This window comes from Strongylocentrotus purpuratus, unplaced genomic scaffold, assembly GCF_000002235.5.
Source record: "Strongylocentrotus purpuratus isolate Spur 01 unplaced genomic scaffold, Spur_5.0 spur5_scaffold_18, whole genome shotgun sequence".
In the NCBI taxonomy this organism is placed as follows: domain Eukaryota; kingdom Metazoa; phylum Echinodermata; class Echinoidea; order Camarodonta; family Strongylocentrotidae; genus Strongylocentrotus; species Strongylocentrotus purpuratus.
Window position 1 is genome coordinate 33,001,463 of NW_022145603.1, and position 144,179 is coordinate 33,145,641.

The 144,179-nt window shown below is 38.1% G+C and overlaps 7 protein-coding genes across 8 annotated transcripts in view; 5 read left to right on the plus strand and 2 right to left on the minus strand.

Annotated features, from left to right (window-relative positions):
* Window positions 1–17,511: 17,511 nt before the first annotated feature.
* LOC755153 (ankyrin-1-like) lies at window positions 17,512–22,276 on the plus strand. The gene is made up of 4 exons (XM_011663328.1): window positions 17,512–18,117; window positions 18,193–19,030; window positions 20,834–20,917; window positions 22,011–22,276. Exons 1-4 carry the CDS (start codon window positions 17,512–17,514, stop codon window positions 22,274–22,276), a joined length of 1,794 nt encoding a protein of 597 aa, XP_011661630.1.
* An 18,759-nt stretch (window positions 22,277–41,035) lies between these two features.
* On the plus strand, window positions 41,036–42,049 carry LOC115925288 (ankyrin repeat domain-containing protein 50-like). Its single transcript, XM_030988959.1, has one exon. The coding sequence runs from the start codon at window positions 41,036–41,038 to the stop codon at window positions 42,047–42,049; it is 1,014 nt and encodes a 337-aa protein (XP_030844819.1).
* A 1,435-nt stretch (window positions 42,050–43,484) lies between these two features.
* Window positions 43,485–45,251, plus strand: LOC105437093. The gene is made up of 2 exons (XM_030989018.1): window positions 43,485–43,564; window positions 44,932–45,251. The coding sequence occupies exons 1-2, from the start codon at window positions 43,513–43,515 to the stop codon at window positions 45,195–45,197; spliced, it is 318 nt and encodes a 105-aa protein (XP_030844878.1). The 5' UTR covers window positions 43,485–43,512; the 3' UTR covers window positions 45,198–45,251.
* Window positions 45,252–61,670: 16,419 nt separating this feature from the next.
* On the plus strand, window positions 61,671–64,109 carry LOC105437094 (ankyrin-3-like). The gene is made up of 2 exons (XM_030988960.1): window positions 61,671–62,753; window positions 63,309–64,109. The coding sequence occupies exons 1-2, from the start codon at window positions 61,671–61,673 to the stop codon at window positions 64,107–64,109; spliced, it is 1,884 nt and encodes a 627-aa protein (XP_030844820.1).
* A 9,060-nt stretch (window positions 64,110–73,169) lies between these two features.
* Window positions 73,170–104,206, minus strand: LOC591221 (apoptosis inhibitor 5). The gene is made up of 12 exons (XM_030989723.1): window positions 104,037–104,206; window positions 102,636–102,797; window positions 102,021–102,186; window positions 100,725–100,876; window positions 100,056–100,196; window positions 98,976–99,041; window positions 98,035–98,277; window positions 78,268–78,461; window positions 76,814–76,964; window positions 75,807–75,901; window positions 74,510–74,706; window positions 73,170–73,356 (listed from the first exon to the last, which is right to left on the minus strand). Exons 1-12 carry the CDS (start codon window positions 104,103–104,105, stop codon window positions 73,274–73,276), a joined length of 1,719 nt encoding a protein of 572 aa, XP_030845583.1. The 5' UTR covers window positions 104,106–104,206; the 3' UTR covers window positions 73,170–73,273.
* Window positions 104,207–110,079: 5,873 nt separating this feature from the next.
* LOC105439292 (leucine-rich repeat-containing protein 56-like) lies at window positions 110,080–127,305 on the plus strand. 2 transcript variants are annotated; one of them, XM_030989724.1, is made up of 14 exons: window positions 110,080–110,164; window positions 112,012–112,184; window positions 113,268–113,419; window positions 114,187–114,274; window positions 114,999–115,156; window positions 116,179–116,261; window positions 117,033–117,147; window positions 118,343–118,562; window positions 119,440–119,598; window positions 121,999–122,111; window positions 122,389–122,543; window positions 124,132–124,421; window positions 125,448–125,679; window positions 126,121–127,305. In XM_030989724.1, the coding sequence occupies exons 3-14, from the start codon at window positions 113,300–113,302 to the stop codon at window positions 126,308–126,310; spliced, it is 1,923 nt and encodes a 640-aa protein (XP_030845584.1). In that variant the 5' UTR covers window positions 110,080–110,164; window positions 112,012–112,184; window positions 113,268–113,299; the 3' UTR covers window positions 126,311–127,305. The 2 variants fall into 2 exon arrangements, with proteins under 2 accessions (XP_030845584.1, XP_030845585.1); XM_030989725.1 differs by having other exon boundaries at window positions 110,092–110,164; window positions 112,024–112,184.
* Window positions 127,306–134,912: 7,607 nt separating this feature from the next.
* LOC589459 overlaps window positions 134,913–144,179 on the minus strand; it is a 68,487-nt gene continuing 59,220 nt past the window's right edge. The window contains exons 28-32 of the mRNA XM_030989726.1: window positions 143,598–143,725; window positions 141,839–141,962; window positions 138,334–138,424; window positions 136,213–137,811; window positions 134,913–135,331 (exon numbers count right to left, since the gene is read on the minus strand). Coding sequence (XP_030845586.1) covers window positions 135,170–135,331; window positions 136,213–137,811; window positions 138,334–138,424; window positions 141,839–141,962; window positions 143,598–143,725 — 2,104 coding nt within the window. The 3' untranslated portion in view covers window positions 134,913–135,169. The remainder of the gene's footprint in view (window positions 135,332–136,212; window positions 137,812–138,333; window positions 138,425–141,838; window positions 141,963–143,597; window positions 143,726–144,179) is intronic.

A 144,179-nucleotide genomic window follows, 5' to 3' on the forward strand; every position in this document is an offset into this window, starting at 1 on the left:
TGTTTTAGTTCTCATTTACATATTTCGTATTGCATGACTTATTGTTTATTTAGAAAGGTGTTGTAAATGTTTTATATTATGTTTTATATATCGATTGTTGCATTACATTGTAAAGTGATTATAACTATGTCTATAAACAGAATATTGATGTACATCAATGATGTTTAATAAATACAATACAATACAATACATGAAACTCGTCATCAGAAACTAATGCAAAAATAATATATACAAAATTATCTCTTTTTTACTTTTTTACTTTATCAGCCGTTGTCAATCCACTGCAGGATGAAGGCCTCAGCATGATGTTTCCAAATGCTTCTGTTCAGCGCCTGTTGGTGCCAATTTGTCTGTCCCCAGAACTGTCGCAGCTCGTCTCGCCATCTTTTTCTTTGACGTCCCCTGTTTCATTTTCCCTCATATGGTGTCCAGTGAGTGATTGCTGAGCTCCAGCGATTGTCATTCCTACGGCTGATGTGGCCCGCCCAATTCCATTTCCTTCTTCTCACTGTTTCAAGGATGTCCTGGACTTTTGTCTGTTCCCTGATCCATTTGTTCGTTTTTCTGTCTTTGTATGTGATGCTTAGAATACTTCTTTCCATGTTGTGTTGCGAGGCTGCTAGCTTTATTTCCATTTTTGAAGTTAGCGTCCATGTTTCTGCAGCGTATGAGATTGCTGGGATGATGCACTGGTTATATACTTTCTTTTTCAGTCATAATGGAAGTTTGCCTTTCATGATGGTGCTGTATCTGCCAAAGGCTCGCCATTCAGCTTTGATTTTTCTTCTTATTTCGTTGTCTTGATTTTTGTCTTGGAGGGAGAAACGTTGCCCTAAGTAGATATACTCCTCTACTTGCTCCATTTTGGTACCGTTCACTTGGATTTGTTTTGGATCTTTGGCTGATCCTGCCATGACTTTAGTCTTCTTCATGTTCATTTTGAGGCCTGTTAGTTGGCTTGCATCGTCCAGTTCTTGCAGCATTGTTTCGAGGTCGTTTAAGTTGTGAGATATGATGACAATATCGTCTGCAAATCTTAGGTGACTCATGTTTTCCCCGTTTATGTTGATTCCCTTTGATGACCAGTCTAATGTTTTGAAGATGCTCTCTAGGCAAGCAGTGAAGAATTGAGCCGGTGTCTCCCTGTCTAACTCCCTTTCTTACCATGATTTTGTTGCTGGCCTTGTGCTTTCTGACAGTGTTGTAGCAGTCTGAGTAAATGTCTTTAAGGATTTTGATGTATGCCTTATTGATTCCTTGGTCTTGAAGTGCCTTCAGTACTGCATAGGTTTCTAAGGAATCAAATGCCTTTTCGTAATCTACGAATGCTACGCATAGAGGGATGTTGAACTCTTGGCATTTTTTCTTTCAGTTGATTAATGGTATGGATGTGGTCCATAGTTATCTCCTTGCCAATCAAATGCCACAATTCCAGTAACTCATTACAGTTAATTGTTACTTTATATTGACGACAATTTTGATGAAACAGGAACCAGATTATCAAAACATTATATTATCCAGAGTTAGATCCATATTTTTCTTTCAAGAGGAGCTGTCTACTCCAAAACATTTCTGACAAGCAAAAGAAAGGGTCATGAGATTTTTTTAGGGGCAGTTGCTTTTAATGCTGTTTTAGTTTTCATGTCTAATTTCATTCAATTATGAACACTTACACCCCTGGTGCCTCTTTTTCTAATAAAAAAAAATTATATCTGAACAAAAAAAAAAGAAGAGATATTTGTCCTGAATGTGTGTCTTGATTATTTTGATGAGCATACAAGCATTGCGTCTTTAAATCAATTTTTGGTATTATAGACTCCATGGTTCACCATTCATTTATCATCTGTATCTTAAAACTTGCAAAGAAAGTCATATTATGTGCGTACATTAATTTAGTGATCTTGTATCGTAAAGCAGAAGTATCTGAGCAGATTATTATAAACTTCACAGTTCACCACTAGTGTATTTTATCTTTCAGCTTTCAAGGAAAGCAACGTTATTTGCGACCTTTACTTCAGCGATCTGGCAGAGCAGATAGGATCAGAATAGCATCGGCTTGGAATCAGACTAGGATTAAACCAAGTAGATATTGAGCACATCACAGAGGACAACCTAACAGCAGTGGATCGTAGAGTTGCTATGCTACATCTATGGAAGAAACGATCGTCATGTTCGGATAAGAGAAAGATGGTGGAGGAGCTTTGCAAGGCCTTGAGTAACTGTGGTAGGGGAGATCTTGCAGGGGATGTCAAAGAAGCCGCAGGAATCAGCTAAACTTCACATCCATTGGACATTGTAACACAGGCCAGCTTGAGAACTCCTTGAGCTTTGCCCTTGTTTTTCAGTGAAGCCGCATTGATAAGCACTCAAGGTGGCAGGTATAACGAGTTTATCACTTTAATACTGTTTCCTTCAAGTATTGGTGACAATCCATTTCATTTATATAGAGTGGTGAAGTGTGACGTACCTGATCTCATAAATGAAGGTGTCGTGATATATTGGTTCTTTAACTTGATTTAAGGGTTGGGGGTTCAAATCTTAAGACATTAAACCACATTTGCCACCCTCTACCCAGGTGTAAGTGGGTACGTATCATTTGCAGCTTGGGACAATATAATTGCAGGGCCCTGGGGAAGAACAGAATTGATGCTGATGAGGCTACCCTGGGCATACACAAGATCATTAGTATGTTGACATTCATATGCATATACAGTCTGAACAACATCTAAATCCTTGAAGGCGTATCTTACAAAGTATATGATTCAGGAAAAGATATTCGCCTCCAAGTAAACTTGATTCATAAAGTGAAGTGTCGGGAGGTGTCCATGTCAAGTGCAGGAATGTGCAGGCTGTAATTAAGACAGATCATAAGGACTTGTGTGAAATACTTGATACAACTACAAAATAATATGAAAGCAATGACCTTATTTATATAAATGTATTTTGTTGAATGGTAAAATCGTGTCACTTTCAATTTGTCCTCATAATGCAATCGATTATGAGAATATGAATGGAATATGAACTCGTAGGTGAAAATTGGTAGAATGTATTAATATGAATATCCAATGTCGTTCTCATTAAAGTATTCAGATTTTTTGTTTGGTTTCACATGCATTACAAGTTAGTTCTAAAAGGATGGTGTATTTCGCAAGCTGATAAGTTGCGTAGCTTATGGAATCGATATAACATGTGTATGTGATGTAGATATGATGTATTATGTTTTTTGTGTTATGTATGTCTTATACACTTGTGTTCGTTCTTATTTCACTTTATTCATCATGTCATTTACAAGGTAGTCAATTAACATTCTTCCATGGAATGTTGTATGTTGCAATGAAAGAAAATAATTCAACATTATTATACCACAGTACAGTTTATAGAATCTATTTCATTTTTCAGTGTCTTTTATTAACATATATTGAACAAAGAATATATATTGTGTTACATGAGATGTGAGCCTAATCATGAATTCAGCAAAGATGTGTAACGTGCGGTATTTTTTGTAGCCTGAGTTTATAGCATATATTTTCAACAGTATATAAATACTTTGATTTCAAGTAGAATATGTGTGTTTGAATTGATATGAATGTATGAAGCAATACAATGATTATTATCCACTGAAAGTGACACGTATATTTATTTATTTATTTATTATAGTTTTATTTTAACAGGGTGGTCTCATTCAAGTTCATTTCTGAGCCTGCTCTCCCAGAGAGCCCTGTATTCACATAAAAAACATGTACAATAATAACATGAATTCAAAACATACATACAAAGGTAAAATATACATGGTATATACAATAATTAAACATAGGTAACGAAAAACACGCATTAACAATAAATTATAAGGAAAAAAAAAATACAACTATCAAATTGAAAAAACTAGATGAATGAAATGTAATAAATAAAGGTCAAATTAACGTGAAAATATGTTTACAAGGGAAACTGAAAGGTTTTGACATTCTTTTTAAAACTTTGCAGCGACTTACAATTTTTAATATGATAGGGTAATTTATTGTATATTTTAGCTCCTGAAACCGCTAAGGTTTTCGTTTTAAAATTTGTTTTACACTTTGGAATGAATAATGGACTGTTTAAAGCATAACGAGTAGAATATAATATCGGTCTTTTACTTATACATGGATTAAGATATGGTGGTGATAGGTCGTTTATGATTTTAAAAATCAAGATGCATTTCTGATATGTAATTCTTTCCTCTAATGACCGCCATTTCAATTTACTCATTAAAACATTTTGGGGTGTAAAATATTCGGCACGAAGAACTAATCGTGCATATCTATTTTGTAATTTTTGCAACTTTGTTAGATTTTGTTTCGAAGTATTTCCCCATACTGAATTACAGTAGTTTAAATGCGGTAGGATAAGAGAAAAGTATAATGTAATAAGATTCTTACGGGAAATATAATTGCGTATACGTCTAATGCAGGCAATCGTACCCGATACTTTCTTAACAACTTCGTTTACATGTAACGACCATGTTAAGCTTTTGTCTAGTGTTACACCTAGATATTTCATACTTTCGACTGAGTCGAGTACATTGTCACTGTAACGAATACAAATATTATTATTTTGAATTTTTCTTTTGGAACCAAATAGTATTGTTTTGGTTTTATTTGCATTTAAAAACAGTCCATTGTATTTTAGCCATTTCAAGATACGGGTAAAATCTTTTTGGAGATTGTATTCACAAACTTTATAATCCTTTCCATGATGAAATACTGCCGTGTCATCTGCATATAAGGAAATCTTTGTCTTAGAATGGAGTTGCAGGTTACAAATATCATTCACATAGAGGCAGAAAATTAATGGCCCCAGTATTGATCCTTGTGGAATTCCTGATTTCACAGTTAGAAAATTACTCTTAGTCCCTTGCAAGAATACACATTGTTGCCTATTAGATAGATAGGATTCGAACCACTCAAGTTCAACTCCCCCAATACCATACAATAACATTTTCTTAATAATCAATGGATGTGGTATAACGTCGAACGCCTTTTTCAGGTCAAGAAAAATGGCTCCAGTGACCAGACCTTTGTCCATATTGTCAAGTATACCTTCGACTATTTCAGTCAAGCATGTTAGAGTTGAATGCCCTGGTCTAAAACCTGATTGCCGTTCACTTAACAAAGAATGTTTGTTTAAGTAAGAGTATATCTGATTGTGCACTGCTTTTTCAAATATCTTTGACATTGTGGGGAGAATGGAAATAGGTCGGTAGTTAGTTAATTCCATTTTGTTTCCACCTTTATGAATAGGGGTTATTTTAGCAACTTTGAAGTCATGAGGAACGTACCCTTTTGACAATGAACAATTGAACAATACTGTTAAGACTCTAACAATATGTGGGGCAGCTATTTTAAGTAGCTTTGGAGGAAGATCATCAATACCAACTGCTTTTGAAACATCAAGCTTGAGTAGTTCTTTTAATACAAAACATTCCTCGATCTCTGTAAATTTGAATTCATGTGCTGTTTGCGGTAATGTTTGCAATGCATTTATATTGAGATGAGAATCATTCGCTCCTGTTAGTTGGCTTTGAATATTATTGAAACTTTCATTAAACAATTCTGCTATTTTTTCTTTGTCTACTACAATTTGGTCATTTACAAGAATTTTATGATCAGAATTGGCATCTTTCTTTGGGAGTAAGTCTTTGAGTACTTTCCAGGATTTTTTCATATCATTACCATTTTCAATGCAAAGATTCTTATAATATTGTTTCTTTAACTTCTTGTTCAGTACATTTGCCTTATTTCTGAATTCTTTAAACTTTTCCCAGTAGTCTGTAGTTCTGTGTTTATCAAATTTGCATTTAAAATAATTCCTATCTCTTGCGATACATAAATATTCGTTGGTAATCCAAGGTGACCCCCTAGAACGTTTTCTTACTGTGACATACGGTGCATGAAGATCACAAATGTCTTTGAATTTACATTTGAAAATATTCCACATATTCTCAACATTGTGATTGTTTAAGTACAAATTATCCCAGTTTATATCTTTAACATCATTTTTGAAAAAAATTTCATTAAAGTTTCTAAATGAACGGTAGGTACTCACAGAACATATAGAGGGCGGTGGTTTTTCTTTCAATACAAGGTATATCAATAAATGATCACTTAGACCGATAGACCGTGTGCCACTCTCCAGTGATTTCAAATTATTTGACACAAGAATTAGATCAATAAGGGTTGTACTATTAACGGTTATACGTGTCGGGGTCCTTATCAGCTGAGACAAATGCATATTGTCACTCAGATCATGTATCTGCTTTGAAAGATTATTCTGAGTTAACATATTACAATTTAAATCACCTAATATTACAATATCATTTGATAACATACATATATTTTCTAAATTAATTTCTAGGTTATTGAAAAAAGCACTTCTACTGTTAGGTGGACGATATACAACTCCAAGATACTTTGGTTTGTGATTGTGTAGTCTTATCTCTAGCCACATAATTTCTAACTCACGGTCTTCAAGATCAGGTCGTCTAATATATGATATATTTTTTGTATAAAACATCCAACTCCTCCTCCCTTTTCGTCTCTATCTAGTCTTTCAAAATGATACCCATCAATTTGTAACAATGAATTACAAATGTTTTCACTTAGCCATGTTTCTGACAAGGTCAGAATTTCGTACGGATTTTCTTTCAAATATAATTGCAGATCATCCACCTTATTTCTAAGACTACGAATATTTAAATGTGCAATTTTCAATCCTTTACCCTTTGGAAAGTCATTTATAGAGGTACAGGTATTCGTACTTAAGTCAATGTCTATATCAACAGAATTTGTATGGTTCAAGCTCACATTTCTATCTTTTACTATATCCTCAACATTCCAAAGCGGCATTTCTAGGAAAATACATTTGGTACATTGCCAATTGTGAAACTGTTCAGTTTTATCATCATATTGTTTGGAAGATACATCTCCACATGAAATATGTATCCATTGGTTACATTTAGTACAAAGTAGCGCTTTTTGATTACACTTTACGGGTTTCTCACATATATTACAAGGAAAGACATTGACCATGGTTAAAATGATGAAATAGGACACACAAAAAAACTTGAAATATAATTACAATTAATTTGAAATAACGTTCGTCTCCTTCTCAATTAAATTGAATATAACGCTTGAAATTCTCAACATGAGCCAAGCTGGCATTAATTTGGGATAATTTTGATCTCTAATAATACCTCCATTTTGTTACAAAGAGTAAATTGTTTCGAAATGGCAAACAGGTACATACAAGTTCATGAATAATTTCTCCAGCACCACCATCTGTGGGTGGAGGCTCAAACACTCAGTTCAAATTATATAGCAGAATTTCTCATATATACGCTCAGTTTGTCTAAGTCTCTCTCTCTTGTGACATTCACTCTTCCTTTTCCTTCTTTCAGTTTAATGCAGATACGTCCATCTTGTGTCCATGTCTTATCAATGATTTTCTTGAATTTGTTTCTAACCTTCCAGAGTAGTTCTTTCCGCTTCTTAGTGAGGCTTTCATTGATGTAGACATGGTGATTATTCTCATCGCTAAGATTCTTTAGCTTGAATCGTGCACTGTAGACTTGCTCTCGGGTGCGATAGCTATTGAATTTAACGATGATATTCCTGGGTGTGTGGCTATAGTTGGTCGTCCCGATGCGCGGTTTCGTCGATCCGTCGCTTTGGGGTTTCTGCTGCCCAAGTCGATGACTACGTTCGACGTCATCCATCTTGATATCGACACCGAGGTCCTCCTTGCAGAGTTGTATGATTCTGGAATCGGTATTCTCATTCATCCTCTCAGGTACACCACTTATCACAAGGCATGTACGTCTGGAGTACTGCTCAGCATCATCATTAACTTCCTTTAATTCGTCTATTTCCTTTCTCATCGCCGCCATCACATCCCCTTGATTTGCAGAATTAAATTCCAACGAGTCCAAAACTTCTTGACAAATTGACTCCTTTAAATCATTCAGAAGCTTTCCTTGAATTGTTCGAGTGAGCTGATTCACAAATTCGTCGTCTTTGAGAAGACTTTCTAATACTTGCCGAATGGCTAAATTGAGTTCAGCATCGGGCTCTACGGAAGTAGATTCTGGCGCCGCGGGGCTTCGTAGCTTGGTCACGTGATCTCCCGATGCGTGAATTGGCGCCGGTTTACCGGGTTCCTTTGTACCGCCCGATACATCACTTTCTTTGTCATAAATCTGTGATAAAACTTTTTCCAAGAATGATCATGCCTTGATTGAAATATCATTCCTTATATATTGAACTAATAATATGAAACTGAATATGTGAAATGAAAAATATATATTTCTATAACAATTATCAATGTGAAAGACACAAACAGGTTGTGAATTGACCACAAAATGATTTTATATTTTCCAAGGTGGAAAATAATGCTTGATGGAATTAACCAACACGAAGTGTTATTTTTTTCTTTCGTAGTTTATGTGTACTAATCATGGTACTATTACAAAGTTAATCATGATTTAAAGTAACCAAATACTGACCAAATATATTAAAATGTTTCAAAGTATTTTCATTATATCAACTCTATTTGATACATAGATGCACCAGGTAGTGATGTGGGATTTGTAATGAATGATACCGCTCACTATCAGCTTTAATTTCTACTTTAATGAATTTAATTGGATGAACATGCCAAGTTGAAACAACAATGGTTCAAAGTCTGAAGTATGTTAGTTTAATATTTGGTTTATATTGAAATAGGAACAAAGTGAATAGGTAGGGAAGTTGAAAGATAGACATTACATGTGTAAACGAATTAAAGCATTTTAGCCTACAGAAAAATATTATAATTAATGACTCTGCATGAAATGGGAAAAAAGATAATAGTTTAGAGTTCGCAAGTGTGTTGGTGTCTTACTATTTCATCGGGCTAAGGTTACCTATCCGCCAAATAAGCAGCCTATACATTTACATACACAGCCATAAAAGTGGAGTGCCGGGAGGTGACCAGGTCATGTACTGGAATGCACAGGTTGTCATCAAGACAGATTTCGAGTACTTGTGGACAATGCTGATTTGATTAAACCTTTCCAGTTTCTAGAGGCGATAAACGAGGATATTGAAATTGTCTCAAGTTGGCGGTCTCCTGCGTTCACAGATACTAGTAATTGTAAAATTAAAGTTTCACATATGTGTCTTTTCTTTATGTGTTAAAAAGTAATCAGTTATTATCTGAATATATATTTGTTAATGTAACATACAATTATTCTGCATTACGATTTTGAACGTAGATGTTTGTTTAAATAAACAAAGAAGTTGATTTCTAGTACTCATCCATGATCTCATATTCATTATTGATTTCCATTGCTATGTTCATGTATCTTACAAATGTTAGTTGTATGCGCTTTCTGAAGATGAATATGATTTGTTTTCATACTTTACTAACCTGTACAGAATTATTTTCATAAATTTAGTATCGTTCACAACATATTTTAAAAGTATTTTTCTTGTGACTGAATTGTACATAGACCATACACATTTTAGAGGGTGTGATAACATTTAATCAAAATGTAACTTAAGTTTAAAAAGAGTGTAAAATATGCTTCTATTTTGATTATTTTCAATGTATACAAACTAGTAACCTAACAATCTTTACATGTAGAAATATTTGTAAATCAACATTTATTTTACTGAGAAAGCAAATGATTAATACTAACAGTGCCTTAGTCACATAATATTGCAAATGTCTTACATTGTTACAGAATTGCACATACATCATATCGACTATTCTAGAATGATGTTCAAAGGCTTTTTTAAAGTCACATTATTACTTAATTTTAAAGGTTATTATTTAATTTTTAAAGATTATTTCCTCCTTTTTCTCGACGTTTTCATTTCAGGTATATACATTGTAAATAACTTTTATATATAGGCCTGTATTTCTACAAATTAATTTCAAAACAAACCGGTGATGAGTTTATTCCTTATCCAGAATAATTCATAATTTCATTAAGTTACTTTTCTGTAGGGGTAGGCTTTCATATAAGGAATCTCTCCTTTCTGCCAATCCCAAGTGCTCTCATAAATGGCCAATGTTATTTGTTATCACTATCTTGTTTGTTTATCATTCCATTCTGTATTTCTATGTTTTAAATGTTTTCATGAAGAGTGTTGAATAAAATTTGAATGGAATATATATATATATATATATCTAATTAGAAGAGCTATGGATTTCCATACATTAGTTTGTAATAAATAAATTGACATATTTACAGTAAGTCACAAGTAGGAAACACAGACTCAATTCTATAAATAATACGACTGCAAATTGGTATTGTTAATGTCTTATCTTGTAACTGAATTGTACATAGATCATGTAGACTATTCCAAAAATGGTGTAGAAAGGAGATAATTATGTTAGTTTCAGTGACATTATCATTTGGTTCTAAAGGTTATTATTTCATTTTTTAAGATTATTTCCCTTTTTTTACGCTTTCACTTCAGTTATTACATTGTATATAATTTCTTTACACGTAGGCCTATATTTGTGTACAAATAAATGTTATGATAAACCGGAGTTGTGTTTATTCCATATCAACAAATCATATTTCCATAATGTCATTTTTCTATGTATAACCAATCACATATGTACAGCGTGAGTCCAGACAAGGAAACCCAGATTTAATTCTATAAATAACACGACCGCAACCTTCTTTAGAAATTTCAACTCAAAGGGAATTTCAATGCCCTATTGTACGTCACATAGAAATCATGTTTACTTAATACGTCATTGTCATGTTTGCACATTCCAATAGGTGACGCACAAGGCTATTGTAATTGCCTTGGGTTAATATTTTCTTAAGTAGTTGCTCTCGTAATAGATATTGATGCAATCACAACAATAATCATAGATTGAGTCGGTTATGCACAAGTTGCAGTCTGTCATCTTGTCTTTATTTTGATACCTGGATCAATGCAATCACATGGACAGCTGAACAGTAGCAAGTCTCTTTTGACTCTGCCCAAGTTTTTAATGAAATAAATGCTCAACCCGAGATTTATTTGAATGGTCTTCATTCCAATTGAATGAACTCATGTAATAATAATGAAAGTAACTTTGGCAAGGAATAAGGAAGTTTATAAAGCTTTTTGAAATGACTAGTCATTAGAGGGCGAAATTCAAGTTGATGACATCATTTGTGGACAACTCTCCATGCCTTTTGTACATCAAATGTCATGTTTTTCCTTCTTTCTTATCATTGAGATAATCTACTATCTTGAAAGCAAGGTATAGAATGCAAAGTGATATTTTACTTCACATGTTATGAAGTCGGACCAAGAACATAAATAAATACGAAGAAAACGAAAGAATTGTGAAATTTGATGTACAAAAGGCATGGAGAGTTGTCCACAAAATGATGTCATCAAATTGAATATCGCCCTCAAGTGACTAGTCATTTCAATCAGCTTTACCTTCCTTATTCCTTGCCCGATTTTGTTCAAGTTTTCACTGATTTCATTCAAATATCTTAAACTTTACAATAAAAGTAACTTATTATAAGGGTTTTGGTTTCCTTTAAATACGATTGAAACAAGTATCTATATATTTATACTTATCAGTTTGGTGCTATTAGATTGTGGGTTAGTTCTCTGGGTAAATTCTTATTCGTATCCAGTTCACAATGCTATACATCTTAATGTAAGAATTCCTAAAAGCGTACATTATTAAAAAGATCATTTCATGGAAGTCAAAATATGCTGCGAAAATATATTATCAATTTGTTAAGAAAATTATTCTCTTGTAAATAAATGATATAGAGTGTTCTAAAATGGTATGAGTTTAATACAACAAAATAACGCTGGTATATCCCATTTCCTGAGAGGTGCCTTTCTTCCCAAAATAAAAAAGTTAATGATTGGATCGGAAATCCATCGACTCATCTTTTCTGTTATAATCACTGGTGATCTTGTGTGGTTGATGTACGAGGGAGACTAGAGCCTCGTACACAATTAGAGAGCAAACTTGTGAGAGACTGAGTGTTAACATGTATTTACGAAAGCAGTGAGACGATTTCCGTAAGAGTTATCCTGAAGCGTACATAATTGTTTACATAATTGTTTATATAATTGTTTACATAATTTCATGGAAGTCAAGGTTTGATTATGGTGTGGAAACAAATGATCATTTTTCGTTTTATTCAAGTCATGCTTCCATGTTATCAGAACATTTTCAGTTTTCCCTAAAAAATCTGGCTCAAATGGATTTGTACATGCCATTCTAATACAATGATGCTCAGTGAAGCGTGTTAACAATGGCTGTGATAAATATATCGTTTGAAAGCACCCCGGCCCCTGCATACGTCACTGATGTCTTTCCAGTGTTCATGCATAACGATGAAAATATTTTTCTTTACATGCTTTTCAATTCGTCCACAAAAGCACTCCTAGGTTAAAGTTCAGACTATAAGCCAGACAATTGACTTTATTTCATTCGATTTTTTCTTCTCTTCCATCAATAGCAGGTAATGCCTGAATTGCTTATGCTACGTTTACACTATGTTCCCGGCGGCCACGGCAGCCCCGTTTGCCCGAAACGTAGTTCGCCGTGGGATTTAGACCAATTTTATCTCTGGATTCAAGTTTTGTTACGTCTTGCCAAGTTTTCTCACGGTCTACCACGGTATCCGTGACGGACCGTGGGGGTAAGGGGATGCTGAGTCCCGGAGGCTCCAAGGCGCACTACGGTTCGGCCCGCGTTCTACCACGGATGCCAGAACGTTCCCTCCCGGTCCGTCACGTTCTGATGGGGTCCCTCACGTTTCTCACGTTCTGATCAAGGTCTGACACGTTTTCCACGGTGGCCTGAAACGTGGTTGCCGTGGCCGCCGGGAACATAGTGTAAACGTAGCATTACACCGGGTATTACTTTAGCGGAGCGGTAAAATCCCACATTTAGGCAATTTACAAAGAGAAAGCAATTTGATCTCAAGGTGGGGTTCAAAAGGTTTATAATTTTCATGTCAATCTGACATTTGTGTCGTCATTAAAGTAATTTTAAGCGCAAGAGGGTGTCGTTATTGTATTGTCGATAAATAGAAATCCAACCTTCATAGTAAAGAACTTTCAAAGATACCAGAAAAATCAGGGAAGCAGACAAGTGAAATGTAGAATAAAATCGGACAAAAACTAACACAGATTTGACTTTTAGAAAGTTGTAATAAAGTATACGTATCTGGACTTAACATTTTCTGAATCGGTAATGTCTCTGTAATGCAGTGTCAGACAATTTTCTCATTTATTCCAACAAAACTATAAACAAATACTGATTTAGATTCATTTCTCAAAATGTATTACTCTGGATGGTCTTTTTCCTTTAAAAGGACCTATCGTAATAAACTATCTATAAAAGGCCTATATCTTGAGTAGTGACCCAAGTGAGACGACAATTAGAACAAAAGAGAAATTAATGATATTTGTGTACACGACTAACGGGAGTATTGATAATCCAATGACAACGTTGCCAATTTAAGAATTGCATAGCTACACTGATCTAATATTTCAAACATTCATAACTCTACTATTATTAAGCTGATTGATTCAAAATTTCGCCATTCTGTTTTTCTTACTTTGTTTTACTTTCATACAAAAGGACTAGTCACAAAGATAGGAATGCCCTAATTAACCGTGTGCATATGACCATCCGAGAGGGAAAATTATATTCCGATAGAAGTCTTGCTCTTTAATATGAAAAAGTTAAATTTTTGAAAAATGCAGAAATCTTTATTCATTACAATAGATTCCATCATTATTTAAAGAAACGTATAAGAACTATCACTCATTGGGTTTTATAGTTTTCATTCTATTAAGGTATTACTTGCATGCGATTTTAACATTTGCAGGGCTTTTTCTCCGCAATCTGGCTCAAATGGATTTGTACATGCCATTTTCAATATAATGGTGCTCAGTGAAGTGGGCTATGGGTTGCTGCGATAAATATATCACATGAAAGCACCCGGCCCCTGGATACGTCACAGCTGTCTTTTTAGTGTTCATGCAGAACAATGAAATTTTTTGTCTTTACATGCTTTTCAATTCGTCCACAAAAGCTCTCCTAGGTTAAAGTTCAGACTACAGACCAGACAATTGACTTTATTTCTTCTCTTCCATCAATAGCAAGTAGTGCCTAAATCGCTTACACGGGTATTACTTCAGCGGAGCAGTAAAATCCCACATTTAGGCTACAAAGAGAAAACAAATTTGGTCTCACGGTGGAGTATAAGGTTTGTATGGGAACTACAAATTGGCTTAATCGGTAATGATTATGTCGTATAATGGCAGACAACTGTTAAGTGCTATCAGGTAATATTTATTTTACTTTGCACTTTGGTCATGATTTGAAATATGTCAATAGTGGCACTGACACCCATTTGATGTTTATTATACCCAGACACGTCATGCACGTAGGCCGTCACTATCTGAAACGTTTTGTTCTTTGAAAAATTGTCTTACGAAAAGGAGAACGGATGAGTCTCTTCTCTGTGGATTAGTCATGGAACAAGAATCATTTTTTGATTACTTCATAGGCAGTAAAGCTAACAGGTGAATGCAAGGGAAGCCTCTAGGTTAGACGAAGGTATGTTTATGAACAAATAATCTGTTTTCTGTATAAATGAGATGAAAATGATTAGAAGGCAAATCCGACGGACGAAAACCGATTACAGGCAAATACTCGGAAAACAGCAAATAACGTACAATAAATATAATAAACTCATCGTTTATTGCGTGGTGGTGTAAAGGCACCAGGGAAATCTTCCTAAGTCAACCTGTTGTTGGCATATACAGTTAACAACTAAATTAGTCATACCCCTGGTAAATTCAATGATTTTATTTTTCCTAACTCCAATACCGAAAGGCGTGCTGGTTAAATTAGGGCCTCTGTTGAATACTTATAGATGTAAGCTGTAATGTGTCTAATTTTCAAGTAACATCAATCAGGAAAAATCAGTTGTTTACTTACTTAAAAATGACTAAACTTGGTAAGATATGAATAATTTAGCTGTTAACTGTATAATTTTTTTTTTTTTTTGTATGCACTTTATATTTCCATGTGAAATGTTTGTCATTTTGAAAGATCTTTACCTGGCTTATCCTTCATGCCTGTTGAAATTAATTTAGCCTTAACATTATTTTCCAAAAGTGTATGCCGACACTAGGTTGACTGTAAAAGAATTTCCCTTTTTCCTCTTGTACACAATGAGTCGCATTAAACGGTTAACGCACTCGAATCACCCTGCTTTATTCGCTGTGTTTCAAAGTATTTGCCAGTACTCGATTTTCCGAAGTTGCGTCTGATTTGAGATGTAGACAGATTTTTCAAGATATAGGTGGTGTCGCTATAAAGGGGTTAATGGAAGGGGCCCCTCCAAATAGCGGTGAGAAAATTCGTATAGTGAGTATTTCCATCCCTTATCCCTCATCCGATGTAATATGATTTCTAATTTACTTCGTTTGAAAAAAAAAGTAATCTTAAATATCTTAATCGGATTATTGTAACTTACACAATTATTCTGTCAGCAATTTTCAGCGATTAAACTAGCGGGAGAAAGCGCACTTTGTTTTCTGAGAACACATATACTGGTTATTAGGTGTGTTATTACCATAGCAACGGTAACTAAGAGATACAACTATCATTTAAATATGTTGAAGCTGAATCATCTGACATCTCACTGCCTATTAAAATATTAATATGTTTAATGATTGCATCTACTTGCGATAATTATGTAGTCTATTTTATCATCTCACTATGTTAGCGATGCTCAGGAGAGACCACCCTTAACAACCCAACTTGCTGCGTTAGCTAATATAAAGGCGTCAACTTAAGAACGACTTAAACGTTTTGTTAGAAAAGCGATTAACTTGGAATGTGGATTTAAAGATAAAGTTGAGTTCTGTCATGCGATTGCATTGTGAAAGAAAATGTGTGAATTGGACCAGATAAAGTTAATCATGTAGCACGTAAGTATTAATGTGTACTGCAAGGTTCTGGAGTTATCAAAATCATAATAAATTTGGCCCAGTCTTGGTAAAGTAGCAAGTACTGTACACAGAAAGATGTATATGGGACTACAAAAATGGTGTCGGGGCTACTTACCTTGATTTCCTTATCTTGCTATGCTCATTAATCAGCCAGTATACATTTTCTACCAAAATTGTTCAGCAAATGACATTTATTTGTAATCTGAAACATTCAGTGTATTGAAATTTCAATTGATTCTGTGAGAATTTATTTTCTTTTTCTTACCAGAACTCAAGGTTATCTTTGATATGACCCATACTAATTGAGAGTCTTTCAAAAAGTTCCAAGTCAGTAGTCATCATTATTCTTTAAATATAGATAAATGTGTATTTTGGGAAATTCATAACTTTGGAAAAAAGTGTAAACATTCACATTTATGGCTCAAAATTGTTACGCAAATTATGCTGAAACCTATTGAATTTAACATGATTATCATCTTGCAGACAATTTAACTCTCTTATATATGACACTTCACACATGATAACATAAGAGTCCCTTAAAAAGTTATTCCCAAAATTGTTCAACAATAGTTATATATGGCGGCCATTTTTTTCAAGCCGCATAATTTCAGGATAGTCGATCCTAGAAATTGTGCATGGAGGTGCCCTTGACACTTTGATACCCAACGACATTTTACAACATTACATGTCTCAAAAACCGACTTTTCCCTAGGTAATAAATAGTCAACCATGCATATTTTCTCTTTTCATGTACTTTTGCATTTCATTTTATCAAATCCTAGATGATTGCATGATAATGTACTGTCGGGATGATGTTCTTCAAAACAACGCCCGATTCTCACAAAAGGATCCGCCATTTTCTCCATGATCGTTTCGTAGGTTAGTTTGATCAGGAAACTGTAAGCACACATAAATAAATGATTGAGCTCTTACCTGTGTGTAATATACCATCAAACACAAGACAAATTCTTCGAATAAAAAGCAGGGAGCTAAATTTTAAGAAAAATCCCAGTGTTTTATCGTTGAAGAATGTTATGCACTGATTTTTGATCTGCTTTGACAATCTACAATTCATCTTGAAGCAACGTACCTTAGATGTTATATTTGGATGAACCGGAGCACGTTGGTTTATGTGAAGGAAATCAGACGAATAAAGTGGATATATATCAAACTTGTACTGACAGCGGTAGGACTGTCCGAGACGGATTCTTTAATTATGAAATTGGAATTATGCTCGCATCTTTTACTTTATCACGTTAGAACCATTCCTTTGCCGTAGCTTCCAATGCATACTCACCAGTAGGCTGTGAATAGTTTAAATCTGGAGGGTAACAGAGAAAGATATATACGTCTAAAGCTGTAGAGCGGTAAACTTAAATGTCGTGTTAAGTCTCTTTCAAGAACGATTTACAAAACGCAAAGGTTACTTTGACAAACACGAACAATTAGGAAAAATCTACAAATTCGCTTCAAAATTAACATGGCTGATAAAACAGCAAATGAACCTTCTGATATCGATAAAGCCCTTCTTACGGCAGCTTTAAATGGCCGTTTTGAAGTAGTTCGGTATCTCGTTGGTCAAGGAGCAAAGATTGAAACTCGTGATAATAATGATGAGACACCTCTTCACGGTGCATCACGCAATGGTCATCTGGAGGTAGTTGAGTATCTCATTGGTAAAGGAGCACAGATTGATAAACCTAATAAAGTTGATATGACGGCTCTTCTCTTTGCATCAGATGCAGGTCATCGTGACGTAGTTGAGTTCCTCGTAGGTCAAGGAGCACAGGTTGAGAAGTGTGCTAAAAATGATATGACACCACTTCATGCTGCATCACAAATGGGTCATCTTGACGTAGTTCAGTACCTCGTTGGTCAAGGAGCAAAGGTTGAGAGAGGTGGAAATCAAGGTTCAAAACCACTTCATGTTGCATCACAGAAGGGTCATTTTAACGTAGTTGAGTACCTCGTTGGTCAAGGAGCAAAGGTTAATGAGGGTGATAATACGGCTTATACACCACTTCATGTTGCATCACAAATGGGTCATCTTGACGTAGTTGAGTACCTCGTTGGTCAAGGAGCACAGGTTGAGGGAGGTACTAATATTGGTTCGACTCCGGTTGAAGTTGCATCACGCAATGGTCATCTTGATGTAGTTCAGTACCTCGTTGGTCAAGGAGCAAAGATTGAAACTCGTGATAATAATGATGAGACACCTCTTCACGGTGCATCACGCAACGGTCACTTCGATGTTGTTAAGTATCTCATTGGTCAAGGAGCACAGACTGATTATCCTACTAAAGTTGGTTTGACGGCTCTTCACTTTGCATCAGATGCAGGTCATCGTGACGTAGTTGAGTTCCTCGTAGGTCAGGGAGCAAAGGTTGAGAAGTGTGCTAAAAAAGATGTGACACCACTTCATGCTGCATCACAAAAGGGTCACCTTGACGTAGTTGAGTACCTCGTTTGTCAAGGAGCACAGATTGAGAGAAGTGGTAATCAAGGTTCAAAACCACTTCATGTTGCATCAGAAAAGGGTCATCTTGACGTAGTTCAGTACCTCGTTGGTCAAGGGGCACAGGTTGAAGATGGTGATAATAATGGTTTAACACCACTTTATGTTGCATCCAAGAAGGGTCATCTAGTTGTTGTTAAGTTTCTCATTGGCAAAGGAGCGCGGGTAGAGGGGGGAAATAATGCTGGTGAGACACCACTTTTTACTGCATCACGCAATGGCCATCTTGATGTAGTTGAGTATCTCGTTGGTCAAGGAGCACAGGTAAAGAGGGGAAATAATGTTGGCGAGACACCACTTCAAGTTGCATCACGCAATGGTCATCTTGATGTAGTTCAATACCTTGTCGGTCAAGGAGCACATGTAAAGAGGGAAAATAATGCTGGTGAGACACCACTTCTTGTTGCATCAAGCAATGGTCATCTTGATGTAGTTCAGTATCTCATGAGTGAACAAGCAGAGAGAGAAGAAGCATCACCTGAAGGTATGATTCTCATGTTATCAGTGATCACTATTTCATGTAAAAAAATGATGTACTTATAGGTACAGAACTTGCATAATACCCTTAGTTTTAGGTTGTTTTTATACTCTTCATTTTGTTAGAGGAATATGTAAATTTCCCAATTTAAATTAATACGATGTAATTTTTTGTTCTTCAATCTTTTTATCCCGACTTACCCAAATTGCAGTACTATATATTCCTGATTTTCATGATCCTAAAACTGAACGAATTGTATACAAAATAAATTCTATATTGCAGCGTTATCCAATGCCACTTGTTTCTATAGCCAGTTCATTCCACTTCAATTAGTCTACAACCAGTTTACATGATTATACCATATATATACCCGCTTTAGCTACTTCCAAAGTGTGGGGGGGCACCAACAAAAAAGGGCACCTACAATGGGAAATCTCAAAGCAAAAATAAACGATTTGTTTAGACATTGGTATATACCCCTACATTGTGATTACATTATCATGGATGATTTTAATATTTATTGCCCAGGCATTGTACTTTGCAGTTGGGTGTAATGTCTGAATATTCACTTGCGAAGGAGCGAAGTGAGTGAGGAAAATTTATATGATTTGTGAGGTCCCAGTGCAAAATATTACATCTTATAAAGAGAAAAAACACAATCATAATGGGGTTAGAGGCACATTCTCATAACGGAAGACTGAAATGACCTTTAAAAGGTAAAACAACAAACATCAGCCATGCATCAGGTCTTTCGTCTTCCTCGTGTATGACGATCAGCCGGGCTGATCGTCAACGAAACGGAGTTAAGTCTTTTGTCAACTCTGTTCGTAGCTACGGCAGGCAGCCATTGAAAACGAACTCGTTTGATCAAATGATGGAAATGCAAGCCTTACTTTAAACAATCAGAACTTTGTTATTTCTGGCTCATTTTTCCTGATTGAGGTGTCATTTGAAAGGGCAGAAATTGAACTTTCTAGAAATGTGATTTTCTTTTTAAAATTCAGATACCGCCCGCCAAATGACTTTTTGGTTTCCTCTCTTCAAATTGCTTTTAATCACTCATGTGTGAAATATGAATCATATGAGTTTCATCAAATGAAAGCGGAGAATCTCAGCTTTCCAAATGTGTGTCATTTGATAATTATAATTGTGATTAAGTTATGATAAAACATCGATAATTCTCGGTTTCATTTTTTTGGGGGACGCACTGTATAATAGCATATTCTAACAATACATGTTGGGCCTTGTTTAATAAAACTGGTTATCATTAACAAATGCTAACTTTCTATGACAATTTTGCTCTCAGCCAGTCAAATACAATGCTTTCAGTAGCCTGTAACAGTTACTGTAACTCGTTATTGATAATGGATTTTATGAAACACAGCCCTGATCCGTGCCCACTCCACGCAAACTCGTCAACGAATATAGATTTAGTGCAAAAGTTGTTGAAGATTTGGACTGTTCAATTTGCATCTATAACAAAACAAATTACTATTTGGAAGTATATGACTAAATGGACATTGGGCTCTGAGAAAAATCCCTGTGGGGGGGGGGGGGGAAGGGGAGGCGAGTCTAAGAATTTGCTCATACTTGCACACGCGCCACAACAAATAAAAAGGGAGATAACAAGATAAACACAAAAACGTATTACGGATTATATATGTTGGTTAAATCGCATGATGCTCAAAGAAAAGTAATGATTTGGGGACAAAATGATTGAATGACAAAAGTTTGTTGGACGTTATGATGTTCGACCACATGACACTTGGACAAGATGGTAATTTACACCTATTTTTCTGTATTACATAGAGTCTGCAAGTATTTCAGAGACATCCACCGCGATGGCATCAATGAGTTTGAACGCCGTGACTGATAACGTTGCTTATCATGAAGGTAAACAATCTGCAATACTCCTAATTTATCGACTAAAAATGAGTCTAAAAACACGAATTTATAAACAAATTATGACGAGATATCTCAAGGAAGAATTTTTTTCTCGAATGTACAGTTTTTGCGGCTTGATTTGGTATGAATTTTAAGACGAGTAAAAACAATTCAACAATTCAGCCATTAAAGAAATAATGTTCCTTTTGCATCCAACATCAAATTTTGTAAAACTTTGCAGGAGTTATAAATATGTCATGTATGTACTATCTATGAAATTTAAACTTTAGCAGTGTCCTAATATTCAAAATATGCAAGGAAACCCGTTTACTTGCTAGACTTCACGGTTAGACACGCGCACCCATAGGTGATCAAAGCTCAATACATGGAGCTCCAAATAGTTCCTTCCCACATGAAATAATGTGGAAGAATTACCTCAGCGTTCAATGACCTGCACCTTGATTTTTATTTTTTTTAATTTATATTCTCACTCATATAGCCACAAATTAACATCACATATATAAACCCTACATGTTTACAATATATAATAGAACAAATGAATTATACAAGTTACTTATTACTGATAAGTATGTACGTAATAAAATAAGTTTACATAGTTCAGTTAAGTTTGAGAATAAGACAAAATATTTTATTATTTATTTAAAAAAAATTATATAGCATGATTTAACTGAGAGGGAAAAAAAGGGAATCTCAGAAAAGCTAGGCTCGCCATGAGTACGTACGCGTGCGCGTGTTACAACTATCTCTTGCAGTATACGCTATGGTAATCGCTATGTCGTTCCATACGTCCATGATAAACATTTCCATTAAAACCTTTCTTGGAGAAAGCACTACTTACAAAATGATCAACTCATTTAACTCGTAATATTATAATCAGTGTGTAAATTGTCTACTTAACACTTTTCCGTTCATAACTTTCTAAATAAATAAATTCCTTAGATAATCACTAATTCTTAATAAGGAAACAAACATGTGCTATAATCCTTGTAAAAAAACAAATCCTTTATATTTCAACGCATTCAAATGTATTTGGTTACTTATTTGGCCTCTGATAAAAATATTAACTTTATTTTCGTTGTAGATGCCGAGAAGGTGACGAACGAACATATCAAGAACTTGTCAAAACTACTCGGTATAAATCATTTCGACCCGATTTGTGAAGCCTTTAGCTTTGATCACAAAAGTTCTCTGAACCTCTTAGACTTCAACGATTCCGATTACAATACAACCTACGAGCAACTACTGAGCGGATGGAAATCTGGGAAGAAAATGAAAGACCTGGACGAGTTACTGAAGGAAACAGGAATAAGATTAACATCGTCCTACAAAATAAACACTCAAAAGTAAAATCAATAATCGACTTCTTTATTTCATTTATTTATAAATTTACTTGACAAACGTGTAACATAATCGTAATTACAACGACAATTCAACTCAATGGTAATTTCAGAAGCCTAATGTATATCGTACAGAAATAATGTTCGGATCGCGTAATACGTCATTTTAATGTTCACGTATTTCTAGAGGTGATGGACGAGGCTATTGAAATTGTCTGGAGTTGGCGGTCTCTCGTGTTCACAGATGCTGTTAATTTTGATATTATAACTTCACATGCGTGTGTTTTCTTTATTTGTATAAAAGTAAAAGAAATTTGTTGATGTCTGGAAATGTGTTTTTTAATGTAATATTCAATTATTTGACAGTACGTTATTGAGGGCAGACATAAAAAAATAAAAACAAATAAAAAAGAAGTTGATTTTTGTTAAAGGTACTATGTCCCATTTGCAGGCAAAACAAATTAAAAAGGTTAAATTCCAACGGCATTTGCAAGATAATACTAATTTAGAGCTTCCCTAAAAAAGCTAAGGCTTGAAAATGTCTTCAAGTGGGAAAATAACGACTATTAGTTGTCAAATCGACTTAGGAGCTATAGAGCCAATAAGTAATAGTCTTGATTTTCAGACCATTATACGAATGGTCATACGTTTTATGCTGCGCAAAAATTCAATCAGTTAAATTTTGGCCATCACAAGAAGTGGGTTATTGATGTAGACAAATTCCCCATGTACCCTTTACAGCTCATTTTATATATGTTATTACCAAAGAAAAAAAAAAGCCAGTCAGTCACTCAATAGTGCCTGCCAGTAAAGTCTAGCGAGTAAACGGGTTTCATTGCATAATTTGAATATTAGGACACTACTAACGCGTTAATTTCACAGATAGGACATAGATGACATATTCATCATTCCTGCAAAGTTATACAGAATTTGAGGTTGGCTGCAAAAGGGACATAGTACCTTTAAAGTAGTTGCGATCTAGTTGCGTCTAGTATATAGACATTATATCATATTCATTATTCTGCCGTAGGTTAATTTTTCGTACGAGGTATTATTGATGCAATCACGACATAATTATACATTTAGTCGGCGATCCACAAGTTGCACCCTTTCATCTTTTCCTTATTTTGACAACTTGATCAACAAAATCACATAGACAGCTAAACAGTGCATGTCCATTTTGACTTTGCCCATGTTTTTAATGACATGGATGCTCAACCCAACATTTATTTGAATGGTCCTCATTCCATTCCAATTGAATGAAGGCATATAACAAATATCAACGTAACTATTGAACATTATTCATCATAAACTTTGGCAAAGTCGATTTTGAAATGCTTTTTACATTTGGCCCATGCTCTGTTATCCATGATCGCATTTCGATGAGTAGCCTATCAATAAAACAAGACGTTATTAACAACGGTAACCTTATAATATATTCCACCAATATTGCTCTTTTTTTAATGATATTGGGGCGTGAATATGGATTTCCATTTTTATTTACTTTTTCTGTCTTTGGAAGTCAAAGATTAGTATGATAAGAAAACAAATGACTATGTCCTTAAATATAATGTTATTTACCAAGAATTAGTAAGAAGTATATTCTAGAGCTTGTTAAGGATTTCGTCAGATGGACCAAGAATACTGTTTGAATTACTAAAAAGGCCATATCATATTTTTACACTAACAAGCTAATGGTTCACCAAGGGTCAGTGGGAAAATTTCGAGAAGCCCTCCTTATTAATTGTTATACTTCCTCAATTGATGTTATATAAGTAAGTATTGTATTCAAGCCATGCGAGCTAACGTAGGTAACAAGTGATTATGGTAAGAATTTAAAAACAATAAGTCCTGTGACGGTTGACGAATAATAGTTCTTTTTTTAACAATTAGGATGGATTTTGTGAGTGAGACGTAAACGATTAAGCGAGTACTTCGGACTACATTTACATATTCATACCCAACAAGTGAACGTGAATACAATATATATTTGAAAAAGTTATATACAATGTAACAACAGTTTATACTTTTTATGAATGTAGCGTTATACAATTTTTTTTTGTAAATCTTCTGTTTTTAATCTCTCAATTGAGATATCGTTAGAACATTTAATAATAATAAATAAATACTAATAATAATAACGTTTTATTTACCAGGGTAGCCACTTCAGTTATGAAACTGCTCTCTCAGCGGGCCCTGCATAACATATAACATAACATGTTAATATTACCCTTCTCCAATCTAATATGCTGAGCGCCTAGCTAGAAGGCAGAAGGTCCCATTGTTATAAGTCTTTGGTATGACTCGGCCGGGGATCGAACACACGACCTCCCGTTCATGAGGCGGACGCTCTAACCATTGACCCACCATGCCCGGTATTGAGCCACCATGCTCGGTATTTATTCAGAGTGAGTTTTTCATTTGTGTAAAAGATTGTGTTAAGCGTTGAGGGGTGGTGGTATAGTGGTGCATTCACTTGACTCTCAATCCGAGGGTTTAGTGTCCGAATCCCAGCCAGCACTAACGTCTTTTGGCTTCTCTGGGTAAAAGAACACGTACTAATTTTTATTATTAAACCTGTTTCTTTGTTGTTGTTTTTCGAGTATCTACATTATATATGAATTATCTTCCTATTTCTTATGTATTATCTACAATGGTTAGGTTCATTTGGTATCAACACTATTCTTATTTATATCACGTTAGTAATGAGTGTATATTCCCTAATTACAAAAAGGGGCCTACTTGGCAACGTTGAAAACAAAGAATCATTTCATTTGGAAATTATTGTAAATTTCCTTTCTTTTCACAGAATTGTACATGGACTATTCTAGAATAGCGGAGACAAAAATAAGACAGTTTTTTTTATCAAACTTATAACCCGTATTTTGCCTGTAAAACATGCTTTCATTTTTTTGTTATCTCTCATGCAATCGTTTAAATTGTAGATATTCATACAAGTGCTTGTAAACCTAGTGTATTTCTAATTATCAATTTCTTTACAAATAGGTGAAATATTTATATTGTAAATTTACTTCATAATTTCATGGTCTCATTTTCTTTCTGTGGATATCCGAACTGTCCGATGAGTCATGCTATACCATTCGTAAATCAAATGTTTATATAGTTTATATAGTGTGAAAACAAATGATCAGCAATTAGTTATTTTTAAACACGTCATTGCATTTTCACCAAACAGAATTGTACACAGATTGTTGTAAATTGAGAGAGGTGAGAGTGAGAGCAGTTACTCAGAATTTTTATTTCAGTTTTTAAAGTGTGTTTTAAGCCTGGTTCTATGTTCATCATCTTCAAGTATCGACATTATGAAGATATATGATTTAAACGAGTATCTTCATTTTTCTAATTGTCAATCTAGAGTTGGTGGGTGAATTATGTGCGATCAGCCAACAACATTTAAGATTCTCAATAAGTGATTGATTTAAGTTTGTTTGGAATCAGGTTTAAACTATATATTATGTTTCAATGAAATATTTTACTTTGTGTACTATAGTTATCATTGCACATTCAATAAAGTCCTATCTAATCCTGACAACAATTATCCTGGACATAATTTGTTTTTTCCTCTTTTTTCACGAAATCTGGTAACATTAAAGAAATAATGTGCATCGAAGTTATGATATTTCAATTTGACAAAGTTTGGTTATTTAGTTGCAACATCCATACATCCTTTAATCAGTTTCGGAAATGTGGCGTTCTCAGGATGCTCTGGCAATTGGAGGGGGGCCGGGGGCAAAAGTCCGCAAATGTTCTTATAAGCAAGAAGCAAAAGGGGGTAGGTTTTCACCTCTGAGCTTTGCTTCTTATTTTCTTTATACACACACAAGACAGACAATAAAACAAAAAACACATTGTGGTAAAACTTAAAATTCATAAAATGTACATAACATAATTAAGATGACCCTGTGAAAAGTCTTATTTCTTCGTTCTTACATCCAATTGCAAATGTACAAAAACAAAATAAAGTATGACAGTAAGCAGAAATGAGATGTTTTGCGACTCGAATAGCGATTTGATTTGATAAGGATAATCTACTTCTTAAGTCTAGTATTTTCTGGTAGGTAGTTCTATTTCAAAACTCCAGAGTATAAACAATTATTTTGATAACAAGATGGTGCGATATTCTGTAAGTCCAATAATTATCTTGGCAAACACACCGCTTTTGTAACCACTTATTTTATTATTACTTTTTAGCTATATATACTCGCTTGGATTTTTCCATTATTCCATTAATTGCTGTTGCTCCTGGAAATTTACAAAATAGACATTAGGTTTGTCGTTATCTTTGCCCGTGTGTGGGCTAAGTGTGCCTTTAAAGGGTTTATTATTGATATTTGTCTCAACGCATTAAAATAAATATTATATGCTGCTTTAGATGATCTTTCTTCCGCTTTATGATGAAGACATATTATGGCCAACTCGCACAACGGTAAAACCTTCATGATATGAAATATATCATGTGACGTTGTCAATATCAATATTTAACCATAACAAGCGAACTTTGGCCATATATACTGTTAAGTGATATCAGGTAATATTTATTTCACTATGCACTTTGGTCATGATTTGAAATATGTCAATAGTGGCACTGACACCCATTTGATGTTTATTATACCCAGACACGTCACGCACGTAGGCCGTCACTATCTGAAACGTTTTGTTCTTTGAAAAATTGTCTTACGAAAAGGAGAACGGATGAGTCTCTTCTCTGTGGATTAGTCATGGAACAAGAATCATATTTTGATTACTTCATAGGCAGTAAAGCTAACAGGTGAATGCAAGGGAAGCCTCTAGGTTAGACGAAGGTATGTTTATGAACAAATAATCTGTTTTCTGTATAAATGAGATGAAAATGATTAGAAGGCCAATCCGACGGACGAAAACCGATTACAGGCAAATACTCGGAAAACAGCAAATAACGTACAATAAATATAATAAACTCATCGTTTATTGCGTGGTGGTGTAAAGGCACCAGGGAAATCTTCCTAAGTCAACCTGTTGTTGGCATATACAGTTAACAACTAAATTAGTCATACCCCTGGTAAATTCAATGATTTTATTTTTCCTAACTCCAATACCGAAAGGCGGACTGGTTAAATTAGGGCCTCTGTTCAATACTTATAGATGTAAGCTGTAATGTGTCTAATTTTCAAGAAACATAAATCAGGAAAAATCAGTTTTTTACATACTTAAAAATGACTTAACTTGGTAAGATATTAATAATTTAGCTGTTAACTGTATAAATCTGTTTTTTCTTTATGCACTTTATATTTTCATGTCAAATGTTTGTCATAGATCTTTACCTGGCTTATCCTTCATGCCTGTTGAAATTAATTTAGCCTTAACATTATTTTCCAAAAGTGTATGCCGACACTAGGTTGACTGTAAAAGAATTTCCCTTTTTCCTCTTGTACACAATGAGTCGCATTAAACGGTTAACGCACTCGAATCACCCTGCTTTATTCGCTGTTTCAAAGTATTTGCCAGTACTCGGTTTTCCGAAGTTGCGTCTGATTTTAGATGTAGACAGATTTTTCAAGATATAGGTGGTGTCGCTATAAAGGGGTTAATGGAAGGGGCCCCTCCAAATAGCGGTGAGAAAATTCGTATACAGTTACAAGTGAGTATTTGCATCCCTTATCCCTCATCCGATGTAATCTGATTTCTTATTAACTTCGTTTGAAAAAAAAAGTAATCTTAAATATCTTAATCGGATTATTGTAACTAACAAAATTATTCTGCCAGCGATTTTCAGCGATTTAACTAGCGGGAGAAAGCGTACTTTGGTTTCTGAGAACACATATACTGGTTATTAGGTGTGTTATTACCATAGCAACGGTAACTAAGAGATAAAACTATAATAATGTTGAAACTGTATCATCTGACATCTCACTGCCTATCAAAATATTAATCTGCTTGATGATTGATTCTACTTGCGATAATTATGTAGTCTATTTTTCATCTCAGTATGTTGCGATGCTAATGAGAGACCACCCTTAGCAACCCCAATTGCTGTGTTAGCTAATATGAAGGTGTCAAATGTTTGTTGGAAAAGCAATTAACTTGGAATGTTGATATAATATGCAACATACCAATGGAGAGTCTTTCATAAGGTTACAAGTCAGCAGTCATCATTATTCTTTAAATATGGAGAAATTGTATTTTGGAGAAATTCCTAATTTCGGAAAAAAGGTGTTTTAAAAAAAAATCATTTTATGGCTAAAAATTGTTATGCAAATTATGCTAAAACCTATTAAATGTAAATCATCTAATGGACTATTTAACTCTCTTATATATGACACTTCACACATTTTTTCCCTCATTTTTATAAGTTTTCAAGTTTTTTTGTTTTATTCGGTCAAAACTTCTCATACATTAACATCAAAATTAAACACATGTATTTCAAATATATGATTATCATAATACAAAATGATGACAAATATAGTATGAGTAGAAACCGAAAATTATTTATAAAAAAAACAAAGACAAAGGCAACATAAACAGGTACTATACCATCCTAAATCTAGCACATTCCATTTCTTGCGAAATCTATGCATGGATCTATCCTAATAACAAATATTTTTTTTTTTTCTTTAAGGTACGTTTGGTTTAATTTAATAAGAAATAAATTAAAGGAAGGGAGTATCTCAAGATATCTACATAAATATAATGTTTTTGATTGCAATGATAATACAAGGATTCAGTAGAGCATACTGTTTGTCTTGTATCCCCCATAATATCTCCTCGTCTGTCAATTGTAACCTTTCTTTATTAAATCTAGTATGAAGTGTATATAAACATTCTACACACAGGAGCTCAATCATTTCCGGCTCTTGTTTACACACAAAAACAAAAACATTTCATCACTCTCATTTTTTTCAGCTTTGCACTTTATACCAGTAAGCATCGGGTATTTATTTTATATTATTCCAATACTTCTCACATGGTAACATTAGAGTCCCTTAAAAAGTAATGCCCAAATCGTTCAACAATAGTTATATATGGCTGCCATTTTTTTCCAGCCGCATAATTTCAAGATAGTCCACCTCGAAATTGTGCATGGAGGTGCCCTTGACACGTTGAAATCCAACGACATTTTACAACATTACATGTCTCAAAATCCTACTTTGCCCTAGGTAATAAATAGTCAACCATGCATATTTTCTCTTTTCATGTACTTTTGCATTTCATTTTATCAAATCCTAGATGATGTCATGATGATGTACTGTCAGAATGATGTTCTACAAAACAACATCCGTTTCTCACAAAAGGATCCGCCATTTTCTCCAAGATCGTTTCGTCGGTTAGTTTGATCGGGAAACTGTAAGAACACACAAATTAATTTGTTAGCACTTACCTGTGTGTAATATACCATCAAACACGAGACAAATTCTTCGGATAGAAAGCAGAGAGCTAAATTTTAAGAAAATCCCTGCGTTTTATCGTTGAAGAATGTTATGCACTGATTTTTGATCTTCTTTGACCATCTACAATTCATCTTGAAGCAACATACCTTTGATGTCATATTTGGATGGACCGGAGCACGTTGGTTTATGTGAATTAAATCAGACGAATAAAGTGGAAATTTCACACTTGCACTGACAGCGCCAGGACTTTCCGTGACGGATTCTTTAATTATTAAATTGGATTTATGCCCGCAAGTATTACTTTATCAAATTAGAACCATTCCTCTGCCTAGTTTCCAATGCATGGTCATTAGTAGGCTTCGAATAGTTTAAACTGCAGGGTAACAGAGAAAGATATATACCTCTGAGGCTGTAGAGTGGGTCACTTCACTGATGTCTCTTCCAAGAACGATTCACAGAACGCCAAGGTGACTTTCACCATGCTTTGACAAACTCGAAATATTAGGTCTAGAACGAAGGAATATCCATAAGATTTGTTTTACAATTGGGTTAACAGACATATCAAAACATGGCTGAAAGAAAAGCAGCAAATAAGCCTTCTGAGGTTGGTAAAGCCCTTCTGAACGCAGCTTTAAATGGCCATATAGATGTAGTTGAGTACCTCGTTGGTCAAGGAGCACAGGTTGACGGGGGTGATTCGTCTGGTTGGACAATACTTCAAGCGGCTTCAAAAAATGGTCATATTAATATAGTTAGGTACCTTGTTAGTCAAGGAGCACAGGTTGAGAGGAGCATTATACCTGGTGAAACACCACTTCTATTTGCATCAATGAATGGTCATCTTGACATAGTTCAGTACCTCATTGGTAAAGGAGCACAGATTGATAAGCCTACTAATAAAAGTCTGACACCTCTTTACTTGGCATCACAGAACGGTCATCTTGACGTAGTTGAGTACCTCGTTGGTCATGGAGCACAGGTTGAGAGAGGTGATTCATTAGGTTGGACACCACTTCATGCTGCTTCAAAAAATTGTCATATTAATGTAGTTCGGTACCTTGTTAGTCAAGGAGCACAAATAGATAGGGGCAATAATGCTGGTGATACACCACTTTCTCTCGCATCATCCAATGGTCATCTTGACGTAGTTCAGTATCTCGTTAGTCAAGGAACACAGGTTGAGAGGGGCTATAATGACGGTGAGACACCAATTCAGGTTGCATCAGGCCATGGTCATCTTGATGTAGTTCCGTATCTCATGAGTAAACAAGCACAGCGGAAAGAAGCATCACCTGAAGGTATGATTCGCATTTTTACAGTGATCACTATTTTATGTCAAAAATGAAAATACTTTAATATAGCGACAAAACTGCCATAAAGTTTTAGTTTTGAGTTGTTTTTATCCTTTACTTTTTTTTCAAAGGTATTTGTTAAAATTTCCTTAAATGGGCAGATCATCATGCCAGTCAATTTACCGGCATGGCCCATAGCCACTTGTCTGTAACAAATTGGTAAAATGGCCGCTTCATCCAATATATATATATTTCTTTTCATTCTGGTCCCATAAACATTTGGTCTTTTATAATTTGGTCCAATTGCCTTTTTATCTAATATCTATCTAAACCAAATTAGTCCAGTTTCCATTTGGTCCAAGCATCATATTCCCGTCTGTCCATAATTTAATTTCGTGTAGGCCTATACTGATTCCTTCTAATCCCATTTCGTCTAATAACCATATGGTCTAATCATCATTTGGCCATAAATATCATTTTGTATAATTGCCAATAGGTCTATTTCCCAGTTTTGTCCATTACTGTTAGCCCTATGTCTAAATGAACGATTATTAGACATGGAAATGTTTTTTGTTAACCAAGAAGGAACTTATAGGTTCCATTATAGTTTAACAGTATTCTGTAATAATATTCGGATTAACTTTCTTTGTTCTTGCTGATGTTGACAGTGCTTCCAGGGATGGGGGATGGGTAGGTCAGGCCAAATAGCTGCATATTCTAACAATAAATTATGGGTCTTGTTTCATAAAATGTGTTCTCAATAACAAATGCTAACCTTCTATGACGATATTGCTCTCAGCCAATCAAATGCCATGATTGCAGAAGCTTGTAATTGTAACAGTTATTGTAACTTGTTATTGATAACGAGTTTTCTGAAACACAGCCCTGATCCGTGTGCTACTATACCCCCGAGGCTCCTTGCAAACTCGCAACGAATTTAGATTTAAATTCCAACTTTGTTGAAGATTTGGATTGTTCAATTTTTTTCAATTAAATTCAATATATTTCTCCACAAATGTTAAACATAGGGAAATACATAAAATAAAATACATACATACAACAAAAAAATAGAACATGTACATCATATATAAAACGACCCCATATGGAACAATGTATGTTTTAAAAAGAACAAATCAGCAAATGTAGAAGGGATAGTCAACAATCAAAAATGATTTGTTGAGGACTACCCCCAATTAAAATTAAAAAAATCAATAGTAATAGTATTTATAAAATCAAACGATGAGGTGGTACCAATGGATAAAATGTTGTTGGACGAAATGATGCTAGACCATACGAAAATTGGACCAAATGTTAATTAACACCTATGTTTCTGTGTCTATATAGGGTCTGGAAGTGTTTCAGAGGCGTCCACCGCGATGGCATCAATGAGTTTGAAAGTCTTTACTAATGACATTGTTTATCAGGAAGGTACGAAACTGCAATACGCCTTACTTATATACTAACAAATTAGTCTAAAAAACACTAGATTATTTATGACAAGATATCTGAGTGATAACAAATTGATAAAACTTCGAATCTATACTTTTTGCAGTAAAGGCTTGATTTGGTATGAATTTCACACTGAGCAAAAAAGAGGGAAAAAAACGTTTTAATTTGTTTTCCAAAAGTTAAAACACAATCAATGGGATCAGTGCACAATAGTAGTCGCCATAGCGTATTGAGAGAGATAGTTGTGATCGAGCACACGTACTCAAAACGGCTCCCTCTCACATACAATAGGGACTTTTAGATTTGCACGTCGACATAGTGGACTGCTACGTGTGACACTGGCAGTGCCTTAAAAGGACGTCACACGTAGCAGTCCACTATGTCGACGTGCAAATCTTAAAGTCCCCATTAATATGGAAAGGAAGTACTTCAGCATTCCATGACTTAAAACTTGAGTGCGTACGCGTTCGCGTGTCACAACCATCTCTGTTAAAGAGAAGGTTGAGTTCTGGGGTGAGGTGAAAATACACTTTTGAGCATTTCATTGTTATTATGCAAGTAAACATCAGAACAAAATGCTCCCTGAAAAACATGGCTCTACAAATACCTTCATATTACTCACTGACGCGCGACATGGATTCCGCAAAACTGATCTTGTGTCTCGTAACTTACTTTTGCCGTTCAAGATCTTGCCAAGGTTATAGACAACAGGGAGCAGCTTGATGTCATTCTTCTAAATGTTGCCAAGGCCTTGGACGAGGTGCCACATGGTAGGCTCCTTCATAAGCTTGACTTCTACAACATACGAAACTCTAACCATGCATGGATAGCTGACTTTCTTCGTTATCGTACGCAGCAGGTAGTCCTTGAAGAACCGTCTCTACCAAGTTCCATTTGGCATCTGGAGTTCCGCAGGGTAGGGTCGTCTGCCCAATGTCATTTCTGCTGTTTGTTAATGACCTGCCTAAGTACCTGTATTATGACACCACTGTTAGACTCTTTGTAGAAGACTGCCTATTCTATCGCAATATTGGATCAGAAGATGAAAGTACACACCTCCATGAAGACACCAACTCACTGGAGCGAAGGGAAGACGACTGGATAATGGAGTTCAACCCGAAGAAATACCAGGCCCCCCATGTTTCTAACAAACGCATTCATGGACACACTCTGGAGAATGCAGACACAGCAAATATCTTGGAATCTAACTACATAAGAAGCTTAGTCGGAATTACCACATCCACCAAGTAATACAAAAAGGCTAATTCCACCCAAGCCTTCCTCCAAAGAAACATCAGATCATGCCCACGCAAATTCAAAGTGCTCTGCTACCTAACCTTGATTAGACCAGTCATGGAATACGGAAGCATCATCTGGGATCCCTTCACCCAAGCCAACATCATTAGATATGATCCAAAGGAGATATGCACGCTTTGTGTGCAATGAACATCACAGAACGAGCAGTGTTACAGCCATATGCTCGACCAACTACAGTGACCATCTCTGCAAGAAAGGTGAGGCTTCGCAAAGAGCCCATGAACAGAAACTCCAAGTGCCATATGCTCGGACGCAAGTACTGCAAAAGAGTTTCTTTCCTGATGTCACCAGGCTCTGGAACTCACTACCCAGGCCGCCGTCACCTGTACCTCTCTCCCAAACTTTAAGTGAGAGGTACTCGAGATCCAGCTCTGTTATACTACGGATGTCTTTTTAGCTGCACAAAGTTCTGTGTAGGCCTTTTATTGAGCCACTATATATACACCTGCACAGCACCTAGATCAGTATGAGAATACACCCGACGGTGGCCTGTACTTATAGCGAAGACGAAGAAGAAAAATGTGGGCCCCATGTTCATGCCACATGTTTGTGTAGACCCATATTCATTTTTATGTGTACAGTGCTTGTTACCTTAACCTAGACTGGGCCAAATTCATGATCATTGAGATGATTCCAGAACCTTGCATTACACGCATATACTAATATGCTACGTTATATTTTTTCTGATCGATTCTAAACTGCTTATTTCACAATGCAATCGCATGACCAGAACTCAACTTTCTTTGTATTACGCTATGGTAATTGCTCCGTCGTTCCATGATAAACATTTCCATTATAGCCTTTCTTTAATAAATCACCACTTATAAAGTGATCAAAGCATGCAACTTGTGATATTGTATCGTATGTAAGCTGTCTACTGTAGGGAACAACTAAGCATTTGTCTAATTAAAAGTTTCTAAATTATTCAACCCCTCAAAATATCACTAATTTCAAATTAGGAAACAAAATTTTAGATTTCAATGAATTTAAATTTATTTGGTCACTATGTGTCTGATGAAGATAGGATTTACTAAGTTACCTTCCTTTCATTGTAGATGCAGAGAAGGTGACGAACGAACATATCAAGAACTTATCAAAACTACTCGGTATAAATCATTTCGACCCCATTTGCGAAGCCTTTAGCTTTGATTGCAAAAGTTCTCTGAACCTCTTAGATTCGCACGATTCCAATTACAGTAAAACCTACGAGCACCTACTGAGTGGATGGAAATTGGGAAAGACACTGAAAGACCTGGACAACTCTCTGGAGACATCAGGAATAAGATTAAGATCGGATTACAAAATTATTTATGAATTTACTTGAAAAACTTTGAACACGATTGCAACTACTTTCTAAAATTCAACACTGGCAATTTCAAGAGCCTAATGCATATCATATAGAAATCATGTTCGGATTACGTAATACGTCATTTTAATGTTCGCATATTTCTAGAGGTGATGGACGAGGCTATTAAAATGGTCTGAAGTTGGCGGCCTGCTGCTTTCACAGATGCTGGTAATAGTATTTAAAATTTCACATACTGTTTGTATGTTTTTCTTTATGTGTTTAAAAGTAATTAGTTAATGTCTGGAAGTATGTACTCTAATGAAATATTCCATTATTGTGCAGAACGTTTTTGAACGCAGAAACAAAATTTTAACTAACAAACAAGTTGATTTTTTTCGAATGTGGTTGCGATCTTATTTTGTCTAGTATTCATGCATTATCTCATATTCTTATCGTACTTAATTATCAATGTTATGTACATGTACATCTATCTTTAAAAATGTTAGCAGGATGCGAATTCTAGATATGAATTGGATTCAGTTCCATACCTTCCTAACCTGTACATACCATTCGTGTTCGTAGTACATATTGTATGGAAGTCAAATTGTATTATGGTGTGAAAACAAAGGATTATTTTCATGAATTTAGTTTCATTCACGAAATATTTCAAATGTACTTTTTTTGCGTGACTGAATTGTACATAGGTAATGATTTGAGAGAGGGGTGATGATATTTAATCAGAATTTATAGTTAATTTTAAAAGGAGTGTTTTAAGTTTGCTTCTATTTTGATTATCTAACATTGTATACAAAAACGCCTATTGTGCATTGCGGCAGATTTACAACTGTCAATAGGGGCCTACCTAATAACGTTTACATGTAGACTTATTTGGAAATAAAATGTATTTGACAGTAAAAGCAAATGATCAATACAGTGCCCTATTCACGTAGTATTGTAAATGTCTTGTAATAGAATTGTACATAGAAAGAAGATAGTGTTAATGTATAATGATTGTTTTAGTCTGATTTGTATTTTTTCCTCTCTATACGTTTTCACTTTAGTTATTTACATTGTATACAGTTTATATTAGCCTTTATATTTACGGACTAATTTTATGACCAACAGGTGATGAGTATATTCCATAACCATAATTCATAATTTCATGTTGCCATTTTTCTCTACATATCAAATTACAGTTGCTTTAGATTGCCATCCACCAATATCTAACAAATGAATGTACATAAGTACAGCGTGGGTCACAACAAGGAAACCTAGATTCAATCCTATAAATAACACGACCGCAACTATTTTCACAATTTCAATTCAAAGAGAATTTCAATACCCTATTGTATGTCCCATGGAAATCATGTTTACTTAATACGTCATTATCATGTTCGTATATTTCAATAGTTGACGAGCAAGGCTATTAAAATTGCCGTGGGTTAATATTTCGTAAGTAGTTGATGTTGATGCAATAACGACATAATTATAGATTGAGTCGGTCCTACATAAATTGAACTCTGTCATCTTTCTTTATTTCGACACCTTGATCAATAAAATCACATAGACAGTTAAACGTTAGCAACAATGGTTGGATTCATTTTGTTTTAATACTATTATTATTCAGGTCACGTTAGTAATGCGTATAGATTCCCTTATGACAAAGAGGGGCCTACCTAGCAACGTTGAAAACGAAGAATAATTTCCTTGAACACAGTGCCTTAATTGTAGATTATTGTAAATTTTCTTTCTTCTAACAAAAACTGTACATAGACTGTTCTAGAATCGCGGAGAAGGAGAATAATTCATGTTTTATCAAACCTATAACATATGTTTTGCCTTTACCTTTACCTTTACCTTTACCTTTTTTCGGTATCTTTCATTCAATCGTTTAAATTGTAGATATTCATATAAGTGCTTGTAATCATTGTATATTTCTAATTACCCATTTATTTACAAACAGGTTATGAGTTTATACTTCATAATTATCATGGTCTCATTTTCTTTCTGTGTATACCCGACATGTCAAATTAAGCAATGCTATAGCTACTTGATTTTTAAACTTTTATACAGTGTGAAACAAATGATCATCAATTGGTTATTTTCACTGTCAAATCAGTATATCTTTTTTTTCCGAATTGTACATAATTTGTTGTACACGGGAAAGGGCGATAGCTCTTTCTCAGAATTGTCATTTCAGTTTTTTTTTAAAGCGTGTTTTAAGAATATTTCTATGTTTTTCTTCAAGTGTTGACATTATATTTAATTTAAACAAGTATCTGTATCTTTCTAGTTATCCGTCTAGTGCTAACATATGGTGTGTTAGTTCTCTACACATACTTAGGGATTTCAAGGTGTAAATTCTCTTTCATATCCAATTCATAATGCTTTACATCTTAATGTATGAATTCCTACAAAAGTACATAATTACATAGATCATGTCATGGAAGTCAAGATTGATATGCTGTAAAAACAAATTATCATATTCTAAATAAAAGCATAGTAAAAGTATTCCCTTGTGATCAGTGGCGTAATGAGCAAAAACGTTTGGGGGGGCTGACAAAAAAATAATCCGAATCACCCCCACTCTAACATGCAGGCCCCGCTGAACGTTTCTCAAAGGGGGGGGTCTAGGCTCGGCGGGGTTCAAGGGGCGAAGCCCCCGAAGCTCAAAGGGTATGGGCATCAGTGGCGGATCCAGGAATTTCTTACCAGGGGGGGGGGGACAAAATGGCATGGGGTGAAATATATGTAAAACGATGAAGCGACAGAACGAGGCTTTAATGGCGAGGGAGCGGAGCGACCAAGCAGGTGTGGGTCTGGGAGGGGGTTCTCGCCCCCTCCCAGAGTAAGAAGCATTTGCAATTTTAGAACCAAATTAGACGCATTTTCAGGCACTTCCTGGAAAAAAGAGGCCTTCTGATTGGTTAAAAGTTAGAGAAAAGTGATCTGTCACGTCGGGAAACGTTGTATAAATTATGCTTTGATGCCGCACAATGCACAAAGCAGTGGTCGAGCCACCAATATTTACCGACAAATATAAAAATGCCAATGTCCAAATGTTTACAAATTTAACCCTGTAAACCCGGGGCCAGGAACTAAGTTATGTTTCAGTTTTTCCCCTCCCCCTCCCCTTGTCTGAATTCAGTCCCCCCCCCCCCCCCTACCGCGCTAAGCGCGGAAGCTTTGACGTTTCAATACATTATTACTCTTAATCCTTGTCTGAATTCATTTTCGCTCATCCCGCGCGAAGCGCTGAAGCTTTCACGTTTCATTAAATTATTAGAGAAAGAAGACGATTTGTTGTATCGTGTTCTTCTCTGAATTCAGTTTCAATACATTATTACTCTTAATCCTTGTCTGAATTCTTGTTTCGCCCCTCCCACGCGAAGCACGGAAGCTATGACGTTTCATTTAAATCATTGCATTTTCCCCCAGTCCCCAACAGGAAAAAAATCCTCTGTAGGGCCATGTATTATGGTTCAAGGGATGCCCACATAGAAGATTTTTGTTAACAACCAATTAAACAAAAGTTGTTATATCTTTGTGCTAACAGCTGAAATTTTCAATAGTGGTACATTTCATAAATATTTAGTCATATAAAGGAATACTATAATAGAATGAATGTTTATAGGCTAAATTGTGGTGAAGGCAAACTTGTTTCGCTTTGAATGACTACTGCATATATTGTATATCCAGTGTGCACAATGTGGCACCGGTATCGTTTGTATAATGATTTTGCCATTTGGGAAAACTTAATAAGTAGTACGAATTCGATGAGTAATCACTATCTATATATTGTAAGAATGGTAATTTACACCTATTTTTATGGACCTACACCCCTGGACAACCACCCCGGACAACCATCCCTAGGATAACCAGCCTCTCGGACAACTATCCCCTAGGACAACTACCCCCTAGGCAACCACCCTCTAGGACGACTACCCCTAGGACAACTACCCCCGGACAACTATTCCTAGACAACTACTCCCTAGGACAACTACCCCCTAGACAACTACCCCAGACAAATACCCCCTAGGACAACTACCCCGGACAACTACCCCCCTAACAACTATCCCAGGGGGTAGTTGGCTGGGGTTAGTTGTCCGGGGGTAGTTGTTCGGGGTAGTTCTCCTAGAGGGTGGTTATCCACTAGTACTATCTACACAGTGCAACGCATTTTCACTGAAGATAGAAGTATTATCTACATAGTGCAACGCACTCTAATTGTATACGTTGCGTATTGTTCTCCTCTTTAAGAGCTTTTAGTGTTTACGCAAACTTTGGTCACAAGTACCACCATACTGCAGACACTGTACGTTTCGTACACCGTTTGCTAGCTGTTAATTGATGACTTGTTGCTCTTAAATGACGGAAGAAGCGAAATGTTTCCGATGTGGAATATAAAGCAAATAATCACCTCTTGGCTTCAGGCGATGGCAAACTATCACTTTCTCGGCGATCTGAATGTATACGCTATCTTTCCTTAGCTTCGCTTCGAAACGATAGCTACATCAAGATCGCCTCGGAAGTAATAGTTTGTCCCATCACCTTCACCAACGGTGATTATTTGCTTAATATATCCCTTTGCAAGTTATTAACCAAACCGTGGCAAACTTAAATAGGCCTATCTTGAATGTTTAATTTGTGTTGGTCCTTTTCCATACCACCTCAAGGAAAGTAAAGGGAAATACAAATTCAATCCAGATAACTTACTATTAGGAGTAAGCAGGTCTTTTTTAAATGTTCACTTAGAACGTAGTACATAACATAATACAATGAAACATAATGTTTACATTTTTCCAAGTTCATGAGTCAGCAGGATGAGATTACTCAGTTTTCTGTTACAAGCTGATGGACTGATTGATTTTTTCAAGTAGTCTTTCGGAGTTCAGAATGAAGCATGAATACATGTAGAGAAAATTTAGGATATTTAAACATGCATTATGTGTGTGAGTGGGCGCGTATAAAGTACACGTATATGTATGTATGAAAACTAGTCTTAGAAGGCAGACGCCGTTATGCAAACCTAAAATGAATTGTGCCTCTAATCTATGCATGATAATTGTGAATGAACATTCTATTTTAAATACAGAATGTTAAAGAGATTTTCAGTTAGTATTTACACATATGTTGACGTTTATTGGGGAAATGCAAGAAGCTGCAATCCAATGGGGTAAGCTCCAAAATAAAAGGAATTGTCAGTAAATATCGTTGCGACTAGCTGGTTTCGGCTCATTCTAAATAGTCAACCATGCATATCTTCTCTTTTCGTTTGTACTTTTGAATTACATTCCATCAAAGCCTAGATGAGGTCATTGTGACGTACTATCATGAATATGTTCTAAAAAAACAACACCGGTTTCTCACAAAAGTATCCGCCATTTTATCCATTATTGTTCCATCGATTAGTATGATTGGGAGGCTGTTAGCACACAAAATTGAATTATTTAGCTTTTACATTTGTGTATTAAATATACCATCAAACACAAGGAAAATTCTTCGGATAAAAAGCAGAGAGCTAAGTTTTAAGAAGAATTCCTGTATCTTAGAACATCTTCATACACTTATTTGTCAAGTGATTGGACAATCTACAATTTCATTTTGAGGCGACAGACCTTTGATGTTATATTTGGATGGACCGTAGAACGTTGGTTATGTGAAGGAAATCAGACTTGGAGATTGTAGATATCAAACTTGTACTGACAGCGCCAGGACTGTCCGAGACGGGTTCTTTAATCATAACATTTGAATTATGCTCGCAAGTATTTCTTTAATAAATTGAAATCATTTATCTGCCGTAGTTTCCAATGCATGATCATTAGTAGGCTTCGAATAGTTTAAACCTGCAGATTAAAACGGAAAGATATTCGCCTCTCAACCTGTAGAGCGGAACTTCATTGACGTATTTAGTCTCTTCCAAGAACGATTTACAGAACGCAAAGGTGACTGAATTGACAAACACGATATATAAGGTCTAGAACGAAAAAGTATCTATAAGATTTGCTTCTCAATTGGGTCCACAGACAAAGCAAAACATGGCTGGAAGATCAGCAAATGAACGTGTTGAGGTCAATAAAGCCTTTCGTACGGCAGCTTCAGAAGGTCATCTTGATTTAGTCAAGTTTTGTGTTGGTAAAGGCGCACAGATTGAGAAGCCTAATGAAGATTTTGGTGCGACGGCTCTCCTCTTAGCATCATCTCAAGGTCATCTTGATGTAGTTAAGTACCTCGTTGGACAAGGAGCACAGATTGACACGTGTGATAATACGTATGGTGAGACACCTCTTCACTCTGCATCAGGCAATGGTTACCTTGATGTAGTTCGGTATCTCGTTAGTCAAGGAGCACCGGTAGAGACGTTTACTACACATGGTGAGACCCCACTTATTGTTGCATCATTTAAGGGTCGTCTTGACATTGTTGAGTACCTCTTTAGTCAAGGAGCAAATATAGAGGCGGGCAATAATAATGGTTCGACACCACTTATCGCTGCATCACAGAAAAGTCATCTTGATGTAATTAAGTTTCTCATTTCTAATGGAGCACATATTGATAAGCCTGACAAAGATGGTAGGACAGCTCTTCTAACTGCGTCACTTCATGGTTATCTTGACGTAGTTGAGTATCTCGTGGGTCAAGGAGCACAGTTAGAGCAGGAAGATAATGGTGGTGTAAGACTTCTTCACTTTGCATCACAAAGTGGAAATCTTGGTTTAGTTCAGTACCTCGTTGGTCAAGGAGCAGAGGTAGAGAGGGGAGATAATGAGGGTCAAACACCTCTTTACATTGCATCAAGCAATGGACATCTTGATGTAGTTCAGTACCTCGTTGGTCAAGGAGCACAGATAGAAAGGTGCAATATTTTTGGTAACACTCCACTTATTGTTGCATCACACTTTGGTCATCTTGATGTAGTTCGGTTTCTCAAGCGTGAACAAGCACAGAGGAAAGAGGCATCTCCTGAAGGTATGATTCGCATTTTAACAGTGATCATGGGCGGCTATATCATGTCAAAAATCGATGTATTTATAGAGACAGAGCCGTCATAATACTCTAGTTTTAAGTGGTATTTATCCCATATATTTGTTTAAAGATATTGGTTAAAATTTCCCCATATAAATTAATACGATGTAATTTTTGTCTTTAATTGTTTAAATGGTGAACTATTGACCCCGCCTCACGCAGATTGTAGAACCATATTCAGCAAATTTTCCTGATCATATAACTGAACGAATTTCAATCAAAATAAATTGTGTATTGCCGATTGATCAAATGCCACTTGGTTTCGGACAATCATCGTGCTAGTCAATTATCCGACAGGGCCCATAGCCACTTGTTAAGATGGCCACTTCGTCAAATCTAAATTATTTGCCCTTTGGTCCAATACACATTTGGTTCAAATACATTTTTTCGATTATCAAGTGTTCTAAACCGAATTAGTCCAGTTCCAATTTGGTCCAAGCATTATGTTCCCGTTTGTCTATTATTTCATTTGGTATATTTTATTTCCGTCTAATCCCATTTCGTCAAAAAACAGGAATGGGGATGGGTAGGTCAATATGCCAAATAATCAACATTTTCAAACAATACATTCTGGGCCCTGTTTGTTCAAACTTGCTATCAATATCAAATGCTAAATTTGTATGGCAATTTTGCTCTCAGCCAATCAAATAAATGTAGTGAGTTTGAACGTCGTTACTGATGACATTGTTAAACAGGAAGGTACACAATGTGTAGTACGCCTAAATTACAGACTAAAAAGTAGTCTAAAAACACAGAGTTTATAAATGACAAGATATCTGAAGGTAGTAGAGAATACATTTTAATACAATTTTGAATGTATAATTTTGGCAGTAAAGTCTAGATTTTGTATGGATTTTACGCTAGGTAAAAAAAGAAGAAGATGGTTTTGTGTTTTTTTCTCAAAAATTAAAGCACAATCAATAGGATCAGTGCACAAGAGTAATCGCCATATCGTATTGAGAGAGAACGTTGTGACACGCGCACACGTGCGCACTCAAGGTTCAAGTCATGGAACTCTGAAGTAGTTCCCTTCCATATTTCCGTATGTCGGAGGAAACTATTTTGAGCTTCATGAATTGAGCTTTGATCGAGTACGTGTTCGCGTGTCACAAATACCTCTCTCAGTGCACTATGGCGTAACTTTGTTGTAGATTATCATTTGGATTGTTCAATGTGTTTCTATATCAAAATAAATTGCCGTCAGGAATTATCTGATCGAATGGATATCGGACTCAGATAATAATCAGGGGGGTGCATCCAAACTAGCACATGCACCACACACACAAAGAGAGATATAAAAGACGTAATAATAGTTGTTTTGTTGGTTAAAGCGCCATGACGCTAATGATTATTGGAAAAAGTGGTTAATGGAGAAACAAATTGTTGGACGTAAAGATTTTAGACAATATGACAATTGAACCAGATGGTAATTTACAGCTATTTTTCTGTGTACATAGGTTCTGCAAGTGTTTCAGAGGCGTCAACCGCGATGGGATCGATGAGTTTGAACGTCTTTACTGATAACGTTTTTAACCCGGAAGGTACGAAATCTGCAATACGCCTAATTGATTTATCGACTAAAAATAGTCTAAAAACATGAGATTTTTAATAACAAGATATGTGAAGGTTAAGATGAGTTTTGTAATACAATTTTAAATGTATAGTTTGTGCAGTAAAGGCTATATTTGGTATGAGTTTTACGCTGATCAAAACAACTAAAACAGTTTGTTTCGTTCCCATCCTTAAAGCAAAATCAATATGATCACTGCATTATAGTTATTGTCATTGTGTACTGGGAGAGACAGTTGAGAAACGCGCACACGTACTCGATCAAAGCTCAATTCAGCGAGCTCCAAATACTTCCCTCTCACAAACAATTATATGGAAGGGAACTACTTCTGCGTTTTATGACTTGAACATTGAGTGCGTACGCGTGCGCGTGTCACAACTACATCTCTCAATACGCTATGATAATCGCTTCAATTCCAATTCAATTCAATAATGGTTTATTATGTAATTTCAAAATACATGCATGATAATTGTCATTTTACATGAAAAGCAGCAGAAGCTGGATTATTCATGTGTACATGTTGACATAATAAAGTGACATGTTGCATTTTTAAATATTTACACGTTAAAAAGTTTGTTAAAAATACATTCAAAATAACATTACACGTTAAGAATAACAAAACAAAGTTTTATACTCTCGTTTAGAATGAATACATTGGATTTTAAGACTAAAGACGACTGAGGTGAAGACTAGTACTGTGTTTGAAATTTAACACGTAGTTAAAAAAGCATTTAGTTATGGTTAATTAGATTGATCAAATATGGTAAAGGGCTGTTTTTGAAGCGATTGGTTTTGCATTTGAAATTATGATATGTAGGAGTCTGACGTAATGATATTCTAATTTCTTTTTTTGGAGGTAGCCAGTTCTGGCATGCTGGGTGAATTGCTAAAGATTTTGCAAATTTTATACACAGTACTAGTCTTCTTTCCTCAAGTGTACTTAAATTGCATACTTGACATGCATGTGAATATGACATAAAATTAGAGCCTAAAATAATTTTGCAAACCCTCCGTTGTATTCTTTCGAGGCTGTTTTTCTTCGTCGTTCCATGATAAACATTTCGTTAAAGCCTTTAGTTTAATCACTGTCTTACAAAGTGATCAGCTCATTCAACTCGTGACATTATAATCAGTATGTAAGCTGTCTACTGAAAACTTTTCCTATTATAACTCTCTAAATAAATAAATTCCTCAAAAAACACTAATTCTAAATTAGGAAACAAACTTGTGCTATAATCCTTGTAAAAATTGCTTTAAATTTCAATGCATTCATATTTATTCGGTCATTACGAGCTCTGATAATATTCTATTTAGTAAGTTTCCTTTATTTCATTGTAGATGCAGAGAAGGTGACGAACGAACATATCAAGAACTTGTCAAAACTACTTGGTATAAATCATTTCGACCCGATTTGCGAAGCCTTTAACTTTGATCGCAACATTTCTCTGAACCTCCTAGACTCGAATGATTCCAATTACAATGCAACCTACGAGCAACTACTGAGCGGGTGGAAATCGGGGAAGAAACTGAACGACCTGGACGAGTTACTGAAGGAATCAGGAATAAGATTAACATCGTCTTACAAAAAAAACAATCAACAGTAAAATCAATAAATGACTGCTTTATTTAAATTCATTCATGAATTTACTTGACAAACGAGTAACATGATCACAACTTCTTTCTAAAATTCAACCCAATGGCAATTTCAGAAGCCTAATGCATATCCTACTGTTCCTACATGAATCATGTTCGGACTGTGTAATACGTCATTTTAATGTTCACATATTTCTAGAGGTGATGGACGAGGCTATTGCAATTGGAATCATACATGAGTGTTTTTTTATGTGTTGAAAAGTAGTTTTTTAATGTCTGGAAATATGTGTTAATGTAATATTCAATTATTCTGCACTACGTTATTAAACGATGACTTTTGTCGAAACCAAACAAACAAGTTGATTTCTCGAAAGTAGTTGCGATTCTGTTATGTCTAGCATCCATACATTATCTCATATTCTTGCCGTTGTTATATACATGTATCTTATATAATTATGTTAGCTTTATGCGAATTCTGAATATGAATTTGATTTATTTTCATACCTTCCTAACCTGTACATACCACTGGTGTTCAGAATACATATATGTATGAAAGTCAAAATGTATTATGGTGCAAAAACAAAGGAATATTTCGTAAACTTAGTATCGTTTACAAAATATTATAAATATAAATTTCTTGTGACTGAATTGTACATAGACTATACTGATTTGAGAAAGGGTTGATAATATACAATCAGAATTTATACTTAAGTTTATAAGGAATGTTCTAAGTTTTTTCTATTTTGATTATTTACATTGTATAAACACGCCTAGTGAGCATTGTGATAGATTTACAACTGTCAATAGGGGCCTACCTAACAACGTTAACATGTAGACATATTTGGAAATAAAAATGTATTTGACTGTGAAAGCAAATGATCAATACAGTGCCTTATTCACACAGTATTGTAAATGTCTTATCTGGTAACAGAATTGTACATAGACCATACAGACTATTCTAAAATGGTGTAGAAAGAAGGTATGTTAGTTTTAGTCAGATAATTATATCATTTTAAAGATTTTTTTTCTCTTTACGTTTTCACTTCAGTTATGTACCTTGTATATAGTTTCTATAGGCCTTTGCATTTACAGATTATTTTGATGACAAACCGGTGATGAGTTTATTCCGTATCCATAGTTCCTAATTTCATTATGTCATTTTTTTGTACATATCTAACCATAGTTAATATTTCCACGCATCAATATGTAACAAATGAAATCACATATGTACAGGGTGAGTCACAACAAAGAAATACAGATTCAATTCTATAAATAACACGACCGCAACTATTTAAGAAAATTCAACTCAAAGGGAATTTCAATACCCTATTGTATGTCCTATGGAAATCATGTTTACTTAATACTCATTGTCACGTTCGTACATCTGAATAGGTGACGCACAAGGCTATTGAAATTGCCTTTGGTTAATATTTCTTAAGTAGTTGCTATCGTATTAAATATTGATGCACTCACAACATAATTATAGATTTGGCCGGGGATACACAAATAGTAGCCTGTCACATTTTCAATGAAATCACATGGACAGTTGAACAGTAGCATGGCCATTTGAGCTGCCAATGTTTTTAATGAAATGGATGCTCAACCCAAGATTTATTTGAATGGTATTCATTACAATTGAATGCACTCACATAAAAATTATCAAAATAATTCGTGAAAATTATCACAAACTTGGGCAAATTCGATTTTGAAATGCTTTTTAAATTTGGCCAGTGCTCTGTCATCCATGATCGCATTTCGATGAGTAGCCTATCAATAAAGCAAGACATTATTATCAACGGTAACCTTATGATATATTCCAGCAATTTTTCTTGATATTTATGATATTGGGGCTTGAATATGGATTTCCATCTCACTGACTCATATTGCCTTTGGAAATCAAAGTTTAAAATGATTTAATAAAACGAATGACAATGTCTTTAAATATAATTTCTATGAATGAAGCGTTTAATATACAAAACGTATTGTAAACACTGTCTTATTTAATGAATTATATATTGATCTTAATCGAGATAATGTGAAAATGTTTATTCAGAATTAATTTGTAAGTTTTTTAAAAGAGTGTTTTAAGCGTGGAGGTGTTGTGGTATAGTGGTGCATTCACTTGACTCTCAATCCGAGTGTTCGAATCCTAGCCGGCACTAACGTATTTTGGCTGGACATTGAAACACAAATTGCCATTCTGACAGGTATACTGCATTTATTCCGATGTGGCTTCTCTGGATAAAAGAGCAACCAATAATATTTGTTATCATTAAACCTGTTTCTATAAGCGTTTTGTTTATACAGTATCTACATTATATATGAATTATCTTCATATTTCTCAATTTATTAGCAACACTGGTTGGGTTCATTTTGTATCAATACAAAAATTCGTTTACGGAGTCATGTTAGCTCAGCGGTAGAGCAGTGTACTCGTAACCGAGAGGTCCAGGTTTGAAGAGTCGATGCGCTTAAGCGCTATAGTAAGTCCTTCGGAGAGGAATTAAGGCCGTTGGTTTCCTTGTTGCTTGTTGGTTACTTACAAGAACACACGTGCTTTCTTAGCCGTCAGCTAAAAAAAAAATATATATATTATTCTCATTCTTATCACATGCATAATGCGTGTAGATTCCCAAACCCAAGGAGGCGCCAAGCCAGCAACGTTGAAAACAAAGAATCAATTATTTGAACACAGTGCCTGATTTGTAAAAATATTGTAAATTTCCTCTCTTCTAACAGAATTGTACATAGACTGTTCTAAAATGGCGGAGAAAGAAAATAAGTCATTTTTTTTTATCAAACCTATAACATATAACGTTGAAAACTAAGATTAATTTCTTGGAATACAGTGCCTTATTTGTAAATTATAGTAAAATATCTTTCTTCCTACAGAATTGTAAATAGACTGTTTTAGAATGGCTAGAAGGAAAATAAGTCAGTTTTTTTAATCAAATCTATAACATGCACTTTGCTTTTTAAAAATGGTTTCATTTATTCGGTATCTTTTATTCAATCGTTTAAATTGTAGATAGTCATACAAGTACTTGTAATCCGTGTCTATTTCTAATTGACCGTTTATTAAAAAACAGGTGATGAGTTTATACTTCATAATTGTATGGTGTCATTTTCTTTCTGTTCCTATTCGACATGTCCAATGAACAATGCTATACCTACTTGAATATCAAAGTTTTATACGGTGTGAAAACAAATCATCATCAATTATTTTATTTCATAAATCGTTGTATTTTTTTAGAATTGTACACATAAGATTGTTCTAAACTGGAAAGGGTGAAAGCACTTACTCAGAATTGTTATTACATTTTTTTAAGCGTGTTTTAAGCATATTTCTATGTTTTACTTCAAGTGTAGACATTGTATATGATTTAAACAAGTATCTGTATCTTTCTACTTATCAGTCTGGTGCTATTAGATGGTGGGTTAGTTCTCTTTATATATGTAGGGATTTCAAGGTGTTTCTTATTCATATCCCATTCATAATGCCATACTTCTTACGATATGAATTCCTAAAAGCGAACATATTTAAATAGATCATTTCATGGAAGTCAAGATATGCTGTAAAAACAAATTATCATTTTTTAAATAGAATTATTCTCTTGTAAAAAAAAAATTGACATTGAGTGTTCTTAAATGGTATGAGTTTAATACAACAAAATTGCACCTGATTTGTGTCTGATCTGACATAATCAAAACATTGCTAAGAGGTGCCTTTCTTCCTAAAATAAAAGTTAATGATTGGAACTGAAATCCATCGACTCATCTTTCTTGTTAGAATCACCGGTGGTCTTGTGTGGTTGATGTACGAGGGAGACTAGAGCCTCGTACGAAATGAGAGAGCAGACATTAAGAGAGACTGAGTGTTTACATGTAGTTAGGATAGCAGTGAGACAGTTTCCATAACAGTTATCCTAAAGTGTACATTATTATTTACATCATTTCATGGAAGTCAAGGTTTGATCTGGTGTGGAAAAAATGATAATTTTGATAAAAAGCATTGTAAAAGTATTCTGTTGTGAGTCGATTATGACAAAGATTGTTCTCAATCTGTCTATCTTTCAATCATAATTATTGTCCTTTAAAATTATACACGTTTCTTAAAAGCAACATTTGAAACAGAAGGTCAAGATTCGTTTTATAGCCAGATTTGGGTAAAACAGTAAATAGTTGGTATCTCATGCGAACATGCTAGATTTCCATTGTGTGACGATAGTTAAGTTCAGTTTAGTTTATTAACCCTAATAAGGCCGGGGGGGCATTATGCCCCCCCCCCCTCCACAATTTTTCCGATTGCTCGGGAACGCATATGGATGGCGCCCCGCCGCTCGCTGACTTTCTTCTTTCGAGTCTTGCGCAACTTTTAAAATAATTATTTTGAAAATCGGACCTACGGTTACAAGGTCACGTGACCTTTTGTCTTCGCATGTCAGCCTGAAAATCGCTCATTTTCGTGATTTGTGTACAAAACGTATGGCAAAGTCATTTTTCCTAAAAAACAGATCAAACATGGGTTATTGGGTCTTGTTTAAAGTTTAGGTGGTTGTTTTGGGAGTCAAAATAGTTGAATTGTAGTAAAAGATGAAATAAAACAACAAAAACAATGAAATACATAAGTTAAAAAAACAGTGAAATACATAAGAAATTATCAAAACAAGGGATAACATAAGAAATAAGCTGGCTCTTCCAATTTTTTTTCGTATTATTATTCAGAATGGTCTTATGAATATATCTAGTGAAAAAGAATGCTTAAATATGAATAATATATGATTTATTGGTAAAAATGTGATTTTTATGACTTTATTTGCATAAATTACCATAAATATGCAAATGAGTGAATTTTTCAAAAAATTGAAATTATCATATTATTCTTTACACTTCACTTGACATGCGTGCAAATTTTCGCGGCAAACGGCCGCTTCGCGGCCGAGATCTTGAGGGGGGGGGGCCATAATGGCCCCCCCCCCCCGGCCCTACTAAGACTTCAAATAGCCCGGCCTTATTAGGGTTAAAAAAACACATGGCATAGTAATCATGACGAACAAACATGATCCAAATTGAAACCCCAAAAAGCAATGCTTGTGAGTGGGGCCCCTGTGAAGGATGGACATCTCAGTCCCAGCGGATTAGCAAAGAGACCAACGTGTTTCAAGGATCTGCGCAATTCAAATCATAAAAGATGGTAGGATACGATCATGGATACGATACCGTCTCACGCGCGCAGGGCCCCCAAAACAAGCAGGTCCCAGAGTCCGCCAACCGAGATCAAGAAGTTCATTTACAACAACAAAAATCATGGTAATGTACACAAATTATTACAAGGAAATGGCAAGGTTGTGTAACTTAAAAACATAGTTACAAGGAAAAAAGCATGTATTAACAATAACTGATAACAATAACTGATTACATGGTTATATACATTTTAAAAGATTTAGAAGGAAAAAAGCTGAATCACTGACAACAACATGAACACCCTTACCCCCCCCCCCCCCCCCAGCCGTATACCAGCTTATCATGCTGTACGCATTAAGTTCACACACACACACACACACACACAGGCTGACTGGCTAATCCTTGCTATAATAAAGTACAGTCATAATAGCCGCAATATATTTCAATTTATATTCCACATACTAAGAATCTTGCTCTACGATTGGTCAAAAGTAAATAACGTGATGAAAGATAATTCGCCCATTATTGATGGGAGAAGCAAAAAGTTCATTACACTGTGTAGATAGTACTACTATCTACACAGTGCAACACACTTTCACTGAAGATAGAGGTACTATCTACAAAGGGCAACGCACTTTCACAGAAGATTATCCAAAAGCGCACTAAAACAGGCGTAATTAAGCGCGCATTACCATTGAGCGCAATACACCAGTTTACAGTTGTGTGCGCCATTTTAAACAAGGCCAATGACCTAGAGGTCATGTATTTATGCGTAAATTAAGATTGCGCCCATGCAAATTATGATGATCACTGCCTGCGCGCTGCGTTGTGCGCGCATATCATCATTTGCATGGGCGCAATCTTAATTTACGCATAAATACCAGAGGTCAGAGGTCATTGGCCCCGGAACAGGGCCAATTTGGCCCTGTTCCGGGGCCAATGACCCGAGGTCAACTGTCTGCTCATGCGCACTGATACAACTGTAAACTGGTGTATTAAAGAAAACACATGCGCGCACCGTACCCTCAAGGGGTTGGGTTAAACTTAAACTTTTTTGGTATGAATTTGGGCCTAGGTGTCTTTTATGTAAATGCATACACGTCCTTAAACTTTTTTGGTATGAATTTGGGCCTAGGTGTCTTTTATGTAAATGCATACACGTCCTTTTCTTTTTGTAGTTAAATATTATTGTTTTAGATGTGTAATATAAAGCAAATAATCACCTTTTTGTTTCAGGCGATAGCAAACTATCACTTCCTCGTCGATCAGCATGTATACGCTATCTTTCCTCAGCTTCGCTTCGGAAAGATAGCTACATCCAGATCGCCTCGGAAGTGATAGTTTGTCCCATCACCTTCACCAACGGTAATTATTTGCTTACTATCTAACAGATATGATTTACACAGAAGTCTGAATCTAGCAAGAGTGGTACTGTCCTTAATGTCTGCGGATAAATGGTTCCACTCTTTAATACATGTGATTCGAAAGGAATTCAGTGCAACATTTGTCCTTACATGAGGTTGATGCACTAGGTTACTTTGACGTGTATTGTAGCTATGTATCTGAAAGTTACAGGAAAATAGGTCTTTTAACAGGCAAGCCTGAGGACAAAACTTAAGTTTAAACATAAAAATCATACTACTGAATGACACAAGCTCATCAAAAGGCAACATTTTCATCTCAATGAATAATGGCTTACTAGGCTGTCTGAAGTTAGAACTGGTAACAAGCCGAATAACTTTCTTCTGCAATATGTTATGCATGTTAAATAAGCAATACCCTTTACCGGAATGGCAGTTGTCCACTTGTCCGGAATCTGGCCGGTTCTCTATATTTCCTGCACACTTGATTCAAGCATGGACCTACTAAGAACAATGCTCGCCAGCCCAGCCTGATAACACACCGGGCGTCCTAATTTAATGATCACGCCATCTTCGGCTGGTATCAAGTAAGTAGGGGGAGGTAGCCATGGTGCGGTGGAGATCAAAATTAAATAGGCCAGACTATGGACTAGGATGACAGTGGCATACATCCATAGTTTTCACCAAAACCAATTAGAACAATGACAATGTGTCCCTTTTGTTATTGAAAAGGGTGCCCAACCGAGAATACAAAGAAAGATATTCTGATAGTTCATGTTGTGCCTGCATGTGCCCATTGGACTATAACTTTCCCCTTTATTAAAATATTCGGTCTTTGCTGAACATTCACCTGACTGTATGCCTTGCTCTTCTGAAAAATACAGAAATATCAATTCATAACAATTAGTGCCCTCATTTAGAAACGCATGAGAACTATCACTCATTGGATTTTATAGTTTTCATTCTAAACAGATAATACTTGCGTTTGTATCATCAAGTTGTTTGCAAGCAGGGAACATGTAATAAGTTATGATCCATTTAACTGTGTATTACTTGTACTTGTCTATAACTAAGTTTTGTTGAAATGCTTTTAAATACTTGTAAAACTTGCAATGTAATTTAGCTATCGGGCTACCATTTTGCAGTTGTCTAGTAAAGCCATTCTACTACTACATTTGATCAATACATTTTCAGGGCTTTCTACCGCAAAAATATGGCTCAAATGGATTTGTACATGCCATGTTCAATACAATGGTGCTCAGTAAAGCGTGCTATGGAATGCTGTGATAAATATATCACGTGATAGAACCCCGGCCCCTGGATACGTCACTGATGTCTTTCTAGTGTTCATGCATAACGATGAAAATAATTTTCTTTACATGCTTTTCAATTCGTCCACAAAAGCTCTCCTCGGTTAAAGTTCAGACTACAAGCCAGACAATTGACATTATTTCATTATATTTCTTGTTCTCTTCCATCAATAGCAAGTAGTGCGTGAATCGCTTACACCGGATACTACTTCAGCGGAGTGGTAAAATCCCATATTTTAGGCAATTTACAAAAGGAAAGCAAATTTGATCTCACGGTGGGGTTCACAAGGTTTATAATTTTCATGTCAATGTGACATATTTAGTGTCGTCATTAAATTATTTTTGAGCGCAAGAGGGCGTCCTTACTGTTTTGTCCAGGAATAGAAATCCAACCTTCATAGTAAAGAACTTTTATAAAAAGCAGAAAAATCAGGGAAGCAGACAAGTAAAAAATTGGAATAAAATCGGACAAAAACTAACAAAACATTTGACTTTTGGAAAGTTGTAATCAGTATACGTATCTGAACTTAACATTTCCTGAATTGATAAGACTTTGTATTGCAGTGCCAGACAATTTTCTCATTTATTCCAAAACACAAAATTACTGAAATATAGATTCATCTCTCAAAATGTACGACTCGGGATAGTCTTTTTCCTTTAAGAGGACCTATTATAATATACGATCTATAAGAGGCCTATATCTTGAACAGTGACACAAGGGAGACGACAATTAGAACAAAAGAGAAATGAATGATATTTGTGTACACGACTAACGGGAGTATTGTGAATCCACTGAAAACATTGCCAATTTGAGAATCGCATAGCTACACTGATCTCATATTTCAAACATTTATAACTCTCCTAATATTAAGCTGATTGATTGTAACTTTCGCCATTCTGTTTTTCTTATTTTATTTCGTTTTTATACAAATGGACTAGTTACAAAGATAGGAATGCCCTAATTAACCGTATGCATATGAACATCTGAGATGGGAAATTACATTTCCGATAGAATGCCTCGCTCTTCTAAAAAAGTTCTTTATATTTTTGAAAAATGCAGAAATCTGTATTCATTTCAATGAATTCTATCATTAAGAAACGTATAAGAACTATCACTCATTGGGTTTTAGAGTTTTCATTCTATTAAGGTATTACTTGTATGTGATTTTAACATTTGCAGGGCCTTTTCCCCAAAGTCAGGCTCAAATGGATTTGTACACGCCATGTTCAATACAATGGTGCTCAGTAAAGCGTGCTATGGAATGCTGTGATAAATATATCACATAAAAGCACCCCGGCCCCTCGATACGTCACTGATGTCTTTCTATTGCACATGCATAACGATGAAAATATTTTTCTTTACATGCTTTTCAATTCGTCCACAAAAGCTCTCCTAGGTTAAAGTTCGGACTTCAAGCCAGACAATTGACATTATTTCATTCGATTTTTGTCTTCTCTTCCATCAATAGCAAGTAGTGCCTGAATTAATTATACCTGGTATTACTTCAGCGGAGCGGTAAAATCCCACATTTAGGCAATTTACAAAGAGAAAGCAAATTTGATCTCACGGTGGGGGTCACAAGGTTCATAATTTCATGTCAATCTGACATATTTAGTGTCGTCATTAAATTAGTTTTAAGTGCAAGAGAGCGTCCTTAGTGTATTGTCCATGAATAGAAATTCAACCTTCATAGTAAAGAACTTTCATAGAAAGCAGAAGAATCAGGGAAGCAGACAAGTAAAAATTGGAATAAAATCGGACAAAAACTTACAAAACATTTGACTTTTGGAAAGTTGTAAGCAATATACGTATCTGAACTTAACATTTTCTGAATCGGTAATGTCTCTGTTACAATGCAATGCCAGACAACTTTCTCATTTATTCCAAAACACAAAATTACCGAAATATAGATTCATCTCTCAAATGTATGACTCGAGATGGTCTTTCTTTCTTTAAGAGGACCTATCATAATATACGATCTGCATCTGTCTGTGACGTACAATCACCAGCATCTGGTTGTCGTTACGTTGGGTTAGGGTCAAGACGCTTAACACGCCTAAATATTGAAGTGTGCTTCGGCTACAAGGTTTATAATGTCTAGTGAGTCCAATTTGAGTTTAAAAGTTTTCATAAGAGGCCTATAAGCGATCTATAAGAGGCCTATATCTTGGGCAGTGACCCAATGGAGACGACAATCAGAACAAGAGAGAAATTAATGATATTTGTGTACAAGACTAACGGGAGTATTGTTATTCCACTGACAACATTGCCAATTTGAGAATGGCATAGCTACACTGATCTCATATTTCAAACATTAATAACTCTCCTATTATTAAGCTGATTGATTCTCACTTTCGCCTTTCTGTTTTTCCTATTTTGTTTCGCTTTCATACAAATGGACTAGTTACAAAGATAGGAATGCCCTAATTAACCGTATGGACATGACCATCCGAGAGGAAAAATAATATTCCGATAGAATGCCTTGCTCTTCTGAAAAAGTTTCATTTCTGAAAAATGCAGAAATCGTTATTCATTACCATGATTTCCATCATTATTTAAGAAAACGTATGAGAACTATCACTCATTGGGTTTTATAGTTTTCATTTTATTAAGGTAATACTTGCTTGTGATTTTAACATTTGCGGGGCTTTTTTCTCCAAAATGTGCCTCAAATGGATCGGTACCTGCCATGTTCAATACAATGGTGCTCAGTAAAGCGTGCTTTGGAATGTATCACATCAAAAAGCACCAAGGCCGCTGGATACGTCACTGATGTCTTTCTAGTGTTGTAGCATAATGATGAAAATATTTTTCTTTACATGCTTTTCAATTCGTCCTCAAAAGCTCTCCTAGGTTAAAGTTCAAACCACAAGCCAGACAATTGACTTTATTTCATTAAATTTTTTCTTCTCTTCCATCAATAGCAAGTAGTGCCTGAATTGATAACACCGGATATTACTTCAGCTGAGCGGTAAAATCCCACGTTAAGGCAATTTACTAAGAGAAAGCAAATTTGATCTCACGGTGGGGCTCACAAGGTTTATCATTTGCATGTCAATCTGACATTAGTGTCGTCATTAAATTAATGTTAAGCGCAAGAGGGCGTCCTTATTCTATTGTACATGAACAGAAATTTAACCCTAAACTTTCATAGAAAGCAGAAAAATCAGTAAAACAGACAGGAAAAATTGGAATAAAATCGGACAAAAACTAACAAACATTTGACTTTTGGAAAGTTGAAATCAGTATACGTATCTGAACTTTAACTTATCTAGAATGGTAATGTCTCTGTATTGCAGTGCCAGACAATTTTCTCATTTATTCCAAAACACAAATTTACTGAAATATAGATTCATCTCTCAAGATGTTTGACTCGGGATGGTCTTTTTCCTTTAAGAGGACCTATCATAATATACGATCTCTAAGAGGCCTATATCTTGAGTAGTAACCCAAGGGAGAGGAAAATTTAAACAAAAGAGAAATTAATGATATTTGTGTACACGACGAACGGGAGTATTGTTATTTCACTGACAACACTGCCAATTTGAGAATCGCATAGCTACACTGATCTCATATTTCAAACATTCATAACTCTCCTATTATTAAGCTGATCGATTTCTAACTTTCGCCATTCTGTTTTTCTTTTTTTGTTTCGCTTTCATGACAAATTAACTAGTTACAAAGATAGGAATGCCCTAATTAACCGTGTGCATATGACTCATGCTCCGGTGACCATTGCCCATAGGTCAATATCTTACACTAACTGGATTTTAACTTTAGATATTAGATTCAAGATTCAAATGATTTGAGTTCCCCATTTTAATTTTGTCATTAAAGTAATGTGCCGCCCTCTTGTGGAGTTTGATTAAGAATGTCATAGTTTGTATCATTTCTCCCTGTCCATTCATTACAGAAAAAACAACAGTGAATTGCATGATGTGCCAATAGAGCGCCATAGTAAACCAATCTAATAGCGTCCTCGTAGTATCATCAAACAAAAATAAATAGATGAAGAAATAAATACTAGCCACTGTCAGAGTATTAGCGTTACACAAGATTTTGAGTCAAGATCAACACTTAGCGCTATACGATCCGCTTCCATGCATGAACTTAATTAGACCGTCAATCATGAAACCGAAGACCAAACATGTTTATTTTGTCAACTTTAAAGAGCAAATGATGTAAAACATCCAAGCGAGCATAGCTATTTAAAAGGAATATTGAAATAAGTGGTGACCAAAGGGGTTTGTTTGCTTAGCGTAAAACATGGAATGGTAAATAGCAGCTAGAGGCGGATCCAGGATTTTCCAAACGGGGGTGGGGAGAAGCCACAGTATGCGCAAACGCGCGAGCATTTTCAGATCCCCAAGAATCTATCGAGTTTTAGCAATTCAGAACCTTAAAGATAGCCGTCTTGAGCGATAGATAATCTAGTTGCGAATGAAGTCAAACATAACTCGGGTGTTATAAGGAGACTGATATTTTCTCTCTTTCAATTGTCCCAGGTATACTGGGTTAGTCATGCTCCTCATTCTGTTTTTCTGCAATGAATGGACAGGTAATCATTGACCAGTTTAATTCGAAATAAAATGTAATAAATTATCAATAATTCATTGCATTTCCCCCCGGTCCCCAACAGAATTTTTTTTCTCTGTGTGGCCATTCCTTTAACCATAATGGTTAAATTGTAAAAAAAAATAAAAAAAAAAATCTTTCATTATATTTGTGGGAGCTGCCCGCTACCCTAGCCCCCGCTGCGTACAGACAGGATTCAGTGGCAAAGCAATGGTCTCGTAACTGTGAGACCTCAGGATCAAATTCGTGTTGATGTGCTATATTAGTGCCCTTTTATGAGGCATTAATCCTCATGACTGTCAGTTACTACTTAAGGACGTAGGTCCTCTAGTTGATAATCATAGTAGCATACACGTGCTTTAGCAGTCACGTATAACAAACACTCGCAAATTATTATTTACTACAATCTGAGAATGCGTACTATTATTTAAATCTGTTAGGAATGTATCATTGTCAAAATCATTCCATAAATTGAGGTAAAACAAAATTATTCCACGTTTATGACCAACAGCATATATCTCTTTAAAACGCCCGACTATTTTGAAAAATTATCTCGAAGGTCATAACAAGTGAAGAATATATTGTAAAGCTAGTTAAGCTACTAATGTTAAATTATTATTTACTGAGATCTACAGTACGTAAAACATTATTGTTACCCGAAACGTATTTTTTTAATTCTCTCTATATTACGCAATATTATTTGAAATAGTAAACAAAACAATGACAAAATGAGTTAAATGTATAGTTTAATATATTGTTCATGATCACTACATTATTTGGGCAAAAACAAGATTCCTACCTCGATTTACGGTTTAATCAAGAAAAGGGACCTTAAACATTTCAAATAAAAGTTAAAGGTGAAATTCAAAAAAAATCTCAAATATGTAAATTAATGTATCACTAGAACCTGGTAAGCTAACAGATGGCCATTGACATGCAACAACAAAAACAGTTCAGTTTCAGTTCAGTTTCCGTTTAGTTGATTGAATTCCATCTTTAAAAACATTTTTACAAAGTAAAAACATGCAATTTGATGTAAAATATAATACATAAATTGGGATAGCATTAACATGTGAAATGAATTAATACAAAACAGAATAAAGCACAGCTGGAAAAAAAAGGTTTTGTCTGGACAGCTTTCTGTCAAATTAGATATAATAAATATAGTAAGAAAACAAGTAGCAAGTAAAGTTTCGGGTAGTATCATTCAGAAAGTGCATAACAACGGCTACAAACCCAGTACATGACATACAACATGGTAGGATGAAAAAGTCAGAAGATAGCAAAGGGAAAAAAAGAAAGAGAGAGAGAGAGAGAGAGAGAGAGAGGTAACAAGCTAATAAATATATTCAGTGAGAGTCATGCGCAATCAAGAAACTTTTGAGATTACGTTTAAAGCTGTTGTAAAATGAGATTGAAGTTATATTAGTTGGAAGCAAGTTCAAAATTTCAGGTGCAGGATGTCTGCAAGAATATGATGCAAAATTTGTATTAACACACCATCGATGATATTTCTTCTTAATTCTAGTATTATTGTCAGCCAATCTGACAAATCTACAAAATCTTAGTTTTAAAACCTATTGTAAATTTTATAATGAATTAATTACCCGATGGTATACAGTGTCATATTGTGTCTGAAGATGCCTTGATGAGGTTTTTAATAAAAATGAAGCAGATTGTAACTGATTTTAAACTACTTTTCATGGTCAGAGTAATTTTGTTTTTATTTGAGCGAAATTGGGTGTATATAAATGTGAGTGAATGTTGATTAAAGGTGCGTACGGTGTATTAACCGTGACTCTCATTCAAAAGTTCCACGCAACATATAGCATATGTTTTGATATTTCAGTCGGTGAAATACATGATTTCCCATACAATTCCTCAATGTTCCGTTCTGAATAGCTTTAGAGCTCCGGGGTGGTCAGGTACCACAAAATGATGTTATATTGGTTGATTTGACAAATACCTTTTCTAAAACACACTTTTCAATGTCTTTCATGCTCTTAAATCACTTATTTAAAAAATGGGTCCTTAATCCCGAGTTAGGTGTACCTGAGCTGAGACATACACTGTTGGTCGCAGGTGGAATAATTTTGTATTACCCCAATTTATGGAATAATTTTGACAATGGTTTATTCCAAATAGATCATGATAATAGAATACATTCTCAGATTTCAGTGAATACTAATTTGCGTGTGTTTGTTTTGCTCAGGTGCACCCAAATGATGTAAAATTGGTTGACTTGGCAAGTTTCTTTACTAAAACGCACTTCCAAATGTCTTCAGAAAAATATATTTATATCATTCACACCGTAGTTTCATGCTCTTAAATCACTGATTTTAAATATGGGTCCTATTTAACAGATTGCTGGTACCTTTTTGGCCTTCAAAGCCTCATACCGAAAATGTATCATAATATTTTGGTACCGGAATTTAGAGATTTACTGTGCTATCATTACATCAGAAAAAGGTTTCAAAAAGTCTTCTTGACGGTCGTGAGTAGCTGGTTCTTTGGGCCCTTTTGGAGCAATGGGTCCATGTGGTCTGTTTAATTGATTTTTTTCATAGATGGATTTCTACACCAAAAAACATTTTCAGCCAAAAATGTTGATCAAAAATGCATATTAAAGACAATGGTGGGCCCCTGTAATATACTATTCTCACACGTTTGATTAAAAGTCAAAATTTACAATGGAATTCATGATTTTAAAAAAAGTGAACTCCATTTTCCTGTTGGAGCAGTTTATATACCTTACTAACATGTAATCAATGCAGACACTACTCGCTGTAATTCCAATTGTCTGGCTTTTACTCTGGACTTTAACCCAGGAGAACTTTTGTAGGGCGAGTTGAATAGCAGTATAAAAACAAAATCTTTTCATCGTTATGCGTGAACACGAGATATACACCAGTAGCTGATCCTGGCTGGAACTAGTGGGAACTTGCTCCTAGCCCCCCCCCCCCCCCAAGGGGAACAAATGGGGGAAAGGGAAGGAAAGACTAAATATATGATTTGATGACTTTCTATTTTATATTTAGCGGGGTCACTAGCTTGATTTTCGGACTTATAATAATAATAATAATAATAATATTGGGTTCTTGTATAGCGCTCATGTCTGTTAGACTTGACACTCCTGGCGCTCCTGAATATTATCCTCGCCTTATTACGGCTGCCATTACGACGCCCTTAGGCTAGCATTTCAATGAATTAATTCCTGCCGGGTACCCATTAAAATCTCCTGGGTTGAGTGTGGCAAATGTAGATCAATAACTTGCCAAAGGATATTAGTGCCGCAACGGTACTCGAACCGCGAACCTTGTGATCGATATTCCGGTGACGTATCCACTCGACCACGACACCTCTACACCTCTCCCACACCTCCAATCCCCCCCCCCCCCCCTCCCCTCCTGGATCCGCCACTGGGATAGACATTGTTATGGAAATTGTGTCGGTAAATATTGCTGCAAGTAGCTGGTTTCGGCTCATTTTAAATAGTCAACCATGCGATACTCTCTTTTCATGTACTTTTGTATTACAATGCAGCGAAGCCTAGATCACCTCACGGTGACGTATTGCCATGAAGATGCTTTACAAAACAACGCCTGTTTTTCATAAAAGGATCTGCAATGTTCTTAATTACTGTTCCGTCGGTTAGTTTGATTGAGAAAACTGTAAGCAGATAACGATGCTATCATTCTTACCTTTGTGTAATATACCATCGTATCAACCACATGGTAAACTCTTCGGATAAAAATCAGAGAGCTATTTTCATAGATATATTAGAGTTTTATCGTGAAACAATTTTATGCACTGATTTTTTTAATTGATTTAACAATCTACAAGGGATCGTTGTTGATATATTTGAATGGGTCAGAGCATGTTGGTTTATGTGACGGAAATCAGACCAATGAAGTGGAAATATTACATGTCGTTCGTTAAGGAGCACAGATAAATGACAATGATAATGCTGGTGAGACAACTCTCCACCGAGCTCCACGCAACGGTCATCTCCGTGTAGGTTAGTATTTTGTTGTTCAAGGTACACAGACTCAGATGGGTGATAATGATGGTGAGACACCTCTTCACTGTGCATCACGCGATGGTCATCTTGAGGTTGTTCGGTATCTCGTTGGTCAAGGAGCACAGGTTGATGGAGGCGATAACGACGGCCAAAGACCTCTTCACCGTGCAGCACACAATGGTCATATCGATATAGTTAGGTATCTCGTTCTTAAAGGAGCACAGATTGGTAGGGCTATCAAAGTAATTATTGAACCTCAGTCCAGGAAAACACGCAATACTACCGACGTTATCGAAAGTCTAGCTCGTAACTTGTCGCAAGGACCAACATTTGACCCGGGTACTTATAATACTAAACATCAAGTGATCAATGGTTCTAAAGCTATTACAGCTTTGTATCTCAATGATCACGGAGATTATAATTGTCAGACACCTATTTACTATGCATCATGCAATGGTCATCTCGATGTTGTTCGGTTTCTCGCTGGTAAAGGAGCACTGATTGATTACCTACATAGTGGTCATCCGTCACCACTTCACTGTGCATCACTCAATGGTCATCTTGATGTAGTTCAGTTTCTCGTTGGTCAAGGACTACAAGTTGATGAATATGATGATGCTCGTCGGACACCTCTTCTATTGGCATCACTCAATGGTCATCTCGACGTAGTTCAGTACCTTGTTGGTCGCAATGCAGAGACGATTAATTTGCAAAGTGAGGATGGTCAGACACCTCTTCACTGGGCATCACTCAATGGTCATCTCGACCTAGTTCAGTACCTTGTTGGTCGCGGAGCACGAATTGATCGTCGAAGTTTGGATGGTCAGACACCTCTTCACTGGGCATCACGCAATGGTCATCTCGACGTAGTTCAGTACCTTGTTGGTCGCAGAGCACGAATTGATCGTCGAAGTTTGGATGGTCAGACACCTCTTCACTGGGCATCACGCAATGGTCATCTCGACGTAGTTCAGTACCTTGTTGGTCGCAGAGCACGAATTGATTGTCGAAGTTTGGATGGTCAGACACCTCTTCACCGTGCAGCACACAATGGTCATATCGATATAGTTAAGTATCTCGTTCCTGAAGGAGCACAGATTGGTAGGGCTATCAAAGTAATTATTGAACCTCATTCCAGGAAAACACGCAATACTACCGACGTTATCAAAAGTCTAGCTCGTAAATTCTCCCAAGGACTAACATCTGACCCGGGTAATTATTATACTAGACATCAAGTGATCAAAGGTTCTAAAGCTATTACAGCTTGGTTTCTCGAAGATCACGTAGATTATAATTGTCAGACACCTATTTACTATGCATCATGCAATGGTCATCTCGATGTTGTTCGGTTTCTCGCTGGTAAAGGAGCACTGATTGATTACCCACATAGTGGTCATCCGTCACCACTTCACTGTGCATCACTCAATGGTCATCTCGATGTAGTTCAGTTTCTCGTTGGTCAAGGACTACAAGTTGATGAATATGATGATGCTCGTCGGACACCTCTTCTATTGGCATCACGCAATGGTCATCTTGATGTAGTTCAGTACCTCGTCGGTAAAAGAGCACAGGTCTTGATTGTTGATAAGCATAGACAGACACCTCTTCACTTTGCATCACGCAATGGTCATCTTGATGTAGTTCAGTATCTCGTTGGTCAAGGAGCACAGGTTAATGGAGGCGGTCAGACACCTCTTCACTGTGCATCACGCAATGGTCATCTTGATGTAGTTCAGTACCTCGTTGATTGCGGAGCACGAATTGATTGGCTATGTTTGGATGGTCAGACACCTCTTCACTGTGCATCACGCAATGGTCACCGCGACGTAGTTCAGTTTCTCGTTGGTCAAGGAGCACTGATTAATATCCTTGATATTAAAGGCCAGACACCTCTTCACTGGGCAGCATACTATGGTCATCATCGGGTAGTTTGGAGCCTCGTCAACAACGGAGCACTGATTAGTAAGCGTGATAAACATCGTCGGACACCTCTTTACTATGCATCACACAATGGTCATCTTGGTGTAGTTGATTATCTCCTTGGAAACGGAGCCCAGTTCAATAACATTGAAACTTATGGTGAAACACCTCTTCACTATGAATCACGTAATGGTCATCTTAAAGTAGTTGAGTATCTCGTTGGTCGAGGAGCACAGGTTGATAAGTGTGATGATGATGGTGAGACACCTCTTCACTATGCATCACGCAATGGTCATCTTAAAGTAGTTGAGTATCTCGTTGGTCGAGGAGCACATGTTGATAAGCGTGATAATGATGGTGAGACACCTCTCCACTATGCATTACACAATGGTCATCTTAAAGTAGTTGAGTATCTCGTTGGTCGAGGAGCACAGGTTGATAAGCGTGATAATGATGGTGAGACACCTCTTCACTATACATCACGCAATGGTCATCTTGTTGTAGTCCAGTACCTCGTCGGTGAAGGGGCACAGGTCTTGATTGTTGATTAGGATGGTCAGACACCTCTTCACTTTGCAGCATGTTATGGTCATCTTAATGTTGTTCAATATCTATTTCGTCAAGGAACACGGACTGAGACGGGTGATAATGAAGGTGCGACATTACTTCATACTGCAGCATTCAGTGGTCATCTTGAAGTAGTAAAGTATCTCGTTGATCAAGGATGTCAGATTGATCAGCTTGATAAGGATGGTGAGACACCTCTTCACTATGCATCACGCAATGGTCATCTTGATGTAGTTCAGTACCTCGTCGGTAAAAGAGTACGGGTCTTGATTGTTAATAATGATGGTCAGACACCTATTCACTTTGCAACATGCTATGGTCATCTTAATGTTGTTCAATATCTCTTTCGTCAAGGGACACGGACTGAGACGGGTGATAATGAAGGTGCGACATTACTTCATACTGCAGCATTCTGTTGTCATCTTGAAGTATTCATACTTTATCTAATATTCTTACCATACCTAATTGCGATTTGTTATATACTTGTTCATGTATCTTATAAATGTTTGCTGTATGCGAATTTTGAATATCATGCCTTCATAACTATACATACCATTCTTGTTCAGAGTACACATGTGTTTGGAAGTCAAAGTTTATTATTGTTTGAAAACAAAGGATTATTGCATAAATTTAGTATCGTTCACAAAATATTTTCAAAGTAATTGAATTGTACATAGACCATGTAGACTGTTCTAAAATGGTGTAGAAAGAAGATATGATAGTTTTAGTCACATTATTATTTAGTTTAAAAGATTACTGTTTAGTTTGAAAGATAATTTTGTTTAGGTTACATGTAGTTTCTGTATGCCTATATGTTTGCGGATTTATTTTATGACAAGCAGGTGATGAGTTTATTCCGTGTCCATAGTTCATAATTTCAGTATGTCATTTTTTTATACATATTATCTAATTAGAGTTGCTAAATAATTACATGCAGCAATATCTAACAAATGAATTTGCATATGTTCAGCGTGAGTTACAACAAGGAAATACAGATTAAATCTTTAAACGGCACAAGTTTCAAAGAATCATCTCAAGTGCAATTTCATTACCCTGTTGTATGTCCCATAGAAATCATTTTAGGATTACGTCATACGTTATTGGCATTCCTATAGGTGATACACAAGGCTATTTAAATTGCTTTGTTATTTTTTAGTTAGTACTTGCTATTGTATTAAATATTGCTGCGATCACAACACTTTTATAGATTTAGTCGGCGATCCACAAGTTGCAGCCTTTCATCTTTTCCTTATTTTGACACCTTGATCAATACAATCACATAAACAGCTGAATAGTAACATGTCTCTTTTGACTCTGTTTTGAATGAAATGAATGCTTAAACCAAGATTAATTTGAATAGTCTTTATTTCGATTGAATGAACTCATATGATAATTATCAAGTAACCCGTGAACAGTATTATCAAAAACATGGGCAAAGTCAATTTTCACATGCATTCTAAAACTGGCTAGTGCTCAGTCGTCCATGATCGTATTTTGATAAGCACCCTATCAATAAAAGACGACATTATTAACAACGGTAACCAGGTAATATATACCAGTAATTCTGCTGTTTTTTAAGATAATGGGGCTTGAATATGATTTTTTTTTCTTCTGACTTACTCTGTCTTTGGAAATTAAAGTTTAAATTGATGAGAAAACCAAGGACCATGTCTATAAGTACAGTGTTAACCACAAAGTATTGAGAAAAGTATAATCTAGGGCTTGTTAATGATTTCGTCAGATGTGCCAAAAATATTTTCGGGATTTCTTCCTCAACTGATATTAATAAAAAATAACTATTGTTTACAAGCCTTTCGGGGCTCACTAAGCTAACAAGTTATTATGATGAAATTTTAAAACAAAATCCGTGGCGGTTACAAAAATATTTATTGTTTTCTAAACAATTGGGATGGATGTTCTGTGAGTGAAAGAAGCGATTGGGCGAATTCTTAATACTAAATTTGAATATGTATATCCACCAAGTGAACGTAAATATATATGTATGTATTATGTATATTGAGGAGGTTAAATGCAATGTAAAAACATGGTTTATAATTTGTATGAATGTAGCTTTATACGAAACGTATTGTAAAAATCGTCTGTTTTGACTAAATTTATATATTGATCTCAATTGAGATATATTTTTTTTCATTGAACCTGTTTTAGGGGGTTTTTTTCTTCAAGTATCTACATTATTTATATATATATATATACATATATATATATATATATTTAATCTTCATATTTCTCAATTTATTAGCTACAACGGTTATGTTCATTTGGTATCAATAGTAGTTTTATTCATATCACGTTAGTAATGCGTATAGATTCCCTAATTACAAAGAGTGTCTTACCTAGCAACGTTGAAAACAAAGAATCATTTCATTGAACACAGTGCCTTATTTGTAAATTTTCCTCTCTTCTCACAGAATTGTACATAGACTGTTCTAGGATGGCGAAAACAAAAATTTATCAGTTTTTATCATTACTCATAACGCTTTTTTTATTTTCAAACGTGGTATCATTTTTTCCCATTTTCTCCCATTCAATCGTTTAAATTGTAGATATTCATACAAGTGCTTGAAATTCTTGCATATTTTTAATTATCCATTCCTTTACAAACATGTGATGAGTTTATACTTCATAATTTCATGGTTTTGTTTTATTTCTGTGCATATCCGATAAGGAATGCTATACCTACATGAATATCAAAGTTGTTTACAGTGTGCAAACAGATCATCATCAATTAGTTATTTTAACAAATCATTGTATTATTTCAAACAGAATTATACACAGATTGCTGTAAATTGAGAGGGCGGGAGTGAGAGTAGTCACTCAGCATTAATGCTTTAAAGTGGTTTTAACCCGTCTCTATGTTTTCTATATCGACATTATGAAGGTATATGATTTAAACAAGTATCTTCATCTGTCTAATTATCAATCTACAGTTGGTGGGTAAATCCTGTACGTTAAGTTACCAGATTGAAATATGTGAAAATTCTCAATCAAGGGTGTCGATTTGTATCCGTGGTCGGGGGGGGGGGGATGACAGGTGCCAAAATATTTTCGGCAATGGATCAAAGCAACCAAGAGGTAGAAGTGTGTGGCAGGTTGCACCCCCTCCCCAAGCGCGTACCCAGGATTTCATTTTAGGGGGGCGGTAGTACGCGAATCACTTACAGAGCGCGCTGGGTGCAGGGAGGGGGGAGTTCCCCCCTCCCCCGCGAAACGCGGAAGCTTTGACGTTTCATTAGATTATTAAAGAAAGAAGACGATTCGATCTACCATTCTCGACTCTTAATCCTTGTTTGAATCAAGTTCCCCTTCCTCCACGCGTAGCGCGGAAGCTCTGACGTTTCATTAGATTATTACAGAAAGAAGACGATTCGATCTACCATTCTCGACTCTTAATCCTCGTCTGAATTCATTTTCGCCCATCCCGCGCGAAGCGCGGAAGCTTTCACGTTTCGTTAAATTATTAGAGAAAGAAGACGCTTCGTTGTATCGTGTCCTTGTCTGAATTCAGTTCCTCCCCTCCCGCGCGAAGCTTTGACGTTTCAATTAATTATTACCCTTAATCCTCGTCTGAATTCATTTTCGCCCATCCCGCGCGAAGCGCGGAAGCTTTCACGTTTCATTAAATTATTAGAGAAAGAAGACGATTTTTTTGTATCGTGTCCTTGTCTGAATTCAGTTTCCCCCCTCCCGCGCGAAGCGCGGAAGCTTTGACGTTTCATTTAATTATTACTCTTAATCCACGTCTGAAATCATTTTCGCCCATCCCGCGCGTAGCGCGGAAGTTTTCACGTTTCCTTAAACTATTAAAAAAAGAAAACTATTCGTTGTATGGTGTACTTTGACGTTTCAATTAATTATAACTCTTAATCCTAGTCTGAATTCAGTTGCCTCCCTCCCGCGCAAAGCGCGGAAGCTTTACCGTTTCACTAAATTATTAGAGAAAGAAGACGATTCGTTGTATCGTGTCCTTGTCTGAATTCAGTTTCCCCCCTCCCGCACGAAGCGCGGAAGCTTTGACGTTTCATTTAAATATTACTCTTAATCCACGTCTGAATTCAGTTTCCCCACATGATGTACGTATGGAACGTTCGTTCGCAAATCTTTGCATGTACAGCCCGAGTGGTGGATATCATGTTATCTCCTGGCAGTGCTTGTCGCAATAGCTTCTGGAAAGGAATTGTATACTACTGTTAGAGTTATCGGCCACTAATTAGGCCCATTAGTGACTATACAAAATATATGTTCCTGGCTATTCCTGGCTATTTGGGAATGTGTCAGTTTGCAACAGAAATGGAAAAACGCGAATTATGTTGAAAATCATGTGATAATACGAACATTTATAAATCACTTGTATGAAATTTAAAATAAGTCATGGCTGGATTTTATTGGGGGGGGGGCAAGCGCAAGCCCCCCCCCCCCCCCACCAGTACGCCAGTGATATAGGCCTACATCAGCTTTTCAATAAAACAAAAATAAGATGTGAAATAATCTTTCTCCAAAATGAAAAATGTTTTATGAAATATCAGGAAATAAAATGAGTGAAAAAATAAAAATAAAGATACAATGACGTGAATTTTAAAAAGGGTGAACGGAAACAACATAGCAACTAGTGAACTATCTTATAAGTCATACTGATGTCCGAAAATCTTTCTCTTTGTCTCCGATCTCATCACGAATTCGTCACAGAGTTTATGTGACTGTCCAGGATTGTTTGATGTGCATTGCAGATTGCTACTATTGCGCTTCGCGCTTAACATTTAGCTCGTTGCTTTTTAACGCTGCGGCTTTGCATTTGGCGCACTGCATTTCTATGATGCTGTTGATTGAACAAATTGAATAAATTCATCAATTCCTGATGAAGCCGTATGAGCGAGAATTCAATTTATTCTTGTCTCATATACGGTTGTCTCATTTACTTCGTATATATATATATATATATATATGTATTATGAAAATGAGATAGCAAAATGTGTATATTGATGGTCATCTTGCGAGTAATAACCATTAACTACTCTCATCGGGCTCTAATCATTAATTTTTCTGTTCATTTTTATTTTATTTTTTATGGTAATTTATTGGGGGGGGGGGGGTGATTGTACAGGCCACCCCCCCCCCCCCCCACCTGAAATATTGGGGGGATATATCCCCCCCCCCCCCCATCCCCCCCGGGATCGACACCCATGTTCTCAATTGATTTCAAGATGTTTGAAATCAGGTATAAAATATACATTATGTTTCGATGAAATGTTTCATTTCATGTACTATAGTTGTTATTGTACATTAAATAAATTCCTGTGATTCCTAATAACATTTATCCCGGACACAATTTGTATTTTTCTTTGTTTTTTCACGAAAATAGGTAATATTGAAGAAGAAAAATGCATCGAAGATATTATATTTCAATTTTCCAGTTTGGTTATTTACTTGTAACATCCATTCATACATCCTTAAATCAAGTTTTCAAATGTGGTGGACTCAGGATGATCTGGCAGTGGGGGCACAAGTCTGCAAATTCTCTTACAAGCAAGAAAAAATTGAATGGGGGGGGGAGGGTCATTATCTTTAAGTTATGCTCATTATTTTCTATTTTTCTGCCTTTTGTCGGGGAAAGGGAGTGTCTAGGAGCACATGCCCATACCCCCCCCCCCCCAACCGGCCCCTGGATCTGCCACTGACGTCTATCTAGTGATCATGCATGACGATATGTAGCGATTTATTTATCTTTACCTGCTTTAAACCTGTTCCCTTAAGCTATCCTGGGTCAAAGTCCAGAGTACAAGCCAGACAAGTGGAATTACATTTATTTCATTTCATTTGTTTTCTTTTCTTCAATAGCGAGTCTGGAATGCTAACATAGGTAATATTTATGGAGTGTTCCAACGTTTAGACACTTTACAAAGAACCAAGTTTGATCTCACGATGAGAGTCACAAGATTTATCTTTTTCATTTCAAAATGATATTTTTGTCGTCATTAAACGAATTGTAAACGCAAGAGGGCCTTATTTATTGATTTTTTTTTCTTAAATGAAAAATAAAATCTCCAAAACAAAAAAACTCCAAGAGAAAGCAGTAGTAAATGATGTAATGTATTGCAAAGTCATTAATCTGGCATGACCTGTGCCTTTTCTCCACTGTATTGTTTTTTGTATTCTTTGTTGCTTATAACTATTAAAGTGATATAGAAAAGAGCAGGGTTTACCTCAATCTATAAATATTAATTATTACAACTCTGAGAAGTAAAACAGATTTCCCAGGATACATCTGAAACACTTAATATGCTGAGAGCCAGAAGGGCATTCATTTTGTGTAAAATAAAAATGAGACGACGCCCCCTGGCTCCAGGCAATAATTATACAAACAGGACACTTCAGTATACATGTATAAAATAGAAAACAAACAATAGAACAAACAAAACAAAAAAAGGCAAATTATATTTTAAAAACATTTGTACAAGCAGAATGTATTTATTGTTTGATTTTTTTCCTCACATTATTGACATGGTCACCAAGAGCAATATTGTAAAAACAATTCCTCATTTTGATTAATCCAAGAAAATGACATTTATAAATAATCTAATTTAAAGACACCTTCCATGCCCCCCTCTCTGACCCTTTGTCATACTTTACCATGACACTGTGATAACGTAGTACATTTCTAATTAAACATTCATTTGGTCTTTCTTCAGCAAACACTACTCACGCCACATTACCAAAGGTTCTTGCAATTTAAAAAAGCCTTGGTCAGACATGACAAAGCAAACCACCTCCCCCCAAAAAATAGAAAAGATATCTTAAAAAACGATTGAAAACAGTGACAATATAACATTATAAAAGCATAGTACACATCAAATGTCTGTCTGTAAAGAATGAGTGCTACGCTTTTAAAACACCAGACTTTAATACGCATTCAAGAAAAGGATTCAGATTCCTGTAAGTTTCATGCTGTGATCATATAATGGAATCACAACTGACACAAAAATAAGTCTTTTCAATTCTTTCTTGCATGCCATAAAAATTGATGTTCTGAACAATTCAAGACATTCATGTCCCTCAAGTTTTCAGTTATACAGTATTTCTTGGTTTTGTTTGTTTAATCATTTACATTTCCAGAAAATTTATTTCTCTTTTAAATACTTTCCAGGTAAATGTTTTTGAAAAAAAATTCTTCAGATTAAATGATTATCTGCCCCATTCAGACACGACATGGTGGAGTGCCTCAAAATAATGCAGCTACAAAGTAAAAATTTAAAAATGGGAGAGAAATTATCATGGAGGAAACACTTGGTCTGTAGTCTTTATTTTTAAATAATCTATCATAATAAAAAGTACAAAAGAACAACAAAAACACTTAGAATTGTCTCAAACATTCATAAATAGCAATATACCCATCCTCTTTCTACAGCCTGATCCACATTTCATACATAACAGTAACTGTAACTATATTCAGGATTAAAAGCCCTACTATTTTTTTTTGAGGGCGGGGGTAATTGTGAAAGTTCTCTTTTCACCCAACCAAAGGCCACCTCTCCAATATCTTGCCAGTATTTTCTTCTGAAGTAGATTAATACACAATTATGCAACATTTCATGAAGAAAAAGAAAACAAATAGTAGGGCTTCTAGTTATAGCTGTAGTTATTTTAAATATGGGGCTTCCATGTGGTGTGAGAATCAGTAACCTATATTTCAAGAATAGAACACAAATGAAGATGGGACGTAGATTGGCATTCATGTTTCCAAACTCCTATAAAGATCAGTCGTTAGTGCTTTGCAAGAAATGTTTAACACATGGACGACATTTCCAACCATCAGAGGAGACACTGATAAAAACTTTAACAAGATTTGATATTCCTACAAAAGTGCTGATAACGAATTACAGTGTAGTTTAACATTCTATCATTTAAATAACAAAATAACAAAATACTTCCCTCTTTGTCATTTTTTGCATTTTACATAGTAAACATTGCAAGATTATTTCATTTAAAACTTCACCATTCTGTTTGTCTGGTTCTTCTATAGTAGTTTGTTATCAAAGTTGGGTTCCCCTATGAAGTTGTGGAGAAATACAAAGAGGATCAGAAGATTTTCAATTGGATCAAAGCTACAAGACTACAATAATGGCACACCAAGTTGAAAGAGGGATGTAAGAGAGAGAGAGAGAGAGAGAGGGGAGAGAGAGAGAGAGAGTGCCAGGAGTGTTTTAGAATACTTGTACCTCAAGCATGTGTGTGCTTATACACAGCCACTCTGTCTAAACATTAATGATTCTAATAACATTGAAAAATCATCCCATTTCTATACTCTTGAACACATATGAAGATGGGAAGTAGATTGGCATTCGTGTGCTTCCAAACTCCTATAAAGATCAGTCTTTAGTGCTTGGCGAGAAATGTTGAACACATGGATGACATTTTCAACCGTCAAGGCTGACATCCTTGCAGGAGTGACCAATTCATACTTAGAGCATGACTAGTGAATTGCAGTAGATGTGACGATTGTAAAACCACAGATGTGATACATGCATGCATCACTGGCACATCTCTGATTAATAACATAAGATGAAGACTGCAAATGAAGTCATACCATCACGAGAACTGGGGTATTCCCCTGGCTTTAAGAATAGACCTATAGCAGGGCCCGATATCAACCAGGCTGTGGTAAACTAGATGGATCCCATACTCTCTTCAGTCACATGTCACTAAATGAAGAAGGGTGCATGCACTCGTAGTAGGGACTTTTAGATTTGCACGACGGAGAACGTCACATTGCCTTAAAAGGGCAGTCCACGTAGTTTGCTGTGGATGACCCTCAGGACAGAGACCTCAGTGTTGAGCCCAGCCAATCAGCATACATGAGTAGCTTTAAAATACAGAAGAGATTCATCTGAATGGTGATCTAACTACAATCAAACCCGTCTATAGCGACCACCCGAGGGAAACACAAACAGTGGTCTTAGTAGACAGGTTCCTTTAGTACATGTTTCAGTGAGAAACCATTTTCAAGGGTAGCAAAAAATGTGGTCCTTGTAGACAGGTGGTCTTTGTAGACAGGTGGTCACTAAAGCAGGTTTGATTGTACATACTAGAGTTCAGTGTATATACATCCTATGTAGCATCCTATGAGGTTATTCTCCTAGTAGTATCGGCCCCTCCCTCGTCCTCTGGTGCGCCCGTAGCCTCCACGCCCCTGCTGGTTCTGGTAGCCCTGCATGCCTCCTAGTTAACAAAAGAAAAACAAGAGACAAAATCTTAATCACAATGTTCCACTTTCCTTACTTGGATATCGCACTTCCTACATGAGACGGGTTTATAATGACAGTTGAAATTAAAATAAATTAATCGAGGACAGAAGCGTTTGTGCGCACCATAGCTCTTCAGGACTAGCTTATCATGCATTTACTGCACATAATACCAGGAACTCAAGGTTAAGACCGGTAGTGGTAAAATTGCGGTTCAAGGGTTTTGGGTGCAAAATATTCATTCAATAGTGTTTAAGTGTTGCCTTCAGAGGTTTAGATAGCAATACGTCAACCTAAATATACCTTTTATATGATTGTATGTTTGATGTAAACTTGCATTTTTATTCTTTGGACTTTTTGATAAGTCGTGGAAATAAAACCTCATTTGAATCTTGAATCTAAATTAATATAGATGAGACAAGTTCATAATGACAGTTGAAATTAAAATAAATTAATCGAGGACAGTAGCCTTTGTGCGCACCATAGCTCTTCAGGAGTAGCTGATCATGTATTTACTGTACATGCAAGGAACTCTAGGTATTGTGCATTGTGAATACATAACCAGCTGGCCCTGCGCAGCTAAGGTACGCTTGAACATTACTGCGGAACATTCTTTAAAAGAGACATAAGCTGGTATAATTAGGTTTTAAATCGAAGTAGGAGATGGAGGGGAAAGGGATTATTCAGGAATATTGTGAGGAAGGATAAGAAAGGAAATTAATATTTTTGAGTTGTGATCAACCAAACTGAAACTGGCACATCTATGATTATTAAGATCTTTAATAGTATGTTAAAAGTAGTAGAGTGGATGATTACAACTTTCTAACCTTAAAAATCATGAAAATGTAGGGGCACATAAAAAGAGGAACCAAATATTCATCCATTTGACAAAGGTTTTCATTCTCACTTTGTCTTCCCTTGCCCCCTACCAATCCCTCACCCTCATGGATACATTCACATCACTTTATTTTAATTTGACTATTTCTTTTTCATCAACTTTCTTTCGTATTTTCAACCCAGTCAAAAATATTTCTCCACAGTCCCACATACTTGATATGCTGTTGGTACCAAATTTACTACGGTTCCACATATATGCTATTTTGTTGTGCATCAAAGTACACCCCACTCACCGTAGTTATCTCCATAGTTAGCATCACCGCCTCCAGGAGCTGAGCCTGCCTTCTGACTGTACTTTCCACCAGGGGGTGCATACATACCCCTGTTACTCCTCTTCTGCCCCCCTCCACCACCCCTATTCTGGCTCTTCTTCTTGGCTGGGGCAACTCCCTCGGGGAACGAGATGGGGGTGATGTTGCTCCTCTTTTGTCTGATGTAAAAGGAAGGAGGAACGCAAAGAGCACATTACAAATCACATCATACATATCGTCGGCCGGGTGGCCGAAGGTCGTTAGTGCGCGAGCGACTCAAAAAACTACTTTTCAAAATATTCGCATTTAAAGATTTGTTTTATATTTGAACTGCTTTCCGTCTCGAAAATTGGTTTAAAACATAAAAGACTAATAGAAATGTTGTAGTGGAACACGGCCACAAATTTTTTCTCTCCAAAATAAATCAGCTTTATAAAAGTTAGAGGCGATTCAGTGCTAACGCCCTTCTGCCAGCCAGGCGACGATGTAATTAGGGTGTATTTGTTCTTATGGATGATAAGAGGGGATTCAGAGCAAGGAAAATGAGACAATCAAGAAATGCGATGGGTGTGACATTGCTCCTCTGTGTCCGATGCAAATTGAAGATAGAAACCAACAAAACCCTTCCAGAAACTGTGGAACATTTTCTTACGAAATAAATCAATTGCCGTTTACATATTGCTTACTTTCCAATACTACCTAAACTCGTTGTGAAGATGCTGTTTACCTACAGTCAACAACTAAATTATTTATACTCTTACCAAGTTTTGTAATTTTTTAGGTACGTGAGCATTTGATGTGTCTCGATTCATGTTTCTTGAGAATGTGACATATTAAAGCTTTTATTTAAACATATTTGTGGCTTACACCCAGTAAATAAGATCGATTGATCGATCTGTATTGAAAAACAAGTCAGAAAAAATCTTGGAACCAGCGGGACTTGAACCTGCATCTACTGCTTGCCGGGCAGCGACTCTACCACCAGGCCATCACTGGTCCATGGCACAGTCAGGATGAACTAGAACAAATACCTAAGCTCTCCTGAATTATTCTGACTCAAAAATTAAAGCTTTTATCTAAAAGTATTAAACAAAGGCCCAAATTCAACCAATGCACCTATCATTCTGGAGTAACAAAAAACACAAAAACATCAAATTTAGATAGGTATGAATAATTAAGTCTTTAACTGTATGAAAAATAAAAATTATAATGATATAAGAACAGCACTGATATTTAATGAGCTGTTTACCTATGTTCTCATTTTATCCATGATACCTACCCTGGTTGTTCTTTAGGTGAAGATGGTTGCTTGGTAACAGGTCTCCATGACAGTATGACTGTACTCTTATACGAGGGAGGGTTGTGGAACAGATCCTGAGTCAAAGAACACAAAAAACACAGAGAATAAAGAAATACTGGTTTAAATTACCAACAATTGTGTGTACTTGCATCATAAACCAGTTCTTGCAATTCACAGCTATAAATAATTTTTAGCCGAATTTACCAAAGAGCACTCTTTTTCTATGGTAGATCTACTGTACATGTATGGATATGTAATTGCAGAGGTAGAGTCTGCTTTCCAACTTCATTTTTCTTCAGAACTGCTTTGGATGATTTTTCTTAAAGTCCAAAAGTTATAATTTCTCATTTCTCTGCTTCAATCTACATGTAAGTCATCTTTCTATGATAGGTTGATATCCCTTATATGAGATCATCGTCATGACCTACACACAAAATGCAAAACAATTTGGATAACATAAAGGTATGATCACGTTGCTTGCTTGCTTTGAAGCGATATTGAACTGATGAACTTCCTGCTCTAGCGTACTGTTCATTGCACAGCACCATCTCGTGGTCAACTTGCCCTCAGTGCGTAACCCAATACCTAATTTCCACTTCGCAGACAGAGGAGTTGATATGAAAACCCACAGTGTACCTAGGGAAGCAGCGAATTACGGAACCATACTGCTACAGCTGACCCGAGATGCTGCTAGAGGAGATTTTGCGATAGTGCCTCTAGTACTGTATTTCTTTAATGTCCCATATTGCTTTAATGATAAAATCTGATTGATATCAAATCAATGGGGAAGTGACAGAACGGAGGAACCGTTAACCTTCTATTTTAATTTTAAATATGATACCTTGATTCGTTCTTAGATTATCGCGTTCACAAGAATAAATACGGACGGACGGACAACCTGAAGCCATAATTCCTCCAGTATCCACTACGTATGGCTGAGGCATAATGACTGTAGTAATGATTGAATTCCAAGCTTTTGGTCCTACCTTTGTGAGTAAGTCAATGTTTGATGTGATCCTGAGGGCGACAACCTTGAGCTTGTTTTCATCTGTCTTCAGCTGATCTCCAACCTTGCCCTCGAGCGCTAGACGAAGCTGCCTCTTATAAAGCTGTACACCCCTAGCAAAGTACTGCAACCTAGAGAAATAACATCATCAAATAGAAGAATTAATTAATTTTTCATTTTATTTTTACTTCAAGGTGAATACATATAGCAAATGTCAATGTTAGAGACAGATAGAAGTGGGCTCTTTTGACAATGTTTTGGTAACAGGTGTTGTGTAACACCAGGATTAACTTCAGTGTTATGAACAACAGGCTTTTATGTAATGCTCTGTCTTTTCCACCGAACCCCCCATATGGTAAAGTCATTATCTGACATTTTCATCACCTGATGACTGGCCTACAGGTTTGCTGTGTGAAGACATGTACACCTATTACTGGTATTTTCACCAAGTCTGGTGTCACCAAATTATGACCTTCTGCAAATGGAAACTGACGACCCATTGGCTTTAAATGGAGCCCCTTGTGTAGGAGAGTCAACACCTTTGCACATTAAGAACTTACTGTATTATCGGTATAAAAGCAGGAGGAAACCCTGGTGATGTATTACACCAGAGATTTGAAGGCCCAGGTGAAGTCAAATACATAATACTATTAAGAGCATCACCGGCTGCTCGTAAGAAGGCTCCTATTGCTGTTGAGGGTACAATCAAGCCTGTCTATAGCGACCTCTCAAGGAAAAGCACAAAAAGTGGTCTTTGTAGACAGGTGGTCTGTGTAGACAGGTTCATTTAGTACATGTTTGAATGAGAAACCATTTCCAAGGGGGGAGGGGATGTGCTTGTTGTAGACAGGTGGTCACTAAAGCAGGTTTGACTGTATGTTCTTGAGGCTTTCATGCAGGCAGACGATGAGAAGACAGAAAGAAAGAGATTGACAGCGTGTCCACACACAAAACAATTTATCCCGAAACTCTATAACGATACGTCGTATAAAGAATCATCGTATAAATTCCAGGATGTCCACACACAAGAAACGTCGTCACTAAAGAATCATCGTATAAAATGCCCCCTGTCCACACACAACATTTTCCGTGATTCTTTATAGAGTTTTGCGATAGTGATAAGAGGTCTGGTCTCATTTCGCTCGAGGTCACGTTAAGCCCCGCCCAGTTAGTTACACTAGTTACACTCCCCCTGTCCACACACAAAATTTACGTGATTAGGCGTGATTCTTTATCGAGTTTCAGTTCGAAACGATGCCCAAACCTGCGTTTCGTTAGACTAGTTTCGTTATACGACGTATCGTTAGTGAGCGTCCACACCTACAATTTTGGTCGTAAAACTATCGCGAAACGGTATCACTATCGCGAAACGGAATAGCTAATCATGATTAGTCACGGAAAATGTTGTGTGTGGACAGGGGGTGAGAGACTTACCTGAGCCTGAAGTCCTTGAGCCTCTCAGGGACAGTATCCTCCTCACTTGTTAAGTATTCAGGATGCTTCCTGGCCAGCTGATGGAATGTATACATCAAACATTCTACATATGAGAACTGGAGCTGAGGACCTTCACTGGCCGGTGTGTTCTCACTGTCCTCACTTTCAGCTGCGGGAGGCAGAGGCATGTACTCCTGTGAAAGGAAATAGAAAGAGAATCAGCAAAGATGTGCTAGTGGGAAGGCCCCATCATACATCCTGCATAAGAGAATAAGGGCCTTCACCACTGGTGTGTTTACACACTGTCATTAGTTTCAGCTGATAGATGTAACAGTGGCAAGGGAATGCACCTCGTTTCCTCAAGAAACTAGAAATATCGCAATCTGTATTGCCGCGCAATGCGAATGCGGCAGTGGCAGTGATTTTGTGTCATCCTTATGTTTGAAGGAGGGACAAAGATCCCCTCTCCCCTCCTTGAAACAAAAAGGATGACGTAGAGAGGTCGCCACTAGTGGCTCAGGCTATTGCCATGACTAGGAGCAGCATTACCAAAACAATAATTTGTTACGGACGCAAGGCAGCATTTCTATAACCCCTCCAAGGGGACAATAGGTGTGAAGATTATAGTATAATGCATCTCTGTAGAAAATTTGTCAAGAAATGTGCCAGTTAGAGCGCACAAAAGGACAGCCACAAAAATATGGCCTTTTACCCTATAGAAGACAGAATACTAGGGGCAGCATCAGCAAAAGATATGGGTGTGTAGAGTTATATACCAAGATGCACCTCCATACAAAATTTGAAAGAAATCTGTCAAGGAATGTGGCAGTTACAACGCACAAAAGAATATGACGCGGCGGCATAACGCATACTGCCTGAGGATACAATTATATATCAGCTGGTCGTAAAAAGGTGGACGTGCACCCACATCACACAGCTCTCTGCACTCTTCTCAAACATGACAACACCCCCCCCCCCCCCACCCCCTACACATAAGTGTAATCTTATATCAGCTGGTGATAAAAGGTTTTTAAGTGCACCCACAAAACACAGCTCTCTGCACTCTTCTCAAACATGACAACCCCCCCCCCTTCCTAATGACTATTTACTTGAATACCTATTAATTAGCATATGAACAAAATTAGACCATGGGCCGAGTAGTGGATATCTCCCTATTTCTTTGTTTTCGTGACCCACCTCGGGTAACTACCCAAGAGGAGATAAAAGCTCATAGAATAAGAATTCATAGCTCGGAAAAGCCGAAAGTTGCACACTAATAAACAGAAATTAAGGATATCAAAAGCATCCTCTACGTCAATAAAATGAAAGATATGTAGAAACATATAGGAAAAGGTAAATGACAACTGCAAATTTGTGATAAATATATGTTTGGTGAAAAAAGGGAATAATATTAATGATAATAAACAACATCAATATCAATATCAATAATAATAATGATAACAAATAATAATATTGATAATAATAATCATCATTATCGTCATCATTATCATCATCATTATCATCGTGATCCCAACATTATCATCATTATCATCGTCATTATCATCATTATTATCAACATCATTATCATCATCATTATCATTATCATCATTATCATCGTGATCACATTTTATCATCAACATTATCATCATCATTATCATCATTATCATCGTGATCACATCATTATCATCAACATTATCATCATCATTATCATCATCATTATCATCATCATTATCATCGTCATTATCATCGTCATTATCATCATCATTATCATCATCATTATCATCATCATTATCATCGTGATCACATCATTATCATCAACATTATCATCATCATTATCATCATCATTATCATCATTATCATCGTGATCACATCATTATCATCATCATTATCATCGTCATTATCATCGTGATCACATCATTATCATCAACATTATCATCATCATTATCATCATCATTATCATCACCGTGATCACATCATTATCATCAACATTATCATCATCATTATGATCATCATTATCATCATTATCATCGTGATCACATCATTATCATCATCATTATCATCGTCATTATCATCGTGATCACATCATTATCATCAACATTATCATCATCATTATCATCATCATTATCATCGTCATTATCATCATCATTATCATCGTCATTATCATCATCATTATCATCATCATTATTATCATCATTATCATCGTGATCACATCATTATCATCAACATTATCATCATCATTATCATCATCATTATCATCATTATCATCGTGATCACATCATTATCATCATCATTATCATCGTCATTATCATCATCATTATCGTCATTATCATCGTGATCACATCATTATCATCAACATTATCATCATCATTATCATCATCATTATCATCATCATTATCATCGTGATCACATCATTATCATCAACATTATCATCGTCATTATCATTATCATTATCATCATTATCATCATCATTATCGTCATTATCATCGTGATCACATCATTATCATCAACATTATCATCATCATTATCATTATCATTATCATCATCATTATCATCGTCATTATCATCATCATTATCATCTTCATTATCACCACATTATCATCATTTTTATTATCATCATTATCATCGTGATCACATCATTATCATTAACATTATCATCATCATTATCATCATCATTATCATCATCATTATCATCGTGATCACATCATTATCATCATCATTATCATCGTCATTATCATCATCATTATCGTGATCACATCATTATCATCAACATTATCATCATCATTATCATGATCATTATCATCGTGATCACATCATTATCATCATCATTATGGTGATCACATTATCATCGTGATCACATCATTATCATCATCATTATCAATGTCATTATCATCATTATCATCATCATTATCATCATCATCATTATCATCATCATCATCATTATCATCATTTTCATCGTCATTATCATCATCATTATCATCTTCATTATCATCATCATTAACATCATCATTATTATCATCATCATCATTATCATCGTGATCACATCATTATCATCATCATTATCATCATCATCATTATCATTATCATTATCATTATCATCGTGATCACATCATTATCATCATCATCATCATCATTATCATTATCATCATCATTATCATCATCATCATTATCATCATCCTCATTATCATTATTATCGTCATCATTATCATCATTATTATCATCATAATTATCTTAAATCAACTGGTGGTAAAAGGATGTACATGCACCCACATCACACAGCTCTCTGCACTCTTTTAAAACATAACCACCCCCCTCCCCTACAAACAGGAGTAATCTAATATCAGCTGGAGGTAAAAGGATGTACTTGCACCCACATCACACAACTCTCTGCACTCTTCCCAAACATGACAACCCCCCCCCCCCCTCCCATCAGGTGTTATCTAATATCAGCTGGTGGTAAAAGGATGTACGTCCACCCACATCACACAGCTCTCTGCATTCTTCTCAAACATGAGAACCTCCCCCTGCCTCCCCCCTGCCCCCCCCCCCCTACACACAGGTGTAATCATATATCAGCTGGTGGTAAAAGGATGTACTTGCACCCACATCATACAACTCTCTGCACTCTTCCCAAACATGACAACCCCCCCCCCCTCCCATCAGGTGTTATCTAATATCAGCTGGTGGTAAAAGGATGTACGTCCACCCACATCACACAGCTCTCTGCATTCTTCTCAAACATGAGAACCTCCCCCTGCCTCCCCCCACCCCTCCCCCTACACACAGGTGTAATCATATATCAGCTGGTGGTAAAAGGGTGTTGTGCACCCACATCACACAGCTCTCTGCACCCTTCTCTCAAACATGACGACCATCACCCCCCCCCCCCCTACACACAGGGTAATCATATATCAGCTGGTGGTAAAAGGGTGTTGTGCACCCACATCACACAACTCTCTGCACTCTTCTCAACATGACAACCCCCCCCCCCCTACAATCAGGTGTAATTATCTATCAGCTGGTGGTAAAAGGGTGTTGTGAACCCACATCACACAGCTCTCTCTGCACTCTTCTCAAACATGACAACCCCCCCCCCCCCCCCCCTCCCCTCAGGTGTTATCTAATATCAGCTGGTGGTAAAAGGATGTAAGTCCACCCACATCACACAGCACTCGGCACATTTCTGAAACATGACAACCCCCCCCCCCCCCTAAACACAGGTGTAATCTGATATCAGCTGGTGGTAAAAGGATGTACGTCCACCCACATCACACAGCTCTCTGCAACCTCCTCAAACATGACAACCTCCCCCTTTCCCTACACACAGGTGTAATCATATTTTAGCTGGTGTTAAAAGGGTGTTGTGAACCCACATCACTCAGCTCTCTGCACTCTTCTCAAACATGACAAACTCCCCCTGCCTCCCCCCCCCCCCCTCCCCTACACACAGGTGTAATGATATATCAGCTGGTGGTAAAAGGGTGTTGTGAAACGACACATCACACAGCTCTCTGCACTCTTCTCAAACATGACAACCTCCCCCCTAACTCCCCACCCCCCCCCCCCCCCCCCCTACACACAGGTGAAATGATATATCAGCTGGTGGTAAAAGGGTGTTGTGAAACCACATCACACAGCTCTCTGCACTCTTCTCAAACATGACAACCTCCCCCTGCCTCCCCCCCCCCCCCCTCCCCTCAGGTGTTATCTAATATCAGCTGGTGGTAAAGGATGTAAGTCCACCCACATCACACAGCACTCTGCACTTTTCTGAAACATGACAACCCCCCCCCCCTAAACACAGGTGTAATCTTATATCAGCTGGTGGTAAAAGGGTGTATGTGCACCCACATCAAACAGCTCATCATCCGACTCATCGAGCGACTTACTGCTTTGCTTCGGCACTGACTTTATTTTCATCATTTTCCTCAAGCCTACGCACCATCATTGCGTGAGCCCCTTCCTTCATGTTCAACTCTCTTCAGCTTCATTGGACTTTCTGCACCATTTCCATTGTCGTAAGCTCTATTTATTCATTTCATTTATTCATCATATGTCCATCGCATTTATCGCATCTGTGAATTGTATCGCAATTCAGCCTTTCAAGGGTACGAAGATATTTTTCAAAAAACCTTGAATTATTCATGTTTATTCTCATCCACTACCATTCAATGTAACTGCTTGTAATATTCCCATTTACCATTCATGCGATTCCGACTGAATCATTAATTTGCTTGATTGCTTGACTACAATTACAATAGTAAAAGGATGTACGTGCACCCACATCACACAAATCTCAGCACTCTTCTCAAACATGACAACCTCCCCCTGCCCCCCCCCCCCCCACTACACACAGGTGTAATCATATATCAGCTGGTGGTAAAAGGGTGTTGTGAACCCAAATCACACAGCTCTCTGCACCCTTCTCAAACATGACAACCCCCCCCCCCTCCTACACACAGGTGTTATCATATATCAGCTGGTGGTAAAAGGGTGTTTTGAACCCACATCACACAGCTCTCTGCATCCTTCTCAAACATAACCCCCCCCCCCCTCCCCCCCCCCCCCCTACACACAGGTGTTATCATATATCAGCTGGTGGTAAAAGGGTGTTGTGAATCCTCATCACACAGCTCTCTGCACCCTTCTCTAACATGACAACCCCCCCCCCCCCCTACACACAGGTGTAATCATATCAGCTGGTGGTAAAAGGGTGTTGTGAAAACACATCACAAAGCTCTCTGCACTCTTCTTAAACATGACAACCTCCCCCTGCCTCCCCTACACACATGTGTTATCTTATATCAGCTGGTGGTAAAAGGGTGTAAGTGCACCCACATCACAACAGCTCTCTGCAGTCTGCACTCTTCTCAAACATGACCCCCCCCCCCCCCCCCACTTTCAAACATGTGTTATCTTATATCAGCTGGTGGTAAAAGTGTGTTGTGAACCCACATCACTCAGCTCTCTGCTTTTTTCTCAACATGATGACCCCCCCCCCCTTACACACATGTGTTATCTTATATGTATTATCTTATATCAGCTGGTGGTAAAAGGGTGTTGTGAACCCACATCACTCAGCTCTCTGCTTTTTTCTCAAACATGATGACCCCCCCCCCCCCCTTACACACATGTGTTATCTTATATGTGTTATCTTATATCAGCTGGTGGTAACGGGTGTTGTGAACCCACATCACACAGCTCTCTGCACTCTTCTCAAACATGACAACTTCCCCCTGCCTCCCCTACACACATGTGATATCTTATATCAGCTGGTGGTAAACGGGTGTTGTGAACCCGCATCACACAGCTCTCTGCACTCTTCTCAAACATGACAACTTCCCCCTGCCTCCCCTACACACATGTGATATCTTATATCAGCTGGTGGTAAAAGGGTGTTGTGAACCCACATCACTCAGCTCTCTACACTCTTCTCAATCATGATGACCCCCCCCCCCCCCCTTACACACATGTGTTATCTTATATCAGCTGGTGGTAAAAGGGTGTTGTGAACCCACATCACTCAGCTCTCTACACTCTTCTCAATCATGATGACCCCCCCCCCCCTTACACACATGTGTTATCTTATATCAGCTGGTGGTAAAGGGTGTTGTGAACCCACATCACACAGCTCTCTGCATTCTTCGCAAACATGATGACCCCCCCCCCCCCCCTTACACACATGTGTTATCTTATATCAGCTGGTGGTAAACGGGTGTTGTGAACCCACATCACACAGCTCTCTGCACTCTTCTCAAACATGACAACTTCCCCCTGCCTCCCCTACACACATGTGATATCTTATATCAGCTGGTGGTAAACGGGTGTTGTGAACCAATTTCACACAGCTCTCTGCATTCTTCGCAAACATGATGACCCCCCCCCCCCCCCCTTACACACATGTGTTATCTTATATCAGCTGGTGGTAAAAGGGTGTTGTGAACCCACATCACACAGCTCTCTGCATTCTTCGCAAACATGATGACCCCCCCCCCCCCTTACACACATGTGTTATCTTATATCAGCTGGTGGTAAAAGGGTGTTGTGAACCCACATCACTCAGCTCTCTGCATTCTTCTCAAACATGACAACCATCCCTGCCCCCTACACACATGTGTTTATCTTATATCAGCTGGTGGTAAAAGGGTGTTGTGAACCCACATCACACAGCTCTCTGCATTCTTCGCAAACATGATGACCCCCCCCCCCCCCCTTACACACATGTGTTATCTTATATCAGCTGGTGGTAAAAGGGTGTTGTGAACCCACATCACACAGCTCTCTGCATTCTTCGCAAACATGATGACCCCCCCCCCCCCCCCTTACACACATGTGTTATCTTATATCAGCTGGTGGTAAAAGGGTGTTGTGAACCCACATCACACAGCTCTCTGCATTCTTCGCAATCATGATGACCCCCCCCCCCCCCTTACACACATGTGTTATCTTATATCAGCTGGTGGTAAAAGGGTGTTGTGAACCCACATCACACAGCTCTCTGCATTCTTCGCAAACATGATGACCCCCCCCCCCCCCTTACACACATGTGTTTATCTTATATCAGCTGGTGGTAAAAGGGTGTTGTGAACCCACATCACTCAGCTCTCTGCATTCTTCTCAAACATGACAACCATCCCTGCCCCCTACACACAGGTGTATTCATATATCAGCTGGTGGTAAAAGGGTGTTGTGAACCCACATCACACAGCTCTCTGCATTCTTCGCAAACATGACAACCATCCCTGCCCCCTACACACAGGTGTATTCATACATGTATATCAGCTGGTGGTAAAAGGGTGTTGTGAACCCACATCACACAGCTCTCTGCATTCTTCGCAAACATGACAACATCCCTGCCCCCTAAACACAGGTGAATTCATGTATCAGCTGGTGGTAAAAGGGTGTTGTGAACCCACTTCACACAGCTCTCTGCACTCTTCTCAAACATGACAACTTCCCCCTGCCTCCCCTACACACAAGTGTTATCTTATATCAACTGGTAGTAAAAGGGTGTTGTGAACCCACATCACACAGCTCTCTGCATTCTTCTCAAACATGACAACTTCCCCCCTGCCTCCCCTACACACATGTGTTATCTTATATCAGCTGGTGGTAAACGGGTGTTGTGAACCCACATCACACAGCTCTCTGCATTCTTCTCAAACATGACAACCATCCCTGCCCCCTACACACAGGTGTATTCATACATGTATATCAGCTGGTGGTAAAAGGGTGTTGTGAACCCACATCACACAGCTCTCTGCATTCTTCGCAAACATGACAACAATCCCTGCCCCCTAAACACAGGTGAATTCATATACATGTATCAGCTGGTGGTAAAAGGGTGTTGTGAACCCACTTCACACAGCTCTCTGCACTCTTCTCAAACATGACAACTTCCCCCTGCCTCCTCTACACACAAGTGTTATCTTATATCAACTGGTGGTAAAAGGGTGTTGTGAACCCACTTCACACAGCTCTCTGCACTCTTCTCAAACATGACAACTTCCCCCTGCCTCCCCTACACACATGTCTTATCTTATATCAGCTGGTGGTAAACGGGTGTTGTGAACCCACATCACACAGCTCTCTGCACTCTTCTCAACATGACAACTTCCCCCTGCCTCCCCTACACACATGTGTTATCTTATATCAGCTGGTGGTAAAAGGGTGTTGTGAACCAATTTCACACAGCTCTCTGCACTCTTCTCAAAGATGACAACCTCCACCTGCCCCCCCCCCCTACACACAGGTACAGTATAATCATATATCAGCTGGTGGTAAAAGGTTGTTGTGAACCCACATCACTCAGCTCTCTACACTCTTCTCAAACATGACAACAATCCCTGCCCCCTACACACAGGTGTATTCATATATCAGCTGGTGGTAAAAGGGTGTTGTGAACCCATTTCACACAGCTCTCTGCACTCTTCTCAAAGATGTCAACCGCCCTCTGCTCCCAACCCCCCCCCCCCCCCCCCCCCACTTCCCCTACACACAGGTATAATCATATTTCAGCTAGTGGTAAAAGGGTGTTGTGAACCCTTTTCACACAGCTCTCTGCACTCTTCTCAAACATGACAACTTCCCCCTGCCTCCCCTACACACATGTGTTATCTTATATCAGCTGGTGGTAAAAGGGTGTTGTGAACCCACATCACACAGCTCTCTGCACTCTTCTCAAAGATGACAACAATCCCTGCCCCCTACACACATGTGTTATCTTATATCAGCTGGTGGTATAAGGGTGTTGTGAACCCACATCACGCAGCTCTCTGCACTCTTCTCAAAGATGACAACAATCCCTGCCCCCTACACACATGTGTTATCTTATATCAGCTGGTGGTATAAGGGTGTTGTGAACCCACATCACGCAGCTCTCTGCACTCTTCTCAAACATGATGACCCCCCCCCCCCCCTCTTTACACACATGTGTAATCATATATCAGCTGGTGGTAAAAGGGTGTTATGAACCCACATCACGCAGCTCTCTGCACTCTTCTCAAACATGATGACCCCCCCCCCCCCCCCTCTTTACACACAGGTGTATTCATATATCAGCTGGTGGTAAAAGGGTGTTTGTGAACCCACATCACACAGCTCTCTGCATTCTTCTCAAACATGACAACAATCCCTGCCCCCCTACACACAGCTGTATTCATATATCACCTGGTGGTAAAAGGGTGTTGTAAACCCACATCACACAGCTCTCTGCACTCTTCTCAAACATGACAACTTCCCCCTGCCTCCCCTACACACATGTGTAATCTTATATCAGCTGTAGGTAAAAGGGTGTTGTGAACCCATTTCACACAGCTCTCTGCACTCTTCTCAAAGATGTCAACCGCCCTCTGCTCCCCAACCCCCCCCCCCCCCCCTTCCCCTACACACAGGTATAATCATATTACAGCTAGTGGTAAAAGGGTGTTGTGAACCCATTTCACACAGCTCTCTGCACTCTTCTCAAACATGACAACTTCCCCCTGCCTCCCCTACACACAAGTGTTATCTTATATCAACTGGTAGTAAAAGGGTGTTGTGAACCCTCATCACACAGCTCTCTGCACTCTTCTCAAAGATGACAACCTCCACCTGCCCCCCCCCCCTACACACAGGTACAGTATAATCATATATCAGCTGGTGGTAAAAGGGTGTTGTGAACCCACATCACTCAGCTCTCTACACTCTTCTCAAACATGATGACCCCCCCCCCCTTACACACATGTGTTATCTTATATCAGCTGGTGGTAAAAGGGTGTTGTGAACCCATTTCACACAGCTCTTTGCACTCTTCTCAAAGATGTCAACCGCCCTCTGCTCCCCAACCCCCCCCCCCCCCCTTCCCCTACACACAGGTATAATCATATTTCAGCTGGTGGTAAAAGGGTGTTGTGAACCCACATCACTCAGCTCTCTGCACTCTTCTCAAACATGATGACCCCCCCCCCCCCCTTACACACATGTGTTATCTTATATCAGCTGGTGGTAAAAGGGTGTTGTGAACCCACATCACACAGCTCTCTGCATTCTTCTCAAACATGACAACCATCCCTGCCCCCTACACACAGGTGTATTCATACATGTATATCAGCTGGTGGTAAAAGGGTGTTGTGAACCCACATCACACAGCTCTCTGCATTCTTCGCAACATGACAACAATCCCTGCCCCCTAAACACAGATGAATTCATATATCAGCTGGTGGTAAAAGGGTGTTGTGAACCCACTTCACACAGCTCTCTGCACTCTTCTCAAACATGACAACTTCCCCCTGCCTCCCCTACACACAAATGTTATCTTATATCAACTGGTAGTAAAAGGGTGTTGTGAACCCACATCACACAGCTCTCTGCACTCTTCTCAAACATGACAACTTCCCCCTGCCTCCCCTACACACATGTGTAATCTTATATCAGCTGGTGGTAAAAGGGTGTTGTGGACCCATTTCACACAGCTCTCTGCACTCTTCTCAAAGATGACAACCTCCACCTGCCCCCCCCCCCCCTACACACAGGTACAGTATAATCATATATCAGCTGGTGGTAAAAGGGTGTTGTGAACCCACATCACACAAGCTCTCTACACTCTTCTCAAACATGACAACAATCCCTGCCCCCTACACACAGGTGTATTCATATATCAGCTGGTGGTAAAAGGGTGTTGTGAACCCACATCACACAGCTCTCTGCACTCTTCTCAAACATGACACTTCCCCCTGCCTCCCCTACACACATGTGTTATCTTATATCAGCTGGTGGTAAAAGGGTGTTGTGAACCCACATCACACAGCTCTCTGCACTCTTCTCAAAGATGACAACAATCCCTGCCCCCTACACACATGTGTTATCTTATATCAGCTGGTGGTATAAGGGTGTTGTGAACCCACATCACGCAGCTCTCTGCACTCTTCTCAAACATGATGACCCCCCCCCCCCCCCTCTTTACACACATGTGTAATCATATATCAGCTGGTGGTAAAAGGGTGTTATGAACCCACATCACACAGCTCTCTGCATTCTTCTCAAACATGACAACCATCCCTGCCCCCTACACACAGGTGTATTCATATACATGTATCAGCTGGTGGTAAAAGGGTGTTGTGAACCCACATCACACAGCTCTCTGCATTCTTCTCAAACATGACAACAATCCCTGCCCCCTACACACAGGTGTATTCATATATCAGCTGGTGGTAAAAGGGTGCTGTGAACCCACATCACACAGCTCTCTGCACTCTTCTCAAACATGACAAGTTCCCCCTGCCTCCCCTACACACATGTGTCATCTTATATCAACTGGTAGTAAAAGGGTGTTATGAACCCACATCACACAGCTCTCTTGCACTCTTCTCAAACATGAGAGCCCCCGCCTGCCTCCCCACCCAATCCCCCCCCCCCCCTACACACAGGTGTATTCATATATCAGCTGGTGGTAAAAGGGTGTTGTGAACCCACATCACACAGCTCTCTTGCACTCTTCTCAAACATGAGAGCCCCCGCCTGCCTCCCCACCCCCCTACACACATGTGTTCTCTTATATCAGCTGGTGGTAAAAGGGTGTTGTGAACCCACATCACGCAGCTCTCTGCACTCTTCTCAAACATGACGACCCCCCCCCCCCCCCCCCCCCACTTTCAAACATGTGTTATCTTATATCAGCTGGTGGTAAAAGGGTGTAAGTGCACCCACATCACACAGCTCTCTGCACTCTTCTCAAACATGACGACCCCCCTCCCCCCCCCCCCCCCCCCCCACTTTCAAACATGTGTTATCTTATATCAGCTGGTGGTAAAAGGGTGTTGTGAACCCACATCACACAGCTCTCTACACTCTTCTCAAACATGACAACTTCCCCCGGCCTCCCCTACACACATGTGTTATCTTATATCAGCTGGTGGTAAAAGGGTGTTGTGAACCCACATCACACAGCTCTCTCAACTCTTCTCAACTATGAAAACCATCCCTGCCCCCTACACACATGTGTAATCATATATCAGCTGGTGGTAAAAGGGTGTTGTGAACCCACATCACACAGCTCTCTGCATTCTTCTCAAACATGACAACCATCCCTTCCCCCTACACACAGGTGTATTCATATATCAGCTGGTGGTAAAAGGGTGTTGTGAACCCACATCACACAGCTCTCTGCACTCTTCTCAAACATGACAACTTCCCCCTGCCTCCCCTCGAACATGTGTTATCTTATATCAGCTGGTGGTAAAAGGGTGTTGTGAACCCACATCACACAGCTCTCTACACTCTTCTCAAACATGACAACTTCCCCCTGCCTCCCCTACACACATGTGTAATCTTATATCAGCTGGTGGTAAAAGGGTGATGTGAACCCGCATCACACAGCTCTCTGCACTTTTCTCAAACATGATGACCCCCCCCCCCCCCCTTACACACATGTGTTATCTTATATCAGCTGGTGGTAAAAGGTGTTGTGAACCCGCATCACACAGCTCTCTGCACTCTTCTCAAACATGACAACTTCCCCCTGCCTCCCCTACACACATGTGTTATCTTATATCAGCTGGTGGTAAAGGGTGTTGTGAACCCGCATCACACAGCTCTCTGCACTCTTCTCAAAGATGACAACCTCCACCTGCCCCCCCCCCCCTACACACAGGTACAGTATAATCATATATCAGCTGGTGGTAAAAGGGTGTTGTGAACCCACATCACTCAGCTCTCTGCACTCTTCTCAAACATGATGACCCCCCCCCCCCCCTTACACACATGTGTTATCTTATATCAGCTGGTGGTAAAAGGGTGTTGTGAACCCGCATCACACAGCTCTCTGCACTCTTCTCAAACATGACAACTTCCCCCTGCCTCCCCTACACACATGTGTTATCTTATATCAGCTGGTGGTAAAGGGTGTTGTGAACCCACATCACATAGCTCTCTGCACTCTTCTCAAACATGATGACCCCCCCCCCCCCCCCCCCCCCCTTTACACACATGTGTAATCATATATCAGCTGGTGGTAAAAGTGTGTTGTGAACCCACATCACACAGCTCTCTGCATTCTTCTCAAACATGACAACCATCCCTGCCCCCTACACACAGGTGTATTCATATATCAGCTGGTGGTAAAAGGGTGTTGTGAACCCACATCACACAGCTCTCTGCATTCTTCTCAAACATGACAACAATCCCTGCCCCCTACACACAGGTGTATTCATATATCAGCTGGTGGTAAAAGGGTGTTGTGAACCCACATCACACAGCTCTCTGCAATCTTCTCAAACATGACAACTTCCCCCTGCCTCCCCTACACACATGTGTCATCTTATATCAACTGGTAGTAATCGGGTGTTAAGAACCCACATCACACAGCTCTCTGCACTCTTCTCAAACATGAGAGCCCCCGCCTGCCTCCCCACCCCATCCCCCCCCCCCCCTACACACAGGTGTATTCATATATCAGCTGGTGGTAAAAGGGTGTTGTGAACCCACATCACACAGCTCTCTCCACTCTTCTCAAACATGAGAACCTGCCCCTGCCCTCCCCCCCCCCCCCTACACACATGTGTTCTCTTATATCAGCTGGTGGTAAAAGGGTGTTGTGAACCCACATCACGCAGCTCTCTGCACTCTTCTCAAACATGATGACCCCCCCCCCCCCCCCCCCACTTTCAAACATGTGTTATCTTATATCAGCTGGTGTAAAAGGGTGTTGTGAACCCACATCACTCAGCTCTTTGCACTCTTCTCAAACATGATGACCCCCCCCCCCCCCCCCCCCTCTTTACACACATGTGTAATCATATATCAGCTGGTGGTAAAAGTGTGTTGTGAACCCACATCACACAGCTCTCTGCATTCTTCTCAAACATGACAACCATCCCTGCCCCCTACACACAGGTGTATTCATATATCAGCTGGTGGTAAAAGGGTGTTGTGAACCCACATCACACAGCTCTCTGCATTCTTCTCAAACATGACAACAATCCCTGCCCCCTACACACAGGTGTATTCATATATCAGCTGGTGGTAAAAGGGTGTTGTGAACCCACATCACACAGCTCTCTGCACTCTTCTCAAACATGACAACTTCCCCCTGCCTCCCCTACACACATGTGTCATCTTATATCAACTGGTAGTAATCGGGTGTTAAGAACCCACATCACACAGCTCTCTGCACTCTTCTCAAACATGAGAGCCCCCACCTGCCTCCCCACCCCATCCCCCCCCCCCTACACACAGGTGTATTCATATATCAGCTGGTGGTAAAAGGGTGTTGTGAACCCACATCACACAGCTCTCTCCACTCTTCTCAAACATGAGAACCTGTCCCTGCCCTCCCCCCCCCCCCTACACACATGTGTTCTCTTATATCAGCTGGTGGTAAAAGGGTGTTGTGAACCCACATCACGCAGCTCTCTGCACTCTTCTCAAACATGATGACCCCCCCCCCCCCCCCCACTTTCAAACATGTGTTATCTTATATCAGCTGGTGGTAAAAGGGTGTTGTGAACCCACATTACACAGCTCTCTTCATTCTTCTCAAACATGACAACTTCCCCCTGCCTCCCCTACACACATGTGTAATCTTATATCAGCTGGTGGTAAAAGGGTGTTGTGAACCCGCATCACACAGCTCTCTGCACTTTTCTCAAATATGATGACCCCCCCCCCCCCCCCCCCCCCCCCTTACACACATGTGTTATCTTATATCAGCTGGTGGTAAAAGGGTGTTGTGAACCCACATCACACAGCTCCCTACACTCTTCTCAAACATGACAACTTCCCCCTGCCTCCCCTACACACATGTGTAATCTTATATCAGCTGGTGGTAAAAGGGTGTTGTGAACCCGCATCACACAGCTCTCTGCACTTTTCTCAAACATGATGACCCCCCCCCCCCCTTACACACATGTGTAATCTTATATCAGCTGGTGGTAAAAGGGTGTTGTGAACCCACATCACACAGCTCTCTGCACTCTTCTCAAACATGACAACTTCCCCCCTGCCTCCCCTACACACATGTGTTATCTTATATCAGCTGGTGGTAAAAGGGTGTTGTGAACCCACATCACACAGCTTTCTACACTCTTCTCAAACATGACAACGTCCCCCTGCCTCCCCTACACACATGTGTTATCTTATATCAGCTGGTGGTAAAAGGGTGTTGTGAACCGACATCACACAGCTCTCTAAACTCTTCTCAACTATGAAAACCATCCCTGCCCCCTACACACAGGTGTATTCATATATCAGCTGGTGGTAAAAGGGTGTTATGAACCCACATCACACAGCTCTCTGCACTCTTCTCAAACATAACAACTTCCCCCTGCCTCCCCTACACACATGTGTCATCTTATATCAACTGGTAGTAAAAGGGTGTTATGAACCCACATCACACAGCTCTCTGCACTCTTCTCAAACATGACAACTTCCCCCTGCCTCCCCTACACACATGTGTAATCTTATATGAGCTTGTGGTAAAAGGGTGTTGTGAACCCACATCACACAGCTCTCTGCACTTTTCTCAAAGATGAGAACCTCCCCCTGCCCCCCCCCCCTACACACATGTGTAATCTTATATCAGCTGGTGGTAAAAGGGTGTAAGTGCACCCACATCACACAGCTCTCTGCACTCTTCTCAAACATGACGACCCCCCCCCCCCCCCCCACTTTCAAACATGTGTTATCTTATATCAGCTGGTGGTAAAAGGGTGTTGTGAACCCACATCACTCAGATCTCTGCACTCTTCTCAAACATGATGACCCCCCCCCCCCTTACACACATGTGTTATCTTATATCAGCTGGTGGTAAAAGGGTGTTGTGAACCCGCATCACACAGCTCTCTGCACTTTTCTCAAACATGACAACTTCCCCCTGCCTCCCCTACACACATGTGTAATCTTATATCAGCTGTAGGTAAAAGGGTGTTGTGAACCCACATCACACAGCTCCCTACACTCTTCTCAAACATGACAACTTCCCCCTGCCTCCCCTACACACATGTGTAATCTTATATCAGCTGGTGGTAAAAGGGTGTTGTGAACCCGCATCACACAGCTCTCTGCACTTTTCTCAAACATGATGACCCCCCCCCCCCCCCCCCCCTTACACACATGTGTAATCTTATATCAGCTGGTGGTAAAAGGGTGTTGTGAACCCACATCACACAGCTCTCTGCACTCTTCTCAAACATGACAACTTCCCCCCTGCCTCCACTACACACATGTGTTATCTTATATCAGCTGGTGGTAAAAGGGTGTTGTGAACCCACATCACACAGCTTTCTACGCTCTTCTCAAACATGACAACTTCCCCTTGCCTCCCCTACACACATGTGTAATCTTATATCAGCTGGTGGTAAAAGGGTGTTGTGAACCCACATCACACAGCTCTCTACACTCTTCTCAAACATGACAACGTCCCCCTGCCTCCCCTACACACATGTGTTATCTTATATCAGCTGGTGGTAAAAGGGTGTTGTGAACCGACATCACACAGCTCTCTAAACTCTTCTCAACTATGAAAACCATCCCTGCCCCCTACACACAGGTGTATTCATATATCAGCTTGTGGTAAAAGGGTGTTATGAACCCACATCACACAGCTCTCTGCACTCTTCTCAAACATAACAACTTCCCCCTGCCTCCCCTACACACATGTGTCATCTTATATCAACTGGTAGTAAAAGGGTGTTATGAACCCACATCACACAGCTCTCTGCACTCTTCTCAAACATGACAACTTCCCCCTGCCTCCCCTACACACATGTGTAATCTTATATGAGCTTGTGGTAAAAGGGTGTTGTGAACCCACATCACACAGCTCTCTGCACTTTTCTCAAAGATGAGAACCTCCCCCTGCCCCCCCCCCCTACACACATGTGTAATCTTATATCAGCTGGTGGTAAAAGGGTGTAAGTGCACCCACATCACACAGCTCTCTGCACTCTTCTCAAACATGACGACCCCCCCCCCCCCCCCCCACTTTCAAACATGTGTTATCTTATATCAGCTGGTGGTAAAAGGGTGTTGTGAACCCACATCACTCAGATCTCTGCACTCTTCTCAAACATGATGACCCCCCCCCCCCCTTACACACATGTGTTATCTTATATCAGCTGGTGGTAAAAGGGTGTTGTGAACCCACATCACTCAGCTCTCTGCACTCTTCTCAAACATGACAACTCCCCCCCCCCCCCCCCCTCCTACACACAAGTGTTATCTTACATCAGCTGGTGGTAAAAGGGTGTAAGTGCACCCACATCACACAGCTCTCTGCACTCTTCTCAAACATGACGACCCCCCCCCCCCCCCCCCCCACTTTCAAACATGTGTTATCTTATATCAGCTGGTGGTAAAAGGGTGTTGTGAACCCACATCACACAGCTCTCTGCACTCTTCTCAACTATGACGACCCCCCCCCCCCCCCCCCTTACACACATGTGTTATCTTATATCAGCTGGTGGTAAAAGGGTGTTGTGAACCCACATCACACAGCTCTCTGCACTCTTCTCAAACATGATGACCCCCCCCCCCCCCCCTTTACAAACAGGTGTATTCATATATCAGCTGGTGGTAAAAGGGTGTTGTGAACTCACATCACACAACTTTCTGCACTCTTCTCAAAGATGACAACCTCCCCCTGCTCCCCCCCCCCCTTCCCCTACACACAGGTGTAATCATGTATCAGCTGGTGGTAAAAGGGTGTTGTAACCCACATCACACAGCTCTCTCAACTCTTATCAACCATGACAACCATCCCTGCCCCCTACACACAGGTGTAATCATATATCAGCTGGTGGTAAAAGAGTGTTGTGAACCTATATCACACAGCTCTCTGCACTCTTCTCAAAGATGACAACAGCCCCCTGCTCCCCCACCCCCCCCCCCCCCTTCCCCTAGACACAGGTATAATCACATTTCAGCTGGTGGTAAAAGGGTGTTGTGAACCCATTTCACACAGCTCTCTGCACTCTTCTCAAAGATGACAACCGCCCCCTGCTCCCCCACCCCCCCCCCCCTTTCCCTACACACAGGTGTAATCTTATATCAGCTGGTGGTAAAAGGGTGTTGTGAATCCATATCACACAGCTCTTTGCACTCTTCTCAAACATGACACCCCCCCCCCCCCCCCCTACAGACAAGTTTGTAGCTTATATCGAGATACACCTCTATACAAAATTTGAAAGAAATCTGTCAAGAAATGTGGCAGTTAGAGCGCACAAAAGACAGCCACCAAAATATGGCATTTTACCCTATAGAAGATGGAACACTGGGGGCAGCATCACCAAAAGTTATAGGTGTGTAGATTATACGAAGATACACCTCCATACAAGATTTGAAACAAATCCCTGTGGAATGATGCAGTTAGACCGCACACTAGAGTGCACACAAGACATCTATCAAAATATGACCTTTGACCCTATAAAAGACGGAACACTGGAGGCAGCGTCACCAAAACTTGGAGGCTCGTAGATTACACCAAGATACACTTTTGTTCAAAATTTGAACAAAATCCCTTGCAAAATGTGGCCTATAGAGCGCACACAACTCAACCATTCACACAAATATTGCATTTTACCCTATAGAAGACGTCACACTGGGGGCAGCGTCACCAAAAGATATAGGTGTGTAGATTATACTAAGATACACCTACATACAAAATTTGAAAGAAATCCGTCAAGGAATGTGGCAGTTAGAGCGCACACAAGAATATGACGCGGCAGACGCGGAGGCAGCGCATAACGCTGCTGAATCCAAAGTACCCCACCGGCATATTCCTGGGGGATACAAAATATGGCACACTGACAAAACAAGAAATAAATAAACATTCCATTCTTGATGAGTAATATATCTAAATTTCCTCCAAGGAGAGAACAGAAGAAGTACAAACAAAAGAAAGGAGGGTGTTCAAACAGGGCGTTGTGGCGTGCGCCTGTAATCCAGCTAACAATGGAAGTTACAAACTAATTCAGCCGAGGACGCAGGTTCGAAATGAGTACCTCTTTCGGATGGTGACGTTATATCTGATTGATACACGTCTGTAAAAATTCAATTAAAGACCATCAATACTACTGGGCCAGAAGGGATTAGACCAACCAGCCAGGTCACTGACAGGTGGCTATCTCATCAACTCAGCTCTCAACTAACATAAGAAAAAGAGGATCATGGGGATCAACAGGCACCGATTGGGGAAGTTTTCTATATAGAGGGAGCAAGTAGCTACAAGTAGGACAGTGGGGATTTAAACACACACACACACCAATTTTGGGAGCCGTAACAAGAGAATCTACTCACCACTAACGTGCTGAACAGGTTGGCTATGTGTGGTTCGGCCGGTAGATCTCCGCAGTTAGCTGCCATCTCGGCAAGCAGCTTCAACATTTCTAGTTTGGCACCTCCTGAATTTGAATCTTTCTCTTTGTCCTTCTTCTCTTCGCCCGAAGCTCCGTTCTCATCGGGTGCTGAAGCCAGGGAGGTGAGATTGGGGAGGACACGTTCACATATGTACGACACAAACGCCGTTGACTGGACGTTTTTCTAAGCAAGAGATGATGGAGAGAAACAAAATTAGAATATGGCAGAGGTACATCCATTATTTGATAACAAATTATATAAGTCAAACACAAAATACAGTCAAACCTGTCTATAGCGAGCGCCCAAGGGAAACACACAAAGTGGTCTTTTCAGTTTCAGTTTTATTTTTCATATCCAACAGAAGAGTAATTTTGACAAGAAATCAGATATATAATTAAACATTTAATAATATTATATATTTTACATGGTTCACCAGATATGAAATAGCCTTTGTAGACAGGTGGACACTAAAGAAGATTTGACTGTAACATAAAATCACAAAATATATATTTTCGTAACAAAAAGCTTTCTTGCTTCATTGGTTATCTTGCAGCTCAAGTGACAGAATTTATTACACAATGAATACAAAATAATTTGTGAGACAGTAAGATGTGGCAATACACACATAATCAAGTTTAGCCTGATGTGTCAAATAGAATCAAATACAAGGTTTTGACGCTAGTTTTAAAAAAACTCCACGATGCCGCTCTTGGGTATATCAATGATTTTCTTGCTGTTAAGCAGTGTCATCCCCCTATACTATCTTCTCCATTTATGCTTTTAGACCCTCGCAGCCAAACCATTTTGGAGAAATAATATAATAGCGAATGTTGGTGTAGCATGGGTCATACCACCCTTACGTTGCATGATATATCACTTACTGAAAAGAATGGCATAGCTTGTCGAATACATTGCATTAGCCTGTCTACTGAGTCTGAGTCTGTGTGCTGGAAAGAAAGAAAAAAAAAATATGATGAAAGTATCACTAAACAAATCTATTAAAGCTACACTGCACTACTTATAGCTACTTGCTCCCTCTATATAACAAACAATGCATAATCGGTGACCATTGGTCCCCCATGATCCTTTTTTTAAATGTTAATTGAGAGCTGAGCTGATGAGATAACAACCTGTTCAGTGACCTTGCAGGGTAGTTTAATCCCTCCTGTTCACTAGTATTGATGGGCTTTAAAAAAAGTATCGTTTATGAGGAGAAAACTAAAATGCAACGCAATTTAATGAATATTTCAAAAATTGAGTTATACTATCAGGATTACAATTCCTAATAGTGGAGTTGATAATAAAAGACTCAACTGGTCCATCCTATAGGAATGAGAGGGTTAAAGATAAAGTAGAGTACCGGGCATGTAATGACAAACTGTCCAGAAAATATATTTAATGATTGACAAAACTATCAACAGGAATAAGTATATGTATTATGAGGTTTTGTAATCATTAAACAACAAAAAAACAACAAAAATTTGTGCAGAATTCCTTAACGATGAAAAACACTGAACACAAGTGAGGGTACACAGGGCTACACAGACATGTGACATAGTTTTTGGTTCAACGTTGACAAATATTTCTAAATCCTGCTTAAAATCATCAATACTATTCAAGAGCAATCATTTTCTTAGAAATTACTCATTGTCTTATGGCATACTTTCACACGAGAATAAAGAAACAATAATGCTCACAAATAATTTCAAATCCTTATGAGAACTTATAACTCTTTCAGGCCTCAAGGCAAATATTGGATAACTTGCTTCTAAGGTTTTGACTGATCGGCACATGTTATATAATTTTCAAACATGACAGGGATTTCTCTCTTTATTGATGAATGAAAGATAAGAAGAAAGTAGATATTAACTACCTCATTACAGTAATTTCATAACGCATAAGCACATTTTAAAAATAAATTATGCATATTTAAAAAACAACTTCATGCTTAATGTACTGACCTGGAAATCTGATGAAAGGTCAGCTTGTTCTGTGACGAGGTCAAGTAATTGCTTCCTGCCTAGTAACGTCTGCATACTACTCAGTCCCGTCAAAAGCTTCATGAAGATTACAAACTCCTCACCAGTAACATCCACTAGGACCTGTCATAAAGATACACAAATGGATATGAAGGGAAAGAGTAGAAGGGGGCACAGATGCTCCATCACATTATGGATAAGTAAATATATATCTAAATATTGTTAAAGATACTATGTCCCTTTTGCAGCCAACACCAAATTCTGTAGAACTTTGCAGGAATTATGAATTATTAGAAGATGTGTACCCGGGTGACATTGGCTAAAAACTTGCCGCCCGGCCGCCGAGCAGGCTACTTTTGGAGGTTGTGACCGTAGCTTAAGATTGGTAAACGTGAATTATAGAGCTCGGGAAAATATAAGCGTGACTTCTTATGCATGTTTTGAACGGGCTGAACTATGTGCAACGCGAATTTAAGAACCAGCAAATATGTTTTGGGGTTTGCTCAGTGCGAAAAGAAAAAATCAATCATGCGTAAATAAATTTTAAATTTAAAAAAACATGGCGTCCAAATATTCGAGTATTCGCTTGTAAGCCTGGGAGTGTACTCTGGTACCTCATTACATGGTTGTGCACAGCCTTAGCATACATACCTCTTTAGTCTTCTCTACCAGAAACTCCTCCACCTCCTTGGGGATACGGTCTGGAGGCAGGGTCTGGATCTTGTTGTTAAGGAACTTGATCGCACGATCTCTCACTTTGTCATCTCCTGATAGGATCTGATTGAAGAGCCCACCGAGGGTTCCTAGAAAATGAGATGATGCGAGGTAAAATAATAATAATAATGATACTCAGTTTTTATATAGTGCTTATTACGATCCCTAAGCGCTTACAAACTTGGGGATTATTACCCCAGCTTTAGCTGTGTTGCCATTGTGGCGCTCTAGCATTTCAAGGAATTAATTCCTGCCAGGTACCCATTTACATCACCTGGGTTATGAAGTATTAGCGCTTAGAGACTTCGGTGGTAAGGGCTTTATACAGTAAGTAACGTTTTTATTATTATTTATTATTATTTAGCATCATCTATACCTGTACATAGAGTACCGAAGTGCTCACGCCATATTCACTTGTTGTCCAGGTTACTGGTTCTAAACAACAGAGCCTGCGCATGAGGTTCAGCGCAAAATCATTCAAGCAACGGGCTGGAGTAGGGTAAATTCAGGGTTGGTTTCGGGCTGGTGTGATCAGCCCACCATTGTTTTGCAAAAAATTGATCGGAACCAGCAACCTTGACAACTTGGCCAGTACATGATGTCACACTTCATACTCTATGTCTAGCATGGGAAACGCAAAAAATTAATCACTATAACCCTTACATGTACATCACTCCTTTTGTTTTGACTGATGATGCGCAGTTGGACTCCTACATCAGGCTTTCTGACAACGCTTTTACAAAAAGTGCTAGGGGATCTTCACATTCATGGGTAAGGCGACCTGTAAACTTGTCACAAGTCTCCCCCACCCACCCCCCTCTCTCTCTCTCTCTCTCTCTCTCTCTCTTTCTCTCTCTGTCTCTCTCTCTATCTATCTTTTTCTCTCTCTCTCTCTCTCTCTCTTTACCTCTCTCTGTCTTTCTTTCTCTCTCCCGCCAAAAAAATAAAATAAAATAAAATATTCAGGTTTTATATAAAAATATATTTGCTTGACATTCAAAAGAGCATTTAATAGCACTTTACCATTACAATGTATGTGCACAAGGCAACCAACACTGCAAATGTTGTTAATTTTGTAATTTTTTATCATTCCATTGTTTTGGGGGTGGGTGGGGGTTTGGGCAGAGGAGTTTTGGGGGGAGGGGAAGGGTCAGCAATAGGTTCAATGTTGGAAGAAGAAAAAAGCCCCTGTCAAGGAAATGAATGAAGAGCATTGTGAAATGAAAAGCTTACCTTTGGAATCAATGTTGTAGAGTGCCATGAGAGCTGATCGTACAATGTTGAGTTCAGGGAGATCGTCTGATTGGAGAAGCTGTGTGAGGACATCCGCAATCCTGAGCAGATGATCAGCAGAGTCTCTACACAGGTTGGGCAACTCCTTGATCGCTTGTCTACGAATCTAAAGAGAGAGAGAGAGAGAGAGAATGAATATCAGGATTGTAATGATCCCAGAATGTAAGAGCTCCCTACCGCTGTGACAGCAGGTTCTTCTCTGGAACTGTTTAAGAGGCAGCTGGTTGGGGTAACACTGCGTCAGAAGTAATTGAAGAAGGAGCTTCTTTTTACTTGCACAAGGAGCACTTTTTACTACTCACTTATATCACCTTTTGGAACCTTTTTTGAGGCAGAACAATAAAAGCTTGTTCAGATAACACAGAGCTCAGTGAATACACCAAGGTCCTTTGTTAATAATGCTTAAAACAGACCTATATCTTTTTATCAAAGAACAAAAAGGCTTGTTCAGGACTGACAGAAAAAAAATTTAAAAAAATTGAATTGAAATGAATTGAATTGAATTGAATTGAATTGAAATGAATTGAATGGATTGAATTGAATGTGATGACGTACCATAGAGACATCATCTTCACAGAGGTCGAGCTGAGCGTTGATTGCTTGCTCCGCCAGAGAGGGGAAGTATTTGAAGAACTTTGGGATGAACTGACCAGCGAGCTGCTTCTGAGGGGAATCCCCACCTACTGCACTCAAGATGGATGCATAAGACGACTCATGCTGGGAGAGACAAAAAACAAGAAGAAAAATATACCGGTAACCAAAAGGAGCAGGGAAAAAATTATTTAAAAAATTGGGGGGGGGGGGGCTACTTTCAAGCTTTCTTGCATGAAAATAACACTCTTTAATTTGTTTTGCATTGAACTCTATGCAAATTTTTTGGGCTCTTTTATGACTTTCTGGGGCTCTTTTTGGCATTTTGGGGGCTAATTCGCCCGAGCCCCCATAGAGATTAAAGGGCAAGTCCACTCCAAAAATAAGTTCCTTACAATAGAAGCAAAAAAATCAGACAAAACAATCAAAAAAGGTTTGAGCAAAATTGGATAAATAATAAGAAGGTTATGAATTTTTAATGACATGAAAAACTTTGAAAATCACTAGACAATTTGGCAACTCACTCAAATCGCTGGAGCGCTGCTATTTTAGCGCTTAGAGTCTACATCATGAATACGGTATCGATCGACACGTCAGGGAATACCACTTTGCATCGTTCTTCAATTAATTTTTTGTGCGATGATCAGAACCAGAGCTACGAGTACGAGCAACCAAAGATTAACTGTACAGTTGTAAATATTCAAAGCGTCGACTTCAACGAAGGAACTTAAAAACGTTTTCGAATTATATATCTCTCGATAGAATATTTATCTATGTAGGGCCTAGGGTCTACCTGCATATGAAATATCTTGGTGGTTTGATTACCGAAACAAACTCTGAAACTTACAGGATGTGTGCCAAGGAAAAATTGGCCTCAACACTTTCGCACATAGACGTAGGTCTAATGGCAATAATTCACGGGACTGGGCTGGCGTCGTGTATCGTAGGCACCAGCTGCACATCTTGCTGCTTGCCGATGCAGGTTAAAAAAGGTCTCAAAGTCGCACACAACCCTCCATGATTGGCATCTACTTTTGAATTGAATTCTATTTTTTGTTCACTTCTGACCGTGTTCTGCCTTCTTCTGAAGTTTGGTCAGAAACTGTACAATTATCTAGACATGATATCCACATCATTCACAAATTACAACACACTTATATCAAATCACGCCAAAATTGCAATGTTTTACAATAGGATCGGGTGACCGGAAAAGCCGTACCACTTTTTGTTCATTCAATTTACACACAGCAGCAATTTGTCACAGCTGCACACAGTATAAAGAGCAGTGACTGGCGTGTGCAAATTCGAGGTGGACACTAATAATAAATTACATGAACTTGAAGTAAAACGCATGCATATAATTACCTGGCCAGCATCTGCTCCGGCTTCAGCAAGCACCTCATAATCCTTATAAAGTTGTTCAATAGACACCATGATCTTGGATGAACAGGGTTGGCGTAAATAGAGAAATTTACCTCCGAAGTTCCGACGCTCAACAATCAATTAAAAGCCGGTGCTGACTAAAGCATAGAGCGCCATCTGCGTCGATTATCTTGAAATCTTGCTATCTACAGTATACAGAGAGCTAGTCGCAGAGGATACCAAGAAGGACCGGGTGGGGGTGTGTCCCCACAGCACTGTAAAATACATAGTTCTAGTTCTGTGGGTGTTCCTCGCCACTAACTTTAGGGGCAGAGGCGGCGCTACAGCGGGGGGGGGGGGGGGGGGGGTGGGGAGGGGGAGCAGAGTGACCACCACCTCATTTGTTTAAGCATCCCAAAAGTGCCTCTTTTACAGAGGAAATGCAGTGCCCCGAATACTTTGTAAAAGTGCGCCCCTTCTCCTATTCACCTCTGATAAGTGCCCTTTTTACCACATGCCCATTTTCCTTCGATCAGTTTCCATTTTCCTTTGACATAAGTGTCTAATTTCCATTCTCAAAAGTGCCCTTTTTAATCTCTAGTAAGTGCCCCTTTGAGGCACGAAAAATGCCACTTTTCACTTTTGATATATGCCCCGTTCACCTCAGATAATTGCCTTATACAAATCTGAGAGGGGCCCCTTTGACTTTCACAAGAGCCCCTTCCCTTCCTGATAAGTGCTCTTTCCATCTCTGAGTGGCCCTTGTCTGCATAAGAACCACTTCCCCCTTTTCATCCAAGCCCCCTTCCCGCCCCCCCCCCCCCACTCAGTGTTATTTAGGGTACGCATTATGCTCGTTCCCTCTTTTTGAAAGCACCCCCTATCTGAGGACTGCCAACATTTTCGAACCCCCCTTTCGCGGGCTTTTCGCGGGCTTTTCCTGCCTTGGATACCCCCCTAAATCAGGAAAAATGCTCAATGTACCCCCCGAAATTCGGAACAATTTCTCAGAAGTCCAAAGAGATGGGAGAAAAAAAGAAAAAACACCCCCTTTTTAAAGAAATCTCCGGGTGAAAAGTCAAATACACCCCTTTTTTTACAATTCTCGGGCCGGATTTTGTCGCACGAAAAGTACCCCTTTACCGGACATTTTTGCAACACGCATGCGGTCATTCCGATCCCGAGTGGGGGGCCGGGGCCCCCTTTCACCTCCGATAAATGCCCCTTTTCTTTCAACAAATGCACATTTTCCTGAATTATAAGTGCCCTATTTTCGTTATCATAAGTGCCCCTTTTCATATTCGGTTAGTGCCCCCTTTAAGGTACAACAAGTGCCCCTTTTTCTCTGATAATTTCCCTTTCAACAATGATATGTGCCCCTTTTACTTTCCAATAAGGGATCTATCCCCATTTCATTAATGCCCCTTTTAACCTCTTATAAATGCCCCTAACAAAGTTTAATGGATGAAGCTTTTCCGTCAACAAATGCCCATTTCCCATTATTATAGCCATAGGTAATTTTTTTTAAATTCCCGGTGAGTGCCTCTTTTCAGGTGTAAGAAGTGCCCCATTTTCACCTCTGATTAATTCCATTTGTACGTAGGCCTACTCTGACACGTGCTCCTTTCCTTTTCTATAGGCTCACCCCTTTCGATAAGTGCCCCTTTACTTTTCGAATAAGTGTCTTATCCCTTTCGATAAGTGTCCCTTTTCCTTTAAAGCCCAAGTCCACTCCAAAAATAACTTACTTTCAATAAAACCAGAAAAATCAGACAAACCCAATCAAAAAAGTTTGAGCAAAATCGCATAACTAATAAGAAAGTTTTGAATTTTTAATGACATGAAAAACTTTGAAAATCACTACACAAATTGGCAACTCACTCAGGAGTCTGTGACGTATGGTCCTCACTATCCACTAATTATTTTCTTTATATTGATAAATTTCCTATTTTCACCCTAAGAATCTTATTTCTTCACACCAGCATCCAAGTTAGATTGTTAGTAATATTTTTATGTGTGGATGCACAAATAAAGAGTAATTTATGTCCAGTTACTTCATGAAAAATTGAATTTTGATAAGCTATTTATATAAAAATCAATATTTATGAAAAACAGTATTCAGAAAATAGTATCAATTCTTCAAAATTCATAAAAGTTTTGGGGAAATGTCATGCACGCAATATGATACAAATCATATAACCTGGGCAATGGCATGGGGAAATCAAGTTTTGGGGGATAAAAAGGGAAATTAATAGGATTAAACTATATAAAGCAATTGATAAGTTGTGAGGACATGACGTCACAAACTGACAACCATCTTGGCAAATTGTGTCGTGATTCTCACTGTTCCATAGTTTTACATACTTTTTCAAAAAATCATAACTTTCTTATTGGTTATCCGATTTTGCTCAAACTTTGTGTGATTGGTTTGTCTGATTTTTCTGCTTTTATTGAAAGTAAGTTATTTTTCGAGTGAACTTGTCCTTTAATTATTATACGTGTCCCTAATTTAAAGCAGCTAATAGCAATTTCCCCAAAGCTCGCTCGATACGATTTCTCGCATTTATAGATGATATACTTACGTTACTTATCAAAGGTCTTTTCAGTCTTCCGTTATGAGAATATGCCTATAACCCCATCAGGATTGTGTGTTTTTTCTACTAATCAGATGTAATTTTCGCACTGCGACCTCACAAATCTTACAAATTTTCATCGCTCGCAAACGAATGTTCAGATATCCAGCTTCAGCAATTATCGTATAATGATTGAGAGACACAATAATTACTGAATCATTCCTTGATTTCACAATGTAGGGGTATATACCAATGTATAAAAGAATTGTATAATTTTGCTTTGAGATTTTCCTTTGTAGGTACTGTTGTTGCCCCTCTCCCACTTTGGAGGTCGCTCCGCCGCCCCTGTTTAGGGGGATCGCCTCCTCCCTAGAAATAACCTTCTGAACCTTCTGAAATTGTAGTCAGCAGGGCGGTGTTCCGCATGTCGCTAACTTGTATGGCAGGTAATGCATGCTAGAGTGTGTTTCTGAAATTATCAACTGATGTAGCATAGAAGTGTTAAAACAAAATTAAGTCTAAATAGAGATGACATCATCTTTTTACAATAACAACAGGATTGGGGCCCTCATGATTTTTTTTTTTTAAAGAAAAAAAGAAATCACAAAATTAAGAGGCAGTTAATGTTGTTATCTTTTATTTTGTGTAGTTCACGTTCTAAGGGTTTTAAAGTAGGCGCGGGGCGGCATGTTGCACTTAATCCATTTGGTCAGAGCGCTACCGAGGAATTAAACAGGGACGCCCCTACCACATAATGTCTAGGGTTAGAACCCCTTCCACTCCTATCAGTGTTTCAGAATTGTGGCCCTTTCTTGAACCGTGTGCAAAATGCGGAATCGGCCACTGGTTTGGTCATACCCAAGAAGGTACCAAGAACTATGGTGTGTGGGTGTGAGGTGGGGGAGGGGTGAATTGGGTTTTTACAGACATGTATCAATTACATATGATTATTTACGTCTGGGGACCGACATTTAAACGTCACCATGGAAAGTCAAGGGATGCCAAAGGGGCCGACGGAAAACGAAATTCGCTCGATTTCCAATTCAAAAACCCCCATTAGAGTTAAATGAGATTCGCTCTACTCCCTTACGTTTATGGTCCCTCCCGGCAGACTTAAAGATAATTATGTCCCTTTTGCAGCCAACATTAAATTCTGTAGAACTTTGCAGGAGTTATGAATATGTCATGTATGTCCTATTTGTGGATTGTAAACGTTATCAGTGTCCTAATATTCAAATTGTGCAAGGAAACCCGTTTACTTGCCAGACTTCACTGTCAGACACTATTGAGTGACTGACTGGCTTTTTTTTCTTCTTTGGTATTAACATTCATAAAATGAGCTGTAAAGAATACACGAGCATTTGTCTACATCAATAACCTATTTCTTGTAATGGCCAAAATTAAACTGATTGAATCTTTGCGCAGCATAAAACGTACGACCTTGGTACTTGGTATGAAAATCAGACTATTACTTACTAAGTCGATTCGACAACTAATAGTCGTTATTTTCCCACTTAAAGACATTTTCAAGCCCCCCCCCCCCCTCCCCCATTTTTTTAGGGAAATTATTTTTATCTTTCAAATGCTGTTGGAATTTAAACTTTTCATTTTTTGGCCTGCAAATGGGACATATTATTACCTTTAAACGTACACTCTAAAAACTGAAATGTTAAATCACCATTTAAAAGGGCCGAGGAGTGACCACACTTTCAAAATGGCAGATTAACACTTTGAACATGCTGGATCCAACACTATAAAGGTTGAATCTAGCAGGTTAAAAGAAACAATCTGACATTTTGAAAGAGTGGTCACTCCTCGGCCCTTTAAATTGACATTTAACATTTCAGTTTTTAGAGTGTATGGGATCGGGCAAAACATAGTTAGGCTGTAGAGGATATACCCCTGCACTCAAAAACTTTTTTACAAGGCCAGAGGAATCCCCGATGGAAAGTAAAGGGATGCCAAAGGGGCAGACAAAAAACGAAATTCGCTCGATTTCCGATTAAAAAAAACCCATTATAGAGTTAAATGAGATTCACTCTACTCTCCAAAGTGTATGCCCCAACCCGGCAGGCTTAAACGTATGAGATCGGGGCAGACAATTGCCTAAGGTTGTATAGGATATACTCCTGCACTCATATTTTTTTCCAGGGCCAGATAAGGCTGAAAGGCATGGTTCTATTTTTGTTAATAAAAGTGAAGTTACTCGTAGTGGTAGACAAACCAAACCACGTGATGTTTTAGACTCATAACATAAAACTGCACAGTGTATGCTTTGTCTTTAGCTCATGTTTATTGTGTTTTATAATTATTAAAATGTATGTTTTATGTCTTTGTATTTTATTATCATAATCTTACTTTGTTTTATATATGTTTCTGTATTGTGCTGTGCTCTCATGCCCCTGAAGGGGGTCCATAGAGTTGAATGAAGTCTTACCTAGTAATTAAAGCAGAAAATGAAGTTGAGAAACAGGCTAGGGGGGGGGGGGGAGTAAGTTATCATATTGTATTGATATGAGTACAGGTGTTGTACACATATGAAAATATGCACATACATGTACATGACTTAAACAATGGTAAACACTTCAATGAGCATGCATGGGCAATTGGGCATGAATATATAAATAAATATACATCGACAGGGTATGCAGAGAAGGTATGCTGGTCATGTTGGTATGTTAGGAGAGAGACACATGTTTTGGGCTCTCAGAAAGGAGGTACTTATAGAAAGAAGACTCTATGTTGGATTTTAAGGTGTGTCCCTTGCAGGACCTACACTGTACATTTCATGGATATTGAGAGAGACAGAAAAGATCTCGACTTGTTTAAGTCTGAACCAATAAAGATGGAACCAAATGGAATACTTGAAATTGAATCCTGCGTCTTTATTGCTTGGCTCGTTACAATACTGAACAAAGGAAAACAAAAGGATAAATTATTTGACTGTTGAGATTACTAGTGAGGTTTTGATGTATGCATGGCCCGGCCACCCCCCCCCCCCCCCCCCCCACTCCGGGGTCGGAATGACCCCATGCGTGTTACCAAAATGTCTGGTAAAGGGGTACTTTTCGTGCGACAAAGTCCGGCCCGAGAATCGTAAAAAAAGAGGTGTATTAATTTTTCACCCGGAGATTTCTTTAAAAAGGGGGTGTTTTTTTTTCTTCTCTCATTTCTTTGGACTCCTGAGAAATTATTCCGAATTTAGGGGGGTACATTGAGCATTTTTCATGATTTAGGGGGGTCTCCAAGGCAGGAAAAGCCTGCAAAAAGCCTGCGAAAGGGGGGTTTGGAAATGTTGGCAGTCCTCAGATAGGGGGTGCTTTCAAAAAGAGGGAACGAGCATATGCGTACCCCAAATACACAGAGTGGGGGGGGGGGGGTGGGCATTTCTCAAGCTAGCAAATGAGAAAAAAATTAGAACAAACGTCGCCAAAAATGTACCAACATGTCGTAGAGGGCGACAAATCATAATTAGTGGAGTAAATATGAATGATGCAAATTGAAACAAACCAACGAACGAATAGCTCGAAGAACCTCAAATTTACACTCCGAAAGCGGGTAAGAAACCTCGTATTTTCATGAATACCTTATTATGGTATACGATTTTAACCGTTTATTGAGATGTGAAAATGAAATTGCTATTTACTACATATCAATATATTATAATTTGTCCCTGCGTTATGTTAAACATGAGCCTATTCTGCTGCGATTTGTGTTAATGTCGCACTCGCTCGCTGATTAATTCCTCACCTTGAGTGAATGGCATTCAAGCCAGTGCTATCCGCAGCACAAACCGCACACCCGCTCGACAGCCTTCGTTTCATAGCAACATGATGCTAATGAATTGACGAGCAAGAATGCTATTAAAAATATGAAGACATTATTTACTTGGATTTGATGAGTTTATTGTAGAAGGATTTGTGTGGGTAGTGTTTACGTGAGAAAATGAGAGCTAACAAAAGAAAGAGACAGAAATTTTGGTCTAATCATGTCATGGATGCTCAGTCTGACTTAGACCGAATTTTCCGTCTCTTTCGTTCGTTAGCCTCTTATTGGGGTAGGGTCGGCTCTCTCTTTAGAGACGGAAGCCGTTTATACACATGTCCTTGCTAACGCCACGGCCAGTTCTGGTCGTAGCGTTTTGCCCCCAAAATCCCCCAAAATGTCATTTTACCTCGAGCATGTTATATTGTAAATTAGGCCTAGGCTATAATAAATCAGTTCCACTTACCAACTTGACTGAAATAATCAGTTTAATAGTCCCTTTTTAGGAAATTATGGGTCAAAATCGAAATCCATTTTGAAAATCTTTTTCAACATGGATTCCGATTTTGACCCATAATTTCCTAAAAAGGGACTATTAAACTGATTATTTCAGTCAAGTTGGTAAGTGGAACTGATTTATTATAGCCTAGGCCTAATTTACAATATAACATGCTCGAGGTAAAATGACATTTTGGGGGATTTTGGGGGCAAAACGCTACGACCAGAACTGGCCGTGGCGTTAGCAAGGACATGTGTATAAACGGCTTCCGTCTCTAAAGAGAGAGCCGACCCTACCCCAATAAGAGGCTAACGAACGAAAGAGACGGAAAATTCGGTCTAAGTCTGACTGAGCTGAGCCGAGGCTGAGCCGAGGCTGATACACATTCATGTCTAAAATATTTCTTTGTTGTTCCCATACTAAATGGCGCGTGAAAAGAGCTTTTTATTCTACACTGTCATGCCAGAACAGAAACGTGTTTAACCAACCAACCATGAGCCTTATGAGCACTTACAACGATTACCAAATTGAGAAGAAGAAGAAGAAAAATAATTGTAACTGGAAATTGGAAAATTACAATGGCTGTAGGGTCTAGAATGGTTAGCCTTTTGAATACAACGCAAGATAATAATGGTTCTAGAAACCAGATTATTTTTTGCTTAGATGTAGTAACCAACATTGTAGATTTTGTAAAATGAGTTTTAAAAAGTAATGTTTTGCATTTTTACTTTTACAACAAAATGCCATGTTCTAAGATATCATTGTTCTTATTAAAAAGTGAGGAGACATTTGCGAACTTTCTTTCAATACAGCAAATGATAAGTTTAAAGAAATCTAAAACCATTTATTGTACAAATTTCAAGTAAAATTTATATAATTTCACACAGTGCCCCATATTTCAATTTCAATTCATTTATTTGTTCAACCATCAAAATATATATAGGGGTCTACAATCAAAATAAGTTACATCAAGAATTTAGAAGAACACAGTGATGGTTTGGTGACCCCGTAGAAAGCAGGGCTTATAAAAAAGGGGCCACCAAATTGAAATACATAATCGCACATATCGCACAAAACATCTAAGTACATCATACTTAATCAAGTTATATAAACTGATGTTTTGTTGTTGTTTTTTGTTTAGGTTGAGTTTCAGATTTCTGATCAGAGGTCAAGGATTGATTATCACTGTACCAGACAATGAGGATTGTTATGTAGAAGGCAACCTTGTCATCTTGGTAAACGGCCTTATGTGATTGGAAGAAGGAGAATTGATAGTGGCATGTAAGCACAACATTAATACCGGGCCAGCAAAGGGTAAGTGATTGGTTTGATTGGTTTGTTTTACCTGACTGCTAAGAAAGCTTGTGTATGCTTGTTTCAAGTTTCAAGATTTGTTTCAATTTAAATCCATACAATCACATTTTATGAAATTATTAAATACAGATTATTTATACAATATATAGAAAACAGAGAACACACACAAAATGGAAACACGTTTACAAATATACCAGAAGTATAAAAAGTTAATCAATATAAATGAATCGGGGGAAACTGCAGATAAAACTAAGGTTCTGTCAAGGCAGTCCCTGCTATTACAAGATACATGCAAGTTCCAACAATTGCCTTGTACATGTAAGTAGGATTAATGCCTTACCGAAGGGCACTAGTGCATCAACTTGGTTTCAAACCCGAGACTTCCTGGTTACAAGACCACTGCTCTACCACGAAGCCACCGCGTCTCCTTGTGTATAATGGATCCAAATGCTCTCTTTCTTTCCCTTGTCATCCAATTTGCCAATTATGTTTTGTTCCTGTTCCCTCAAATTTCCAGTGTTCATTAATCATGTAGATATATTTATTTTTTGTAAGTAAGATTTTAATTAGAAGAGATGAAGCTAGGGATTAATACAATAAAGAAGTTTAATTCTGAACTTAAAACACACTTATTCCAAATGTTAAACAAATACAAGTAACTCAACTTGCCTTTCTTATCTTTTTCTTGCAAAGTGCATAGAGACATTCTTATGCGATGTTAATGCACTGTAAAGAATAATTTGTGATTAGTATTACTAAGATTAAAATTCATCTTTCTGAGCTAATGAAATATTATTCTGAATAAGGAAGTGAAAGTTTTTTTTTTCTTCTCCAGATTTCATGAATTTGTATTAAAATGACTTTTGTAATACTCTAGTCTATACATGCATATATATTGATATTTACTAAATGTGTTTCAGATAAGAAGTTTTCTATTTATCAACTTCATTTAGTGATAGCTTCATTTATAATGCAAAATATGACATCAGAATTCCCCCCCCCCTTTAATAGAAAAGAATTAAAGTTAAAGAAGTCCATCAAGCATTCTTCTCACCCAGTCTTCTTGCTTTGATCAATCCACAGTGAAAGAAGTGAAGTAGGATCTGGCCTGTACCATGGCCAGAGCGGGGGTGCGTATCACAGACTATGGAGGGGTCCAGGTCAATCCTGAACCCATCATAATAGAGGAACCTCAAGACACATTCCTAGAAGACTACATATCACCAACTAAACTGGTCAGTTCAATCATCAGGCTTGTTTCATATACTTCTATAATCAATGATATTAAATAAATTAGCTTCATATTTTGTAAAATGGAATCTCATATTACCTTTATAACCACCATACATTGTATATACCGTGGCTTACTCATATGTTACCTCATTCATTATATCACCATCCAGTAATATTTAATTTATATATTTGTATTGTAATACTCTGTAACCAGTGGAAACCAAATTTCCTGAAAAGAACAATGAATTATTATACTTATACTTAAATACATATACTTCTCATTGAGAATCCTTGTTTGAAAATTACCCTTCTTTGTCCACTGAGGTTCTTTGCTTGAACTTGTCATACTGTAGTGTTAATTGCTATTGGCAATGTGTCATTCACTATTGTCTATTTTTAATTTGAACTGTTTTCTCTTTTTCTGTCTTCAGATTTTAAAAATTTGTATTTGTTTAATTATTAATTTTGTATTGCTTTCCTTATCTGAATAAAAGAGTTTGATATACTCCTGGTATGATGGTAGTTGAAAAGATTAGAACTAATGGAAAGATTTAGAATTATTAAATAAAGAGGAAAATGTAGAGAAAACAAGATGAAAAGCTTTCATAACACAGGCAGTGGCTTTTCACACATCCTTACCCTCATGACATACATGTTTTCTTTTCAGACAAATTTAAGTTTATTAAAGTTTTCGTATTCTGTTTTGAAGGAATAATAATATATGCATACCTTCATAGATGTATATTTTGTCTGATAACCTCTTCTACAGCGAGCATTGACTGGAATAGAAGATCTTGAAGGTGTGAAATTCCTGGAGATGAGGGTGGACACCTCAGAGACAAGTCTTGGGAACTTTGGTAAGGTTCAACAAGAGGTCTCAATTTATTAAAGACATTTGCAAAACCTCTTCAGTTTTTGATGAATAGATATATCCTAGATTGATAGTGTGGTGATTGTAAAGTGCCAAAGTAGATATCAGGCTTTTTAGTTTAAAACCGTCATTAAAAGGTGAGTGTTTAAAATATTTCCTGAAGACAGGCACGTCGGGATGTTGAGAGAGAACAATGCATTAAGCGTGTTTTTGGTGTACATAGGTTAGTTTCTGTTTCATTTTGCACAAAATAACTTAAATTTTGTTATCATTGCAAAAATATAATCAGGATTCCATTCAAGACAAGTCCTCCAAACTTGCAGTATTTATTTTGAGGAGGAAAAGTCCTGTCGTGTTTTAGGTTTTTGAACGTTTCCTTGATCATCTAGTGTTTTCTTTGACACACAACAAATTGCTAGAAATCATCTTCAATAAAAACCACGACCCTCATTTGCACATAGGGACCTGTGTTAAGCACATGGTGTCAGGCCTACAATTAATGGTTTCCTTATCTTTCTATGCTCATTACTCAGCCCGTATACATTTTCTATCAAAATTGTTGGGCACATGTCATTTATTTGTAATCTTGAACATTCAGTGTAAGTTTTGTTGGATTCTGTGGTAATTTATTTTCTATCATTACCAGAAATCAAACTTATTTTTAATGTTTTGGTACAGCACCTAATGTAGTGTATCCTCTGTCATTACAGGAGCCATGCTGCCCAATCTGAAGCAATTGAAACTGAACGACAGTCTGATAGCTTCAGTGAGAGATCTAGGGACTGCTCTGGATATTCTTGGTGTTCTTTGGATGGCTAGATGCTGTTTGTCTGATCTAGATGGTCTCAGCTCCATGTCATCATTACAGGTAAAGTTGGGCAGATCCAAGCTGATTGTAAGCCATAGGCAGGGCTCAACACTGGACCCCGTTATCTAAGTCCAGACCCCAATAATTTTGAATTTTTGTCTTCATAGGGCTCATGCATACAGGAAGAAAAGCCTTTTGAGTTGTAGTTAATTAGTTAATCTTTATCTTTTTGCCCAGTATCCATGGGACTCATTTCAAACCTTACTGTTGTTTTGTATGCACTGATTTTGTTGAATTTGTCTTTGCCGAATAAAATAATCATTTAAAAGTTTTTCAATCCGGATCCCCTCCCAGAAAGGTTAGTGTGAAGAGCTACCATATGTTACCAACCATATCTATGATTTTAGTATGTGATTATTTCATTGAGTTAGGAGCTCTACCGGAGCTTAAATCAAATAATATGAATCACAATGAGCGATACTCTGTGTGGAGTCTAGGGGTTTTGAAATCAGGAGACGCGATAGCTCAGTCGGTAGAGCAGTGGTCTGGTAATCCAATGACCCGGGTTCGAAACCAGGTCGATGCACTATAAGGCATTAATCCTCATTACCAGGTCCCTCGGAGAGGGCCTAAAGCCGTCGGCCCTCTGATTGCTTACTAACAACCATTTATGCTTTCTTAGCAGTCAGGTAAAATAACCAACCATCATATACCACTCAAATCATATAACATTTTACACAAAGTTAACACCCTTCTGGCTGCAAAGAAACAAGATCCTATGTGAATTCATGTTCATAAATTCCACAATGCTTTGATAGTAATGCATGCTTTCTATGTCACTGTATGTGTGATTGATACTTCATAGCTGGCAACCATTCCTATTTTGAAGGTATGATTCCTATTGTTTGGCCTTCAAGCTATTGTATGAACCCTAGATTTTTCTCTTTTTCTAAAGTATTATGTGTGAAATGTATTAAAAGAAATTACTGTACTCCTATTTTTGCCTTGAAAGATTCCTAATTTTTGCTCTGACTGGTTAGCAAGTATGTACTGACCTTTTCTCTGATTTTGTTTTGAAACAGGAGTTGTATCTTGCCTACAATGATGTTTCAGATATCAGTCCGTGCAGTATGTTAGAGAACCTTCAATTGCTAGACTTAGAAGGGTAAGTTTAATTCTAGATGAAACTTAAAGGGGAATTCCACCCTTATATTAAATTGGACTTAATAGAAGCAGGGAATTAAGAGAAACAGATGAGTGAATTTTTAGCAAAATCGGATGAATAATAAGAAAGTTATGAATTTATAAAAAAAATTGAAGTTGTGATCAAATAAACACAAATTTTCAACTCTGTGACATTTCTTGCGAGCCCCTCTCCAATTTGCTCTGCACAGAAAATCTCATAAACTTTCATTTCCTTAGTTATTGATGACGGAATAGATTTGTTTAATACTTTCAAACTTTGACTGACCTGTTACTTTCATTTTCTGCTTCAATTTAAACCAACTTAATATCAAGATGGACTTTCCCCCTTTAACTATTTATACTCTACTGTAAATGTACAAAATATATTGCGTTAAATATAACGTATAACGTATAAAGAGCAGAATACATAAATTTACATATTATTGTTACATGGTGAAATGGCAATCAAGACGGTTTTTCTAGAAAATTTGAACACAGTTTGCCATGATTTGGGTCTTGTTCATACCTAGTTTCTGTGTCTTGTTTTGTTTTATTTTATTTTATGTAAAGATATTAACTCAATGTTTTTTTCTCCCCTTTACCATGCTGTATAATCATTTTGAATTGATTTTTCCATCAAAGCTAAAAGAAATGTATCTTTAATATCTCAAATGTATATCATAAATGCATTTAACTGTGATTTACCATTTCATCCTGGTAAAAGTGTTTCAATGTTATTCATTTCAAACAGGAACAATGTAGATGACATAGCTCAGGTGGAGTTTCTTGGACTCTGTAGTAAGCTAAGAGCACTGTCCTTAGAGGGTAATCCAGTCTGCTTAGCACCCAACAAGGATTATGACAAGGTAAGATCAATCTGGGTGATGCCGGGGGATGCTAAGAGCACTGTCCTTAGAGGGAAACCCAGTCTGCCTGGCACCCAACAAGGATTATGACAAGGTAAGATTAATCTTTGTGATGCTGGGGGATGCTAAGAGCACTGTCCTTAGAGGGAAACCCAGTCTGCTTGGCACCCAACAAGCATTATGACAAGGTAAGATTAATCTTTGTGATGCTGGGTGATGCTAAGAGCACTGTCCTTAGAGGGAAACCCAGTCTGCTTGGCACCCAACAAGCATTATGACAAGGTAAGATTAATCTTTGTGATGCTGGGTGATGCTAAGAGCACTGTCCTTAGAGGGAAACCCAGTCTGCTTGGCACCCAACAAGCATTATGACAAGGTAAGATTAATCTTTGTGATGCTGGGTGATGCTCAGTTTATGTCATGTGGCATTTGGCAAGGCATTAATCTACATTTACCACTCCATATCGCAAAAAATATTGCAAAATTATTTACTTTACTTGTATCAAAGAGAACTGTTGCTGAGCTAGCGCCATGAGCGTCCCTGGACGGTGTGTGCGCTCTATAAGTTTACACTATTATTATTATTATACCCAGGAGAGAAATGGGGACACGGTAGGATGACAAATGCATTTGTGTTACTAATTACCATATGCCCTCACCATGATCATATGGTTGGAATACTCCCCAGGTAGTGGAGATGTGCACATTGTGCGTGAATGAATCCGCTGACCGGGGTAATAATATCTGTATAGCATTTAGAGACAGTATTTTGTATTATGCGTTATATAATCCAGATTAAAAACAGTGTTCCTTAGCACTGTGATCCTCTTTGACAACTTCCCTGTTGCAGATGTTAGCGGAGCTTGTGCCAGAGCTCGTACTGGAGCTCGTACCGGAGCCCGTGTCTGGTCAGCCCTCAAACAATGTATGACTGACACAAGCCCTGTATGAAATATGGACGAGGCTGGCCTGCTTATATGTACATGAATATCTTGACAAAATTATGTGCAGAGAAATGTGTGTTATCACAGCATGTGTATGATTACCCTGTAGGATGTATGACTGGCAACGACACATATACTCATTAGATAACATATGGTTGGCTTTTGTGTATCTTAAAATGCTATGGCAGAATTCAAACAAAGATTTCTATCTACACTTGTTTCTTAATCTTTTCCTCTTGATGTAACACCAGGAGGAGAGTCCACCGTACAACTATCGTCTCTCTGTCTGGAAAGCAGTCCCTCAGCTCAGGATCCTAGATGATGAGGTCCTCAACTCGGCATCAACGTCCTTATCAACATCAAACCTTCAACCCAAGGCTCTGAATCTAAGCACTGATTGGTTACTGGTGAATGGTTCTATCAAAGATACGCTAGGATCAGTAGACAGTGTAGCATCAGATAGCAGTGGGGGTAAGTTGTAACATCAATTTTCAGGGAATGAAATGCTTTAGCCCCTCTAAAGTGTTGGGAGCCCCAATTTCGCCAAAAATTTGATGGCAAAATTTTACTAAAATTGTATCATAATGTGAAAGATGATTTCATTAAAGACACTTCTGTAAAGATTTCCCAAAAGAAAATGTGTTTGAAGACAGATATTGATAAAAGAATACATAAATTGTTGAATGTATTATTTCACACACATAAAGATGTGACCCCCCCCCCCCCCAAAAAAAAAGAAAGAAAGTATGTCCGGAATATCTCTAGTGGAAACCAACTGATAGAAATAAAAGGGTGTCAACAATTTCTCTGACATGTAAAGCATGTATTAAAATCATGACATTATGAGGTCAGTATGGCATTATCTTTTTCTTAACAGGGAAAGAATGTATGATAAATGGAGGAAAAATACTTGTTTAATTTCTAATATCCTTCCTACATTTTAAATAGAAACACGTACAGGGCCCCTCCTAATAAGCTTTGCTATCTTGGGTTCCTTCTGATGTAATTCTTGTATGTATTCATTATACAGTCAAACCTGTCTATAGTGACCATCCAAGAGAAACACAAAAAAGTGGTCTTTGTAGACAGGTTCATTAAGTACATGTTTCAAAGAGAAATCATTTCAAGGGAAACAAAAATGTGGTCTTTGTAGACAGGTGGTCACTGAAGCAGGTTTGACTGTATAATTAGTATGTTTTTAATGGAAAAATATAATTGCATTGAATTGACATTATCTATTTGACCACAGGAAAACACTTTCAAAAATATTGATAACTAACTATAAGAGAAATTCAGTAAAGTAAATTGAGACAGGAATTTGATAGAAATCGTGTTTTGTTGTCCTTAGGGTCGCGACCCAAGACATCGGCAGCCAGGCCGGGATCAGCAGCAGGTAGACGACCAGGGTCAGGCTCTGGACGGCGACCTGGGTCAAGCATGGGTCATCGGCCTATGACAACAGCGGGAGGAAGGCCTACGACCTCTGCTGAGAGGCCTGATACTGGGGGTGAGATTCTCAACATTGTCTCTTTCTTCTTCTTCTTCTTCTTCTTCTTCTTCTTCTTCTTCTTCTTCTTCTTCTTCCTCTTCTTCCTCTTCCTCCTCCTCCTCCTCCTCCTCCTCCTCCTCCTCCTCCTCCTGCTCCTCCTCCTCCTCCTCCTCCTCCTCCTCCTCCTGCTCCTCCTCCTCCTCCTCCTTCTCCTCCTCCTCCTCCTCCTCCTCCTCCTCCTCCTCCTCCTCCTCCTCCTCCTCCTCCTCCTCCTCTCCTCCTCCTCCTCCTCCTCCTCCTGCTCCTCCTCCTCCTCCTTATAATAATAATATTATTGCTTATATAGCGCTTAATACGTCGGGAATGTCCGAGTTTCTAAGCGCTTTACATTATTACCCCGGTCATCAGATTCTGGCATGCCCGCACACAATGTATGCACTTTCTCCACTCCCTGGGGAGCATTCCAACAAGAGCTACTAGGCTCAAATTGCTAAGGATACCACATTGGCTTTCGCATCCTACCGGGTACCCATTTAACACCTGGGTGGAGGGTGGCCAATGTAGATCAATGTCTTGCCAAAGTGCCGCGGCGGACCTTGTGATCGTCAGTCCGGTGACGTATCCACTCGACCACAACACCTCTTCTTTTTCTTCTTCTTCTTTTTTCCATTGGAGTACAGATAGGTGGTATTAGAAATTTTCTTGATGAAAAATCTACCGAAACGCTTATACATGCATTTATTACATGCCGTCTTGATCAATGCAACAGCCTTCTTTATGGCCTTCCGGAGTCGCACATTGCAAAACTCCAGAGAATCCAAAACTCTGCTGCCAGGCTTGTAACACGCACACGTTCTTGTGAACACATCACCCCAGTACTTCGCGAATTGCATTGGTTGCCGGTGACGTACCGCATCATGTACAAAATCTTAGTTTTAACTTATAAATGCATTCATGAATTGGCACCAATTTATCTGCAAGAATTAATCGAGGAATACAAACCCTCATGCAATTTACGGTCATCTTCACAATTAAACCTCGTATCTACTTCTGTGTCAACTCTCTCTTATGGTAATCGCTCCTTTCGCAAAGCTTCTGCTGAACTTTGGAACAAATTACCTTTAAATGTAAAAAACTGTCAAACCGTTAACCTATTCAAAACTAGTCTCAAGACACATTTATTCAAAATTGCGTTCGATGATTAATTATCTCTGTTCACTTTGATGTGTATTCCATATGTATTGTTATTTGTAGGTTTATTTGCATTTTTAGTTTTGTATAAGATGTAATTGTATATCAGTCTATTTTGTGTGTATAGCGCTTAGAGACTTCGGTGGTAAGCGCTTTATAAGTAACGTTTTTATTATTATTTATTTTATTATTATTTACTGAGTATTGTCTCTTTGGAGCCAGACGGACGTTCACTCTGTGTTACAGCATATGAGTTAATGCCTTTCTGGATCCAAGTAGATGATCACAGTCTTTCCCCTTGATTTTTTCTTTTTGATAACATGATTCAAATGAATGTTGATATAATTGATGTATTATTTCTTTATTGGTCTATAAGAACTGACCAGCAGCACAGGCTGAAGGGGTCAGTTAACTACTAGAACAATACAATATATACAATATTATTATTTACATAGAATGTACAAAAGAAATATAGTATGTATAAACAAAATAAAAAATGTATTTGTCATAATCTGTTAGCACCAATCACTGTGATGACTGTGCATTGGGACATTTGTCATAAGCTATGTAGAAATAATTTCCCTGTAAAACATCAGACATGTTATCTTAGAACATTTCAAACCTTAAAGTGACTTGGTAACTTTGTTCAGATAAGGTAGTAACTTAAATGATAGATGTACAATTAAAGATAATCTGAAAGTTTGAATGAAAAACTGATCTGATCGATGCCTTAATTCTCCCAACTTTATCATTACAATTCAATTACATTTTAGATGAATCGTCACAAAGCAATGAATTGGCTTTATATACCATTCCTGACATTTCAGTGTTGAACGATTTTAAAAAGCCTGTCTTATGTCTTATTTTCATGGAAAAACAGTTGGGAAAATTCAAAAATGTTGGAAGAATTCACTGTTAGAGGGTGTCACACAGTGACGCCTTCATAGAAAACCATAAATATCTTTGTGGTTTGAGGATTTTTTCAGGATTGTTTGCATGTTAGAGGGCTAAAACGGTAGAAGGAATATAATAAGTAACATTTCATACACATATTACACAGTTTTTTCATCAACCTTCAACAATGTTACCGAGTCACTTTAACCAAGCAGCTCCATCTTATCTAGAGCAACTTGTACTTGTCAACTAATCTTGCACATTGATTTTGTTAACAGTATCTGTTAAAACTTTTGTTAAACACCATCATCACCCTCATTCCACTTTGGATAGGTTCAGACATTGTTGCCGACGGTGATGACACGAGTGACCTGACCCATGGCAGTGGAGGGGTCATCTGCGGAAACCCGGTCAAAGCTTTGAGGAGCAGGAGGAAGAATATGAAGGTAGACTAGCTGAGTTGCATGCTTGCTTCTTGTAAAGCATAGTGTAGATTTTTAAGTCATTCAGTACAACATGATTTTCTGATAACACACTTCTATATTTGTCCTTGTTAATTACGACAGATGTGATTTGACTTTTTGAAGCAAAATGGATGCAACTAAAAACTTGTTCAGTGTAGATAGAGGCATCCATCTAGATTAGAGAGGGGGAGAGAGGTGGCAGTGGGGCTTTTAATAATAGGCCTATCTTTTAATTTGAACTCTTCTCCTTTGCACACAGAACCCAATGACACAGCAGAACACCACCATGCTGATGTTACTACAACACAAACCAGAGCACACGTATGATGCACTAGAGGAGGAGGACTGGGAGGATGGGAGATCCAAGGAAGACATCTTTGTCGAGCTGCGGACTTGGAAAGAAGCCCATGAAAGGTATGATACAATGTTCTCCATAGATTTAAACTACCGGTATTAGCCCAATTTCCTTAAAGGCACACTGTCCTTCTTGTAGCTACTTGCTCCCTCTATATAGAAAACTTCCCCAATCAGTGCCTGTTGGTCCCCCATGATCCTCTTTTTCTTATGTTAAATGAGAGCTGAGTTAATGAGATAGCCACCTGTCACAGTGACCTCGCTGGCTCACTGGGTGGCCTAATCTCTTCTGGCTGAAGTAGTAAAGCCTACCTGTATATCATCCGTTGAGAGTCAGAAAGACATTAACTGTCTCTTCAGAGTGGATGACATACTGTAAATGTAATATTTGCGGTGCTTTAATTTTCGCGGATTTCTCGCCAAAGTCTGTGTCCGCGATTAATAATCATGACTTCTTATGGACATTTTGAACAGGCTGAATTGCGTGCAATGCAAATTTAAGAACCCACAAATATGTTTTTGGGGTTGCTCAGCGCGAAAAATTAATCACGCAAAAATAACAGCATTTACAATAAGCCCTTCTGGCTCCCATCATGTAGTAGTCCTGTGCTAGTTTACAGTTTCTGCCATAATGATCCGGTAAATATCATTTATTTGTAATCTTGAACTCTTAAGGCCTGTTTATACGTGAAGCGATAAATCACTGTGGTTTTTATCACGACTATTATCGCATAATGGACTTCACATTTCAGGTTGTTAGAGCAGGTAAGAAAGTAAATGTGGGACCTTCATTGCAAGCAGGTTCTTTTTCAATCCCAGTTTTCTGTTCATTTACTGGTTTACGTAGAATTGTCATAGTCGAGTGGTTTAAGCACTTGACGTGAAGTTCAAAGGTTGTGGGTTTGATTCCGACACGGCACTAATGTCCATTGGCAAGGCATTCATCTACATTTGCCACTCAATACCCAAGAGAGAAATGGGGACCAAGTAGGATGACAAAAGCATTTAAAGATAAACTCCAGTACTGGTAAAAAAAAAAAATTAATTCTCACAGAATCAAACGAAACTTACACTGAATGTTCAAGATTACAAATAAATGACATGTGCCAAACAATTTTAGAAGAAAATGTATACTGGCTGAGTAATGAGCATAGAAAGACAAGGAAACCAAGGTAGTACCATCCCCGACACCATGTGTGTTGTCCCATATATAGCTTTCTATGTGAGTGTTTGTTACTTTACCAAGACTCGGTCAAATTTATTATGATTTTGATGACTCCAGAACCTTGCAGTGCACACCAATACTTACATGCTACATGATAAACTGTTTCTGATCCTTTCACACCTTTTCTTTCACAATGCAATCGCATTACCAGTACTAAAGTTTAGCTTTAAGTCAGTAATTGCCGTATGCCCTCATGGAGACCATATGGTAGGAATATACCCCAGGGAGTGGAGATGGTGCACATTGTGAATGAATGAATCCAATGACCGGGATAAAGTGCTTAGAGATGGTATTCCGTACTAAGCACCATATAAATCCAGATTATTATTAAATATATATTTCTTTTTAATCAGCATGGTATACTGCGTCATACGTAAAGGAGCCTTTATGAATTCTTTCTCCTTCTCTGTCTGTCTCCTGCAGAAAAGTAGAAGTCCGTCTCCAAGACCTAGAGCCTCAGGTCCTGAAGATCACCCATAGCGACAACGAGGAGGAGGAGGAGGAGACTAATAACAACCTCCCACTTACATCTGGTAGCCATAGCAACCAGGATGATGATGATGAGTTAGACAATGATGTCGATGATGATGTTGATGTTGGGGTTTTCATCCCACCCACACCCTCAGATTCACCGATCGACGGAAGATTGCCGACCCCACCCCAAGGACCAAGGTCACCTATAAGGGCTCCGGTCAGACCTAAAACAACTGCAGGTCAGTATATCACCGTTAGACGTCAAAGACAAAATAAGTTGGACTTAAGTATTATGGAGAGCTATTTGTAGACATCAAAGACAAAAAATGGTCCAGGGGAGTGTTTCACAAAGACTAAGATCGACTTTAAGTTGGACTTAACTTTGGCAGGCCGTTCATGCCACTGTTTGCTCTCACCATTGTTCTCTCAATTAATCTTCAGATAATATTTCTCCTACAATAATGAACTATAAAAAAATATAAATTCTGTAGATTTGTGACCACGATTGGTACATCCCTGGAGAAACCAATGCCAGTAAATGATGAGAGAAAATAGTGGAATGAACGATCTGCCATAATTAAGTTAAACTTATAAAGTCGATCTTAGTCTTTGTGAAACACTCCCCTGATGTGGGTGACAGGAAGAAAAAAAAAAATCTTCATGAAGTCCTTTAGCCTAATCATGTACAATATAATAGTTCAAAACATCTGTGGTACATGGTATGAGGTATCGATCTATGAAAGGACCTGTATGGTATGATTTATTTACAGAGACCGATTCATTAAATTAGATCACTTGAATTAAAAAGATCTTAGATTACATGAATTACTTTAATCATAATGTTTTTGATAATTATTTGTGTAGGGCAGTTGGCTTACTCCAAGAGCATACACACAAGTTTATGTCTCTTTTGAGCAAGTTCAAGAATAGCTGGAAATGATTTTCAGAATTTAAACATTGATTTAACAGTGTTACCACTGGAACACATATTTGCCAAGTATTCATCCAATCTCAGTCTCTCCCGTTTCATCCTTCTCTATGGAATATTTTACCATTTGATTTGAGAAACTTAATTTATAGAGACCTTTAAATCCAAGCTGAAATCTCATCTTTTTTTTAACAATACCTGTACTTGGCACTATGACACTCATCCACACTCTCTCATTCTTTCTATTTTTCTTGTGCGCCTCGGAATAGAATTGTCTAGATAGACGGCGTTATATAATGACAATTAATATTGTTATTCTCTTCTTTATGTCTCTTAGTTGGAGACTACAGAGTGCGTCGGTTCCGTCAACGTTCCGTTGATGAGGGTCTATCCCTGGACTCCTCCACTGATACCCCTCGGCTATCCCAGGAATCTCGGTCCTCATCCTTAGGGGACTCTGGTCACATGAGTCCGGGTACTTTCCTTGGTTCCTTCCCGTCATCACCGGTCCTGGGCCGGATAGAGGATAGACCATACTCTGGTCCAGCCGTTGGGATCAGGACTATACCGTAAGTACAGAAATTGATTAAACATGGAGAAGTTCTTTATGTCAAAGTTGAAGTAGAATATGTAACGTAGTAATTAGTCCTTACTTTATAACTTCTAGTATTCTGTATCGATATATTTTATAGCTCGTGATCACATTGTCATTAAAACCCATAGATGGATTACCATCAAATTCCGGACAGATATGTATCTTGCAGAGGCATTGAACTGATTGGATTTTGGGGTCATGAGGTCAAAGGTCATATGGCTCTTTATGTATGCAAACAAATTTGTGAATGCATTGGCATTAATAACGACAGATGGATTACAATCAAATTTGAATTTTAAAAATTACTCCTGTTTTGGTTCGTAAAATCGCTCCATCTAGTTTTGAACCTACCGTAATATACTCAGAATGTCTAATAGTTGTTCACAAGCTTGTTTTTGTTTTTGTATTTTCACAGGGAGGTACAGCAAGTTGACAAGAACGCTCCAAAGTCCATTGACCCTCATAAGCCAATCATCCGCTCGTCAGTGAACACGCCCCCAAATAGACTCATGGGATTGATATCTAGACCAGTCACCGCTCGGGCTGCGCTCCAACGCAAAGCCTTGCCCAGTAGGACTAAAAACAACCCTTATACTAGCATGTGATCTATTAGCCTATGGATAGAGCTGGACTAGTCTAGGATGACAGAGTAGTGAGTTCGGTAATTGAATAGCAAGGCTTGGACTGCCCTCAAGTGACAAGCAGCGACCAGCAGGAATATACATGATTCCTATTTTATTCTAGTATGTGATCTACTAGCGTATGGTTGCAGTTGGATAGCAGTGTAGCATCTAGATGTTGTGCAAGTTTGGTATTGAATAGCATTGCTAGTCTCCTAGCTGTGACAGACCTACCAGTGTGTGACCTAGCTACTAGTCTTGATTCAAGGATTCTACTGAAGAGCATCATTCATTCTGTTACAAGTGTGGATAATGGCTAGAAATGGGGGAACGTAGGAAAGCTGAACATATAGGTATGGTCCCTGCGTAACTCCTGTGTGTATTTAATGATGATGATCGATGGATCAATGATTATTTTACCTGCCTGCTCAGAATGCATGCTTCTAAGTAAACAACCAGGGGACCAATGGCTTTAAGTCTTCTCCGAGGGATTTGTGATGTGAACTATCAGAGCTTCGTGGCAAACGTGATTCGCAATCTCTGGGTTTGTTTGGATTGAGTATGACTAGACCCAGGCATTGTAGGCCTTGTTGCTGGGACAGCTGTATTCACCTATCTTCTCGGGCTCCTTAGTAAGACAATGTCTTGTAATGCCCTCCCATACAATGTAGCTCATCAAGAACACCACTTCAATGGTTTCATATCCTGTACCGCAATGTGATGGCTAGAAGAGAGGAAAGCTGAACATCGAGCTGTTCATAATCCTATCTAGCTGTGGTGACATCATGAGTTCCGGCCAACTTACAAGCCTCTCTTAAAGATGTTCATGCATGGGTATATAGTCGTTCATGAAGTAGGCAACTTAGCGAACACTCTTGATCGCTCCCGATCACTACACAACACTGAGCCAATGGGTATAACGCTCCCGTGCGTACGTCCATGTGCTGCCCTCTATATACCCACAATGTGTGAGTGCTTCAGAGATGCCAACTAGTACGGATTTCCCGTAATTTCTACGGGAAATCGGCCGATTACGGGCGGTACGATTTTCATACCATAAATTCCGGATTTTGCAGATTTTGCCGATTTTCAAAATTAGCACTTTAAGGTTTAGCATGTTTAAGGTTTAGCACGTACTTTTGACTATTGCAGCGCAGTCATCCTTGAATCCATGCATAGAAATCCCACAGGGCTTCCGATTGGACAATTTGTTATCTAGCACACCCCTTTCAGTGCATACATGTGCATACAACATGTGCTTCGCGAGCGGGGGCCGGGTGAAATACCTCTCTTGGCCGCGCCGCTACCGCCCGCCCATGCCCAGCGCCAGGCCTCGCTACGCTAGCGCCGTGTACACTGTCGGATTTCTCACAGGCTGTCACAGCGTTCGTCGATTTTCGTCGACAATCTGAACTCATGTTGGTTGGATTTAGATATCAATCATCATGTCTTCCACAACTAAGAAGCGTGGCAAGAAGTTACAGACTTTTAAAGAAGAATACAGTAAGAAATGGAAATGCATCGTGTAACACCAACTAATGAACAGGTAGACTATGTTACTTTTATTTAACTTGTTGTGCTATCGCGCTTGCCTGCGGGAGCTGCGCTTGCCAGCGTGCAGAAAAATTTGCGTCGCGCAGAAAATTACGGATTTTGTCTCCAAATTACGGATTTTTAGCCTTATGATTACGGATTTGTGCTCTGAAAGGTTGGCATCCCTGGTGCTTGAGATCTTTAGAGAATTATAACAGTCAGTGAACTTTGACCTTCAATTTTTCTTAATGAAGGAATCATAGTTTCATGTGTAGATAAATATTGGCATGATGTGGGGTGCATTATTTAAAATTTTTATACAAGTTAATTCATTCATAGATAACTATTGAGGCACAACTAGTTTGAACTTCAAAAACATAACTTTTGAAAATATTTAAATCACCATTCCTGGAGGGTGTTTCACAAAGCCTTTTTTCAATGACAAATGACAAAAATCAGTGACAAATCTGCTGATAACCAATCAGAAGCAAGGATTTCAGTAGCTTATAACAAATACTGTCATTTGTCACTGATGACAAGTTTGTGAAACGGGGCCCCGATCAGACAATCACATATTCCGTGTATAATTCAAAAGGCTATTAATAAGAGCGTTGTATGGACTCTGTGTAGGACTACTTGACCAAAATGAAATGGCCAACCGGGTACTTGGACATCCTTCGAGCGGTTATATCCAACTTTATTTTGATGTGTTATAGCAGAGTCCATACTCTCTCTGTCGATCATAAAAGGGATTTTGTCATTTTGCAGTTTTAGCAGAGATGCTCTAGATGACAGTGGAGTGAAATAAATCAATGGTTTCTTGTGTATTTTGCTCTACAATTTAGGAATGAAAAAAAATTAGAAGTAGTTAGTTATGAGATAACAAATTTGTTGTTAGTGAAATAATAAATGTAGATGAATAGTCTTTATTATATGATTCCAATGGAATTTATTGACTAGATATATTTCTCTTTGTGAATACCAGTAAATCTTTTTAGATACAGTTAACAACTAAGTTTGTCATACTCCTTGTAAATTTGATGTTTTTGTGTCTTTTTGCGTAACTCAAGATCGAAATGTGGACTGGTTGAATTAGGGCCTTTGTTCGATACTTTTAGGTGTATGCTATAATATGCCGCATTCTCAGAAACATAAATTGGAACAAATCAACTTTTCACATACTAAAGAAATTGCAAAACTTGGTAAGGGTATGATTAATTTAGTTGTGTAACTGTATACTTTGTACATGTAGTCTAGGTTTAAATCTTTTCTTGCTGTGGATCAAAACCCACAGACGTCACAATATAGATTTCTTAATGATGTCATTGTTCAGTATGCTAGATAGTAGAGATAGTAAATAGTGATAAAAAACAGAAGCGATCGAGTCATAAATCTGAGAAAAGATAATGTATTCTTGCCTTTTCTATTCTAGGTCCGTCCAAACTAAGTAATAACTTGACTATCACACACCTTGCATGTCTTTCATCATATCATCTGTACAGAGTCAGAAGGATGTTAACTCTGTGTTAAAGTATATGAGTTAACACCCTTCTGGCTCCAAACAGATGATTTCTGCCTTAATCTGATGTCAATGCCTTGAAAGTTATTGTTATATTATTATCAATTGGACAGAAGTTCTGAAGAAACACTTTTTCAGGAAAATATAACTTTGATGATTTTAATTGAAATCGATGTTATTGTCGGTGATGTTGAGAAGAAAGTTTCGATTGATTTAAATGCAGAAACAATTTCTGCATGTATGCAGTGCTCTTGAACCTTAGCATTTTGATGTGCCAATTTTTTTACCAACATGTGTGATGTATTTGTAATAACTTGTCTCCAAGGGTAGCATAGAAATATGTAGTTCCTGCTTACTTGTATTTATTGGATATAATGCTCAGTATCATTCTATAAGTAATGTGATGTTCCTTGTGAATGTATTTCATTATCTTGTTTAGTAGACCTTTGTAGAGTAATACTAAAAGAAACCAAGTCGGTAGAATAGCATGGAATACAGACATACTACAGCTTTTTGTGTGTATGTCTTTATGCACTGCTATGATTCTATTTTGTAGTACTAATCAGGGACCTGTTTCACAAATACTTTTTTCAATTACAAATGACAAAAATCAGTGACAAATGTGCTGATAACCAATCAGAAGCAAGGATTTCACTAGCTTATAACAAAAACTGTAATTTGTCACTGATGACAAGTTTGTGACATGGGATGCAGCTCTTGTGAAACCAAGTTTCATATTGGAAGAAGACACTATCATCATTAGGAATGAGGTAATTGACAGGGCAATAGGACGTTTATTTATGGGTTCCTAGTATTTCTCATAAAAAGCCCAGTTTCTCCCAGAAGTGATTGATTTTCCTCAAATTCCTTGACTGACATACAGGAAAACAATTCTTCATGTTTTCCCCCTGATTTACAGGATATATGGGAAGCCTGGAAAGGTCTATATTATTTTGTGGACCATCACAAAGGGGAAAATACAGGACTTCTTCAACTGATCATACGTTCATTACATCAGTCTTTAACGCTATTGATAATTTTTTTTTTTTTTTAATGATTTGGAGTGCTTTGTAGGATTTCATGTTTGCAAACTGTGAAGGACAGTTTCAACCTGCATAACAAGTTGTGTGAAAAAGTTGGATTTCCCTTCAACTTTATTTGATATGGTATGGTTCCAAGCAAGAAAAACCAAAAAACTTAGTGTGTGGCTGTTTGTAAATTGAGCTTTATTGCAAATTTTTAAACCAGATATTGCCTTTATCCTTTTTATTAGTTTATTTTAATAGCGTTATTGAGACTTCAGTGTAGCCTTTCTGTAAATTTATATGATTATATTTTTTCAAATTATAAGTGAGTGCATAAGGACAGGTACATCTTGTTTGGCCATAACCATTTCTGACTACTCAGTCATGCATGAACTCTAGACTTGCTTTGTAAACACAAAACAAACAGGTCTTATGGACCAATTTCCTTAAATATGCACATGGAATGAATTTTTGAATTTCCATTAAAAGCGTAAATAATTATTATAATGGAATGGAGTTCAAAGTAAAGCATTTCATATCCATTCTGTGACCAAACACACTGTACTCTCCTTGTAGCTAGGCTGTACATGTGAGTGATATGCTTTATAGATATATTTTCTTTGTGAAGATGAATTTATTGAGCTTTCCAAAAAGACCAAACTTGTGTGATTGAGAACTGTACATTTTGTATATGAATAAATGTAAACAATGTCTATCATCACTGGTATCTTTGTAATTTGATTTATGTTGTATACCAGTAATAATATTATAAGATGATGACGTGGATCCTAATCAAATGATTGGTTGAAAGCGTACATGTGACCAGGCATTTATTTTGCCTAACGCGTAATTTGGGTAATGACCGGTCATTATCAAAATCATGTTAGAAAACATCATTTTATAAAACAAATAAAACATAATCATATAAAACAAATAATACACATGATTTTGTTCGGGCATTAGTAAAATTACCCACTCTTGGTACCTTCAAAGCAGTCCAAACGCCCTTGGCTATCGCCTCGGGCGTGTTAGACTGTTCCAAAGGTACCTTGTGTGGGTAATTCTTACTAATGCCCGAACTGATGTGTATTATTTGTTTAATAATAATCCAATCCTTAATCCAGGTATTTATAAAGCGCCAATATCTAGTTAATCAAAGGCACTGATCGGACTACAAAAAAAAAATACGGAAAAATTTCTGTTCATGATTCTAACTGAGAAAGACAAAAAAGCAGTGACTAATTGTAAGCAATCTGAAATAGGTATGTCTTTTATAGTTGAGTTCTGAAAGTGGATAACTGGTGACAGGAGCGAAGGATTTAATAATAATAATAATACAGGTTTCTTATACAGCAACAGCAAACTACACTCTCATACCCAACAACATACCATGGAAAACACGAATTTAGAAGAAACTACAAAAGTCGACTTTCTTTTCATTTAGAAAGGATGGAATAGCCTTTTAATGCACACACAAGTTCTCTTAGAATACATTTCAATATGTACATGTACATAATACATAATCTATACAATTACAACACTTTCTTTTCAGTAAAAACCTTTTTTTTTCACCTATCTACATACTTGACATTGCATAGTCAGACGGGGCTTCTTGTCCTAATAAGTACTGAACACATTCACAAACATAACATGTAACATTGGCTATGGAAGCTACACTGGAAAAATGTCCAAGTTCAGCAATGCATGTTGGCATTAACACTTGAATTAATAAATTCATGTTTTAGAAATTGCTTAAATTTTATATAACAAATGCTAAAGATCATTAACAACCCAAGCCTAAAGGAAGTACATGGAATTACTCTGTAAGATATTACTTAGTTTATACCATCAAAACTGACGCCAGACTGACTTCAAACTGATCAAAACATTACATTACCCTGCATGGCCAAGTATCGGGGTGGAGTCAGTTTGGCGGTGAGACTGTAGGAGTACTCTTTGTAACTATCTGAGAGGTTACCAAATTCAAACCTGCTTTAGTGTCCACCTGTATAAACGACCACTTGTCTACACGTGTCACTTTGTTTCCCTTGAAAAAGGTTTCTCATTGGAACATGTACTAAAAGGAACCTGTCTACAAAGACCACAATTTTTGTTTCCCTTGCAAATGGTTTCGCATTGACACATGTACTAAAGCAACCTGTACATAAAGACCACCTGCCTATAAAGACCACTTTTCTTGTCTCCCTTGGGTGGTCTTTCTAGACAGGTTTCACTGTAGTACGAATCAAGAGGAGACACCATGAGGCATGGATAAGTAGGATTAACTACAAGAGTTTGACATACATGTATTTCTGACTCACTCAGAGGACAGACACTACACATTCCAATGGAAATACTACTTGATTGTGAGTCAAGAGATTTGGAAACGGTACCTTTACTTGTAATCAGAATCACCACACTATTCTCTTAAAAAGAAACTACATGTATCAAGGCTCCTCAGATATGACGCTGCAAAACAGCAGCGGTTTTTCAGGGTGACTGACGTAAAGTATAATATGCTTGACATTTCTGTAGCTTATAACACAGATCACATTGAATACGTTCTAGTCTTTTGTTGCGCACAGTAGCCATTCATTTTTAACACGTTTATAAAATACGTGGCAGCTTTATTTTGCATAGGTCTACTGCACCATTTCTGATCAAGCCTTTAGTAAACACTAGTAACATTAATCCAATTCATTGTCCCTGAAATAACGATCAGTTTCTCTCATCCTGTACCAGTGTACCTGTTTATTTTATCAGGCAAAATAGAAGCAGAGCTCAATGTCTATTCACACACGGTTGGCTACCATTTCATAATTTTTTTTTAAATCAAGAAACTACAATTTGAAATTCAATTGCCTGGAGTAGGGCAAACAGTATGTAAAAGAAAAGAGTTGCAAATATTTCTGGTTTTAAAATAATCAGATCGTAATCTCTTTATGCAGTGCGATAAGGTGTTCAAGTTGCCTCAGATATGATATTTTGGAAGTGTTTAAAAATGAAAAGGCAAAATGTAAATTTGAGAAGGAAGCTGCAGTTGACTTTGAGTAGAATGATGATTTTTTTTTCTTGTGTCACCCTGTTTTATACTCTTGGAAGAGAAGAGATTCAATACCTTATTAAAACCAGAAAATTTCACATACATTAAACTTGACAAATTTTAAATGTGATCCTGATTTGCAACTGTTAAATGCTGGAATGAATCAGTTACTGAATTTTTGCAACTTACAAAATTTCTTGCCTATAAAATGGCCAATATATATGTTTACCGGTACGAATCAAAGAACTTTCTGGCTATACAGCATATGCCATCTATTAGACCCTCTCCTCTATACCACCTCAATGTTCACAAAAGATTCTCACATAATGAAAGCAGCTGATATGCATTTTTCTCGAAGACATACATTGTACTCTATGAATAGAATGGATTATGGAATGTAATATATAATAATAATTATTATTATATAATTATGAATATAATTGATTATGGAATGACTTCATTGGGTTTTTCTACATATTTGGCTGATTGTAACATGCATGGAAAACATAAATCATCAACACATTCAATCAATTCTCCTTTTAATATAACTTCAACTGAAAGTTTGCAAATTCATTTCAGAAAATGGACAGGTAGACATACATGGAAGTCTTTGTAATTGTGAAACTTTTGCAAAACCTTTCTTTTCACAAACAATGAAGTGATTGAAAAATTTGGTATATTCCTACCACATCCAGTAATAGTATTCCTACATATATTTTGCATCGTTATTTTGTATTTACTCCGTTGAAAATTGCACACGAGATCCAAGTGGAATGGTCTAATACATGTCTCTCATGGTTATCGTTTTCACAGCCTTTTTCTCTCTTCTTACCACATGACACCGATAAAAGAGGAAACTGTAAAGCAGGAACTGAAGCTGTATATTGTTGCCAGCAGTTGCTACACAAGTATAAATATTTCTTTGTGTCATTGTACTGTCGCAATTCTATCCCTTTTCTACATTTATCTTTCATATATTCAAGCCTGACTGTTCCTCAGTCGCTTGTCTCTACACTCCCATTAGTTTTCTTCTCAATTTTGGGGTTGTCTTCTCTCTCTCTTTCTCTCTTGAATTTCCCTATCTGTCTCTCTTTTTAATTCTCCATCCCCTGTCTCTCTGAGGCTGCAATATACATTATATCTTCCTCCTAGTATACTGTAATGTTAGATCGGCTGGTTGTGATCAGCGCCACATGAAATTCCCTGATCCCATCTTCTTTCTCTCTCCTCAGTCCCTTTGAATCTATACGTCCATAACTCATCTCTTCCAGGCATACTGTACTTTGAGAAACATGGTTGTGACCGGTGTCCCATGAAGCCCTAGACTCTCTCTCTCATTTCCTCTCTTTCACTCACACACACACTCTCTCTCTCTCTCTCTCTCACTCACTCACTCACTCACTCACTCACTCACTCACACACTCCCTCCCTCCCTCCCTCCCTCCCTCCCTCCCTCCCTCCCTCCCTCCCTCCCTCCCTCCCTCACTCACTTTCTCTTTGCCTCCATCTCAAAATCTTGATTCTGAAGCTGCTGACAAATATCCCTTTTTCCTTGCATACTGTACTTTGAGATACCCTTGTTAGTGACCTATGTCCCATGAAGACCCAGACTTTCTTTCTCTCCCTCTCTCTTTCTCTCCCTCTCTTCCTCTCTCTTTGTCTCCACCTCCGTCCGTCTCCTCTCTCTATTGCCTCTATTTCAAAATCCCATTAGCTACTGTTCATCATTTCTTCCTAGCATACTGTACTTTGAGATAGCCTGGTTGTGACCGGTGTCCCATGAAGCCCCCCTGGGTGACCACTACATGAGGTGAGTCCTGGCTCTTCTGGGGCTGCTGGGGGCGGGGCGATCTCTTACCCTTCCCTCCTCGCCCACTGGCTTCAGTCTGTGAAACAAGACAATAAACATTCCAGTTTGTAAGGGTCTATACATCATGAATAAAGGGAAAAGATAGTACAGTCTAACCTGCTTTAGTGACCACTGTCTATAACGACCACATTATTTGTTTCCCTTGAAAATGGTTTCTCATTGAAACATGTAATATAGGAACCTGTCTACAAAGACCACTTTTTGTGTTTCCCTTGGGCGGTCGCTAAAGACAGGTTTGACTGTAATTCATACAAATATAATAATTCCTGTCTTCAAAGATCAGCTATGGTCAGAGAAACTACAGTAAGTGACCATTACACACAAGTCATATTTCAGTACAGTTCTACAATATGCGTTTCATACTAAATTGAATGTAAAGGAACTGAACAAAGACATGAGATAAAGTTTTATTCATGTCGTCCTTTATGCAGGGATTCACAAGAAAAACAGTACATAAACCAACAGTGCACAATTCTGTGAGGAAATTACAAGACGTTTCATTCTGACTGAATGACTGACTGAGTGTTGAGAGCTAGAAGGGATTTCCTCTGAGTAAAATGATAGGAGTTAAGAGCCTTAGGCCTAAAAAAAAAAGATGTTGTATTCCCCTTTGCGACCGACCCCAACATCTTGAAATCAATAATCAGATTTTTTTTTTTTTTTACCATTTTTTAGAAAAAAATGTATTAATTGAGAAATAATTGAGAAATATCAGCCCAAAGAGGGAGTAAAAAAAAGTTTTAAAAAGTTTTAAAAAAAAAAGAAAAAGAAGATTTTCAACCGACAGACCCATGTTTTGGCACCTACAGGGCAATACAACATCTTTTTTTCTTTCTTGGCCTTATGGCTCTCAGCATATCAAAGATAGACTAAATCATTTCAGGAATCTCTTCTTACCTTGCTACTGCCATGTGTCTTTGGTCTTAGAGCCCGGGCTGACCTGGTCCCAGCGCTGCCCGGCTGCTGGTCTGACGTCACTACCCCAGGTCCATCATAGAGGCCGCTGTTTGGTGATCTGGGTGTAGGCTGAGGACTCTTCTCCAGTGAGCGGTTCTGAAGGGAGAGTTTGGAGACAGAGAAGTACTGCAGAGCGTGAGGATCACTGCGGCCCTCGGGGTTGACTTCAGACGAGGACTGTCGAGGGCTGCTACCATCGCGATGCTTAGAGGAGAGCGGACGTGTGCGATCTGAAACCCGACTGCGAGGGGAGTGAGCAGAGTAGATACCAGAGCTCATTGGTTTGGCGATTCTGGCAGAGGGTTGCGGAGTGGTTTCTTTAATGAGTGAATCTGGAGTGGGTTCAAGACTAACCCTGTAAGGATTATCATCCATTGATATAAGAACATCAAGCTCAGAGACATCTCCATTACCAAGATCATGTAAGTCTTGTGCAGTGGCTAATCCACTCTTGACTCTATCTCTTGGAGTAGGTTTCCTCACATGAAGCGAACCATCCACACCCCTCTGGACAGTGGATCGGTCCAGGAGTCTTGGTGATCTCTGCAAGGGACTGGTAGATTCTATTTTAGATTGAGGGGTGGCTTGAGAATACACCTGCGCCGGGTGGGTGTGACCTTCGGCAGTGGAGTTCTGTGAAAGAGTAACCCTATAAGACTGTTTGTTAAGGTGTGACGCATGACTTACGCCTCGTTGGTCAATCTCGAAAGCAGACGGAACGTCGTCAGGCGAACTTGTGAGGGTGCTGCCCCCCTCTAAAGATTTTGCTAAGTGTTTGAGCTCCGCCTTCTTATCTAATCGTCTAGCTTGTGTGCTCATAGTTCCCTTGGCATAATTCCCTTCCTGCCCGACAACATTAGAAGGATAGCCTCTGGAGACTATTTCAAGGTCTGTCTCAACTGTATTGGAAATCTTGCTGAGGCCCTTCTCTCGTTGCGCTCTATCTGTTACATTTGCATTTAAAGGAATGCCTTCAGTGTAGTAATAATTCCCATCCATCCTCTCTGATCTTGAATCGGAGCTGGTTTGGTCCGGTTGAAATCTTTTTGTGATGTCATCACCGACATCACTCGTTGACAGGATGCCGTTGCTTCCCGCGTCATCAGTGCTTGTACTCGTCCTAGTGTTGCTGTTATTATTGTTAGGATCTACATTACGGCTGCCTGGTTTCAAGGATCCACGATACTGAGTTTCCCCGGCATGGACCGCCGATGCGCTCTTACGTCCATACTTGGCCTGCAGTCGTGCAGCGGAACCCATGCTGATCGGGCTCGGGTGTGGCTCAGGCTGGGAGGGGGAAGGGGAGCTGCGTCCCCCGTAGAAGTCCTGTGCTTTCTTGAAGTGATGTGAGCTGGGGGTGATGTTCTGCTTAGCGTACAGGGCAGGATCTGAGATGGATGTGGCTTCCGTGGTGCAGCTATGGTTCTTGGTCTGGGGAGTAGTCTTGGGCCAGTTCTGAGCGCTTGGAGACATGAATGCACTCTCACTGAGGGTCTTCTCCAGGGCATCCTTTGTGTATGCTTGTCCTATCTGTAGGGGCTGAGGGAAAGACAGTTATAAGAAGAAAAAACATAAAAACAAAATCTGATTTATAACAATTTGGCATATCACTTTAGAAGCAATTTCAGAATCAGAAAGCATTGACATGTGTTGAGCAATCTGAACTGCAATCATTCTCATTTTTAAAACAATGCCTTATTATCACCAAATTGTCATCATCATCACTTATAGGGGATACATGTAGTTCAGACTTAGTTGGAACCACCAGAATAAAAACTCCGAATATCGTCTACAATATATATTTATTCCTTCAAACGCAAAACGTGTGACAGCTTCTCTGCTTAAGCCAGGGTAATTATGCTGTATTATTGTAGAGCGCTTACAGACTTCTGATAAAGTAAGTGTTAGGCGCTATATAAGCAAATATAATTATTATCATTATCCTCAATACTTCAAAACACACTATCACCATCACCGTCACTATTTCATAATCATCACCACCACCAAAACCCCACTTCCATCTACTAGCACCATCATCTTTAACCATATATGTTGACCTACCTGTGCTAATACCTCACCAGCAATGATGACGGATTCAGCTTTCTTGATTGGGGCGACAGATGAACTGGGGTTGCCGATGATTTGGGTTTGGCTAAAAGACAAAGAAAATAAGAATACTCATCAACAACTCTTGGCTAAGTTACTCAAAAGTTGAACATTTCCTGTAAAGAAGATTTAAAAAAAAATCTAACTCAATATTGCCAAGGTTTGTATGCATTGAAATCAAATTTTGATAGATTGTGTACTGGTTTCCTCATAATTAATTCAAAAGTTGTCATCTTAAGAAATAGTATACCGGTATGTACAAACTAAGAGTGAGGAACTGAAAGTGATATTTCATGTCACACTATGCAGTTATCTCTCAATGCCCACAACAACATGTGTGTGTGTGTGTGTATGCACCTACTTGCATCTTTATTATTAAAAAGCTTAATGTATTCAAAATGAATAGATTTGATTCGTAAATGGGTCTTATGAATATATATGCGATTGTTACAAAAACAAGTAAACTGTGTTTATAATGCAAAATAGGTGGGAACAGAAAAATGATTGAACACTAGCAAATAAGTGTACATTTCTGGCTCAAAGCAACAAAAAAATATAAGATTTTTAAACAATGAAAAATTTAAAACAACAACAAAACACATCTGAATCAGTCTTTAAAAAAAAATCTTTCTTATTATAGCATTTAGTACAAACTTCACATTTGTGCATGAACGAAAAATTTTAAAAAAATCAAGCGCAAGCCAATAATGCTACATTGTTTCCTTAAGCAAATACATTTATGGCAAACTGATGCCTTTTCCTTATGGTAAAAACACAAATTAGCTATTAGTTTTAAATTAGTAACCAAAAATTAGAAGCTTTTTTTTTCAAAACAGTGTTTTGTGCATAGGATGCTTCAAATGGTGAAATGAGCACTTTCAATGTGTGTAATTGTGTGTGAAAATGGCTTGTATGTGTACATCAAACATTATTTATATAACAATATTAAAGAGATATTGCCCTAGAATGAGTTACATACTCTCAATACTATTCTAAAAATCATGTCCTGTTACATTGTGGGAAGATACTAGTAGTGTAAATAAAAAGCATAACAAACAACTTTATCAACAAATACAACACTACCGGAATACATTGAAATAATTACCAAGTACCTAAACAGTGAATCAACCATAAATCAACCAATTGCAGAACAATTTCCACAGCCTCCTTTATATTAAGCCTATTGACCCCCCCCCCCCCCCCCCCCCCCCCCCCCGAAAAAAAACTTTGCTAACATTAGCATCACTTTATAAGTGAAATTAGGTTATAAAATGGTGCACAGTGAAACAAGATTGGAAGTAGTGGCACTAAGGACAAATAAGCAAAGAATTTTGAAGCAAAATATTTAGGTATTTAAGGATCTCCTAACATTATCCTATCAAACCGTCAATAATAATAATGATAATCAAGGTTACCATAGTTATACTCTAAAAAGTCAGAAAATACCAATCAAATTTCTTGCACTAGAGCACCATTTGATGCAGCAAGTCCATCAATCTGTGTTTTGACAAATACAGAGTGAGTTTTTAATCAGATGAGGGTCATTGTATTTAAGTACCGGGTATGGGGAATAAGTGTTGCTCAGTGCTACTTCCAAAGGTACAAGAGTGTCACATGGAAATTACAAATAAATCCAATTCATACAAACAAAATACCACTTATAAATGACTTCTAAAAATAAGGTGAAAGATAACACGATTCAACAATGAACAATCAAATATAAATCAAATAATTCTCCAAACAAACTTGCACTATAAATGCCCAAAATATAAATGATACGTCACTCATACTTACATATCAATTGCTACAGCTACATACACATGGAAATAAATGTGCAAATATTAAGACACATTATATTACACATGTAGATTACTAAATAGGGTATTAGGTAAGATGGTATTATCATAATTAGAAGTGAATATGCAGATGTAACCTTTCACTCATGAAAGGCAGGAGGATGCACATTGGAGTATCCAGCAGAAGGGCATTATGTGTGAGAGGCAGAAAGACATTGATGAAGAGCAACTTGTAACAAGGTTTCATCTGTATTCCTCTAGTAGATTATGTACAGTCACAAGTTTACTGACTGATGATTTTACCCTTCCAAACAATGCCCTACTGCCAGAAACTCAAACATGCAGCTAAGTGTTCAGTATAGAGACCTGGTGCCCGTTGCATAAAACTAACCATTGATGGTAACTTTGCTATCAATGTCAACTACCATGGTAACAGGGCTCAACAGCCAATCAAAATCAAGGTTTTCATGGTAGTTTACCATTGATGGCAAAGATACCATCAATGGTTAGTTTTGTGCAATGGGGACCTGGTCCCCATTTCACAAAACTTGTCATCAGTGACAAATGACAGTTTTTTTGTTATAAGCTTGTGAAATCCTTGCTTCTGATTGGTAATCAGCAGATTTGTCACAGATTTTTTGACATTTGTCATTGAAAATAGGCTTTGTGAAACGGGTCCCTGGCATCCAAACCTAAGGACTCTATGTAGGTACAGGGTGTTACAAAATAATGCACATTTGCCTTGAGCGGTGACTTGTAAAGTACATTACTTTTCAGACTTTAATTTATTGCATGAATTGAAGATAGAAACAAAAAAGTCCTGATGGGTTACACTGATGAACACATACGTAATACAGGGATGCCAGTCAGTTTTACTCACTGGACCTAAAAAGAAGCCAGAACACGTTTAATCCCCATATGTGCTGTACAATATGAAGCCTGAAAAAGCCTGAAATGGGAAGTTGTCAGGGCCTGAAATCAGGCAAAAGCCTGAAGGCTGGCATCTCTGTTAATGAAATTTGTTTGCCCTTTTGGGGTGGTTCAAATGTGATTCTTGAGGGACAATTAAAGAATGTCCTACAAGCACAAAGCTTTCTTGTGATTCTTGAGGGACAATTAAAGAATGTCCTACAAGCACAAAGCTTTCTTCTTAAATCTATTTATATGTAACACCAGTGGATGTGGAGAACCTCATGACAGGATGGAAATTCTTTTAGGTAATCCTCAGGCGTCCACTGGTGGCTTTTTCACTGTCTTGTAACTCTTAATGTTATATGCTCTGTGTTGTCATTTCTATTTTGTTTATACATGTACCTGGAAATCAAATAAATTTCAATTTCAAATTTGTCAATCTATTTCATCTGAAAATGAGAAATTAATGAAAAGACCATTTGATTGCTACACTGTATATTATGTATTGCAACATGGTATCATCATAAGGTTTTAAATGGTCTACTGATCTGCTTGATTGTCCCAGAACAAGTGTGCAAGTAAATTTGTAACACCCTACATGAAAGGCTATGTGTGGGGTACATGTGTATAATGAGTGTGCATGCACATGGGTATCTGTCTGTACGTCCATACAAACACACACATGCAGGGTTGGTGCTATACACAATGACATGGGTTAGCTGTGGGGATCGATCATGCCATGAAACACTGACCCTTGCTGGGACCCTAAGGGGTCAGCTCCGCCCTCATTCGGACTAAGGGCGGAGTGTGTGGTTCCCATGACGACAGAGAGTTGGAGTGGAATCCCCTGGGTAGCTCTGACCTCTGACCTCGCTCCTGGGGGTGGGGTAGGTGGTTGGCAGGGGTGGTATTGAAACCAGGTAGGAAAGGAGTTTATTTACAAAATGAAGCACTAAAATAGCAATCTGTTAATCTTAAAGCAGTATTTTCTGGAAAAGTTACCAGCCTTTGATACAAAGTTAACTATCAAAGTCTAAGTTAGTTCTAGGGGTGAAACCAAGTAGCATGTAATCTATTAGAGAAGATGAACCCAAGACCCATTTCAGTCTCAATCAACAAAGGGGCATTAAACAGAGACAAGACAGATATGACGCAACAAAACCGCAGCGTTCTTTTTTCATGATGACGTAAAGTGTAATACTCTCCAAATTTCTGCATCTTATAACACAGAACTCAGTTAATAGGCGCAAGTAATTTGTTGCACGCAGTTGCCATTCGTTTTATACGTTAAAAAGCCATGGTGGCCTTTTGCGTCTGTTTACCTTACCTTATCTGAACAAGCCTTCAGGTTCAAAGGTTTATTAGAACACATGCCTGCTTTTGTGATGGACCTCTCATATGATTACCGAGTCATGATCATTTTACTAACTGTAAATGGTCTATAAGCTACAGAGCAAGAGATATGTTATGTTTCAGTTCTATGAAGACAGGTAATGCAAATGTTCTACTCAACCAAAGAGCTAACCCAATCTAAGCATTAGTTCACCGCATGCATCTTCCAAAGATGTCTAAACACAATAATTACATATGAAGATGGATTACTAAGTATATGGGATAAATTACAGGGGCAACCCAACCACTGTAATTGATTCATTTGTATGAAAAAAGAAAAATATGAGAGACAGAATGGTGAAAGGGTGAAATAAATCGGACCAATAAGAAGAAAGTTAGAAATCTTCTCAGATTCCGCTTTACTTTTTTTCATTTTGATGATTTACATTTTCTTTATATTGCAATGACTGACAGCCCTTTAAATGTTTAATTTCAATAATATGTATTTTGTGGAATGTGGAAATAAAACTTGAAATTTGAAATGAAAGAATTTTATTGTGTTCTCCCATAGTGCAGATGACAAGCCTGATGAAATGAAATTGGTGCTGATATGAATCTGAAAAGTTCAACAGCAAATGAGGGCTACTTTTGAGCCACACTTTCGTATTCATTGATTACATACCTTTCAACCATGGACAGAAAATTTTCATAGGGACTCATTCAAAGGGCTCTTTTAGACATTAGAGGGCAAATTTTACACTTATCATTTATGGAATGCTCAGTAGCAAGCCTGTCATGATGCAAATGCTGGTCTTTGTCAGTGAAATGTAATGGATAATTTTCATTTGCAGAACTGACAATAATCTATCAAATGTACCGGTATCACAAATTTCATACATGTACATGTATGTACAGGAAAATTGAAGAGATTAAAATGACTTGGGAATATGAGCAAATAAAAATCTAGTTTAGATCTTAAGGAAGAGAGGGATATAAATTAGTTTAAAACACCTTCTAACAAGGATACGACAGAGCTAGAATTAGCATGGAAGAGACCAATTTGTAGAAAATGTACCAAACCATGCCTTTATTGAGAATAGTTATCACCGCAGGCTTGCAAGTTTCACAATGCTCCATGTCATATTTCTTCTATATCTGACATGACTCAGCCCTACCTACCTTTGCGTGTGACCAGCTCTTGATAACCAGACGGGGTCATGGCTTTACCTGGCTTCTGACCACCCCTAGAGGGCGGCATATCAGGTGCTATCGAGGGGGGTTGCCTTGGTGCCTCCATTGATTTACTCCTGAAGGAAACATCACAAATATGATTGATCAAATTAGTAACACAAGTTGGTCAAATGTTAAAAGCTTCTCTAATTCATTCCATTGCTTGGAAATTTCAAAGGATCAGGGTCCCGTTGCACAAAACTTACGGTTACCATTGATGGTAACTACCATGGAAACCTTGGTTTTGATTGGCTGTTGAGCCCCGTTCCCATGGGAGTTACCATTGATGGCAAATTTATCATCAATGGTAAGTTTTATGCAACGGGCCCTAGATCAAAACATAAACAAGTGATGATTTCACATACGTACTGACAATTTCTTACGATGACACTACTTCTATCCCTTCAGTTCCTTTCAGGTTAAAGATATTTCATGAGAATACAGTGCTATAAATGTTGCCCTAGACATCAGCATTCTCTAACTATTTCTATAGAAATACATTAGTTTTGGTAACTTCCTAGCCTAACAAAT

What these genes read in the sequence shown, in the direction of transcription:
- LOC755153 (XM_011663328.1), top strand. Translation starts at nt 17,512, where the DNA reads ATGGCTGATAAAACAGCAAATGAACCTTCTGATATCGATAAAGCCCTT. An exon ending in AGAAGAAGCATCACCTGAAG is followed by an intron (nt 19,031 to 20,833) that starts GTATGATTCTCA and finishes TGTATTACATAG; the next exon opens with AGTCTGCAAGTATTTCAGAG. An exon ending in TAACGTTGCTTATCATGAAG is followed by an intron (nt 20,918 to 22,010) that starts GTAAACAATCTG and finishes TTTTCGTTGTAG; the next exon opens with ATGCCGAGAAGGTGACGAAC.
- LOC115925288 (XM_030988959.1), top strand. Translation starts at nt 41,036, where the DNA reads ATGGCTGGAAGATCAGCAAATGAACGTGTTGAGGTCAATAAAGCCTTT.
- LOC105437093 (XM_030989018.1), top strand. Translation starts at nt 43,513, where the DNA reads ATGGGATCGATGAGTTTGAACGTCTTTACTGATAACGTTTTTAACCCG. An exon ending in TAACGTTTTTAACCCGGAAG is followed by an intron (nt 43,565 to 44,931) that starts GTACGAAATCTG and finishes ATTTCATTGTAG; the next exon opens with ATGCAGAGAAGGTGACGAAC.
- LOC105437094 (XM_030988960.1), top strand. Translation starts at nt 61,671, where the DNA reads ATGGGTGATAATGATGGTGAGACACCTCTTCACTGTGCATCACGCGAT. An exon ending in AGATTGGTAGGGCTATCAAA is followed by an intron (nt 62,754 to 63,308) that starts GTAATTATTGAA and finishes CAAGGAGCACAG; the next exon opens with GTTAATGGAGGCGGTCAGAC.
- LOC591221 (XM_030989723.1), bottom strand. Translation starts at nt 104,105, where the DNA reads ATGGTGTCTATTGAACAACTTTATAAGGATTATGAGGTGCTTGCTGAA. An exon ending in AAGCTATGCCATTCTTTTCA is followed by an intron (nt 98,278 to 98,975) that starts GTAAGTGATATA and finishes TCTCTTGCTTAG; the next exon opens with AAAAACGTCCAGTCAACGGC. An exon ending in ACCTGTTCAGCACGTTAGTG is followed by an intron (nt 78,462 to 98,034) that starts GTGAGTAGATTC and finishes TTCCTTTCACAG; the next exon opens with GAGTACATGCCTCTGCCTCC.
- LOC105439292 (XM_030989724.1), top strand. Translation starts at nt 113,300, where the DNA reads ATGGCCAGAGCGGGGGTGCGTATCACAGACTATGGAGGGGTCCAGGTC. An exon ending in AGCATCAGATAGCAGTGGGG is followed by an intron (nt 118,563 to 119,439) that starts GTAAGTTGTAAC and finishes TGTTGTCCTTAG; the next exon opens with GGTCGCGACCCAAGACATCG. An exon ending in GTTGGGATCAGGACTATACC is followed by an intron (nt 125,680 to 126,120) that starts GTAAGTACAGAA and finishes GTATTTTCACAG; the next exon opens with GGAGGTACAGCAAGTTGACA.